Here is a 144,179-nt window from a genome sequence, read left to right as displayed (position 1 = left end):
CAGAGCCACCATGCGAATTTTGATAGATGATCTCCTGACAGGACCTGATGAGACACAGTTTAGGTGCTATCAAGCTAGAACACATGGGAGGTTTCCTTTGAAGCAAGACTTTGGTTTCGCAGTAGTGTTGATATAACAGCGAGTTTAAGAGTTTATTATATGAAACAAGCATGAATAATGTAGTAACTCTGAGTAAAGGGAAATCATATCTGGTCTTAAAATTAGTCTTTATTAGTTCTCGTTCTGTGGAATGGTGAATTCTGCATATGAATGTATAGGTTGCCTTTGATGAAGTGAAGTGATGATGTGAAGTCTGTCAAACCTAAACTTACAGGAGAGCAACTTACTGTTTCTACCATCTGTATTCTTCGACATGCACAACACTTACTGGAAACCACAAGACATGACACACTTAGCTGTCATGTGAGGGGAGTTACTAATCCTCTCTATCATTGTACATCCAGCCATCCAGGCAGCCGGCCAGCAGATTGTGGAGCAGCACATGTTTAATGGGAAATAATGAAACACTTTCACTTTGGATAACTGGTGAACATGCTCCTGTTCCTGTTATTTACAAGTGAACATCTGACCCAGTAGGCACTTCAAAATCACAAAAGAAGCAACGGAGAAGCAGTTTTCCTTTTTCAGTGATAAAAGGAATATGCTTAGCTGAAGTGTCCTTTATGATCATAGTCTCTTTTCCGTCATGTCACAGTCAGGGTGAACCAAACTCTTGTGCAACTATTACATATCAACAGGTTCAATCATCATGGCGACTGTCAAGAGAAGTGGATGTTTTAAGTTGTGCTTTTCAAGAGAAATGGACAAACCTTTTACCTGCTGAAGCCTAAAATCTGCATTAAAAGTGATGAAAAAGCCTAATCTTAAGTGTCATTGGAAACAACCCGTTAACGAAAAGAACAGAAGCGCTTGGAGGTTAACAATGTTTGGTGCCAACAGGCAAGTTCAAGTTCAATTTTAAAAACTGTATGAATGACTTGACCACGTTTATGACAACAGTACTGGTGTGATGTTTGTAAATATTAAAAATAGTAAGTTAATGATATAGGATAGATATTAAATACCCTCCTGATCAAAATCTTAAGACCAGTTAAAATATTGCATGAATTTGCATTTTGCCCTGTTGAATATTAGGAAGGTTCTAAGTAGAGTTGCAAAATGCAAAAAGAAGAAATGGGAACAAGAGCCCAAAAGTTGTGAGCAGGCAATTTATTGAAAACAACAATTTAACTGAAGTAGGCTGTTCATCAGCTGATCAAAAGTTTAAGACCACAGCTAAAAAAAAAAAAAAAACTCCTAAAACAGAAATTAAAGTGTCAAAAACTGACTCAGTAATGAGTAGCTCCACCATTATTGTTGATCACTTCAAAAATTCGTTTTGGCATGCTTGATGCAAGTGTTTCCAAAAGGCTAGTGCGAATGTTGCGCCAAGTGCTGAAGATGGCTTCACGAAGGGCATCCACTGTCTGGAACTGAAGTCCATTTTTGTAAACTTCCCTTGCCATCCATCCCCAAATGTTCTCAATTGGATTAAGATTAAGATCCAGATTAAGATCCATTTATTCATCCCAACACGCAGGGGAACACGCAGGATGGTCCAAAAGAGTGATGTTATTCTCCTGGAAAAAAGTCTTGGTCAGACAGGCATTGTGAATTGGAGCGTTGTCCTGCTGAAAAACCCAGTCGTTACCACACAGGCGAGGGCCCTCAGTCATGAGGGATGCCTGCTGCAACATCTCCACATAGCCAGCTGCTGTTTGACGCCCCTGCACAACCTGGAGCTCCATTGTTCCATTGAAGGAAAAAGCACCCCAGATCATGATGGCGCTCCCTCCAATGTGCCGCGTAGAAAACATCTCAGGTGGCATCTCCTTGTCATGCCAGTAACGTTGGAAGCCATCAGGACCATCAAGGTTACATTTTTTCTCGTCAGAGAATAAAACTTTCTTCCACCTCTGAATGTCCCATGTTTGGTGCTCCCTTGCAAAGTCTAAACGGTCAATTTTGTGGCGTTGAAGGAGACATGGCCTTTGAAGACGTTTCTTGTTTTTGAAGCCCTTCCTTCGCAGATGCCATCTGATGGTTATTGGGTTGCAGTCAGCACCAGTAATGGCCTTAATTTGGGACGAGGATCGTCCCGTGTCTTGACGGACAGCCATTCGGATCCTCCGGCTCAGCGCCGGTGAGATTTTTTTGGGTCTACCACTTGATTTTTTTGTTTCATAACCCTGAGGATCTTTTAAGAAATGCAAAATGACTGTCTTACTGCGTCCAACCTCAGCAGCGATGGCACGTTGTGAGAGGCCTTGTTTATGCAGTTCAACAATCCTACCACGTTCAAAGACGGTGAGCTTTTTTGCCTTTGCCATCAAGAGATCTTCACAGTGTGATCACTTGACAGGAAATGACATGGAATCCAAATTTTTGCACAGATTTTGGCTTTTAAAACCTGTGGTCTTAAACTTTTGATCAGCTGATGAACAGCCTATTTGAGTTAAATTGTTGTTTTCAATAAATTGCCTGCTCACAACTTTTGGTCTCTTGTTCCCATTTCTTCTTTTTGCATTTTGAAACTTTACTTAGAACCTTCCTAAGATCCAACAGTGCAAAATGCAAATTCATGCAATTTTTTAACTGGTCTTAAGATTTTGATCAGGAGTGTACATCTAATTTAAATATAACATTGTTACAGTTATGATGATTTATTGTGTGAAGAAGTTAAGCAGGTAAAGCAGCATGAATCTGCTGTACTCAAGTGGTTTGTATGTAAAGAAAATATTTGTTGTTTAAAAACCAAAAGAAAATACATCCGGACCATTTTACCTTCTAGGAAACCTATGATTATATCTAGCGCGATGAGCTAGAATATCTGAGCAGTTTTCATAAATTAATTACACTGGCAACAGCTGCTTCAGGGGACAAACTTGAAGTTTGGCCAGCATTGTTTGGGGATTTGGGCAACATGAGCTGATGCAAGCTTCTTTTTACTTTGGTCAGAGTACAAAATGAGATAGGTCAACAGATTCTTGGCCTAGTCAGCCATCTGAGGACAGTGAACACCAGTGTATAATAATATTTTAATTGTACAAGAACAAGGAGACTTTCACAACCTGGCTGAGCTGAAGTGAAAATGATTCAGACGGGAGGAGGCTCATTCAATCTTCACAGCTGCATCCTGCGGGCTGACTGAGTGTCTGACTGCAGCCACAATACAAACCACAAAGCTCTGATTTTACATTGTGGCACATTAACTCCTGTAGTTCTTCTGGATCTGTGCTTTATTGATTAGGCTCACTCCATCAATTGTATCTGTGGTTTCTTAGCCGATGATAGAACATAATGAAAGTCAGTCTGAAGGTCTCCTTTTTATTAGCAACTTTATTCCAAAGCCAATATGATTGTATACACATTACAGGCAAGCAGCTCCTCAGATAATCACATTTCAATTTTATGTGTCTATTAAATACCCCACAAACTCCCAGTGAGAAGAGCTGAGTGTGAAAAGCTCTGTCTGTAAAGTCATCACACTCTGAGCTTGTGAACCAGAACACGGAGATGAACAGTAGCACTAACTATATAATGAATAAAATGAAATAACACTTGTGGCCTCCTCCTCCTTGATGTATAATACTTAATTTAAATGGGAGAGAGACATGTTGAGCTGAGCTACAGAGATTTTATTTTGATAAGTTGTCTGAAAATTTTGTCAGGTGGTTAACAGACCACTAAAATAACTAAATGCGAAAAAATAACACCAGTTATATGAATCATTCAAATTTATACATTAGTCCCACACAACAACAGCACTAAAACACTCACTGCAGATAAACCCGTTAGGATTAGGTTTTCTAGCTTCAAATGTCCAGCACAAAAACAATAAAAAGTGACTGTATATTGTAGAGCTGTTGCAGATGACAGAGAATAATTCTGAATGAGCTTTGGAGTATTAACACAGGACAAGAGAACAGACCATTAAAAATAGGCAGGTTTACAACGCACAGAGCAATAACTAAATAAAATTAAACACTCTTAAGAATCCAAAAGTGTAAAATAAAACCTTATAAAAGTAGCCGACAATAAGATTAGATTAGATTAGATTCAACTTTATTGTCATTGCACAGTACAAGTACTTATACAACGAAATGCAGTTTAGCGTCTAACCAGAAGTGCAAAAAAAAGGAGTTAAAGTGCAGAGTATTGTGCGTATATGAAATGTAAATAAATAAGATATAATTAAAATGTACAGTAGCAAATATATATGGAATAATACAGTATTGACAGATATTGTATGATATAAGAACTATGAGCAGTAATAAAGGAAATAGTACAGTATTAACAGCTTTGTATGATATAAGAACTATGAGCAGTAAGTAATATATCTGGGGCCGTATTCACAAAGGATTTTAGGGCTAAAAGTAGGTCCTAACTGGCGAATTTAGGAGTAACTCCTAAAAATAATGGGCGTGTCACTCTTAAATGTAGGACTCCTAACTTTTTTCACTAAGAGCAATTCACAAAGTATTTTAGGCCTAAAAGTAGCACCTAAGTCAAGGAGAGCTTAAAAGTCCTCAAGAGGACTCCTAACTCACTAAGACCTATTCACAAAGAATCCTAAAATGGCTGCGAGACGAAATGCTTTGGAGACAATGGAAGACCGTGAGTTAATCAAGAGATATAGGCTAAATCGTGAGGGTATTCAACTTGTTGTGGACTTAGTGCGGGATGCAATAACATCCCGACTAACAGGAATAATCCCATTAGTCCCGAAATAAAATGTTTAGTAACACTACGTTATTTAGCAACAGGGAAAATGCAACTTTGCAATGCCGACAATTTAGCAATATCACAACCATCAGTCAGCCGTGCCATAAACCAAACTATCAACGCGCTAGCTAGACCACATATCATCCAACAGTTTATCCGGTTTCCTTTGGACATTCAACAATTACACAGGATCAAAGCCAACTTCATGGCGATTGCAGGTATGCCCGGTGTGGTCGGTGCTATTGACGGGACGCACATAATAATAATTGCTCCATCAAAAGATGAGGACGTGTTCGTCAATAGGAAGAAAGTGCATTCCATCAACACGCAGGTTGTTTTTGATGCAAATTTCAACATACTGGATGTTGTTGCAAAGTGGCCTGGAGCTACCCATGATTCGCGCATTTTAATGGAGAGCGGTCTGAGGCAGCTTTTTGAGAGGCACCATGTACCAGTTGGGTGTCACTTGCTGGGTGACAGTGGCTATCCCTGCAAGACGTGGCTTTTGACACCCTACCTCAATCCACAACCGGGAGCACAGCTAAAGTATAACATGTAAGTGATTACGCAGATTACACTTAGTCCTATGCGTAAAACACATCGTATTGGCTCTTTGACGCCTTTTATTTGTTAAATCCATATTTATTATTGTTTACCGTTTTCCTCCATATATGTTAGAGCACACAAACATACACAAAATGTTGTGGAGAGAGGAATTGGGCAGATGAAACGTCGGTTTCATGTACTCCACGGCGAAATACGCCTCACCCCAGAGAGGGCAAGCACAGTCATCACTGTATGTGCCATTCTACACAACCTCTGCAAGCGGAGGAACATTCCACAGCCAGACGATGATGACGATGAAGAGGACGATGACCCAGATGATGATGATGATGGCGCTCGACAACATGACAATGAATTTGGCCGTGTGGAACCGAGTGGACTGGCATTTAGGGATCACTTTGTGAATACACATTTTAGGTATTGTTGGCACATTTTAACACCTTGGCACAAATCAGTCAACACACATGTGTAGTTCATAACATTTATTTTTTCAATTTTTCAACTTTTCGATCTTAAGACTGTAATATTCTGTCTTCATTTTTATTAGCCACTCTTTCGCTTTGAGGACCTTTTTAAAACCCTCATTTGCATCCTCAATTTCTTCTCGTACAGTGAACTGGTACCAGCAGCAGGAGGGAGAGGAGAGCCAGTGGGTGCACCAAGAGGGAGAGTTGGAAGAGAAAGGGGTGGAAGAGGAAGAGCTGTGAGAGGAGGTGCAGCTGGGAGAGGAAGAGCTGTGAGAGGAGGTGCTGCTGGAAGAGGAAGAGCTGTGAGAGGAGGTGCTGCTGGAAGAGGAAGAGCTGGCAGAGGAAGGGCTAGGAGGGGGAGAAGAGGAAGAGCTGTGTGATGTGATGCTGCAGCTGGACTTTCATCTTCATTTCTCCTGTGGGGAATATATATATATTTAATTTGTAACACATTTTTGGGAAGTGGGTTGACCAGTTGCACGTTGTAATTCTTCTGTAAATATTAAACAGAAAGGTTTTTCATGAAGCCTTTTGAAATCATTGCATGCATACCCCTCAATCTCCTTTAGCAACTCGACTGCAGGATCAGCTGCACCCTGAAGGCCAGTAATGCTTGCGTCCGAGCCTAGGACGGCGTACACCACCGATGCGACCGGGGACAACGGCTTTGGTGCAGATCCTCCTCCAACAAATTCAATTTCAGTTTCATTCACGTTTCATATCACTGTAGCCTTTGTTAATTGTAAATTTAAGACATGCAAATGCATTTCCCAAATGAATGCAAGCAATGATAATAATGGACTTACCTGTAGCCGCAACAGCTCTTTTATAGTCGGCAATCTCAAAACTACACTGTGATTGCAGGGCATACCAACGTCTTTCGCAATCGTCGGTAGAGCGACAAACAGCAGGGAAGGAAGCATTTATGTTTACGCATATTTCTTCCCATGCCTCCCGCTTCTTCTTACTGGTCACTCCAGCCCCGAATCTACCCTTTATTACCCCCCTCCGCTCCAGCACAAACTGGGCAAGTAGTAACAATTGGTCCTGGGACCAATTGGCCTTTCGCTTGCGTTTCACGTTTTCAACATCCATCATGATAGGGGGACTTGAACGGCGGTATGGGCTGTTATTTAAAGTGTTTTAAGTGCTGAAAAATGCTCATTGGATAGTATTTTGCAGGGTGCTTTTAATTGCCTCCTTGATTGAAAGCAATTTACGTATTTTTATTGTTTGCTTTCTCTCTCTCTCTTGTACGTGCAGGCTACAACGTCATTATCGTGGTCTGCACAAACTTGTCATCATGCGTGTATTCTGCTAACTGCACTGTCCATAACTACTTCATAGGAATTCATTTCTAGCCTAGTCTATTTCCTTGTTTTTCGGTAATTTAGTGGGCTCGTCTGAACAACCAATCACCGTACTGACCGCTTCTAAACTAGTGCACGAGAATCAACGTCATCCATAGCAACGGCGCGTCACTCTTAGTTCACTCTTAGTGATTTATCCTTAGTAAGAGTAGGTCTCAAAGGCTTTGTGAATAACTTTTAAGAAAAAACTCCTACGTAAAATGTTTAAGCGCGAGTTAGGAGCACTCCTAGCGCTAAGATAAAATGCTTTGTGAATACGGCCCCTGAAGTAGTACAGTATTAACAGGTATTGTAATAAGTAGCAAAACCACCAAAACAAAGATGAGGAAGGTTATGAGGCTGCTTCAAAGGATTAACAAATGGATGTAACAACTGTTAAACCTCAAGAAACTCATAAACAATACAGCAACAGAAAACTGGGCCCTGGCTATAGACCAGCCCAACATAATCAATTACACAACTCTCATCTCGGCCCATGTCCACCAACATCTCCCAGTCTCTGGCTTTCTCCAACTGACCACTCCTGGTCGGAGGACGATGCTCTTTCTCTCCCTGTTACCCCTCACACACAAATGTTGTCCTGTGTTTGATGATTTTGAAGGCAGTGCATCTGTAGCAGCTCTTTTTGTTTCAATTGTTGCTGCAAGTCATTTGAGTACCTGGTTGTGTCTCAACGTTAACCGACCTTGGGAGAGACTTATTTCACAACCAGTGAGGATGGGCCTGAGGGTAGCTGGAGTTGAGCAGAGTGGGCAGAAGGGATATTTGTTCAGCCACTGCTGTAGGTTTTTGGATGAGGGAAGGATGTCATAGGTTGCTCTAAGCAGGAAGCTAATCCTGTTTAGAGCCACATGTTCTCCCAGCTGATCTTTACTTTAACTATACTCTCCCATTCCATCCACCGCCCCTGCCTCGGTTGAGTGACAGTCTTTGTACATCTTGCTGCCTCTTCCTGATGCTGGATTTCTCCCACTTCACATCACTTCGAGAACAATGGCCGATCTCGCAATATTGTTTTTTTTCCGGCCCGCCATATTTGAAGGTCATGTGACCTGGTGACATTTGGCAGTGCTGGATGAAGTTGGGCAAAATCTCTAACCAGCATGCATTGTGCTGGGACGAGCATGCATTACGTTAAGTCAGCACTTCATAGCCCCGAATCAAGTAGAACGCACCTGCTGTTAGTTTACCTGGCTCTGATAGGGGGCATGCTGGACTAACAATCAATCACTCAATCTAATGTTTGTATAGCCCTTATTCAAAAATCACAATTTGTCTCATAGGGGGCATCATCAGCTGCCACCTCGATCGTGGTCAAGTCTGTATTGATGAGATATGAATTACTTAGATGTAATAATGATTTGAGAAGAGGAAGGAGAAGCTGGAAAGAGAAGCTTTGTGTGTCATGTGTCACCCGACCTTCTAGACCTATAGCAGCATAACTAAGAGAAGGTCCAAGACAAGCCTGGACCAGCTCTAATTATAAGCTTTATCATAAAGGAAGGTTTTAAGCCTACTCTTAAATGTACAGATGGTGTCTGCCTCCCAAACTGAAACTGAGAGAGAGGGTTGACGGCTGAAAGCTCTGGCTCCTCCTCTACTTTTAGAGACTTTAGGGACGACAAGTAAGCCTGAATTCTGGAAGCACAGTGCCCTAGTGGGTTGATAAGGCACTATCAGTTCTTTTAAGTGAGAATTAAAGGACAAATCAGGATCGAAGATCAGATTAGAGTCTAAGATAATGTCTTACAAAGCTCAATTAATGTATTGAAGGTGAGTTTTGACATTGTTGCATTGTTTTTACAGGATTTGCTAAGATGGTCTGTGTTTACATCAGCAGTAATACTAGCTCTGATTGAGGTGACTTTGTAGGGTGAATACAAGCAGAGCAGAGCAGCGCAGTGCAACACAGCACAAACTGCAACAATTATTTTTCTAGATTTGAAGACGTAATCACTGTCGCAGAGAACATGCGCCGAGTAGAGTGCAAAAGCCACTATGCACACTATGGTCTGTAAATAGTCTTGATGACCACGTGTCAAGGGGTGCAGTTTTTTCTCAACCACATTCATACAGTGCATCTATGTACAGCACTTTCTCTATGAGAAGAGACAATTTGGGGTTGAGTATATTGCCCAAGGATATTATGGCATGCTGAATGGGGTAGAATTGGATAGAACCACAGAGGAGGACTGCCCTAACCCCTGAGCCGCAGTCCTCGACATAGAAGTCCCTATATAGTGGTTAGTGAATGAGGGGGGATTTCAGACATAGCCACTGTGAATAAATCCCTCAATAGGCTTCACCTTAAATGGGAATTTTAACTCCCTTGCATGACATTTTTGTGATTATTAGATATTCAGGAACTTAATGATGGCGCATTCTAGCAACATTTAAACCTCTGATAAGATGTTGGCAATCAAGATGTGTGTTGCATCAGCCTCAGTGTTCGACATGCGTATCTCTACAAAAAGAACATAGCGGATGATTTAGTAATTAAGAGTTGGTAGAGAACGAAGCAGAGCTAAAAAGAGAGGGAATAATTGACATTCTGCCTACAAAACTCTTCCAAATGAATGTTACTGTTGCTTTTGCATCTGCTGGATTTACAAATAAGCCATCACTCTATATCTGATGTTTTCACAGCATCCAAAGGATCCACAAAAGCAGCTTTAAACAGTCACAGAGACTGGTTTGACCACAGGGGACTTGGCCTCCATGCTGACATTGACCTCAACAGTGTATCATCTCATGAGAACATTTCCTGTTTGTCCTGTATGTTTGTCACCCATGTTGAGACTGAAGCAACTAAGCAACTATAGTTTCACTATTGTTTTATGTTCAATTCCTCTTCATTGTCTCTATATGTATTTCAGGATGATAACAGTATTGGGTTAGATTCGTCTAACTCAATACTGAGATCTTACTGTAGAGCTCTTAAAATCTCACAGCTTTCTCCAGCTGTATTTCATATATAAAGCCACACATCAAACAGGTCTAGATATTACAACCAAACTGAATCGAATACAGTGAATCTGTTTTATATTATTCCCTTGAGCCACTGGAGTATATCTTATTGCAGAACGCTGCTCACAGATCTTGCTATGATCTCACTCCTTCTAATTTAATGAGTTTTGGAGAATAGATGATATCTGCACCTCAACATCACAGTGGATTCAATTAAAAATAAATCCAATGTTGTCAACAGATACAGCTCTGAAGCAGCACTTTACAGTAACTGTGGTGCAATGGTAAGAGTAGATAATAAATAATACCTCTATTGACTGTATACCATTAACTTACTAATGATGCATCAGTCAGGTGTTTCCTTTGTGCATGACTTCAATTGTTCTGATCATTGCATTGCACAATGTATGAGAGCAATTTACAGTCGGGTAGTGTCAGACTTTCAGGGTTCTTCTGTGGAAATGTCTCCAGGGAGGCCGCTCTGCTCCCTTGCTCACCCTCACCACATGTTTGTTGGGAACAATCTGGACGACTGCACAGAATTATAAGACTTCAGGGAAAAAGAAACCAAAAGTAGATGGTTTCATATGACGTATGTAGCCTCAAATAATAATGAGCCACTGCTGTGTTTACCGAGAGGATGTTTTCACACCAAAGAACAAAGTTAAAGCCATTTCATGTTTTTTCTCATAAATATTTAGTTGAAAATATTACATTACATACAAGTAAACGGATACACATACCAGGTATTTGCTTCATCTCATAAGGAGTGACATTATATACAGAATGTAGTTTGATATATATCATGGCATCGAAATGGTATGTCATAATAAAAAATCGTACTTTCAGCTATTAAAGACAAAAACACAATTTTGCTCAGACATGTGTATTTCAGCTCTGGCTCAGGAGTTAGTGCACGTTGTCAACTAAAAAGGTGGTTCAATAAAAGTTTCCCCATTCCCTGTACTAAGGTGTCCTTGGCCAAGATTATGAACCACAAATTGCCCCTGGCAGATGTACCGGCAGTGTGTGAGTGATGTGTGATAAGTGCTGCAAATAAACACACTTTATGAATGTGTGCGTAAATGGATGAATGGCAAAACTGTTTATAAATCGATAAATAAATACAGTTTAATTGCCAGGCCACTTAATAATGAAACAGTGATTACAAATCATATACATATCACAATGTGTTATCCTTAATGTCATTATTTAATTTGTTTTGATTTTGGCGTTTTAAATCTTCTCTAGAAGGGGCCTTAAAGGTGGTGTTTGGTACCAAAACTCGCTGTGTATTTAGAATCCAGGACCTAAACTCCAATGAGTGTTAATATTTTCTGTTGGTTCAAGGCCTCCATGATGTCTGAGGGGCCCAGCATACCCATTTTATGAATTTGTTTTTATATAGATATTTCAAATCCTCTTTTCTCCAAGAGACTGATTGCAAATGTGTCTTTGAATATTTAAATCAAGTTCTAAGCCCCTATGAGAGTTTTGTTTTCCAAGGCCCCCTTATAGATAAAGGGCCCTAGGCTACCAGTTGTTTTTTTCTATTTAGACATTCTAAATCAACCACACTTGAGCCCCTCAGAAGGGTGTGATAGCTAAAACAGGGAGTGTATCTTAAAATATTTAAAACACAGAGTAAAACGGAAGAGAGTTCACATTTTCAGTTTTTGCGGGGGGCCCCCTTGTGGCTAGGGGCCCTATGTTCATTCACGCCTCAGGCTGGCTCTGCTCATTTGTTCTGCCCCTTGATATTTCTCCCTTTTCATCTTTTGTTTCATGTGTTGCACTCATTTAGCACTTCAAAGGGAATGCATAACACTTATGGAGAGTGTCTGTACTCAATTACTTCTCACACATAAATGAATCATTCAACACGGAGCTGATGTCAAACTATGCTGCAGGGATAACTGAGTAATTCCAGTCGAGGAGATAATCGCTTGAACTATTAATCCCGCCCCTCTGGCTCACACCAGGCCTGCAAACAGGGACTCTGCAGCCAACCTGTCCAGCAGGTTGCAGTTATAACGCACTGATGTGTCAAAGTTTGATTGGTCGGATAAGGTCAGTGACACATCTGTTATGTCAATGGGAATCCAGGGTGCGTAGGTCATGACGGAATTGAAAAATCCAGATAGAGCCACAGGTGTAACTGTTGCACATGGGCGTACCATCCAGCGGCGATGACCTCTCAGAGGCCCGTGGAGAGGATAGGGAGCAGGCTGAGAGAGCTCTTTGATGGAGTCCATGTACTCCTCCATGGTGTGGGTGGAGCAGTGAGGGTCTCTGTCCTCTGAGTCGCTCTCTTGCATCTCATTGATGGTAGGAAGTCTGTCCACCGTGGAGAGGAGGCATCTGGGCTTCATCCTGTATAAGAAGGAACGCCCTTTAGAGTGTTATGTTGTATTGTGATCGGAGCATATCAAAAGGATTTCCTGAGTAGATTAAATTTAATATTTAAAAGGTCAACTGGTCCAGTTTAGGACAAAGCATTTTGTAAAATAACTACGATGATTTTGTTAAAGAATGTCATCTTAAAATTTGTAATGTTAACTTAAATAGTGAATCCCAATTTCACAATATAATAATATTATAAACCCTGTATAAGTGTACAATAACACATATGTAATTCAAATAAATATAATATTGTTTCAAATAAAATTCAAGTTTGGATATTTTAATGGTGAAAGGTTTAAATGTCCTTTTGTTTGGCTACATGTCACATATTTTGACAGAAAAGGGCCATAGCCAGTGTTTTAAAAGATCCCCTCTTACTTTCCACTCCACCACCTCCGTATCCCTCCAACACCCCCAATAACACAATAAAGTGTATATTTTTCAATAATGCCTAATAAAATTTTCTTTAGATGACCAAGACGTTTCTCTTATAAATTCGGATTAGAAATCACCCTCTTCCCTTAGTGAAGGATTAGGAATACTCAGACCGGAACAACAAAGAATTTTATTGTATCTAGTATTAGCATTCTTAATATTGCTAATAACTAATTATTAATTCTGTTTGTACTGGTTCTGGCGCTGGTAGAATCAATTCAACTATTCAGTTTTAATATACTTAAAGTTCCTCCATCCAAATGCACACTCACCTGGGATGTCTCTGTGATTCTTGTCCTGTGTTTTTGTCACAGCTCCCTCTTTCTGATCTCTATTTTCGACCAGGATGCTACCAGTCTGTGGTTTTCATCTCTGTTTCTGCTGAGGCTCTCAACATGTACAGAACACGGAGGTGTGGATCTAGAAATGCTGCAAGAGGATAAGCCAGGTCAGGGAAGCTTTTATACTGCATTAGCCAGACTGAGCTAAGAGAGCTAAATATAGCTGAGCACAGAGGGAAAGTCTAGCTGTGATGGTGCATGTAGGCTGGGATGAGCTGTGCAACAGGAGGGAAACAGGTCGGGGGGGTGACAAGACCATCAGTGAGCAGGTTATCGACATGGAAATGTCATTAAGCCACTTCCAAACAGCTAGCGGCTGCACAATTGAAAATCTACTTTTATTGATTTGTGGAGGTAGTGGTTTAAAACGTCAATCTTTGAATTTCCTTTGTTGAAACAAACGGGACAATAAACTGTTTTCTTAATAGTGACTTTGCAATCTCTCTGTGTTTAACACTTAAAAAATCCCTGACAAGATTTAATATATAAGAATAAACATAAACAGCAAAAATGCTGTTGAATCATACAGAAAGTATGAATTATTATGTATCCTAATGTGTGAGATGTGGGATTCTGAGTTTATCTCTGTGTTGAAGTTGGCTGAGTTTATTGATAATGTGCAGTTCTTGCAGCTCCGCTGCAAGAAAGTAGTTTTTTAAGTAATAAGCGCAATGTATGACCATCATGTGTTTCGGGAATACCGTTTGATACTAATCCTGCCAACATTCCTCACTACTCATCTCATGTCTCACTTTGCGGAGTCAGTTTCAGGAAACAATGTAAGGCAGCTTATCATGAGTTTCATTGGAAATGTTATTTATCATCACTTGAGAGAGTTTCAACACTCCACTGTAAAACGAGTTGTACCCAGTTAGACTCTAGCCATCACACTCAATGTGTTTTATTTATCACAGTTTACAGAGTTAAATTTTGAAATGAGCAGGTCCGTGGCATAGTTCCTGTTAATCCCTTTTTTAATTCTCACCTTTTACCTCCACTATCTACAAAATGTAATGTAGAATAACATAAACCCTGAGATTAAGGCCAGGGCTGAAAATAGATGCTGCTGTGATTAAGAATAGCCTGAGAGGCTAAGGTGCTTTGGGTACACAGATACTAAAGAGGACTGAGCTGAGCTAGCTCAACAGTGTCCTCTGATTATTATTTTTTTACATTAGCGAGAAGGAGCAACTAATGTTCACGAAGCCTACCTAAAAACTAAATTCATTCATTTATATTTACTGATGGCAGCAGCTTTGGAGTTGACAAATATAAAAGAAAAAGAAAAACTTAAAAAGAATAGTTGAAGATTTGGAGAAATGTTTGCCTTCTTGCCAAAAGTTATATGAGCAGCTCAATGCAAGTCTTATGTACAACTCTTGTATATATACTGTGATAATATAACATTATACAGCTAGATAAGTTTGGCACACTCTGAGGCTGTCAGGCCTTATTTGGGCCTTTTAAACCACACGTTGTCAAGTTTTATCTCTTTCCATGAAGCCTACCAGTTACCAGCTGTAGCTTCATTTCAATTGAATACAATAGTGTCAATCATCTTATCTGACTCATCATGACATGATATATTTATCTCAGCACTTTGAAAAAGACTAATTTAAAAAGTGTATTTGGTAGTAGCTTATTTCACGAGCTAATATTACTAATATGAGTATAAATATCATTATTATTAATAATATTATTATGTTAAACCATGTCAGTGTTTTCACCTTCATGTTGGAACGCTGGTGACTATAGTTGCTCTTTAATTGGTTATGCCTTTGAAAGAGTTTCCACAATATTAACCCCACAAAACTAAACTAACTATGTATGACACTAACTAGCTAACTTAACTCAATCTGAAGCTACAGGAGCAAGGGGCCTTGCTCTTCTGTCAATAAAGTTTTCATACATTAATTTGAATGTTTAATTTCAAGTTCTGTGTCTCCATTGGTTTCAATCATCTGTGGTCTTTACAAGGGAACATTTATAAACAGATGTTACACATAATAAGAAAGCAGCTATTGTTCACCTACAATGTTTAGGGACATTGTAAAATAACAACACCTAATTTTCTGTTTGTTTTTTGTTTATTTTTTTAGTTTCTTGACAGTTATGTATTTTTACCACTAACAATTTTATTCACTCAGATTTAATGTGCATTGTAAAATATGTATTTATTCAAGGGACACAACTATTTCACTATGAAATAGGGCTTGTTCACATGAAGACGTATCACTGCACTGTTCTTTGTAAAGTCAACAGTATATAACTTAGGGCTGTTTGTTCTTAACATCATCAATCAATCAAATTTTATTTGTATAGCCCATATTCACAAATTACAATTCATCTCATAGGGCTTTAACAGGGTGTGACATCCTCTGTCCTTAACCCTCAGCAAGAGTAAGGAAAAACTACAAAAAACCCTTTTTAACAGGGTAAAAATATGTAGAAACCTCAGAGAGAGCCACATGTGAGGGATCCCTCTCCCAGGACGGACAGAAGTGCAATAGATGCCACGTGCAGGAGAACATCATCAATAATCAAAGTCTCTAGCAGCATTGATGAAGCACAGTCCATGCTCAGCAACCATCTAGACCACGATCCACCATCCAGACCAGACGCCACTTCAGTCCTCAGTCACCGTCCACCGCCGCCCACCAGGAGGACCCATCACAAGCCACCACTGCGGTCCTGGTCCACCGCCCGTGCCCAATGCCAACGCGACACAGGGTCCGCCACCAGCACCACGATCAGCCCACATGACTCAGAATCCGCCACACTGGATCCAACACCGCGACCCCCGGTGCGCGATCCACAAACCGTAATCCATGGTGCGGCCACAGAGGCCCTGGATCTGCGGGTGATAAAGCAAAGGGATTCCGGGGAAGGGGGATAGGGATGGAGAAGAGGAAGGAGAAGCTGGAAAGAGAAGCTCCGTGTGTCATGTGTCATAAAATAGAACAAGTAACGTTCTGGCGCACTAATTAGCTCTAACTATAAGCTTTATCAAAAAGGAAGGTTTTGAGCCTACTTTTAAACGAACAGATGGTGACTGCCTCCCGAACTGAAAGTGGTAGATTATTCCACAGCCGAGGGGCTTGATGGCTAAAAGCTCTGGCTCCTACTCTACTTTTAGAGAATTTAGGGACGACAAGTAGGCTTGAATTCTGGGAGCGGAGTGCTCTAGTGGGTTTATAAGGTATTAACAGCTCTTTAAGGTATGAAGGCGCTATATTATTAAGGGCCTTGAAGGTGAGGAGGAGAATTTTAAATTCTATTCTAGATTTAACTGGAAGCCAGTGTAGCGATGCTAATATTGGAGAAATGTGCTCTCTTCTCTTTGTTCTCGTCAGGACACGTGCTGCAGCATTTTGGACAAGCTGTAGAGTCTTTAACGACTTCCTGCTGGAGCCTGATAATAATGAATTACAATAGTCCAGTCTCGCATGAGGTATAGATGACGGAAAATAAAAAAATGTTTTGTCAATGTACAAATGAAGTGGGCCAGCATCGTTGATGTGATGTTAAACTAAGAATGAATCAATAGGTGGCTGGATATCCATAAAACTGTCATCAATGGAGGAGGGAGACACTCTTGAGATGAAAGCACTTCTCTACCTGAGAGCGATAGAGGAAAAAAAGGAAGAGAGATGCCAGGAGACATGATTGAGAACGTGAAAGTTTTAGAGTTAAGAAAGATTGGAGACATAACTGTGATAATGAGAAAACTCAACCGTAGTTCTCTTCTTTCATTAATTCAAAAAACAAAATAACTTCAAAATAGTTTATATTCAGATCTGGCACATGCTGTTATTGAGAACAACGTTTTCTGTATTTTTTCCCTTCCTTGCTGTAGCCTTCAAGCCACAACTTCAATGGTTGTTTCCTGCCCCCTGTAGGTCAGCAGGTGCTACTACACATGGCATCACACTTCGAGAAAAAAACAAGTAATGTTTGCAGAAAGCAAACATTACAAAAAATATAAATGAACAATAGAATAAATTATAATTAACAATATCTCAGTCCCATATCAACATAACAATTTGCATTTACATTTTATGACATCTCGTGGTCCTGAGGGGTAGAGTTGTCGTCCTCCAACCTGAAGGTCGGCGGTTCGATCCCCAGTCTGAACAATCTGCATGCCGAAGTGTCCTTGGGCAAGATGCTGAACCCTGAATGGCCCCCATAGAATAACAAAGTGCTGGGATAGATGCACTGTATGAATGTGTGTGTGATTGGGTGAATGTGAAACTGTAGTGTAAAGCGTTTTGAGTGCTCATCAAGACTAGAAAAGCGCTATATAAATACAAATCCATTTACCATTTAATTGTATCATAAAACACATCCATGGTAATGTATCATCACCACAAACTCTCTTGACATCTTTGTCATTATACAGCTCGATCCCAGTCTTCCACGATGGGAAGACTGGGTTCGAACCACTGACTTTCTGGTTAGAGGACGACTGCTCCCCAAGAAACTCTGGTGGCAATCGCACAGACATTTGCGTTCACAGTTACACCTCATCCAGAGAAACTCAAAGTTCAGTGAATGCCTGAAAGTAGCTATACAGTAGTATTATACAGCAGGAGGCTTGATGAGTTAAAAAGGGAATGTATCCCACGAGTGCAGGTGAACTGGAAAAGGAACCAGGAAGCCGAACCTAACCATGCATACAAACAGACAAAACAACAACACACAGAAAGGAAAGGACCTGATGGCAGAAAAGCATGAGGTGTGAAGTGTCTCAGTGTGTGGATAGATTGCGTGATGTAACCTCAGTGATCCTCCATTCTTTTAGCACTATAATCAGGTCAATGTGTCCAATACTGAAGTGAGAAAATGCTGTGTAGGATCAGATGCAAAGGTTTAACGACATTCACATCAGCCCCAGCTTCTTCAACGGTCTCATACTAATTAGCAAACGTTAGCATAGCTAACACTGCAATAAGGCTGATGACCAAGGTAAATATTTTGAGCATATTAGCAGTCACTGTGAGTGTGTACAATCTCAGTTTCTAGCATTCCTGCAGACTTCTAGTACTATGATGCATGTATATTTTTATTATATGGATACCTGCAATGTAGGCTACTAAATTTGTAGGTTATATGTGAACCAGTCAGTGATGTTTTCGAGAGTGTTTGTTTCTCCAGCATGTGTGTTACCCCTTTTCTTTTCACACAGTAGTAATCATTTACAGTATCAATCAATCAATCACATTTTATTTGCATAGCCCATATTCACAAATCACCATTTGTCTCATAGGTCTTTAACAAGGTGTGACATACATTACATTACATTTCATTTAGCTGACACTTTAGGAGCCGATTGCTGCATCACTGTTGGCAGTAAGGGAGAGTTGACTGTCGAGTGCCCACCCAGGTTCCTAGCAGTCTGGGCGGGGGCTACCACAGAGCTGTCAAAGTTAATAGTCAGGTCATGGGTCGGAGAGCCTGTCCCTGGAATTAAAAGTAGCCCCGTCTTGTCAAGGTTGATTTTCAGTTGGTATGCCAACATCCACTGACAGATCAATCTCATCAATCTCCTTTACTTTTATCGTATATGTTTAGAAGAGTAACACCTAAATCCAGTGTCTTCTTCTTCTTCTTCTTCTTCTTCTTCTTCTTCTTCTTCTTCTTCTTCTTCTTCAACACAATGTAAACTTACGTTTGGTGATTACATATCACTTTAAAGAAGTCTGCTCTTATGTTGTGGCACAGATTAGCCTGACGTAGTCAGACTCACAATTCTAGTCAGAATGTGAGTCTGAGACCGCTCCATTGGGCTGTGATTATGGGGCGTGTTTCAACTGACCAGGAAATAAAATTCCTCTTCGCTCAATTGGATAGACCTACAACCAATCAGAGCAACGTAGTATGTGACGTATGTTAAGCAACGCATTGTGAGTTATTTACTAACGCCGGGTTCACTCCGGACGCTGAAGCGATGCCGAAGCGACGCTATGGCCAAGCCTTAAATAACAGCTAGCTCCCATCCACTCCCATGTTAAAACTTTGTGCGGGTCACACCGGAGGCTGAAGCACCGCGCTGCGCCAAGGCTGCCTCGCACTGTGCGAAAAACCTTTTCGGCGTCGAGTCTATTTTTGGGGTTTAACGCGAGTGTATCGCACCAGGAAACACACTGAAAAACGATTTTAAACTATATTGATGACATATTTTATATGATATAAATGATCAAATATGCATCCCATACTTTGAAGTCCCCTTCTGTTGTCCTGGAGTTTTAATTTGACCAATGACATTATTAAATGTCCCCCTCTGCCCATCCACTACAGCCACACAAGCAGTGATACAGATAAAAAGAGTGAGAGAGGGGGGAATACGTAATCTCCACATAGGCTTGAGTGGAGAATACGTAATTTACCCCCGACACCCGACATTTAATGGAGCAAACAGCGAAGTTCTTCCACATGGATGACATTAAATTAATAATTGAAGTGGAGAAGTGCAGTATGATCCTCGGAACATGTTGTATAAAGACAAAACCAAGAAAGACAAATGTTGGTACGCTGTTGCTTAATGTTGGAGCAACAAGTAAGTATATGCTTTTAATCTACTGGATCAACGGGTGATATTATTAGCGCTGCCCGGTGGTTCAGCGTCGCTTCAGTGTCCGGTGTGAACAGCCAAGCGCCGGCCAGTAGGGATTAGCGCGGTGCTTTGGCGTCGCCACCACGTTCTCTGTTTATCTTTCAAAATGAATGCGCTGTCGATGTCTTCTAAAACAGACTCAGCTCTCCAGCGGCAGGCATCTTTGTTGAAAACGAATTCAACCCAAGGGCACTTTGATGACGTGGTTGATTACGTTATCGTTGATCATCTGTCCATCATCGTATAAAGACCGCCCTGACAATCTGATTGGCCCGGTCCGGCATAATTTCTCCCCAACGGAGCGACTCCAGACCGAAATTCCCGACCTCGAATGTTGTGGGCAGGGCTAAGTTCGTCTGGCATCCAGGCTAGGCACAGATAACTGCCTTGCGACTTTGAGGCCAGCTTCAGAATGGAGAGCCGTGGTTGTTCTAGAAATAAGAACCGTTATCTATTGTTTATAGAAATCCATGCTGTGCTTGTTTCATAATAAAATAAATGATATAAAGAATCTGGAATGATAAATGACTTTAATTTGTTTGGATTTGTGTACAAGAAGAATTCAAGTGGTGTTAAGTATGCACTTGAAGGAAATATTCCATTACGCTGTCTGTCTTGTGGGGGCTGTAGATGCATCCTTTTTACTATAGCATTCTTCAAACAAAACAAAGGCAAGTTTTCCTTACAGTTGTTAGTTCTCTAACCGTCTGCAAAGAAACAAAGACATAGAGTTAGATATTTGAAAAAAGCTGAAAATGTCCTTTTATTGCAACTGTTGCAAAACATTGCAGTATTATTGTGATAATATTTTAATTGGATTTAATAGCTGGTCTGACTTGTTTTAAATGTGGATTGGTTTATCCTGGTGCTGACGATGCATAGCTCTTTGACTAATGTAAAGTAAATGTCACTGGCCTTGACCTCATCACATTTTACTTTAGCTAAATCCAAGCCTATAAAATACTTTAACATTGAAGTTTTTAGAAAAAAAAGCAATCTTATTTCTAATGTCAGTCTTCTGGAAGTATGATGACAGTATTTTCTGATGTTGGGACAAAATATTTAATTTCATGGTTTCAATTTTTGTTTGTATGAACTCACATTCCATTGATGACAACAGTACTTTTGATGTTTTCTTTCATTTTCAATATGAGACCAATCTCTAGTCTGAGAATGAGGATTCCCCTTCCCTGAAAATGAAAATAATAAACCAATGACCATGTTTGCAGTGTGGAAGTTGCAAACAAAATGGAGCAGACCAGGGGTTTTTCAGAATCTGAGTCTGGGAGCCCTCTTTTCAGACAAACTTAGTTTAGATGCATATTTTCATTTGCTTTCTGGATGGCTATGATTTTGTTAGAATGAGCAAAGAGGACTGCACAACATAAAAACTGTACAATTCCCCAAAACTACTTAATCTTTGAAAAAATCTCTTTAACCAAATCACACAGAATTAGGCTGTTGTACGAGGTCACCTTTTAATAACTAATACAATTTTCAAAAAATTCAAAACCTGGTTTGGCAAAACCTTATAAACGTTTTCTAGAAATAAAAAAACTAACTTGTCTTATTTGATGGATGGACATCCTGACTTAGAAGTTTATATAGTTTCATACATTTATAGATCCACTTCACAGGCCAGAGACGCATCATAAAATATGTTTACATTTTCTTTCCACATCACAATCTAACTGCTGAATTTACTGATCTTGAGCTGAAAAGTTTGATTTAAAAAATGACCAGGATCGTGTCTTTTCTTTGGATAAAACTATGATTGTTTTTGTAAAGGATGCACAGTCAGTGTGGTTTCTTAACTGGACTATCTGGTGAAAGACATTAGTTGGTGCAGTCTTGAGACATCTGAGCAAAAATCTGTGATGAAACCAGGACCCATCAAGCCACATCCACTCGTCCTTGAGTGAGACAGTGATACATTGTCATTGAATCCAACTTCTCTAAGGATTTATCTTATATTCACAAACTGTGCGAAAGTCTCAGCTCAGCTTTGGGTTAAAAAGTCTATTGATATCTGTGAATATTTGTGATAGTGTTTCACTAAAACAGAACAAAGGATATTTTTATTTACTGTGTTTACCTGAAAAGAAGAAACAGGGTTATTTCAGTTATTACATTTCTTGCAAAAGAGGTATAATTCCTTTGTTGTGTTTCCTGTGAAAAAAGGGACAATTCAGAGTTTTTACCTTAAAAAAGGGGAATTTATTGTGAAGGTTTAACGACAAAAAGAACATTTATATTTTTATTTTATTGTTATATTGCATTAATCATTGCATAAGTAAATAATTGAGAACTTGTTTTCTTAAAACCGTGTGTGGTGTATTTCATTTACTTACCTTTAATACACAGAGACCTGAGGGGTTAACATCTTTATGAAAAACAGGTTAAAGGTGAATTTATAAGTAAGTTAAAAACAGTTCATGTGTGTACTTTAAAACAAAAAAAGAGAGATTCAAAACTAACATTAAAACTGAGTTAATCAGGGTTAAAAATAGTTGATAAAGAACCCAAAAGCCCTGCCCTTATCACCATGACTACCAAGGGGAGCGCTACATACACATTAACATGCATCCAACATATTGAGAGGCTGATTTGACCCTCTGCCTGACAACCTCCATCCATCCAAGGTTAGATAAGTTGTGTGCTTCACATCAGGGTCCGACATCTCACTGATGTGGGAGTATGTGTGGCAGCCATAGATGGCTTGAGGATTCACTGTCTCTTCTACATGTATGTTTAAAATAAAAACATGAATCTGTGATTTACTTTAATAGCAGAGTGTGGTATGCAAGATGTATGTTTATAAATGGCAGTGGCACGGCCACCCTGTACCGTGCACATGTTTAAATTAAAAACATGAATATATGCACCCGTTTTGTATTTGAATAGCTTAGTATTGAATGCACAATAACAGGGAAGCTATGTTGATATATCTGCCCAGTTTAATTTTAAAAAACAATTTTATACAACATATATAGTAGGGGGTCCCTGCTCAATCTCTCCGACAGTTTGGGGGTCCTTGGCCTGAAAAACGTTGTCTGGTCTACAGATTTACAGAGTAGTTACATAGGAAATCTTTGAATGTGTATTGTTGAGCAACCATTCAAACATAAGAGCAGGAAATGGAATCTGACCTTTATGCAGAGATTAAGAAAGTGATGATGTCACTCTCAAGTGATTTATTTCCCCATCTGTTTATATGTACAAATGAGTGGAACAACATGAATGCCCTGCCACGAGGAGAGGTTGTTCAGAAGTGTACAGGCACAGACCAGTCCCCGCTTGTAAACTGAAGCATGTTTCTTCTCTCTTTGACGTCAGTGCAGGAGGAGGTTTTTTCTGTCCTGCCACAGGCTGCATCAGTTATAAATACTTTTCTTTTTGCCATGTTTTTGCAGTTGAAGCCTGATTCCCTGACATACTAAAGTTTGTCTTGCAAAAAGGAAAGAGTTCCAGTTCTGAAGAAAGGGGATTAAGAGATAGGTTGATCTTGGCTTTTATTATTTATTATTGTGTATTAAGTTACTAAAATAATTGATTGACTGCAAATGAGAACATGTTTTGTAAGGTCAGAGTAACCTGAGACTCAAGCATTTCACTGCCAGCAACTGCTTAATGTTATTGTTGTGCATTTGACAAATCTTGAATCTTGAATCTTGAATCTTGACCTTAGACCTTTGGCCACCAAATTCTAATCAGGTCATATTTTAGTGTGTACCTAGTTTGAAGAATTGCCATCAAGGTATTCTTGAGATATCATGTTCACAATGGTGGAATGGATGGACGTACAAATGTACAGAGAGACGCATAAGCTGTTAAAATTAATGCCTCTGGCAACTGGCTGTCGCTCGCACAGAGGCATCAAAATGTTATGAAAAGAAAAAAACAAAAAGTGAAAACATGTGCAAAAAGAACTGCTCAACTGGCAGAGCTCCAGGCTGCAAGTTAAAGTAATGGGCTCCTTTTGGATAAGCAGCATTTTCTTTTGGGCTTGTTACACAGTGATATGTTATTGAACATGTGGCCACTTTATCCAAATAATGCTTGCTTGAAAATTTGCCCTGAAGCTTTCAGAGATGTGGGGACCAGCAAGACAAGTGACACCAGACACCATCTTAAAAGCTCACAGTCAGATGACCAGAAAGTCAATGTGTGGTGGTGGCCCTAAGCCCTTTGTAAATTTGCTGCCAGATCTGATGTCTGGAGGAATTTGACAAATATAACAATTTCATTTGGAAGCTTAAATTTGGGGTCTGCGTTGAAATAATAATAAAATAATATTACTTCCTACTGACAAGGTCTGCTTATTTATGGGCCTCTATAAAATATTATTTTGTCTTAGTACTCAGTGTTGAGCTGAGTCCAAACTCCCTTGGATGAGAGGATTGTTTTGAATTTGAACAAAAATGTTCATGGTCACAGTTGTCCAACTTACAGGTCGCTTGTCACTACCCTCAGATACAACCAACATGACTGTACCAGGCGAACCAGGCCGTGGTTTTCGTGTGAACACAAATAAATACATGACTGAGGTTGAGGAATTTCCAAAGTTTGGTTAAGTTTAGACTTGGTTATGGATGTAAGAAAAACAAGATTAATGGTTTCACATTGCCTCCAGTGTGAGGACCCAGGCTGCCTTGCTCTAGAATGTTGACCTACATCACATTTACTTCAACTTTGGCTCTCTTTTTGCTTTGTACACTAATTTAACAATCTAAGCCTATGGTGGAACTTCTGGACATCTACTAATAAGAAGATTGTTGGGCCAGAGCCCAGAGGCTGAGCATCAGACACTGGAGCCGATGGGTAGACAAAGGGTTGTAAACTTTTGGCTCGCTCATTCTCCCTGCTCAGGACTTCGACCAGGGCCCTTCGGGGCCTCTAAGATGTTCCAGCTCTCATGGGGGCAACATCCACAAAAGTTTGTTTTAGCTTCTATTTTCTTTTAGCTTAAGTCAACACTTATTTTGAAAGACTATTTTTGCTTTTAACTTGAAAATGCCGTGCAACAGCAAGCTCATACACCGGCCGAGACAAAGACTTTTCTTTTCCACGATCTCCAAAACAACTGTGCCACCGCTGTTCATCACTGCAGAAGAACGACGTCATCCCGTTGAGGAGCAAGACGAATCCGTTCCTATTCAGCCCAGCCGACGCCGCTGCGACAGAGGAGCCAGCGCCATCGAGCTTGAGTGGCCACGATTATTCACTGGACTTCCGGAATATCCGCGCGACACGCGCATGCAACACCGTGAGGTCACAGTAAGAGGCTTATTAATTGTCTGGGCAGAGAACTAGTTTAAATACTTAGCGTGTCATTTGTTTGATTGTATGTTTGTTCATAATTATATCATATGAGACTGATATTTAAAGATTGAACTGTTGGTCCCTGTAACCAGGGTGGTGCCCCGCGACAATAAGCAATGATTACAGATTGTATTATTCTTAATTGATAATTTTGTTTTCATTAATTATTTTAACTATTATTAATGGATAACCGTATCATTTCTAATTAATTGTGTTAATATTCTTAAGTTATAGCTTTATAATTTTAAATTATTTTTGAAAAATAATTGTTATTTTAATAATCATATTTCATGATTATTAATAATTAGCCAACACGACCGAGCAGGGATAAAGGGAGCGCAGACCATCGTTCCAGGTCACTATTAATGCATCGAATTATTTTACTATAAATGGCCTTGTACAAATTCTGTAAGGACGGAGGGATGTGTATGCCAAGGTATTTTTTACCGTCTTTTGGCCACTTAAATCCACTTTGGAGTTTTACAGTTCTTGAGATGTTACCATTGATATCCATAGCCTCTGTTTTTTCCACATTTACCTTGTATCCTGAGTAGTATCCATACTGTGAGATGAGCTCCTTTAGATGTGGTATAGTTGATGCAGGTTGCGTCAGATATAATAATACATCATCAGCGTAAAGGGATATTTTATGCTCTTCTTTTTGTATTACAGTTCCTTTTATTTTGTTATCATCTCGGATGAGCTGGGCCAGGGGTTCGATACTAATTGCAAACAGCAGGGGTGATAAAGGGCAGCCTTGTCTGCAGCCGCGTTCTAGTGTGAATCTTTGTGATCTATATCCATTAACTCTAACAGCTGCCTGTGGTGATGAATATAATGTATGTATCCAATTTAGAAAGTTGGGGCCAAATTTTAATCGTTTTAGTGTTTGGAATAAATATTGCCATGATACTCTATCAAATGCTTTTTGAGCATCTAGGGACAAAATCATTGATTCTGATTGCTCTTCTTTTTGATTGGATATAATGTTTAATAAGCGTCTTAAGTTATCGCCATAGTATCTTCCAGTGATGAATCCCGTCTGATCTGGGTGGATAATTACAGTGATTATATGATTGACTCTTCTTGCTAGGATTGCTGTTAGGATGCGCAGGTGAAGATGTGTTTTTCTAAAAAAAAAATCTATAAATAAATAGACTTCATGATTCAATGTTAATGCTGACACCAGTACTTCAACGTCTTAGTCATCCCTTTGTTTTAAACCTTAATGTTATCTATTGCATACAGTTCTTATATATAAACCAGTATTCAAATAATAGCAGGATGCAATTATGTTTTTGTTATGTTATAGATGGATGGATGGCATCATCTCAACCATATTATGTGTACCTCAGGTAATGGTATCGAAGAAAATATACAAAACACCTGAGTTTGTGGTCTCTGTGACATTTGATAAATTTAGTTTATACACCAAGACAATATTCCTTGTCGTGATTGTTATATGAGTATACTGTATATTATAAATTATATTATATTATATTAGTATCACATATGCAATGACCATTATATCGGTAAGCGAATTGTATAAGTTGGTGTCAAGATTACAGTGTTATACACATCTGTGTGATTCATTTTAGTAGTATATATCAAAAATGACAGAGGATATCTGCATCGAAAGGCCAACAAGATGACTCAGTCATTTAGACAAATTAGGAGATAATTTGGAACCGTCACCTTATCGTGGTGGAGAGGTTTGCGTGTCCCTATGAACCTGAGGGCTGTGTTGTCTGGAGCCTTGTGCTCCTGGTAGGGTCTCTCATGGCAGAGTGGTCTCAGGTGAGGGGCCAGACTAAGAATGGTTCCAAAAACCTCAATGAATAACGAAAAAGAGGAGATGTGACCCGGCCCGGAGGAAGCCCGGGGCCCCCGTCTGGAGCTAGGCCCAGACGGAGGGCTCGATGGTGAGCGCCTGGTGGCCGGGTTTGCCACGGAGCCCGGTCGGGCATACCCCGAACAAACTACGTGGCACCCCCCCTCTCTTCATCCCATGGGCCCACCACCTGTGGGAAGACCCGTTGGGGTCGGGTGCGCAGCCACATGGGTGGCAGCGAAGGTCAGGGGTCTCGACGGACCAGACCCGGGCGGCAGAAGCTGGCTCTGGGGACGTGGAACGGCACCTCGCTGTGGGAAAAGGAACCGGAGCTTGTGAGGGAGGTGGAGCGCTATCAGTTAGATCTGGTGGGGCTTACCTCCACGCACAGTCTCAGCTCTGGTACCGTACTCCTGGATAAGGGTTGGACTCTATTCTTCTCCGGAGTTGCCGAGGGCGTGAGGCGCCGGGCGGCTGTGGGGATACTCATAAATCCCCGGCTGAGCGCCGCGGTGTTGGAGTTTACCCCGGTAGACGAGAGGGTCGCCTCCCTGCGCCTAAGGGTTGTAGGGGGGAAAACGCTGACTGTTGTTTGTGCGTATGCACCAAACAGCAGCTCAGAGTACTCGGCCTTCTTGGAGACCCTGAATGGAGTCCTGTATGGGGCTCCAGTAGGGGACTCCGTAGTTCTGCTGGGTGACTTCAACGCCCACGTGGGCAACGATGGAGACACCTGGAGAGGCGTGGTGGGGAGGAACGGCCTCCCTGATCTAAACCCGAGCGGTCGTTTGTTATTGGACTTCTGTGCTAGTCATAGATTATCCATAACAAACACCATGTTCGAACATAAGGGTGCTCATAAGTGTACCTGGTACCAGAGGGAAGATCAATGATCGATTTTGTGATTGTGTCATCTGATCTGAGGCCGCATGTTTTGGACACTCGGGTAAAGAGAGGGGCGGAACTGTCAACCGGAATGGGGGAAATTTCCGGATAGACCTGGTAAGCCCAAACGAGTAGTGCGGGTGAACTGGGAACGTCTGGAGGAGGCCCCCGTCCTAGGTATCTTCAACTCACACCTCTGGCGGAGTTTTTCTGGCATTCCTGTGGAGGTTGGGGGCATTGAGCCAGAGTGGGCGGTGTTCAAAGCCTCCATTGCTGAAGCTGCGGTGGCTAGCTGTGGCCTCAGGGTCTTAGGCTCCTCAAGGGGCGGTAACCCTCGGACACCGTGGTGGACACCGGTGGTCAGGGAAGCCGTCCGATTGAAGAAGGAGGCCTTCCGGGATATGATATCCTGGAAGACTCCGGACTCGGTTGCAGGGTACCGACAGGCCCGAAGGGCTGCAGCTGCTGCCGTGTCGGAGGCTAAGCAGTGGGTGTGGGAGAAGTTCGGAGAGGCCATGGAGAAGGACTTTCGGTCGGCACCAAAGTGTTTCTGGAAGACTATCCGGCACCTCAGGAGGGGGAAACGGGGAACCATCCAAGCTGTGTACAGTAAGGATGGGACTCTGTTGACCTCAACTGAGGAGGTCGTCGGACGTTGGAAGGAACACTTTGAGGAACTCCTGAATCCGAATAACACGCCCTCTATGTTGGAGGCAGAGCTCAAGGTTGATGGTGTTTCGTCGTCAATTTCCCTGGTGGAGGTCACTGAGGTAGTCAAACATCTCCGCAGTGGCAAAGCCCCAGGGATTGATGAGATCCAGCCAGAAATGCTAAAGGCTCTGGGTGTTGAGGGGCTGTCATGGTTGACACGCCTATTCAACATCGCGTGGGAGTCGGGTACAGTGCCAAAGGAGTGGCAAACCGGGGTGGTGGTTCCCCTGTTCAAAAAGGGGGACCAGAGAGTGTGTACCAATTACCGGGGTATCACACTTCTCAGCCTCCCTGGTAAAGTCTACTCCAAGGTGCTGGAAAGGAGGGTTTGGCCGATCATCGAACCTCAGATTGAAGAGGAACAATGCGGTTTTCGCCCCGGACGTGGAACTACGGACCAGCTCTTCACTCTCGCAAGGATCCTGGAGGGGGCCTGGGAGTATGCCCATCCGGTCCACTTGTGTTTTGTGGATCTGGAGAAGGCGTATGACCGGGTCCCCCGGGAGAAACTGTGGGAGGTGCTGCGGGAGTATGGTGTAAGGGGGTCTCTCCTCAGGGCCATCCAATCTCTGTACTCCCAAAGCGAGAGCTGTGTTCGGGTCCTCGGCAGCCAGTCAGTTTCGTTCTCAGTGGGTGCTGGTCTCCGCAAGGGCTGCGCCTTGTCACCAATCCTGTTTGTGATATACATGGACAGGATATCGAGGGGTAGTCGTGGTGGGGAGGGGTTGCAGTTCGGTGGTCTGAGGATCTCGTCACTGCTTTTTGCGGATGATGTGGTCCTCATTGGATCATCGGCTTGTGACCTTCAGCACTCACTGGATCGGCTGGCGGTCGAGTGTGAAGCGGCTGGGATGAGGATCAGCACCGCTAGATCTGAGGCCATGACTCTTAGCAGGAAACCGATGGATTGCTTACTCCGGGTAGGAAATGAGTCCTTAGCCCAAGTGAAGGAGTTACAGTACCTCGGGGTCTTGGTCGCGAGTGAGGGTACTATGGAGCGTGAGATTGGCCGGAGAATCGGAGCAGCGGGGGCGGTATTGCGTTCGCTTTACCGCACCGTTGTAACGAAAAGAGAGCTGAGCAGCAAGGCAAAGCTCTCGATCTACCGGTCGATCTTCGTTCCTATCCTCACCTATGGTCATGAAGGCTGGGTGATGACCGAAAGGACGAGATCGCGGGTACAAGCGGCCGAGATGAGTTTTCTCAGAAGGGTGGCTGGCGTCTCCCTTAGGGATAGGGTGAGAAGCTCAGTCATCCGTGAGGAACTCGGATTAGAGCAGCTGCTCCTTCACTTAGAAAGGAATCAGCTGAGGTGGTTCGGGCATCTGGTAAGGATGCCCACTGGGCGCCTCCCTTGGGAGGTTTTCCAGGCACGTCCAGTGGGGAGGAGACCTCGGGGAAGACCCAGGACTAGGTGGAGAGATTATATCTCAACACTGGCCTGGGAACGCCTAGGGATCCCCCCGTCAGAGCTGGTCAATGTGGCCCGGGAAAGGGAAGTCTGGGGCCCCCTGCTTGAGCTGCTCCCCCCGCGACCCGACCCCGGATAAGCGGATGACGATGAGTGAGTGATGAGTGAGGAGATAATGCGACTGTGATTTTTCATCCTTCCTTGTGTATTAAAAAGTATTCTTGGTGGTACTAATAGTAGGTGTCTCTTTGTTTTTAGATGCATCACTTTCTTTCTATTAAATTGTTTTCATCAGACCCCATTGTTTGAAAAAATACACCCAACATACGAACCTGCTGGAGCCTCTCGTTCTACAACGAACAGGTTCATGAGGGGATGTGGCTGCGCTGGGATAACAGAGTACCAGTTGAACAGCCTCTTAGCAGAATGTAAATGAATGCATGAATTAGCTTCATGAATAAATGTAACCTAATGTTTCTCCATGAAACAGAGTTGAATGAAATATATTCAAGAGTAAGATCCATGCTGATTTAAAATTATTCAAACAAGTGTGTCTACATCTTCAAACAAACTACATTTGAATGTCAATTTTAAGTAGTTTATTCGAAGGTGTGAGCTGAGCGGATGCTGGTGTGCTGGCAGGCTTGGTGAAGCTGGATTGTTGATCTGGGCTGAGAGTCTGAACGTGGCAGAGGTGTAAATGAACCAGGTGCTGATCTTGAAACACAGAGACAGGCAGTTAGTAGAAACTACCTGAGCCAGAGAAAATGAGACACAAGCAGAGCCAAGTTGATACCACTAGTAGTAGCCACAGGTGTATAGGCAATCAGAAGAGCTCCGGAGGCCAGACATGTGCACACGCACACCCATACACACACACACACACACACACACACACACATACACACAGACATACAGACAGATAGGTGACTCACAAACACAGAAGGGAGGGGATACAGCAGAGAAGAAACAATTGGACAAATGGATCCTGACAAGAAATCTATCAATCATATGTCGTTAGAGTAATTTGTGTTTCAGGTTTTGCATTGTAGTACTTTCATCCCCATCATGGAAATGATAACTATTATATTTTAGTATTTTAAAAAGATATTAGAGAACTGAAGGAATTAATAATAGACAATTATAGATTCTAATCTATCAAATATCATCCCCTCACACTAGAAAACGTGTCTCCAGAAATATTACAGAAACAATTCTTTCTTTGTGTTACTGCAGCTTCATTGTACCTGAAGGTAGAAACCACCCAGCAAACCCTCTTGATTGCCATTATTGTTGGTGAGCTGCTGGAGGAAACCGAACTCCTGGTTGCTGTGGGTGGAGACCTGCATGGAGTCAAGAATGGCAAAGATTGTCTGTGGGGGACAAATAGGGACATGGTGAAGTCTGACTGTCGCTGCATGTGGTGCTTTATTAAGACCTGCAACGACATCATTAATAAAACTGATGGATAGATAGATAGATAGATAGATAGATAGATAGATAGATAGATAGAGTTTGTGTACCTGTCTGTTGCATGTGAGAGTGACCTTTGTGACTGTGCACATGCAACCCCATTACCACCATGGATTAAATGATTCTGTGGGAAATGCTTAAGTGTTTGAAACAAACTTGTGTTGATGTCATTTTGTACAGAAATTGAGTGAAGTGAACAGAATGTGACATAAAGTTATTGACTTAACCCCAATATTCTTGAGGTCAGGTGAAAAGATTACATCCAGTACATTTTAGTTATAAAGTCTTAAATCAATGTGTCCATGATGTGCGTTGATATTTCATTATCAAATAGGTCCTCATGGCTAAAATGTGGTTGAAACCTATATTAGCTATTGTCTAACGCAGGGGCGACTAATTATGATGGGCCGTGAGGGACATTATTCAGAATATCCTCTCACACACACATCTAAAATGCTCTCACACACACTACTGAAAAGCTCTCATACACACTAGTGAAAAGCTCTCACACACACATATGAAATGCTCTCACACACACATATGAAATGCTCTCACACACACATATGAAAAGCTCTCACACGCACATATGAAATTCTCTCACACACACATATGAAAAGCTCTCATACAGACATGTGAAAATTTCAGTTGAAACGGAAGGTATTTCAGTTGAAACGGAAGGTATTTCAGTTGAAACGGAAGGTGATCAAGGATAGTTATGTGAGGAGGGGGGGGGGGCTTGTGAGCGCCGCGTAGCAGTGTTTCCGTTTCGGTTGCGGTGAGGAAGAACACACGGTCCGAAGCGGAGTGACCCGGCTCTGGGTCGCTACGAGCGCTGGGGCGGGTCGCTACGAGCGACGCGACCGGCCAGCACCGCGTGGGGTTGGGACCCGCTGCCCGGCCGGCCCCCTCTGGGAGCCGGACGACCCCCACGCGGTGCTGGCCGGTCGCATCGCTCCGGTGCCGGAGGACCAGCCGGAGGACCAGCGGGGGCCCCAGCACTCGTATCAGGACCGGGCGGAGCAGGGTCACTCCGCCTCGGACAGGCTCTCCCCGTGTGTCCCTCCTCTCCGCACCCGAAACACTGCGGAGCAGGAACGTGCACAGACATTTTGGGGGGCAGCAGCTCAAACCCCCCAAAAAGGGCACCCATCGCTCAAAATTATTTAGGAAATTAAAAATAATAATAATAATAAATAAAAAACACAGCAGGATATTTTCAACTGATATATTTATTTTTGTTAACAAACTAACTCAAATTATCAAATTGAATGAATAACAGGCAAAAACAGTCAAAACAAGGCCATACTGAATAACCAAATAATATGTTAGGGTTAGAGTTCGTGATGTGCTTTGGGGGCTTGTGAGTGCCGCGGAGCATGTCGGGGTGACATTCTCACATGAACTCAAATAAATGCCCCGTCAGATATCAGAACACATTTGGGGGGAATTGATGACAGAGAGAATCATTTTTATTCTTAAATATTGATGAATGAAGAAAAACTTTTCTCATCCAGGGCAATAGGGCCAGTGCTTGAGCATCACTAGGGGTGTATCTGTGCATGTGCCTGCCGCGGAGCATGTCGGGGCGACATTATCACAAGAACTCAAATAAATGCCCATCAGTTTGGATGATTTGAAATTGTCATTTATTATCACACTAGCATTTAATTATCACTGCAAACAATTACGCTTCACTGAACTGTAAGAAAGTTAAAATAACAAAACCTGTAATTATTACTTGTGAACGAATATCATTCACAGTTATATTCCACAATACTATGCAAGAGCATTTCAGTTGTGTATATGAGCACATTTCACTATTGTGTATGAGAGCTTTTCACTAGTGTGAGTGAGAGCTTTTCAGTAGTGTGTGTGAGAGCTTTTCAGTAGTGTGTGTGAGAGCATTTCAGTAGTGTGTGCGAGAGCATTTCAGCAGGTGTGTTAGAGAGCATTTCAGTAGTGTGTGTGAGAGCATTTCAGTAGTGTGTGTGAGAGCATTTCAGTTGTGTATATGAGCACATTTCAGTATTGTGTATGAGAGCTTTTCACTAGTGTGTGTGAGAGCATTTCAGTAGTGTGTGCGAGAGCATTTCAGTAGTGTGTGTGAGAGAGTATAGTTTTTCAGTAGTGTGTGCGAGAGCATTTCAGTAGTGTGTGTGAGAGCATTTCAGTAGTGTGTGTGAGAGCGTATGGTTTTTCAGTAGTATGTGTTAGAGCATTTCAGTAGTGTGTGTGAGAGAGTATAGTTTTTCAGTAGTGTGTGTGAGAGCATTTCAGTTGTGTGTGTGAGCGTATAGTTTTTCAGTACTGTGTGTGAGAGGATATTCTGAATAATGTCCCTCACGGCCCCTCATAGCTCATGGCATAGGCAACATAGGCGGTTGATTAGGGCGTAAAATGCTGAGAGGGCGCCAAAAGAGGCTGATTTATCATGACGTAACCAATGTAGTAATGTCACACCATCATCTTCAAACCCCGGGGACACATCGGAGGTAGGAGCGCGTTTCCTAATTACATCAATTTTGATGCTGCTTCCCGGGACCACCACCGGTGATTAGGGCTGAACGATTAATTGCATTTGCGATAAAATCGCGATTTGATTAAACGCGATTTTCTAATCGCAGCGTGCGCGATTAAAACGTGCGAAAGAGAGTAGGGCTCTGGGGCTGCTGTCCGCACCCGCGGGACCACAAAACTCCTCTGATCCAGAAGTTAGCGAAGCAAGCCTGCGTCACCTACAGGGTTCTAAAGTTTTCGGCTGACGTGGCGGACTCACAGAGCGAGCTCATGCCGCTGCTGACTGCGGTGCGGGCGGCGGACCTGAAAATCACTCCGCGGAAAAGCAAGCCGTGCTCCGTGGCGGCGGGGCTCCAGACCCCCCCGGTCACATACATGCAAATCTGCGAGATGGAGGTGTTCAGCATGGGGGGGTTCCTGCTGAGGCCCGGCGCCTCCGTACCGCTGCACGACCACCCGGACATGAACGGGAATCTACAGAGCTGCTGATCCGCAAGCTGCCCTTCCAGCGCATCCAGCTGGCCCGCCGCATCCGCGGACACAGAGCTTAAACTGCTTCTGCTCCACTGACTATAACAACGCCGCTTTCCAACACTTATAAAAATTAATTCAATGTGGAAGTAATCCAAGTATTCAGAATACGTTACTCAAATCGGTGGGCATGTATTCTGTAACGGAATACGTTTTCAAAGTATCCTTCCCAACATTGGAAATGTTACTGACTTGGGAGCAGTAAGACACCTACAATAAAAAAAAAAAGTGCAATCCTTACAATGACTTTGATTAAATTACTTAAATGCACACTGATTTGTTTTTCTTGTTGCTGTAATGAGCAGTTAAATAAAAATGTGGGAAAGAATATTGTACAGTAAATGTATCTAATATTGGGTTGGTCATATTTAAATCATTCATTATGTTTTTTTTGGCAGAAAAAATCGCATATTAAATCGCAATCGCAATTTTGGGGGGAAAAAATCGCAATTAGATTATTTCCCCAAATCGTTCAGCCCTACCGGTGATGATATCTGAATCTTAAATAACATTCCTAAAAAGTATAATTGTTTCATATAGAGAACCAGCAGGGGAACATGTGGAACACTGATCAGCCTGTTCCTCCTCTCATGACTGAACCCTGTACTACATTTCCAACATATAAATAGTAAGGGTGCAAATACTGAAAAACAAATCATGAAGTTGGGCCTGAACCTGCTTACTTCGATGGCTGTGCTGCTCTACACTTTGCATTAATGTGACAGCAGTCAACTCGGATTTCCACTGTGTTTCAAGTTTCATGGAAATATAAGCAGATCCGACCGGGTAAGATTATGTAAAACTGAATCTTAAAGCCTAAGACCATGCTGCCTGTCACATATAAATAACTACATGAACAAAAAGCTTCAGGACCTTATGTTCATTGTAGTACAACACCTGGTGTATGCAGCACGTCAACCCTTTGGTATTTTCTAACTTCTGAAAATAACTTTTCTAGTCTGTGTGGTATTTTGGTGAAGTGAGCATGGTGCACAGGCAGGAGGAGATGCACAAGCAGCTGGGGTTCATTCAAATGAGGCAGCACAAAGCAAATTGATGATATTTTAGGTGAAAAATTATTAAAGATTTTGCACTGAAAATAGATAACTCAAAAATACATAATACATCCCCGACCAGTAGGTGTGTTTCCATCAGCATCAAAAGACAAAGTTTAATGTGGATAAAGCACAAGTGTAGGTAAAGCAGTCAGCATTTACTAATAAAACTGAGGGATTATTTTACTGTATGACCAGAGATGGGCAGTATTTCAATTACTTGTATTTGAAATACGTATTTCAAGTACTTTAAGTATTTCGTAATTTGTATATGATAGTGCTGATAAAAATCAAATGTAATTTGTAACAAAATACTTTAGAGTGGAGTAATTTAGTATTTTAAATATTCAAAATACTTTCTCCACTAATCAAAAAGCAGTTCACAAGTTCAGTCTTCAGATCTTCAAGTGCAGCAGATTGTCTGTCAAGGTAAATATTTTATCTGAGTGTGACAGATGTCAACTAGCTTGTATGTATAACTTATGTCAGGGTCTGGCTACATTATATAGCCTATTGTATATACATGGTGATGGTTTTAATATCAAGGTAGCGATAGATGCTAACATGCTAATTACGCTAGCATGCTGGCTATGCTAGTGCATAGCTAGTGTTTAGCAAGTTAACTTATCAGTTGAGTAGCTAGCTATAGGAAGAGGGTGATTAGGAGCTTGTATGTTCATGATAACATTATCTAGAGACGTCTGACCATATATTCTTGCAATGTATTACAAGTTTTGCTTTATCTTCTCAATGTGAATGTCATAATGCCATATCAATGGTTGGGTCTCAAGAACCAAAATGGAAGGATTATTATGTCATAAATATGTCAGTGTGAATATTACACTTAACACTGTAATATATAACTATGGCCTACCATGCCACTGGCCAATGTAAGAGAGAAATTAGTAGGCTACCATGCCACTGGCCAAGGTTCAGTAAAAGAGAAGTAAGTAGGCTACTCACTTGTTTAGTTATTTTTCTGTGCAGAACTTTATGTACAGTAATTTATTTAGGCTATTTACCTGTGTAAAACTGGTTTTAATTCTATATTTTGCTTTTATAGTATACATAGGCCTAATGTGTGATGCTATTCATATGTGATGAATATTTGTTTTTGGGCTGTTTACCCATTAATATATATATATATATATATATTAATATAGAGGCAAAAAAAAGGTAAATTTTGTCAGATCCTAATGGTGTTATAATACTTTGGGCCACCACTGTATATATATGTACATAATCAATCAAGTTGTTGTCTTTTATTAGCTCTGCTTAGTTACACTGACATTCCGTGACTGTTCTTCCTTTTTGTGGGGTTCACCAGAGCTTTGTGTAAATTATACAGCCCAAACCTGAGTGCTCTGCTATACAAAATTGTGAGAAAACAGAAAATCCAGAAAAAGTACTTCCTATATTTCAATTACAAAATACATGTATTGTATTTTGTTACATTTTCTGGCACCAGTATTTTGTATTTTATTTTGATACATTTATTTGAGGGGTATTTTGTATTTTGTATTAAAATACATTTTGATGTATTTTTGCCCATCTCTGTGTATGACGTATGAAAAAAGTAGATTAATCAACATCCTCTGATTTAAGTGTTTTTTCTTTATATCCTGTAACTTAAGTGTTCATTCTCACTGCTTTGGTCAACATGTAATCCTGCATTAACAGAACATTGTTTTTCTTAATTTTGGCCACATTGATCAAGTCCAGTATTTCAGCATCTGTTTTGCTCTGCTTTGGTCTCCACCAACTCTTTGAGCAGAACATGGTCTTAATGAATTTACCTGTGCAACGTTTTCCCAGGTTAATTATTAACTGTGTCTTTCTGCTGTTTGGTGCTGAGGCTGCAGCTCACACAACCGACACAATGAGTCTTTGGAAATTCAGATCTATCCTAGACATTACAATTACTTTACTGGTAAAACAAATAAATCAGCTGTGTACCAGTTTAAATCACTGTAAATAATGTGGAATTTATGCAAAGAAGGGCGTTTATGAAATAAAAAAAGTCAGCAGGAGTGTGGAGTGATGCTCTGATCCTGAAGCTGATCGTTTTGTATTAGTGGACCGTTGTAGAAACCCTTGTCTTCACTATTTTTGTCGCCACTGGGGGCCTGTATGTGTTTGAGTGTAAACTCTGCAGATGAGATGCCGAAGTGACACAAACAAGAACAGAGAGACAGTTAATGTTTGGTGCACCGGTGCAACCAAAATGGTCACACTCTGGAGCCCTAGCCTTGCTGCTGTGGTGAATGAATGGCTTTCATGTCTGATGTCATGCTACTGGCTGCTCAGATTGCCATTACACCTCTGAATCATTTGCAATATCTGTATTAATTTGCCCTTTATTCACTGGTAACAGTTAAGTCCATGTAGCTGTAGCTTTATTATTATAATGCTATGTGGTAAGGGCTTCTATTGTTGCCAATGATGACTGGAATAACCTGGTATGGGCTGATTCAGTCTTTTTCTCATACCTATTGTTTAGCATATCACCACAGAATTGTTTACTCAAACTTGGTTTGCTAATTGAATTTATATCTGAACTCTGGCTTATTGTTTTAAGATGGAACAGGAGGCCTTGTCTTGCACTGATGCATGTGTTTCTGCTCATGTTTTCCTTGTTTCCAAACACTTTTTGAATCTTGCTCAATGTTTATCTGAGAGTAAACAGTATTATTGAATTACATGGCATGAGGGGGGGCTTTGTTCGTATACACAGGAACTTGCAACATTCTCATTGTTTCTCATGAAAGATTTACAGTGTTTCCCTTGAATTGAGATACTACTAAATGTTCATCTGAGGGGTAAATCTCCTACTTTTCAGATAAGCTCAGTTTTGCCAGCGTTCACATGCTAAGTTCAATTAGTTTCAGAAAATATCAGTGGTTCAGGATGTTGTTGGCATCCTGTCAGGGTCACATCAGAGCATTGAAGGGAGGGTTGGGGGGGGGGGGGGCATTAAGCCTAGAATGTTTCCCTCGAGTGAAGAATCTATTACAGTCTTGCCATATGTTCATCCAGGATTTATCCGTATTAATGAGTTACATCTCCTCAGAGCAGGTTGTTTTAGCTGTCAAGGGAAGTTGCAACACGCTTGTTGCATATTCAGGATGGCAGATCATGACTATGGTTTGGGAATATTAAAGGTGACATACACAATATTCAATATGGCAGGTGTCTAAGAGTATAGTTCCTCCTTCCCTCTATGTTGCCATAATCAAACCAACCATACAAAAACCTGGACTAGACTCCAACAACCAAAACAACTACCGGACAATATCCAATCTAGAAAGTAGTCGCGTTTCAACTCCACAGCTACTTCAAGAACAATAACCTCTTGGAACAATTACAATCAGGCTTCTGCACCGTCGTCTTCATCAGATCTATTGATGTACGAACCATATAACTCAGCACAATGGGTACCAGAGCCTTCTGTCATGCGGCATTCAGACTTACATGTGGCATCTATTGCACTTGTGTTCGTCCTGGGAGAGGGATCCCTCCCATGTGGCTCTCTGAGGTTTCTACGTTCTTTTTACCCTGTTAAAATGTTTTTTATGCGTTTTTCCTTACTCTTGTTGAGGGTTAGGAACAGAGGATGTCACACCATGTTAAAGCCCTCTGAGAAAAATGGTGATTTGTGAAAAGGGCTACACAAATAAAAGTTGATTGATTGAAACTCTGGAACTCCCTTCCCCACCACATCTGCACACTGGACTCCATTACTAAATTTAAAACTGCTGTTTAAGCTAAGATACTAGCTTTAATCCCTTTTCAATTATCCTCATCTATTAATTTTTTGGTACAAGCATTGATTTTGATCTATTTCCGAGTCTGTTCTTTTTTATTTTATGAAAGTAAGGTTTTTTCGCTGTTGATATTATCTGGTATAAATTGACATTGTTTGTCACAAAATGTGCAATTAAATCAAATGTATTAAAGGGGACATATTATGAAAATTCCTCTTTTGTAGTACTTCTACACGTTAATTTGGGTATCCGTCCCAAAAACAACTCTTGGCACTAAAAACAGGTCAATATGAGGAGGGCTGTTTATGACAGGGTAAAAAGGGTGCTGTTTTAAATTATCCTTGTGGTATTTGGACCAAAATGTTAGACATTTCATTAAGACCCCAAGGAACCATATCAACTGTGGTAAAATGGGCATAATATGTCCCCTTTAATATTATTATTAGGGCCCGAGCACCGAATGGTGAGAGGCCCTATTGAAATTGAAAGGATTATTATTAGGGCCCGAGCACCGAATGGTGAGAGGCCCTATTGAAATTGAAAGGATTATTAGGGCCCGAGCACCGAATGGTGAGAGGCCCTATTGAAATTGAAAGGATTATTATTAGGGCCCGAACACCGAAATCGGTGGGAGGCCCTATTGAAATTGAAATGATTATTATTATTATTATTATTAGGGCCCGAGCACCGAAATCAGTGGGAGGCCCTATTGAAATTGAAATGATTATTATTATTAGGGCCCGAGCACCGAAATCGGTGGGAGGCCTTATTGAAATTGAAATGATTATTATTATTATGAGGGCCCGAGCACCGAAATCGGTGGGAGGCCCTATTGAAATTGAAATGATTATTATTATTATTATTAGGGCCCGAGCACCGAAATCGGTGGGAGGCCCTATTGAAATTGAAATGATTATTATTATTATTATTATTATTATTATTTTTCCTCGCTTACTAGAATTGGCTTTTTGATGGTTTTAAAATGCTCAAAAAGTTTTAAAAGTTTGCAGTAAGTTAGAAAGTCGTGAAAATGGAAATATTCTGGGGTATTTGGAAGTGGGCGTGCCAAAATGGCTCAACAGCGCCACCAACGGAGCTTCCCCTCATTTACGGAGAGCCCCTCATTTAGCATTCACTGATCCTCACGAAAATGAAGACAGTTGTGTATCATGACCAGATGCACAAAAAAGCCTCAAGTAGCATTATGAAAAACTCAACAGGAAGCCCGCCATTTTTGATTTAGTGGCCATTTTGGGCATATTACATTTGTTTTACTTTGATATACTTGTCGTACAGCTTTCATCAGATCAACAAGATGAAGATCTAAAGTTATCAAAGAATTAACTTTTAGACACACCGTCTGACCGTGTCGTGGCATCAAAGTGTGACGAAACGCCATGAAAACACGAGCGTCTGTATCTTAGACATATTTGGTCCAATCGACTCCAAACTAAACGTAAGACAAGAGTCCCGACCTGAAGACATCAACACAGCATTCTTGACATAAAATCACAGTGCCCCCTGGTGGCAACAGGAAATGTCTTGTTTTTGGTAGGTGTTATATTTGTATGTACTACTCGGAGAGCTTTCATCAGATCAACTTAAAAATTAGATGAGACTCTACAAAACAAGATGAAGATCTAAAGTTATCAATATTTAAACTTTTCATCATACCGTGTGACCGTGGTGAGGTCTCAAAGTTCGACTAAACGCCAATATAAGCGAGCTTCTGTAACTTAGACATATTTTGTCCAATCGACTCCAAACTACACATATAAGACAAGAGTCGCGACCGGAAGACATCTACCTAGAAATCATGACTTAAAAGGGCAGCGCCCCCTGGGGGCATTAGGAAATGTCTTGTTTTGGTCATCTTACTCTTTGATGTATTTCTCCCCAGCCACTTTGCTAAACCATGTCAAACTGTGTCAAATGGGTCTCAAGATATTGATAATGAAGGCATAACATTACTGTGACTTTTCATCATGCGGATTGTTAATGGCGTGGCATCAAAGTTCATCAGCTCACCATGACAAATGAAATCCATTTTAACAGAGTTACCATGAACGCATCATGACACCGCTTTCGGTTTGTTACGTGTCACACTTGGATGTATTTCTCCTCATTCACTTTGCTAAACCATGTCAAACTGTGTCACATGGGTCTCAATATATTGATAATGTATGCATAAGATTTCTGTGAGTTTTCATCATGCGGATTATTCATAGCTTTGCAGCAGACTTCTTCATCTCGCCATGACAAACGAAGCTCCATTTAACACAGCTGCAAGTGAACGCATCATGAGAAAGTTACAACGTCACAAGCTGCGGAGCTGTGGATCACGAAGAACTGGAGGACGGTTGGCGAGTCTGGATGAGAGGACGGCGTCGGAGTCACTGTGGACGTTGTTCGCTCAGCAGGTTAGAGTGTGGGACGCTCTCCATGCTCTTTTCCCCTCTCCCCTCGTGTCTTTTCCTGTGTGAACTCTGCCGCTCTCAACAGCAGCACTGGCTATGGCTAGCTCCTGCTAGCTCCAACGAAGCATCTCTCAACTGCTACGTAAGTTAAACGGACACTTCTGACTGACTGTGATGATAAGCAAAAGAGACACTGTGGACTGACTTTGCAGAGTCAATTCCGTAGCGACATTGAGACTGCATGCTGGTGCACGTGTGATGTGTTGTACTGCATTTGTTTGATCTGTTTACTAATACTAGCTCTAATAAATACTGTCTAAGTTATATTTTGCTCCTGAATTGAACTGTGTCAAAGGGGTTCACATGGAAAATATATTTTCAATTATGTAAAGGGTGATATTTGTTACTATTATACTAATGGAGATTTAGCACTTGCTACACATTGTAAGAGCAGCTGTTCAAAGGAGCACTACGTCTTTTAAAGCTCTTTATTCAGAGTCACGGTGTTGATGTCCTGTCACGTGTTACAGTGAAAAATAACCGTGTCTCCCACCTTCAGTATTTAAATCGTTAATCTCAGACAGACTTCACTGAATTCTTTTGTTAAATATGAGTAAGTCATAGCCTTGCAACTTTACTAGAACAGTGTCATACAGAGTTGTAGGCTTATATGCACTACCTATTTCCTAATCTGAAATGATTATGATCTGATTAACTTTGAATTAATATTTTATTTTTACCATGTAAAAGTCTGTTAATTACTTAACCTAGCCCATGTATGACTTTACATATCTGTGTATTGGTTTTATGTTCCTCTAGAAGGTCCAACTTGACACACAACTTGAATCCAACCAAACTGAACACTGACTCCAGGTACAGACCTGATTTCATAACTTAAAAACAATCAAAGTATTGCACATAATACATAATGTATTAAATTATAATGAAATACTTTTAATGTGAAATAGCTCCATACTAAACATTCATTCTCATGGTAGTGCACGTTTTAATCCAAAAGCATATTCAAATACATAGTTGAATATCCACAGAAAATAAGAATACACACTTTGTTCATATGTAACTCTTCCTCTACAATAATGACGATCACTTTCATGTTTCCTATCATTTTATTAGGGACGGACAAGCCTGAAGGAAACAGCTGTGATGACCATGTTCTGTCTCTTATGGCAAAGCAGAAATATAAAACACTGGGTTCTTATCTAAAGTGTATCAAATCAGATCTCCACCATGTTGCTGCTGAGGACATCAGGTGCTGCAGTTCTTCATCTATGAAGAGAAAAAACGCACTGTTAAAGAATGTTTTGTGTTGTGTATAAAGCACAACAGATTTCAGATAGAACCGTTGTACTGTGGTCTTGGTTTATATCCTCATGGTTAAATGTACATATTTTAAGTCCCTTCTGATAAAAGTGCTGAAAGAAATACAACATTGTACAAATACATAAAATGTCTTTCTACCTCATCAGTACTATTCAAGGTGATAATCTCCCACAGACCTATTGATAACAGTCCAAATCAAGTCTTTCCACTTCTCTCAGTGTGAAAACATAATTCTATAATTAATTTGAGAACTGTTTACAACACTGATGTGTGGAGATTAAAATCATACCTAAACTGTCTAATTCACTGTAAAACTCCATGACATTCGCAGGCCATCTGTAGTTAAGGGAGCAACGCATGGAGTGATGTGTAGATTACTAGTTTGATGATGCATGAGGAGAGGCGGTGGTCGAGTGGCAGAAACTTGGACTATGGGCAGAGAAGGTCGCTGGTTCGTCTTTGGTTCGACTCCATGGAGAGACAACAAAAGTCGAACCTGGATTGATCTGTCCAAAAATCCAAGAGTCTCCCTACCCTCTCTAGTGCCCATGAGCAAGGCACCTCACTCCCCCAACATCTGCTCCCCGAGCGCCGTACATGGTCGCTCACTGCTCTGTGTGTCCTGCACCAGATGGGTAAAAAGCAGAGATTAAATTTCCCTACCTGCATGAGTGTGCCTTTGCATGTCTGTGCATGTGTTTGGGATGAATAAATGGATCTTAATCTTAATCTTTTAATCTTAATCAGTTGTCTTCCAGTTGACCAGCATGAAGCTGCAGATCTCCACCATGTTGCTGCTGGGGACATCAGGAGCAGCATTAATGAGGAGCAGAAGCGTACTGTTATGAATGTTTTGTGTTGTTTATGAAGCACTACATATTTCAGCTAGAACCGATGTACTAGGGTCTGGGTTTGTATCCTAATGGTTAAATGCACATACTTTAAATCGCTTTTGATAAAACGTGACAAAGAAATACAACATTGTACACATAGATAAAATGTCTTTCTACCTCATCTGTAATATTCAAGGTGATGATCTCCCACAGAGCTGTTGATAACAGTCCACATCAAGTCTCTCCACTTCCCTCAGTGTGAAAACATAATTATATAATTAATTGGAGAAGTGTTTACAACACTGATGTGTGGACATTATAATCTTATCACTACTGTCTAATTCACTCTACAACTCCATGACAGACTAAATAAACGATGTGAAAATAGTAATGGCGGATATACCATCCTGTATCAGAATATTGGTGAAACAGTTACTATCACATGAAACGTACACGTGTAGCGTATTGATAGTAACTCATTAAAAAAAATAATGTCACAACCAAAACAAGACTGTGGAGTTATCTTGCTTCAATCTGTTCATTAGACGTGATAAATAAACGGTAACTTTTATAACAATTACATATTACAAAAAACTTGAGGCATGTAAGCATATGATGATAGATAAAGCAATAGGTTATGTTGGATAGTTTGAAGGTTACTTACCTCTAGTTCAGCACCAGCGGCTGGCCAGAAGAAGTGGAGCGATCATCCTTGCCGCACTAGGCAAACGCAGGCAATGTGGAGACGAGCGCTTGGTCATCGAACGTTGTCTCTTCCCCGACCGCAACAGACTTGAAATTGCCTGTGCTCGGGCCCGTTAGTGCTACAACGTAGCCCTAGTTATTATTAATTCTTCCGACAGTGAATTGGCTTTTTGAGTGCTTTATCATGCTCAAAAAGTTGTAAAAGTTTGCAGTTGGTTAGAAAGTCGTGAAAATTTACGTAATCTGGGGTATTTGGAAATGGGCGTGGCAAAATGGCTCAACAGCGCCACCAACGGAGCATCCCCACATTTCCGGGGAAGCACCTCATTTAGCATTCACGGATCCTCACGAAATTGAAGACGGTTGTGTATCATCACCAGATGCACAAAAAACGTGCTCGGAGCTATATGAAAAACGCAACAGGAAGCCCGCCATTTTGGATTTAGTGCTTATTTTAGTCATATTCCATAATTTTTTCTTTGATGTACTTGTCGTACAGCTTTCATCAGATCAGCTTAAAATGTAAATGACTGTCATAACAATATGGAGATTGAAAGTTATCAAAAAAATCAACTTTTAGTCATACCGTGTGCCTGTGGCGTGGCGGCAAAGCGTGATGAAAACGCCATCAAAACACGAGCTTCTGTATCTCAGACATATTTTGTACAATCGAGTCCAAACTAAACACATACAAGGGTCGCGACCAGAAGACATCGGTGCAGAAATTGTGACTTACAATCACAGCGCCCCCTGGTGGCAACAGGAAATGTCTTGTTTTGGTACGTTTTATATTTTTATGTACTTCTCGGAGAGCTTTCATCAGATCAACTAAAAATTTAGATGAGTGCCATCACAACAAGATGGAGATAAAAATGTATCAAAGAAACAACTTTCTGACACACCGTCTGACCGTGGCGTGGCATTAAAGTGTGACAAAACGCCATCAAAACACAATCTTCTATATCTCTGACATATTTGGTCCCATCGACTCCAAACTAGACATGTAAGACAAAAGTTGCGATCTGAAGACATCTGTGCAGAAATTGTGACTAACAATCACAGCGCCCCCTGGTAACAACAGGAAATGTGTTGTTTTTGTTAGTGTTGCAGTTTGATTTACTTCTCGTAGGGCCTTCATCAAATCAACGTAAAAATGTGATGCATGTGTTCAAAACAAGATGAAGATCTAAAGTTATCGATATTGCAACTTTTCATAATACCGTGTGACCGTGGTGAGGCTTAAAAGCTTGATGTGCAAAATGAAAAGACTTGTTTTCATTTCAACCATGTCTGTGTTTCATCGTCTTATACTGACCTCTAGTGGCTTCATATTGCCGGCACACCTACTTGTACTGCAATATTTAGTCACTAGATGGCAGTGTCAGACCACGGTTTGTACTGGCAGATGTGCTGCAATATTTAGTCACTAGATGGCAGTGTAACCCCATGTATTGCTCACACACCAAAACCTCCTTCCCAAGGCTTAACAATGTCATTCACACACTTCCATATGATTGCCTGAACTTTACAATATACAGCTCAAATAAACACACTCAACTCATTGAATCAAAGTCATATTTACGCCATTTCCTCAAACCATGTAACCAACATTGTTTACATAAGTCCACAATGCATTATCCTAGCACTACCAAAATTCTGTCACATCATTACATTACACGCCTGAACAGCTCTATGTGCCAATAAAACAAAAAATAATTTGTTATTCCACTGTGCCTAATCCAACAACCTCCAAACTACTGGTCTCTAATTATAATCATCACCTGAACAGATCCATATCAACATACTACAGTTCAACTCACAGCACCGCCAATTACTCAGTGTAAACATTACATTGTGGTAACATTTACAATTATCCGCAAAATTACTCACGCTACATAAGAGCGCCTACATTAACACATCACATCTGTGTAATAATCATAATTCCAAGACCTACTGCCAACATAACATACAATTACTTACTTATTTGTGGATTATTCATATATTATCCCAATACATTTCCTTTAGGGATGAGCGAGTACAGCATTATCTGTATCTGTATCTGTTAACCATATGAATTATCTGTATCCGTATCCGTACTCGGAGTGGGCGGGGCCTAACCAGGAAGTGGGTGTGATTTAACCCGGGAGTGTGTGTGTGTGTGTGAGTGTGTGTTTGAGTGAGTAAGAGAGAGACATAGAGAGAGAGGGGGAGTGTGTGTTTGTGTGTGTGTAGCTAAATTTGTAATATTTTTTATACCACTACTACCTAGAATGTGTCAGACACTCAGTGCGTGAAGTAAAATAAAAGAGGTTAGAGCCAACTGACGGTTTAAAAAAAAAAAAAAAAAACTCCAACGACTGGCAGAGAGAGGGAGCGAGAGAGAGAGAGAGAGTGAGAGAGCGTAGCCAGACGCTAGAGAGTAGTCAGACACTTAATGCGTGAAGTAAAAAAAAAAAAAAAAAAAAATCTCCGACAGGCAGAGACGCAACGCGAGTCGCTTTCTACCAGCACCACGTCTGAACGAACCCACGTTTAACAGAACTCTACTGGTTAATAAGTAAGTACAAACTGAAATAAAAACAAACTTCAAGCTGAAGAAACCCTAAACGTTAACCGAAAAGACCCGCGAACCAGAGTGACAGAGAGACAGAGAGCTGTTCTGTGAGTGAGTGAGCAGAGCGGTGTGTGAAGGGGAGGAGCGCTGTGACGCTGTGTGAGGATTTTCATTCAGTCCGAGCACAGATAATGACTCGTATAATACTCGTGCTCGGCAAAAGTGCTTTATCCGTACCGGATACTCGTTTCAGCCGAGTATCCGGCTCATCTCTAATTTCCTTACATCAAACTAACCATCTCGCTAGACTCAATAAATGCATTTAACTGACAGGTAATTCAACACTACATGTAAGGTCAACAATAGGTGTGAAACAGTTCAACAACATGTCTTTATTAGGGACTCCACATGTAGATGGCGCTGTTGTGCAGAACGTTCATTACATCTGTCCTTTCTGTACTAATATATTTGATTTGCTTTTATATGCAAAGTACCATGAATGTTTGTTCGCATAACCTTGCCTCACAAGCATTATACTCTTGATTTGAAGTCACTTGATTTGCATGCATTTCTATCTGTGTTCTTGCTCTATGAAACAAGCCTCTCTCTTGCCATCCGTCTCTGCTCTGTCCCTCTCTACTCTGGGCTCAACTGCCCAAGCTTATACTGTTCACATGGACACACCACTTGCAAGTCACATTTGCATTTTACAAACAGCTGTTTCCAGTAGCACTACGTCTCCTAAACCTCTTTATTCACAGTATTGATGTGAAGCTTTGTGTCTGTCTAATCTTTTCACTTTGTTGCAATCATTTTACTTTAATGCTGTATTATAGACAACATCTTTGTGTCGCGCCGACTCTAAAACATGTGCAGTGTCAATGACATTGGATTTTTGCTCCCTGCTGGCACTCAAAATGCAGCCCATAGTATATCTTACTGGTCTATATAGGCCTACTGCTTATAATAATCAGCTACTTCTATTTTTCTGATAGTGACATGATAACATACAAAATTCCCACACCCGAAATTTCAGGGCAAAATCGCCACTGAAGCAAATGCAACCAGCATCACGCGTCACATGTTCACAATCCAACATCTGAAATCATTGTTTGTTGTTACATCTATTGACAACATTAGGACTCACCATCACAAACACTGTGATACAATGAATATGAGCGCAACAACACTGCTGTAATACATCACTGCTTAAAACACTGCACTTATTGAACGACCAAAAAAAATCACATAATACAGCTTGTCACACAAATTCAGCTTTAGAAGTTATTGTCATTTGTCTATTACAGACGAAAATGTGCTATCTGCAAATGAAACTGATTGCCCCCAACCACTTGCCAACACAAGCATGATTTAATACATGACATCAAGTTATCAAAAAAATCACCTTTTCGTCATACTGTCTCACCCTGGCGTGGCTTCAAAGTCTGATCACACGCCATCAATCACAACAACTGTATCTTGGACATATTTGGTCCAACCAACTGTAAGACAATACTTGCGACCTGATGACATCTACAAAGACACCATGACTTAACATCATAGCGCCACCTGCTGGCTACAGGAAGTGACGCGTTTATTCTTGCTGCACAGCTTAAAACGCACGCAAGTCAAAGACATGCGCTTGTTCATCAATCGCTCTCTCTTCCCCGACCGCAACAGACTTGAAATTGCCTGTGCTCGGGCCCGTTAGTGCTTCAACGTAGCCCTAGTTGTTATTAATATTAGTCACAATAGAGCACCAGCATCTTGGCACATTTAGAGATAAAAAAAGGATGCAATTATTTTCCTTAGATTCAGAGATTTCCAACCTCCTCTATGTGCTATATTAAACTGTGAGAGACCGAGTCTGGCATTCAAGCTTTCACTTGATCGTTTGTCAGCATCTGGATACTTACATCTGAATCCCTTTCTCTCACTTTCTGCATTTCCTCATGCAGTTATAACAAGGATCGATACCAGGCGAGGGATACATGTGAGAGGGGGGAGCTTGACAATGGAACTGAGCCCTAAGTCAGTTACTTACAAATGCATTCCATTTTCTGAAGATGTTGGACCTGGATAACATGAATTTGAGAACAAATGGCTGTCAATGCATAATCCAGTAAAGTCTGAATTTGAGCAATTTGTCATGTTTTTCAAGGTATCAGCTAATGTGAATTGTGCAAATGAAGGTTATTGAAAAACTAGCATCAGAGCAGCTAGACAGCTATGGTTACCATGCTTGTTTAACTGCTTCCAGAACTCCCTTCCCCACCACAAACACCAAAACAAGGTGATAATAACAAGTGTTTGTAACTGAACTGTGATTCCGTCTTAAACTATATTACTGTTATTTAAGAGAAATATGATCAGTTTTGTTCATCGCAAGAGCAACGCAATATTGGAAGTCTCGTTGATTTAAATTTAATTTAAATTGAATGTATCTGCAACTGTGGGGATTACGAAATACATTTTTTAATAGATCTATTTTGGGGGGGGGGGATTTGAGAGAGTGTTTTTACCCATCAGATATGTTTCCACCTTAACTCAAATCAGCAAATTGCAAACCCCATACATTAATTCAGCATTTAATCCATTTTTATTCTTAAACATTCGTCTGTTAATGAAAAATTATACATGACAAGAAAGAAAAGAATAAACCACTCAAAATATTGAATTAAAAATAATTACTCTTAGTTTTGTAAATAAATATACAAAAGTGAACACATCAGCACTTGTTCCGGCTTTCCAGCTGCAAATTCAATAACTGAGTGTGTGGGTGGGGCTGGGGGGGTTGTTCTTGTTAGCTTTAAGAATACCTTGTTTACAATCACATCATGAGGTGCTGCAGTTTGTTCTGTACAACTGTTCTAGTACAGTGCCCATACAATAACAGACTGCAGTGTGACAACAGACATTACTCAGAATATAATTCACACTCTGCCTCAAATAGATCCAGTCAGAGGCTGGTGGAGCAGAGGTTGAAGAGCTTTTGTGTCACACCTGTTTCCTAAAATCCACAAGAACAAGAGCAGCAGAAGAGGAATATGTCTTTCTAAACAAGAACAAAGGAACAGGCAGCCCAAAGACTTCAAAAGTAAATAAATATGATCAAATATATAAGCATAAAATGATCAACTGAACTAATGCAGAAATATTTAACCATGAAATTGTAGATAACCCAATACACTAAGAGGGATTTTATCATTATTATGAAAAGTTGTTTCAATCTTTACAAATCCTCTTGTTTCTACATTAGAATCAAGTCTGCAACCACTGCAGTGCTCTTTAGCTGAATGCATCAACACTCCTTGTAACAATGCAAACGTGATGTAGGTTGTATTTATCATGTCATTAGATTTGCAGGTTAGAAACCAATTTATGGTGCCAGATCGAGTCAAGGTTTTTATCTGCATTTGTTCATCTGACCATTTATTTCCTAATTCATTATTGTCATACATACTTTAAGACATACATTCAAATCAGAGGATAGATTACACCTAGTGAATATTGTATTCTCAACTACAGACCATGATGGACAGGAAGCTAATGATTTAGCCGATGAATAGAAGCATACATTAACTTCTGCAGCTGCTACTCATGTGAATATGTGATATATTTGCACTGCAGCATTGTTCCCATTTTGTCCCATCGCTACAATACGTGTCTGTCTGTCTCCGTTATCTTTAATTGTGCATGTTATTGCACTGTGGAGATAATGGATTCAGTTACAAAATTTACACATATTTAGCCTCAGCTTCTTCAAAGAGCTGCCTGTGTTCTCTTGTTGTACCTAAAGATTAATGCAAAATTCGTTTTATTTATTGTTAATATTGTAACAAGATATAGTTTGATTAATCTCAATCTATAACCCACTGATTTAAAAACAAAAGACATTGCTGAGAAAATGTTGGCACCACATGAAACTCACAACCTTCCTATGATTCATCCAACTTGTGAGTGTCTGACTATGTCGGGCAATGACAATCGAACAATTCATAACATCAAGCACTTTATTTTTAATATAACTATTTCACCTAAGTTATGTGAAAAAATAGGTTTGTTCTGTTACCTAAAATATTCTTTCTATACAATATAATTCATTGTTTTCGGAGAGCACCACTTTACCAGCATTGACTGTACATTGTTTGGTTTTTATTGATGCTCTGTTTGTGTATATGTGAACTCTCCTTATAGATCCAAATGAATACATACAGCTTGTCCCTTTTGTTAAGTCCTGAACAGTGTGATCAGTCCGTTTTTACAATACGAGGACAGCAAGTGGGAAAACCTTTGGCAGCAGACATGAAGAAACGTCAACAGAGAGAGAGATTTTCCATATTTTCACCTGACAGTCAAGAATATGTTAACAATATGCAATGTATTATATGAAGGCTAAATGTCTTTGTCACATTTCTACCTTTATGGAAAAAAGAATCCAATCAAAATATCTTTCATCAGTTTTCTTATTGAAACGTCCGCCTGATGAACTAATTAAAAGCTGAGGAACTAATTCAATGAAAAACATAAATTACATATATTACAGCTTACTTTTAGCTGTAACAGAGCATATAGACTATAGAGTATATAAAAAATTAAAACTTAGTCAGTCCATCATTTACGTGACTAACTGCCCATGATGCATTTAGGGAAAGTGGTGAAGAAAATACTCCTTATTGTGATCTCATTTGAAAATAATACTTTTACATAAGTCCTTGTTTTTTTTAATGAAGCTTTTCACAATAAAGTAGCCATCTGGAAACAGTGATCCAACTGAGGCTCTAAAGTCTATAAATATAAAGCATAAATATTCCACGTTGATCCAGCGAAGTCTGTGAGAAGTGTTCTAGCTTTAAACAGTCAATATGACAAATAAGAAAAGCTGGACAGTAAGACCAAAGAGGAGCTGTGTCTGTTTTAGTTTTCTAATTCGAATATGACAGGGAAAAAAAGCTTTTGGCCTTTCAGACACCTCTTAGTTAAACCACTTCAAAAAAAGCATGATACCAGACATAAAACCAAAACCTTCAGCTCTGTATCTCAACACCTGCGGTATTTGACAGAAAACATTAATCTGACCAAGGTCTGCAGCACAAGCTGACTCTGAACCTTTCCTGCTCATCTCCGATGTCCCTTCTGCTTCTTGTTCCTCGCAGGGGTCCTGATTGGCTGACTGGCACCTCCGTTTTCCAGTGACATGGAAACCGGTGCTGACGGCGGAGAAGTGGGAGAGAAGGGCTCCGGCTCTCCATGAGTGCCCGACTTGAAGGGCCCGGCAGAAGAAAACTTCAGGGGACTAAAGGAAAAAATTGTTATTACAAAAATACAAGATTGTTTAATAGAAATAAATGCATCTCCTAGGTTATATAAGAAATTTTTAGAGACATTAGTACAGATCAAGTCTACTTAATTATCAATACATTAGCTTCTTGTGTATTGATGATGAATCATGCTAATGCTTTGTATATGAGCACAAAGGACGTAAAAAAGTTCAAGGTTATAAATAACTTGAATTACTGCTCTGTGGTTGTATGCACAGTTTCTGTGTACATATTTCTAAATACTTTTTTTCTGTTTCATAAAAAGGTCATTTTGACTTTAACTCTGACAACTGAAACATAAAAATAGCTTGAATTATATAGCGCCTTCAAGAGACCCAATGACAAAACAGGATAGAATATGTCACATTCACAGTGACATGAGGACACTGCGACCTTTACCTTTGACCTCCAGGCACCAAAATCGAATCAGTTCATCTTTGAGTCCAGTGAATGTTTGTACCAACATTTGAAGACATTCCCTCAAGCTTATCTTAAGATATCACATTCAAGAAAAACATACATACTTTGCGAGGCCAACATGAACTTGACCTTTGGATCAAAATCAGGAGATATAATGGTATGTAAGTAAAGACGGACGGACAACTCCAAATCGCTGGCCTGGAGGCATCAAAACGTTGTGATGGCTTCATAGATGGGAATTCATGTTTTGTGTGTTACCTGATGGGTGTGCGTGGGCTGCTGTTGTGTCGGCGGACAGCTCGTGTTCGGGGTTCAAATGAGAAGCCTTCTTTTAGACTCTCTAGGACCGATGGAGCCACGTAGGTGAAACCCTGATGGGGCACAGACAGTCACAATTAATTCTGTGTAAACGCATAAGAGCCGCTTTTTTTATTTAGGGTGTTGAACAGGAAGGTGCTGGGAAAGAGGCACTGACACAGTACCTTACACAAAGACATTTGTAACTCTTGATTTAGAGTTGTCAGTGGTTTCTAGAGCCTAGATATAAACTTATAAAAAATAAGTGTGATAAGGAAGACTGTCTCACAGCGAAGGCAAGCTCTGCACTGTGGCCGAGGGAGGTGTCGTCAGGACTGTCCACTGGTGTCTGTCTGGTGAACCTGACGTCAAACTGGCTCACATCCTCATCCGAGTGCTACAGAGACCCAGACAGGGGCAGTTGAAAGTTAGACAGAGGAACAGATTTATTAAGGTGATTGAAGATAGGGATGAGTGGTGTGTGTGTGTGTGTGTGTGTGACACAAAGACAATGAGAGGTCAGGGAACATACAGGGGATGTACTGTACAGCAGAGTTTGATGAACAACAGGCTTATTAGTAACTCAAAAAGATGTTTCATAGTATAAAGGAGACAAAATGACATCTAGTGACTGACCAGCTGGGGCTTGTAAGGCGGCTCCACTCTCTTGTTAAGAAGATCATCCCAGTTAATGTGCCTGAAGAAAGGATGTTTCTACAGAGGAACAAAGCATTTGTGTTTGGTTGGTTGTTGTAATAGGTTATGTTTAAAAAACATCTGCACATTTATTAAATATATGGATTCTGCAATTATACTGTCCTCAGATCAGTGTGTGCAATCATTGTTTCACTTTTCAGAGGCTAGATACACAAACACTCTTACTGTATGTCATGCATTGTATATATTCTGTTAAGAAGATATTTAGAAGAGATGTTAATTTTTGTAAACTTTGTACACAGTGTTTAATTGCAGAAACAGATTTTCTGACTATTAATTCAGATACAGATTCAAAGGGGAAAATAACAGTAGATCTGAAATTGGTTTGGTCTTCTTCCATTTAACATCTTATGATGTTGTTATGTAGCATCAGAGCATTCTGATCAGTGTTCAGTGTCAGTCAGGTAATTGACATCTATGCAGAATAGTCTAATGGGAACTTGCTCATGGCTTCAAGATGAAGGACCAAAATATTTTCAGGGTCAATGAGAATAGAGAACAATGATCAAATGAGGAAACTGGGCTGTACCGCATGTCTGCCATTTCAAATTCTTGAAATGGCAATAGATACCACGTGTGTCTTTATTCACATAACAGTGCATCAGTGTCAGGTGTGTTACTGCTGCACCCGCCTAGTATCTGTTTGATTTGCTTGCATAGCTCCAGTCGGTTTAAGTTTTTACCTTGCCTTGATGGAGAGAAGTACTCGACCCAGGGAGATTGTTTAGAATTATCACAATTTCAGTATGTCCTGGGTCGTCACACAGGGATTTTAATTTATTTCTAGTTTCATAAGAAGAATCATAGTGAAAACATGCTAAAACCAGGCAGAACGCAGTGACACTACTCACCTGGATATCAGCACAGTCTGAATTTTTTGAACAAAGTCTCTGGGCTGGATTCTTCTTCAACAGCTGAAAAGATAGACATGTCAAACTGATATTATTTGATCTGATCAGTTCATTTATACAGTTAATGCCAACATTGGTCTGACAGTGGCTCCTTATACCCACCTGAATTAAAATGATTTGTCTTAACTGATCTACATCTCTGTTTCAGCATATGCATTGTTTTTAAGTATATTTAAGCTGGAGGTTGTCATTTTCTTAAATTAATGGAAAAGAATTGTTTTGTTTTTTACAGGATTTCTTGTATATGCACTTTGCAGAATCATCATCGAAGATCCTGAATGATAGAATTGAGTTTCCATTCCTTGTTGTGAATTGTTTTGTTAGATATGGTCATCAAGACTAGAAACGACTATATAAAAATACCATATATATTTAAATATATACAGACTTTGTATAGAAGATCAAATATGATCCCAGTTCTTGTAATTCAAATCACAGTTGTGATGGGCTGTAATGAACATAAATAACCACAACTGGCAAAATATTTAAATTCTCATACTTCAAATCATCATCCCATCAACAGATCATGACATTATAGCAAAAAAGAAAAGAAATGTATTAATGTTGTGTATGAAAAAATAGAAAAAACCTTTTAAAGACTTTCAGAGAATAAAATTGATATCGGATCCTGAATGGAGGAAAAAAATGCACTCTGATATAAATTGGCAATTTCTGTGTTGTAATGATAATATTTACAGCAGTGTTAATTTCGTTGACGAAAACTATAACGAAAAATATTCGTTAACGAACTTTTTTCCATGACTAAGACGAGATGAAGACGTAACTAAAACGGATTCTTTGAAAATAAAAACTATGACTAAATCTATTTTAACTTTCGTTGACGAGACGAGACGTAAATGTTGGTGGTTGACTAAGTCACAATAAAAACAGAGTGTCTCCGGTCTCAGCTGCCCCGAGTTCAGCACCTCATATATTTTTAAGCTATTAGGCTGCAGCTATATGTTTTTATAGAAAAAGGAGTTTAATGTGACTATTAAATGTGACTAAAACTAGACTAAAATGTAATTCGTTTTCGTCGACTAAAACTAGACTAAAATTAAATTAGTTTTCGTCGACGAAAGGATAAAAATGACTAAATGTGAATAAAACTAATTTACATTTTTGTCAAAAGACTAAGACTAAATCAAAAATAGCTGCCAAAATTAACACTGGTTGACAGTGTGTGAGCGCATTTGGTGCATTTGCAGGATACAGACCTTCTTAATGAGGTCCCTGGCATCAATGGTCAGGTATGGGGGTAGGTTGAGTTTACACTTCAAGATCTTATCAATGGTCTTCTTCCTGTTTTCAGCTGTGAATGGAGGCTGGTGGAAAATCAGAGGAGTGTGTCAGTGAAGGAAATAAACAGACTTCAGCAGCCATTTCAAAATAATGCTGCTTTTAGAAATGTGCTCAACTCCAGAGAATAGAATGTTTGAAAATAAACGTAGCAATGAGTTTGATCCTTCTGAGTATCTGCTGACTTTATGCTATAAAGTCAGTAGAAACACTGGAGGAGCTCATGTGTGAACACAGCAGGAAAACCCCGGCTGGATAGACATAAAAATGAAAAATACAAAAAAACAAATATACTCCTGATCAAAATCTTAAGACCAGTTACAAAATTGCATGAATTTGCATTTTGCACTGTTGAATCTTAGGAAGGTTCTAAGTAGAGTTTCAAAATGCAAAAAGAAGAAATGGGAACAAGAGCCCAAAAGTTGTGAGCAGGCAATTTATTGAAAACAACAATTTAACTGAAGTAGGCTGTTCATCAGCTGATCAAAAGTTTAAGACCACAGCTAAAAAAAAAAAAAAACCCTCCTAAAACAGAAATTAAAGTGTCAAAAACTGACTCAGTAATGAGTGGCTCCACCATTATTGTTGATCACTTCAAAAATTCATTTTAGCATGCTTGATGCAAGTGTTTCCAAAAGGCTAGTGCGAATGTTGCGCCAAGTGGTGAAGATGGCTTCACAAAGGGCATCCACTGTCTGGAACTGAAGTCCATTTTTGTAAACTTCCCTTGCCATCCATCCCCAAATGTTCTCAATTGGATTAAGATCAGGGGAACACGCAGGATGGTCCAAAAGAGTGAGGTTATTCTCCTGGAAAAAAGTCTTGGTCAGACGGGCATTGTGAATTGGAGCGTTGTCCTGCTGAAAAACCCAGTCGTTACCACACAGACGAGGGCCCTCAGTCATGAGGGATGCCCGCTGCAAAATCTCCACATAGCCAGCTGCTGTTTGACGCCCCTGCACAACTTGGAGCTCCATTGTTCTATTGAAGGAAAAAGTACCCCAGATCATGATAGCGCCCCCTCCACTTCGCGCGTAGAAAACATCTCAGGTGGCATCTCCTTGTCATGCCAGTAACGTTGGAAGCCATCAGGACCATCAAGGTTACATTTTTTCTAGTCAGAGAATAAAACTTTCTTCCACCTTCGAATGTCCCATGTTTGGTGCTCCCTTGCAAAGTCTAAACGGGCAATTTTGTGGCGTTGAAGGAGACGTGGCCTTTGAAGACGTTTCTTGTTTTTGAAGCCCTTCCTTCGCAGATGCCGTCTGATGGTTATTGGGCTGCAGTCAGCACCAGTAATGGCCTCAATTTGGGATGAGGATCGTCCCGTGTCTTGACGGACAGCCATTTGGATCCTCCGGCTCAGCGCCGGTGAGTTTTTTTTGGGTCTACCACTTGATTTTTTTGTCCCATAACCCTGAGGATCTTTTAAGAAATGCTAAATGACTGTGTTACAGTCATTTAGCATTTGAGGTATGCGGTCAGCTGTAGGGCTGGCTCAGGGAGTGTTTAGTGATTTAAGGCCGAAACACCCACTGATTCGAAGGCACACCACTGAGGATGTGTCCCAAAATTGACATCTTAACCCAGTCTAAGAAATACACCTCCCATGCCACTCTTTCAACATCACGGCAAATCATGTGAGAGCATACCATCTATTGGCACAATGGACAGTTTTAACATCTCGTCCCGTGTTTAATGATTCTGCGTCCAACCTCAGCAGCGATGGCATGTTGTGAGAGGCCTTGTTTATGCAGTTCAACAATCCTACCACGTTCAAAGACGGTGAGCTTTTTTGCCTTTGCCATCAAGAGATCTTCACAGTGTGATTACTTGACAGGAAATGACATGGAATCCAAATTTTTGCACAGATTTTGGCTTTTAAAGGCTGTGGTGCCTTTAAAGCTAGTGCAAAATGCAAATTCATGCAATTTTTTAACTGGTCTTAAGATTTTGATCAGGAGTGTATCTCCACATGAAAAAGGGAAGCCACACACATAGAGGTCACCGACAAAAATGTCGAGAGGTCACAGTGATAAGAGCTGACGTTCATGTCATGGTGTAGTTAACCAAAAACACATGATCTCCGCAGCAGAATTTATACATTACATCCTGCTTCTGTATGCTACACCACCCCTCACCTGAATCCGGTGGATAATGTTGTGTCTAAGCTGAAGATCTCCCACCGTGCTGTTAATTTGTGAAAGATAAACTAAGGAGCATGTCTGGAACCAATTCTAAGGAAATACTCAGCAGGACATGTCTGAGAACAGTTTAGGAGGAACACACTGGGTTGATCTGGGCCCCAGCTAAGACTGCCTCCATGCCGCAAACTCCACGTCAGAGGTGTGTGAATATGAGTACAGTGGGGAGATGTGAAGGAAGTCGATTTTTTTGCCCCCCAAATCTCCCAACTCAGTTTTCTCACCATTAATGTAATGAGGATTATGCGCTACTTCAGGCAGCAAACTCGAGCTGCGTTATCATTCATATGACGTGCCTCTCTCTCCGCAATCCTCAATAATACACACCCAACCAATTTGGCAGTCTATTTAAGCTGAAAAAAATTCCATCAGTTCCTTTGCTTGCCCTCTGTACTGAAGATGGCTGCCGGTTGTTTCAGCCCTGCCACCACCCAAGCATCCACCTGTAGACTACGACAGGGGCGTAATAAATATTTGCTCATTACTCCAATTATATATATTTAATCATATCTTGGGAGTGCTGAAGTCGGTTCTGCAAAGTATGTTCTGCTGGTGCAATAAACATTTCAAATGTGAGTTGTCTGACTGAAACAACTTTGGGCTCTAGCAGTTCTCACTTACAGATCCAGTCATCATATCATACATCAGGGCCCCCAGGCTCCACCAGTCTACTGCTCTGTTGTGACCCAACCTGGTCAGGATCTCTGGAGCCCTGGAACGGAAAACAACACACAGACAGGGGAGACATTCACAAGCAAACAAAATTAATAGGTTGTCAGTGTAAAAATAATACTAATTAAATATAAAGTCAAATAGCTTTGTTTGCTTCATTTACAACTTGCATTCCCCCATAATATCAACTAGTTTGTAAGTGAAACTTGTATTATAGAATTCCACAGCACCAACAAGAGCAGAGCAAATATTATGAAAGTGTTGATAATATTTATTTGTTGTTGTGGTCACATAAGTGCTAAAAATCTTGAAAATGAGAGTAAAGCACTGTGTGTGTCTATGAGAATTACCCACATGTATTCTATGGTGCCACAAAAGGTGTGTGTGACCGATCCTTCGTGAATCGATTCCTTACAGAGGCCAAAGTCAGTTAGCTTGATGTGACCTATAAACAGAGAAAGACCCTTTATTATTGCAAACAAAGGCTACATACAAGTCTAAAAGTCACGTGTCAACTCAACATTGTGACCCTTTGTTTAGATACAGGACTGTCTCAGAAAATTAGAATATTGTGATAAAGTTCTTTATTTTCTGTAATGCAATTAAAAAAACATTCTGGATTCATTACAAATCAACTGAAATATTGCAGGCCTTTTATTCTTTTAATATTGCTGATTATGGCTTACAGCTTAAGAAAACTAAAATATCCTATCTCTAAATATTAGAATATCATGAAAAAGTATACTAGTAGGGTATTCAACTAATCACTTGAATCATCTAATTAACTCGAAACACCTGCAAGGGTTTCCTGAGCCTTGAAAAACACTCAGCTTGGTTCAGTAAACTAAATCACAAGTATGGGGAAGACTGCTGATCTGACTGCTGTCCAGAGGACCATCATTGACACCCTCCGTCAGGAGGATAAGACACAAAAAGAAATTTCTCAAAGAGCAAGCTGTTCACAGAGTGCAGTTTCAAAGCACATCCACAAAAAGTCTGTTGGAAGGGGGAAATGTGGCAGGAAACGCTGCACAACCAAGAGAGATGACCGCAGCCTTAACAGCATTGTGAAGAAGGGTCGCTTCCAGAATTTGGGGGAGCTTCAAAGACAGTGGACTGAAGCTGGAGTCCAGGTATCAAAAGCCACTGTTCACAGACGTGTCCGGGAAATGGGCTACAATAGCCGTATTCCCATGGTCAAGCCACTTCTGAACTCATGACAACGGAAGAAGCGTCTGACTTGGGCTATGGAAAAGAAGCACTGGACAGTTGCAGAGTGGTCCAAAGTCCTCTTTTCAGACGAAAGCAAGTGTTGTATTTCATTTGGAAGTCAAGGCGCCAGAGTCTGGAGAAAGGCTGGAGAGGAGCAAAATCCAAGTTGCTTGAAATCCAGTGTGAAGTTCCCACAGTCAGTGATGGTTTGGGGAGCCATGTCAGCTGCTGGTGTTGGTCCACTGTGTTTCATCAAGTCCAGAGTAAATGCAGCTGCAGGGTTTCCCCCAGCACTATCTTGTTAGGGCGGCCGCCTTAACAAGACTAGGGCCCCGCCTTGACTACCAATGTATTGAAAAAAAAAAAAAAAAAAAAAAAAAGTTGAAAAAAAAAAAAAAAAATGGCATTGATAATTCTCAGGTAATACTGTTACATTAGTCGTGCCAATAAAGTTTTTTGAGTGTAATTGAGACGGCGACATCTGGTGGTTGAATATATTGTTGCATAGTCTATCATAGTCACCTGTCAATCTACCGCCAGTGACGTGCGGTGAGGTCAGTGAGTGGGTAGGCACTGAGTTCTGAAAGCCAGATTTCTCTAAACCTATATATTGTTAAATCAAAAACAATAAACAACAAACAGGCACGCACGCCGATTTCAAATAAGTTCCTCCCTTTCTTTCTTTCTTTCTCTCTCACTCACTCACTCACTCACACACACACAGACGGGACGTATATGAAAGGTCACGACGGTGACTTCAGGTTTGCCCGTAGCCTACTGTAGTTTGGTCTAAATGATTAAACATCGCATCCATCGACTTAACGGACCCGTCCCTCACACCGAGGGCAGAATAAACGTAAGGCAACAAGTCAAACCTTCGCCGATTCAAACTACCGGTACCACTTCTATTCAACTTAAAAATAAAAGACAGCATTCATCATTATGTAGGACTACAGCATAACTGATGGCAACTCCACTCCATAAACTTTCTTAATAGATATAGTACCAGTAGCATATGCCCCATGGACCTGTCCAGCATCAGAATGTAACCATTTATCCACATTGCAGAGCTTAGGTTTGTCCGTCAGTAACAATGAAAACACAACTGCTCAATTGAATATAAAATGCAGAATGGATTGCACTCGGTATCAATTCATCCAACTTTATTATTAAATAAACCCCCAAAAAGTTTCTGACTCACCAATCTGACTCCCTGGCTGTAGAAATAAGCAATACGATAGTAATCCAGTGACAGTCTGACTGACAGCACAGCTAGCTAGCATCCTTCCGTTCATGTAGGCTACCTGTCCGTTTGAAATGCTCGAACATTGTTTGTCTCTGTTGCTGCTGTACACCGTCCAAGGCTGGCGCAGGCCTTTCTCTTGCTATTCATTCTGTTCCTTTTTAAATTATAATCCAATTTGTTAAAATTCCTCCAGTCTGAAATATCTGCGGGCACGGACACGGCAGCTGCAATGTTGACTTAAAAATCCGCGGGGGTAACGCGACGTGAATGAGCATAGCCAACGTAATGACGTTGGCCTAAAGGCCAATGTATGCTTCTCCGTTTTGACGGACACGGACAGATAGGACCGCCTTCTCCAACGTGGAACGCCCTCTCCGTGCCTCTCCACGGCTCCTCGGAGAGCTTTTCGTGCAGCTCTCCTTTTTCTAACTACACGTCGAAATGGCGGAGAGCCCACGGATAGCCCTTGGCTGTGATTGGTCCGCTAACGCCAGCATTTCGGAATGTAAACTTCCTGTTCCATTCCCTACATCACAATAAACCAAAATCACAACTACGACTCTATAATTAATGTGACAAGTGTGTTAAGCCAGCGGCGTTGTCCGGCTGACGTTGGCTGGTTAGAGCACTTACGGCACGTGTGTACGGTCACATACTGTTATAACGAACTTTCATAACGTGGCTAGCGGGCTAACCACCATGCTAACTGCGGTGGGAACAGCGCAAAAACCCGCTGACTTTAATCCCACGGCTCATGACACTCTTTCTCAAACACCGTCAGGTTAGAAGCAAACACTTTAGATCGATACTAACTAACGGTAGTAGTTAGTATCGGGTGTCCCTGCTGACTGTAAGTGGAAGCTGGGGGGAAGCTAGATGCCTCCTTGTAGCTTCAAGCTGTTGCAGCTGTTGAATTAGCAACGCAGTTTGGAAACAAGACCGGGGAACCGCTGCGTTAAGACACGATAACATAAGCATTATGACCCGCTGGGTGTCACTTTATTCAGCAAAAACTGTCGCGTCATCAACATCCTTTTTCTGTTAGCTGCCATCGTTCACTGTGTGTGAGGAGCCGGGAGGACGTAAATAAACCAGCGTGGACTTCTTCTATATACCTCATGAGGTAGGCTTCTCTAAGCTCGACTTCAGTTGCGCCATCTACTGTTCTGGCGGTGAATTGTTTTCACAACAAAAAGGCTCGTAGAACTATAAATCAAAAAGGGTCCGTCCGCTCCGTCCGTCCGTCAGTCCGCAACGGACTCGGAGTAGCATACATTGGCCTTAAGCTGCGTAAATGTCTAGTAATATCTCGATTTTAATTGGTCCATGAATGATATGTAACGTAAAGGCTTATGTGGCATACCATTTACCACCAGTAACTGGTGTACTGACCATGGCATTACTGTCCTCGATTGGCCTGCCAATTCCCCTGACCTGAACCCCATAGAGAATTTGTGGGGTATTATGAAGAAGAAGCTGAAGGACACCAGACCCAACAATGCAAATGAGCTGAAGGCCGCTGTTGAAGCATCCTGGGCATCCATAAACCCTAAGCAATGCCACAGGCTGATTGCCTCCATGCCACGCCGCATTGATGCAGTAATCCGTGCAAAAGGATTCCCAACCAAGTACTGAGTGCATTAATGGACATTTTCAAATGTTTGATTTTGTTTTGCTGTTATAAATCTTTTTTTTACTTGGTCTGAGGAAATATTCTAATTTTTTGAGATAGGATTTTTGAGTTTTCTTAAGCTGTAAGCCATAATCAGCAATATTAAAAGAATAAAAGGCTTGCAATATTTCAGTTGATTTGTAATGAATCCAGAATGAATGACATTTTTGTTTTTTTTTTTAAATTGCATTACAGAAAATAAAGAACTTTATCACAATATTCTAATTTTCGGAGACAGTCCTGTACAAGCTAGCATGCATGGCTAAGAGAGAAGAGAAAAGAGAGAGGGAGAGAAGAAGAGCGGTAGAGGGGATGGAATGTAGACTTGCTCATTGTTCTCCATTTTGACTAACAGAGTTAATATGAAATCCATTATAATCTATTAAAACACATCATTTTAATTTTAAATTATAAATAGACATTGCCTTTTTCATGGCATTTAATTTTTTAATTAGAAATATTTGTTTAAATATGAGGGAAGAGAAATTTAAACTTTCAATGCTCACTTGATGAAAATATTGACCCAAGTGTGACCTCTTTTTTTCACCAAATTGGAACCGAAACAAGGTGTCAAGCAGGAACTGAGTCGATGAGCATCATCTGAATCCATATAATTAGGGCCCAAGCACCAACGGTCAAATTTTGATTACACGCCATAAAAACACAAGCTTCTTTATCTCTGGCATATTTGGTCCAATCAAGTCCAAATTAGACATATAAGACAAGACTCACCACCTGATGACGTCTACAAAGAAATCATGACTTAAAATCACAGCGCCACCTGCTGGCTACAGGAAGTGAAGCGTTTATCCTTGCCGCATAGCGCAAACCGCATGCAACGCGGAGACATGTGCTTGGTCATCGATCGCTCTCTCTTCACCGACCGCAACAGGCTTGAAATCGCCTGTGCTCGGGCCTGATAGTGCTACAACGTAGCTCTAGTTTTAATCATATCTACCCAATTCTATTTCCATAAATCTGAGAGCTATACTCGATTCTTAACAATAATAAATAATTCAGTACATGAGTTTCACAAACTATTAGAAGCTATATTTATTATTATTCACAAGGTTTCTACTTCAGTCAATAGATTTTTTTTTTTTTTTCAAATTTAGAAAAGGAACTAAAAATGAATTCTAAGTCATTATAGCAGCCTCACTCAGATGGAAAAATGATAAGACTGATGATTAGTTTTGACGCAGTGAGTGATTATATTTACATATACAGTATTTACCTTCGTGATTAAGCATGATGTTTTCAGGTTTGAGGTCTCTGTAAATGATCCCATGCGAGTGGAGGTGACCTATGGCCAATGTGATCTCTCCTAGATAGAAACTAAACACACACAGACGCTATTTAACTACACAAAGTAAATTAAACAGTAGAAATAATTTCCACTGAAACAATATCATTACCAAACTTAAGTTGTACAAGATAGAAATTACAACTTATACACAAATAGTGAGTTGAAATGAGGACATCCTTACCATGCAGTGTCTTCCATGAAGATACCTTCCTTCTCCAACTGCATGAACAGTTCCCCCCCTGGTGAAAGAAAAACAGTACACATTGGTGAAAGATTTTTACTCCCATTCATTCCTTTATACATATTTTTTCCTACAACCGCTTCCTTGCTATGCAATCAAAAATTTTGTTGCCATAAATTTTAAAAGTGAAGGGATTTGATTAGCTTTGCACAATTGCACTAAAATTAGTCCATGGCATTTGTCTCTCCTCTGCTGTTTCTAATCCTCCACATCCATATGTCCATCCTTAAGGAACCCTTTCTTACCACTTAGACACTCGAGTATGAGGTAGAGTTTTCCCCCGGTCTGGAAGGCGTAGAGCAGATCCACGAGGAACGGGTGTCTCACCGTCTCCAGGATCTCCCGCTCTGCTCGTGTGTGAGCAGTGTCTTTAGCATTACACACTATCTTAGCCTTATGACAAACATGTTGAGAAGAGGGAAGAGAGGGGAAGAAAAATAGGTGTGTGTGGGAGGGTGGGGGATAGGACAAATACATGGAGAGGAAATGATAGGTAAATAAGTGACAAGGTAGGAAATAAAAATGAGAAGAGTAATCGAGGAACATCAATGCAAAATTCATATCGGATGAGTTGTGTATCAAGAGAAAGTTGTCAGCTCCTTCACTGTACCTTTTTCAGCACCTTCATGGCAAATATCTTCCCGATCTGGGCTCCTTGAACCTTTCTCACCTGGAAAACCTTAAAGAAAGACAGAGGTGAGTTGTAAAGAGTAACTTAAAACTGTGCTGAAAAGGATATAGTTTCCGTAGTGCAAGATTTACTGATAATAATTTTGTCTCTGATTTAAATTGGTGAACTGGTTATGTTACAGAGTCTTAGGCAGATATCAGCAATAACGCATTTTTATGAATTTATTTTTCTCCCTTTTTTAATTGACATTTACATAAAACCTTATAAACACTTAATTACAATGTTACTGTGTTACGGGATACATTATAAAACTTTTGTTAGAAAGAGAAAGATCCTTTAAAACGGCTACATGTAAACACCAGCATGCAAACACATGCAGACACACACAGATACATGCACATACACAAACCTTGCCATAGGCTCCTTTTCCCAGCACAGTAAGAAGCTCAAAGCAGTCAGGCCCAACTCTCTCACTGTCCCTGTTGACGCTCTCACTGGTCAGTTCCACCTCCTCTATCTGACCACTAAGTTAAAGGATGAGAATGACACAGTAACACAGAGGGTAAGGTTTAAAACTACTAAAAATTACATTCACCTGAGAAATCTAAATCATTATTTTCTGCATTGAGGTGATAACTCAAATCCATGTACTGTTAGTCTGAACAACCCCAAAATCCTAGTGCCTGCACAAAACCGACAAAGTAATAATGTCACATGTATTACTTAAAACTAAAAAGTATCTCCCACTGTCACAAAACCAATTCAAAACACAAACTGGCTCAAGAAACACATGCAGGACAATTATGCTTCAAAGCCATTTTTAGACATGACCTCCAGAGGATGTCCGGAGAATTCATATATTAACACCACAGTGAGAGTTGGAATAGCAAGTAGACCTAGGACTGCTTTTTTTCCCCACAAATTCGTAACTCAGCATACTGACTGGTGCACTTCAACCCACATAGTCCACGCTGCTATTTTTATTTTATTTATTGTCCTTTCATGTTTTTCTGATTTTATGTTGTACTTGTGAGCCGAAAACAATCTTCCTCCCTTGGTGGACAATACAGTTCTATTCATTCATTAGCATATTAATTCAACTGTCGAGATCACAGACACTAGCATCTACCAGTGTCTTCTACGTGTATGGCTCTGCTTTTTGGCTCTGAGGTATTTGTTTTCCTTTAGTTTAGTATCTCCTGCTTTGTTCTTACATCGGCTCCTCTGGACATTCTGCAGACTTTATACTGGGGGGCCCTTAATCATACATTTGCATTCACTCATACAGCCCCTCCGGAGAACGAGGTTCTGTGGAGTCCTGTGTATGTCTGAGAGAATGCAAAATGATTGGGATTTGAAAGTAGGCACTCATTTATTCAGAAAAACTGCAATAAAAAAATTCTAAAGTGAATGCATTAAATAAATACATTTAAAATAAATTATTAAACGTACTTCTCTGGTTCTGGCACGGGGAAGTCACAGACATCATCCTACAGGCAAGGAAAAACAAGCCAAGGGGGTTGAACAATAGGGACAAAGGTAAATGACAAACTGAAAACCAATTCAAATGACCAAATGAAGAATTCATCTTACAAACACAAGCCACCAGTAATTAAGTACTGTATACGGAAGTGTATTAACAATTTTTTCAATTTATCCCTGTGACATTCATTTATTGATCTATTGTAGTCTTATCTATGATTAAGGGATACAAACCTCTGCATCACTGATGTCCTCCGTCTCCAAGTCTATGTCGAACACACCCGCCATCCTGAAATAGACACTGTACAGTGAGTCTGTTGGGCTTCACAGAACCCAAGACTTTCACCTCATTGGGGAATGTTGTATCGCCTTTGTACGTACAAGAAAAGTAGACCTTCAAGTAACACTGCAGCATCCCACGTGTTTGCTCTCAGTGAATTATCTGGAATGCAAACTGCTGCTCTGCCACCTTTCAATGAACATTATATTCCATGTTTCTGATTATCGTTGATTAGTTTACTATTCATCAAGAAGTTTGAGAGAGACTTTCAGGGACAACTGGTGTCCTACTGAGTTATCTGGTGGTTTATTGTGGCTGTTAATAAAACAGCAGCGTTTACTGAACAGACGGAGCAGCTGATGGTGTGCTTCAGTGAATACAGAAAGAACGAGCCCTTTCAAAACATGACGCTGGCTTAGCCTCCACCACCAGGTGGTTATTAGAGTTAAACATGACACAGCTCCATCTGAGACCTTGACAACATGTTAACACTTAAGAAACAATTCTTGACAATCGTTTCTTAAGTGTAAACATGTTGTTTCAAGTGAAGCTTAGGCTTGTCCCACACTTTCGGAGTCAAAAGCGTCGTCACAGAGCTAGCAGAAGCTCTCAAGTTAGCATGCTAGTTAGTCACACGGCAACAAAAGCAAGAGTGACCATGTCAGCAAATTCCAAGGAGCTGACCGACTCCCACAGTTGGTCTTCTAACTAACTACGGTGCCACTCCTTCCCGTAAAAGCTCAGACTGGTTAAACTGGCTGACATCATTAAATGTTAGCCACTACCGCGCTGGTAGCAGGTTTGACAGGTAGCTACAAAACATGCTAATGCTAGCTAGCGGTTCACCTGTTAACGCTCTTACATGCGGTGGAGCCTCGTCTGAGTCTGTAGTCCGAGAGTTTAACTGAAACAAAGCTACTTTTCATAGACCAGCAGCTATAAAGCACTCGTTACATTTAAGTAAAATAACGTAACAGCGGTGTTCAGGTCCCCTTCATACTCTGTGTACAGCATGACGATTTCTTCCTCCTCCTCCTCCTCCTCTTCTTCTTCTTCTTCTTCTGTGAGGCTTAACGTCAGCTGGCATACACAGAGTCGCATTACTGCCCCCTTTCGGTTTCATTCTTATTCGTCCAGGCATTCCCCAAGTGTGGGCTGCAGCCCCCTGGTGGCCTGGCAAGCCACTGCATGAGGACCGTGAGAGGTCATCAAAAAGTGCATAAATAAAACAAGTTTCAGATTTGTAAGTAAGCCCAAAATTACCACGAAATATGTATGATTGATTTAAAAGAGTTATTTGCACAGGTGATGAAACAAAGCTATAACATTTTTTAATTCCAAGTTATTCTTATTATCATGGTATTTGCTGACCGTCACATTAACACCTGAACGCAACATTAGTGGGGAAGCCTATAGGTGAGGTAGAAGATGAGATCAGTGTTGCCAACTTAGCGACTTTGTCAGTAAATCTGGTGACTTTCAAAATCCTCATGCCGACTTTTTTTGTCAAAAGCTACTAACGACAAATCTAGCGACTTTTCTGGTGATAATGGAGACTTTCTGGTGTTTTGGAGACTGACGTGAAAGCACGTATCGTTCTGCAGTTACTGTGAGCCCCTCTGGCGTCCCAACGCACTCACAGGCAGTCAGTCTCCCAGTAGCAGGAGTCCTGCTGTCAGAGCAGAGAGGAGAACCACACTCCGCGTCCTCCAGACTGCAAATGAATCGCGCATGCGCAAAGCCACCGCTGATCCTGCCCTGGCAGAGCGGGATGTAAGCGTCAATGTATCTTCACTGTCACTGGAAAATATGAGTCATCAGTCATTGAAATCAGTCTCTTCATCGATGCAGAGTCCACATCTCCCGTGTGGAACGTGGTGAAACTGAACCCTTTCAGGGCCCTGAAAACTAAACCAAAGCATTAGAAGAAAAAAAAAAAGATCCACAGAGTATCTCTTGTGGATCATTTTGCCGGTCCCAAGCCCGGATAAAGGAGGAGGGTTGGACATAGAGGTAGAAGTTGCACCCCACATAACAGCCTTTCGATTAAATTTGATATTCTAACATTTAACACACATCACACATCATCCTGTGGCAGACATCATCCTGCTGCGCACATCGACCTGTGGGGCACTTCATCCTTCGGCGCACTTCATCCTATGGTGCACATCATCTTGCGCCGCACATCGTCCTGCTGCGGACATCATCGTGGGGCTCACATCGTCCTGTGGCGCATTTCATCCTTCGGCGCACATAGTCCTGCTGCACATCGGAGCACATATCATCGTGCGGCGCACATCGTCCTGTTGTTGTGCACATCATCCTGCAGCGCACTTCATCCTGCAGCGCACATCACCGTGTAGCGCACATCATCTTGCAGCCCACATCATCTTGCAGCGAACATCATCTTGCCGCACATCATCCTGCTGCGCACATCATCCTGCGGCGCACATAATCCTGTGGCACACATCATCGTGCAGCGCACATCTTCCTGTTGCGGTGCACATCATCCTGCTGCGCACATTATCCTGCAGCGCACTTCATCCTGCAGTGCACATCACCCTGTAGCGCTCATCATCTTGCAGCGCTATCATCATCACGGCACATCATCTTGCTGCGCACATCATCCTGCAGCGCACATCATCGTGATGCGCACATCATCCTGCAGCGCACCTCCTGCGGTGCACATCATCTTGCGGCGCACATCATCGTGAGGGGCAAATCATCCTGCCGCGCACATAATCCTGCGGCTCAGATCATCGTGCAGTGCACATCATCCTGCAGCACACATCATTCTGCTGCGGACATCATCGTAGGGCGCACATCATCCTGTGGTGCACTTCACCTTGTGGCGCACATCGTCCTACAGCGCAGATCATCTTGGGGCGCACATCATCCTGCAGCGCACATCATCCTGGGGCGCACATCGGCGCACATCGTCACTGCACATCATCCTGCGGTGCACATCATGGCGCATATCATCATCACCGCACATCATCGTGCGGCACACATCATCCTGCAGCGCACATCATCTTGCGGTGCACATCATCCTGTGGGTGCAGATCATCCTGGGGCGCACATTGCGCACATCATCTTACAGCACACTTCATCTTGCTGCGCATATCATCCTGCTGCGCACTTCATCCTGCGGCACACATAAAAGGACGAGGGTTGGACCTAGAGCTAGGAGTTCCACCCCACATAACAGCCTTTTGATTCAATTTGATATTCTAACATTTAACAATACAGGACAAAATCGATTTATGTATGTGGGTCTAGATACAGCATTAAAGTCATGAAGTTATTTTGAGAAGTGATGGCCTATTCCAATGGCAAAAAAAAAAAAAAGAATCAACAGAAGAATATGGAAGCGTATTGCATTCACTTTTATTTTAAATTTTTTGGGGCGTTTGTCTCGGAATTTTCGATATAATTATCCCAGAAAAAAAGAAGAATTTTTTTGTGAATGTAATAGATTTCTGTAGAAGAAAGCTTATTTTAAGTTCTAAACATATTTAGGGTGTTTTTTCTCCTCACTTTCTGTACGTCCCATAGCGACCATCAGATTATGCAAATTAGAAGATGACGTAATTTAGCGACATCTAGCGACTTTTAGGATAGCCAATAGCTACTTTCCTTACTGACGAGTTGGCAACACTGGATGAGATGTGCTGGGTCGAGCAGTAGCTGTCAATGACGAAGGGGAATCAGAAAATTGGATTTGCAGAAAGTACTCAAGTGAGTATCGGCCGCTGGGATTTACGAGTGCTGGCTTTAACCGACAACCCAAGGCCTGGGCGAGTGCAGTGCTCTGAGATGCGAGCAAACGAGGGGCCCTGGGGCCATGTAAAGTGCGCGGCCATTTAGAGTGTCTGAGCCAGCTACGCGGCAACATTCCGCCGCTCATTAGGTGAGTTACAGGTAGCTCTATGCGATGTGTGATTCAACATCCAGTATATCGAAATAAACTGCTTGAGGTCTCAGACTGGAGCGAATCCAATGGTAATGTCAGTTTATGTTCATGTGAGAGCGAGTGGGGATTTTGTTTCGGGTGCCTTAAGCGCCATAAGTATATTTGGTTACAACGCCAATGTGTTTGTCTTCTTCCTGATATTATTGATGTGAAATGTAATCAATCAATCAATCAATCAAATTTTATTTGTAAGTGGTTTTCTTTATATAGCGCTTTTCTAGTCTTGATGACCACTCAAAGCTCTTTACAGTACAGTGTTACATTCACACATTCACACACACACATTCAGACAACAAGTAAGCCTGAATTCTGGAAGCGCACTGCTCGAGTGGGTTGATAAGGTACTATCAGCTCTTCAAGATTAAATTGCCCCATATTATGAAGGGCCTTGAAGGTGAGGAGGAGGAGGAGGAGGTATTTTGGACAAGCTGCAGAGTCTTTAACGACTTTCTGCTGGACCCTGATAATAATGAATTACAATAGTCCAGTCTGGATGTAACAAAGGCGTGGACTGGTTTTTCTGCATCTTTTTGTGAAAGGACATGTCTGATTTTTTAGATATTACGCTAGTGGAAGCAAGGACAATGTCATCTAGCGCAGCTATAACATTAGATAAATGTTTCTCTAAGGTGTTTAGGGCCAAGTATTATAACCTCTGTTTTATCTGAGTTTAATGAGAGAAAATGCGGGTCATCCAGATTTTTATTTCCTTGAGACCCTGAGACATATTTTCCTGGAGAAACTCGCACAGCTGATTGGCAACAACTTTTTCTAGGATTTTAGACAGGAAGGGAATTTTACATATTGGTCTGTAGTTGGCTAAAACCTCTTGAATTAGGGTGGTTCTTTTGAGAAGGGGTTTGAGCTATTTTAAAGGACTGTGGTACCTATCCTGATGATAATGACGGATTGATTGTGTTCAGTAACAAACCATCAATTAGGGGAAGAGTTTCTTTAAGTCATTTTGTAGGAATAGGATCTAAGATACAATTTTTTTTTTTATTATTTTGGCAAACTGATCACAGGGGATCAGAGAGAAGCTGTCTAAATAATGGGTAGGATTCTCAGCTTTTTTTGAGATTTCTGTTATTGGTAGGGTTCTGGTGCCAATTGTTTTAATAGTTATAATTTTAACATTAAAGAGGGTCATAAATATATTGCTATTTAGGGACCGAGGAATACTGGGTTCGGTGGAGGTGTGACTCTCTGTTAGCCTGGCTACAGTGCTGAAGTGAAACCTGGGGTTGTTTTTATTTTCTTCTATTAGTTTTGAATAGTAGGCAGCTCTTACTTTGTGGAGAGCATTTTATATGCTTTAACACTACTCTTCCAGTCTAGGAGATTTTCAACACAGTTGCTGGAGCGCCATTTTCTATCTAGTTTTCTTGATACTTGTTTTAACTCATGTGTCTTGGAATTATACCATGGAGCTAATTTACTATGTTTTACATGTTTCATTTTTAGAGGCCCTGTTGAGTCTAATGCTAATCGTAATGAGTCTGCAGAGCTATCGACGAGATGTTCAATCTCAGTGGAGCTCGGGTTCTTAAAGAATTTGTTGTTTATGTCGACGGATAATACAGGTTTAAATGTAATTGGAATTATTTCCTTAAATTTAGCTATATCACTATCAGGTAAACATCTTCAAAATTAGTTTTTATTCTGAGGCTGGTGATTGGCTGTCAGTGACAATGCCGATAAAGATGGTGAACGGACTTACTGATTGGCTGTCAGTGACGGTTATGTCACGTCAGAGATGGAAACAGAACTTACAGATTGGCTGTCAATGACGGTGATGTAACATCAAAGATGGAAACAGAACTTTAGGCCGGCACATGCTTCTGCGTTTTCACAGGCCTGCAAGCGCAACAGCCCTTCCGTGCCCCTTACGTGCTTATGTATCCCTTCTTACGTGCTTATGTGCGTCGCCCAATTTTTCTAACTATACGGCAAAGCTCTGCGAGCCTCACGCAGCCCGCATGGGATGTGATTGGTCTGCTAGCTACATCCTTTCCAGAGTCGCATTTCCGGTTTCCTGCCACATAATACCAGCAGAAACAACGTAAGATTTAGAAAAACGAATATGGACCAAATAGAAGAGCATTTGGCAGAAGAGATCGAAAGTATGACCACTTATATAACCCGTCACTGAGTGGCAGATTTGTCCGCCAGAAAAAGGCTACGAGGAGCCGCAGTGGCGATGTAAATAAACAGTCGACGAAGAAGAAAGAAGGCGTCTCTAAGGTTGTGTTCGACAAAACATGTTACTCCTAGTGTTCTGGCGGGGAATTACTTTGTAACACGCACAACGGTTTGAGAAGCATGAATGACAACGAGTCCTTCGACATAGCTGTGTGAAAAGCCGCAGATGCAGTTGCAGAAGCATGCACCAAAGATGGATTACGGATTTACGGATTGGCTGTCAAGAAATGAAAATTATGAATTGTGATTGGACAATATTAGATTGGGCAATATTCTCTGGGGACCGAACCCTTAGCAGGTTTAAATAATATTTAAACACTTCAAATAAGATTTAAAACGGCCAAGGGCATGTACCTAACCAATTAACTGTTCCACTCTCTGTATTAGGATGTAAAAATGCTGCACAAAGATCTAACAAGACGGGAGAGAGGCGAACCTTCATTTGAAGCTTTAAGAAGTTCAATTGTGACTTTTACCAAGTTGGTTTCTGAGGTTTAACTTGAAAGATTCTACAAGGATAATCAATTAGAAGCGTTACTGACACTGTTGTCTTTCCTAACTGCTGTTGTGCAGATCAATTCTGCATTTTATAATTATCCAAAATGTATTGGAAACTATTATCATGAAGTATCCGCATCACCACTAAAACAAAAAAAGTTTTTTAGGCCCCAGCGAGATTTGAACTCGCGACCCCTGGTTTACAAGACCAGTGCTCTAACCCCTGAGCTATGGAGCCTGTGGTGCAGCAAAAGATTTGATAATTCAATTTTATATTTAAGATATTATAACTATTTGGTAGTTCTTATGAGTTTGGATGAAAAGGCAGCGTTGTCACCACATGTCCACAACAAGAAGATGTAGGTGGAGAGAGTGTGACGTTAAAGCCTTTATAAAAACTACATCGATATGAATTATTTCATCCACTAGGTGGCAGCATGCGTCCATCTTGGACAGAGGAGGCTGACTCTCAAGTACTTCAGGGTAAATTCGGCTTGATTTCACTGCAGCAGGAGTTAATAATATAAAAAACCTTCAATTATATATAACTGTGGTGGGATGGTGGTTCTGACAGGATCTCCAACAGGTCAAACACCGCACATGCAGCAGGAGTGCGTGCTGGTAGAATCGACAAGGACCCTGACATGAAATGTTTTGGGAGTCTGTCTTTCTATTGGCTGACGGGACTCGGTTACCAGGGGGGTTTCTGGGCGTGGTACGGAGAAAGAGTCGGTGGGCCGCTATCCACAATGTCCCCCCACAGTTCCACATCAAGTGTTCCTACTACCACATGAAGATGGACGCGAATGGATAGCGTTGGGATCAACATGGCGGAGTTTATTTCAACTCGTTGCGGATACATTAATCACCTCCCATAACTTCCAAGTGTGATTCTGGTCCCGCTCGGTTTGGATCAGTTTTTATTCAAAAGACAAATTAGTCATGTGTGTTCACTTTGGGTGAAGGGGAGAGAAGGAAGGAGCCATGGTGGAGCCGAAAGATACGATTCATGAAGAGGTCTGAAACGGTCCTGGATTCTACTTTAGAAGAGAGAGGACCCGAACTTTCATCTGAGCAGGTGAGTGGCGGATCATTTTTGTGCAGTTGTGACAATCCATGGTTTGAGTCATTAAATGGATGTGTACATAGACTAACTACCATAGAAACCAGTGGATCAACATCAAACAACTAGTACCAACACTGTAGTAAATAATGACATATGAAGCTGTTGTGTGAACAAACGCTTAATAATATGGATAATAACACGGTAAAGCGTTTCCATGGGCCCAGATGTGCATTGACCTGTTTGTTTGTATTACAAGCCTGCGGTGTTGTGCTCATGTTCCCGGGATCCAGACCAGTCGAACCGGTTCTGGTCTCTCCACGACTGGGAGTCGTTACTGTGGATCTGAGGTTGCGCTGTTGGAAGCTGCGACTTTCTTTTGCGCTAAACTACGAGATAAACACGCATTGTATCTGTGGAGGCTAATGTCGGGATTTTCACGCCGACAAACGTGTAGTTCCTGCTCCACAAGAAGGAAGCAAGACAAGTGGTCGTGCTTATTTTCATCGCAGCGACGAGGTTTGTTCCACCGTGTCCGGAGCAACACAGGCCGCCGCTGGAGACCGACGATCCGCTGGAGAAGCTAACCGTGTCTGGAGCAAGAGGCAGCGAAACACCTCTTCAGGCCGCTTTATTGTCCATTTTGTTCGCGACTGGTCTAGAGCTTGTATCACGGTGTATTACAGACCGTGGCCCCCCTCTCTCCTTGGCCGTGCCAGGAGCTCGACTCTCCCCAGAAGAATGCAGCGCTTCCTCCCGGAGTTAGCTCAGCCGCGGCTCCATGTAAGAAACCTGGCTTTGTTTTAGCTCCGGGGTGCAGACGGCCTGTGTTCAGTAATAACGAGGCTGCCAGACAGTCACACACAGAGAACAGGCCACAATAAAATACACATATAAAAAAAGAGTATTGTGTTCTAACAACACCTTTGTACGGTGTGGTTTGGCCTCAGTCTCCGGCGGTCAGGCTCTGTTTTGTCAAACAAGCCTCCCGCTCGTCTCAGCGACTACAAGCTACCGAAGGCGGTGTGTTTTTGGGTGTTTCACCGTGTGTCTTCTCCTCCAGGGCCAACAATAACAACATGCTTCTGGCCTCGGCCGTGGTGGTGTGGGAATGGCTGAACGAACACGGGCGGTGGCGGCCCTACAGCCCCGCCGTCTCCCACCAGATAGAGGCGGCCATACGGGGCAGCGACCCCCGCGGAGGGAGCGTGGTCCTCGGCCAGGTGGACAACCGGCTCTCGCCATACATCATAGACCTCCAGTCCATGCACCAGTTCAGACAGGACACAGGTAAGTCGAGGGGAGGGGGGTGAAGCTGGATGTGATGAAGGTGGAGAGGGAGGATGCTCTCTCGCAGGATTACAAGTTTGCTTCTTATTCACGATTCCATAATGGCATAGAAGAGTTGAATACTGTCATGGCAAATTAGTGTACTGTGCTTCATTGAACAATTAGTTTTCAGTTCTCATGTGTTGTTTACTTCTGATCACCTCTGTCAGGCTCTTCCTGTGCACTCTGCTCTGCCTGGACCTCTCATGTAAAAACATTAGATGATTATGTGAGATTGATCTGATCATAGTTTAACACATATACTTACATGCATATAGGTTGAACCTAATAGGGAAAGGTGTAGACTGCAATGTACCATGTTTTGGTTATTTTCAGTGCAGTTTGATTATGCTCATCAACTTACAGTATACAGAGGACATGTATCAGGGGATCCGTTTTGATAGAAACATCAAAACCCATTACAAGTATCTATGCTGATCCAGTGACTAGGTAGCAACATAGCAAAATCAGTGCAGAGATTAGCACAAACGGATTAGTTAACAACCAAATCCTCAATGGTTTCCACCAATTAAACGTGAGCTGCATTAACATCCATAACAGAAACGTTAGCGTTATAAGTATAAGTAGGCCCCAACACACAGTCGTCATCAAACAAAGCCATAATACCAGCCAATGATAGCATGGTTGTTTTAGTGTTAGTCTGTGTCCGTTTACGTGTGATAGTTGGCTCCAGCTTATTTCAATGGTTTGAGTTTGTCAGCAGTGTATCTGCATCTGTTCTCAGCAGTAACACGTAGTGGTTGGATCATTTTTAAGGACATGGAAATATTTTTTTCTTTTGATACTGTTCATTCAGGTAAAATAAGATCCCATCCGTATATGTCCTATAAGATATATCTTATAAATAAAACAGGTCAAAAGACAGTGGGCTGTAAAAACACCATTTATTACAATCACAGTTGCATTCAGGGCCTGATATGTTAAAGATAATTGTTAGATTCTTTAGATGTAAGAATTCTGTGTTGCACTGACATCACTTATAGGCATGAGATAAAGTGTTTTTCACTTGTTTTGTTCAAAGTAAATCTGGCATTGGTGCAACAGCTTTTCAATTGTGTTGAAATTCTTTCAGAGGCCGGGTGGATTGGGTTGAGAGCCAGCAGCATGATGATGTGAGGCAGCTGTAAATGGCCATTGCACCACTGATCACCACTTAGCAGCATTCTTTAGCCCTTATCCATGGGCACTTCACACACGCATGCACACATACACACATGCACAGAGCAGCTGCACACAGGTCACATGAAGTAAAGAAACTGAGACCATGATGCTCTGGAAAAAATATTTCATACCCAATGAACAGGCAGTTCACTTGAGTTCTCCTCCCCCGGTCACTCGGCTAACTATCACCCCCAATCTCTGCCTGGGGTCTCTTGTCCTTTTGCCACTGTTCTACTCTCTTGTAGAAGTGTTTAGCTTCATCAATACTCGAAAGTCCTGAAGATTTTTCAGTTTCGGCTTGGACGAGAGAGATAGAAAGATATGAGTGTGTATGTTGTTGGGGTGTTGCCAAAAGAGTGAGATAATGGGGGAGTCTTCTGTATTCCATCCATCTCCCTCCCCGTCTTTCAGTCCTCCAACATTGTTGGATAGTGTTGAACAGATGTGAGCTACTCCATTGTGGCTGTGAGACACACACAAGAGGGGAAAGTCTGAGGGTTCTGAGAAGCAGATCAGCCCCCAGAGGCAGAGGGGGGGGTTCAGGTTTGGGGTCCATGGTTTAGTCAAGTTCACATCAGTGGAAGATAAAGGGAAGAAGGAGATACAAATAATAAAAAAAATAGAGCAGTCACATTTAGAGTTGTTAACTGGTGGCTTGGGGTCCAGTTTTAGGTTGTCAAAGTACCTGCACCTGTCATAGCCTGTTGCTCAAGTGTCTTTTTCTTCAATTTTCTATCCTATTCTTCTATTTCTACTTTTCTATTTGACTAGCATCTTTGAATCTGAACATAACAGGGTTCTCATTTATAATCCAGCACAGATAAAACAATATGGTTAACAAATACCACTTAAAATGTATGTGATCACTGCTGAGTTTGATTCAAGGGAGAAAGCCATGCATGACACTACAAAAGGCAAGGTTTGGTTTGAGCAAGTTGTTTTGGCTGAAATCAAGCTGTGTCATCATCATAACTACCGTCTGACATATGACACCTCACGTAACACAGATTATGCCTAAATAAGTGAAAGACACAACAAAAGCAAAGGCTTGAGTCATAGAATAACAAAGTGCTGCGAATAGATGCACTGTATGAATGTGTGTGTGAATGGGTGAATGTAAAAAACTGTATTGTAAAGAGCTTTGAGTGGTCATCAAGACTAGAAAAGCACTATATAAATACAAAACCATTTACCATAAGCAATAGATAAATTTTCAACAATAAACATATGGGTACAGAGACACGTGCAAAAAATAACATAACATAAAACATTTTCAATAGTTCAATATGGCCCACTAAGGATGTTATCAAAATTGAAATGGCCCTACAGGCAAATGGTTTCTCATCCCGGCACCAGATGAAAAGGGAAACTACAACGCAAGATTAACTTTCTGTTACTTATGGCTCTAGAACTTCAGTCAGACTTGAGGTTCTTTTCATTTTCAATTCCTTTTTAGAGAAATAATTTGTCAAAATATATATATATATATATATTTTGACAAATTATTTATATATATATATATATAAATTTGAAACAAAAATGTTATATCGAGGAAAAAATGGTCTCCTCCCTTATAAATGTTTAATCAACCGACTTAATTTTATCTAACTGATTGATTTCAAGTCACATAAACTCCTGTTCTCGTAAAAAAGTAACCGGGTTAAGATAGGATTAAACCTGAGTTGTTGATGATGTACGATCGTAAAAAGATCTAATTAATGGACTGGACTTAGAATGTAGTTTCATACTGTTGGCAAATCTCTAACGCTCTTCAAAACAACTAAATCCAATCATTTGATGACACTTTGAACTAGGGATGAGCATTCGATTAAACTGTCTTAATAGATCGTCGGGAGAATTATCGACGAATTTTCGATTAATCAATTCATATTTTATATTACAAAATTCACTATTTATAGGCTATATTATGATGCATTGAAAATAAAAAAAACACAGCATGTACTCTTTGATATCTTTATTACAAGATGAACAAAATATGCGCTTCCGTAATCTTAAGCAGCGGAGCCGACAGCTAGAAGCCGGTGCTACTAAACCAGCTGACCCTCGTTTTTGTTTATTTCTCCAAAATAAAATAATAATAATAATAATATAAAAAAACAGTCATTTTAAACTTAACTTACCCACAAATATATAATACTTAGGTCTGACAGGTTTTGCCAAATGTAACTCAAAACTATCAAACAAGGCACAGAGTCGAGAAAGCTTCATAAAATTAACCAGTAACTCACATAGAACTGTGTGAGTTCTATGTGAGTAGAACTCACACAGTTCTATGTCCCTAGCACCAGCCTAGGGATTTTTGTTGAGAAAGATGAGCATGTTAACATGCTCTGGGGTCAGACGCGAACGCAGCCTGGTGACTGTCAGTCCAGCCGCAGGAAAAACACGCTCTGAAGGAACTGACAACGCTGTGATTAACAAGTAGCTCCGTGCTAACTTGGCTAGCCTGGGGAACCTTACTCCATTCACTTTCCAACAGTCTGTAGGGGTGCATCCAGGGATGGAGGAGCTTCCCTAAGAAAGTTCTGAAGTTCTGCTTCGATGCCAGAATCACATTGAGTGGTATAGTGCTCCCCAAGGAGTTGTGTCATAGCAGAGACCTGGGACTCGGAGGCCGCGGCTCCGGTGTTTGCGCTCCCCTCGTCCTCGTCAGAAAACGCAGTCTCCTCGTCTCCCCCAGCCTCTGGGATAGCCGCCCTACCGATTCTCACTGCTCTCCCAGTTCAAAAAGTTTCACTTTACCAGCTATTTTCTATGCTGGTGTAAGAAAGCAAAGTTGCTTGGGGCGAGGGTCCAGCATTGATGAGATCATGGCTGCGGATGACACAAACTCATCAGACTGAACCTGTAAATGATGGGGGAAATCAATAAGATTAGCATATCACATGTATTTCCGACTCGTGGTACCTGCAAATGCAGACCGAATTGGCTATTTATTATGGAACTCATTTATACTAAGACACAAAGTTTAGCTTACATTAATTCGGTGGATGACGGAGGACTGCACTTTAGCTTTGAATTCGATGAGTCTGAGACCGTCTTCCTCACTGCGTATGAGGTGGAAATTGACGACGGCCGAAGGTGACGGGATAACTGTTCGAGATGGAGACGTCTTTCTCTGCAGACATAACCGTGGTGGCACATTTAAGTGCTGACAGCACAGGGTGTGTGTCCTCCATCATCTACCAGTACTCATCCTTCAACTCAAGGATCCTGTCATCTTGAAGCTTGGTCATGGTTCGGTCCGACAGCAACACAGCAACAGCCCACCGCTGCTCCACCAGCCGATCAAACATCTCACACACGGAGTTCCACCGTGTTTTACACAACTGGATAAGCCAGTGATTTGCGAGTGACACACACTCCCAACTGGAGTGTGTGTGCAAAGAAGGCGACGGAATTCCAGTTCACTCTACTGGGATTGTTGGCAGCAACAATATTGTCTGCGTTGTCATGAATGCATGCAATAACTCGGTCTTTAAGTCCCCATTGCTCCACAGCTCCATTCATTTTCTCAGCGAGGTGGTCAGCTGTATGGTGGCCTGGCAGGCATCTGTTAGCAGAGTAAAATCGAGAGCAGGATGCGCCGCCACTAACCAGGGATCGGATGTGCTTTCTGCAAGTGATGCATAATTGGGGTCGTGGCCGAATTGTACTTATATACAGGTTCGCAGTGTTGGCAGTGAACCAAATCGTTTTTTAACTCAAAATAGTCCCACGCTACACATCGCCGTGACTTCTTCATGTTTACTTTGGAAATGGAAATACACGGTAAATTGCAGGCAACTGAGTAGGCCTGTGGCGTTTTTTTCAAACACTGCCTCATGTGGTCAAATGTGTAATTAGCGAATTTATCGATGAAAAAATTATTTCATAGACGAAATTCTTAATGATCAATTAATCGATCTGCGATTAATTATGCACATCCCTACTTTCAACAAATGACAGATGCAAAAAAAAAACACACAAATATTTCAGGATGAGAAAGCAGGGCCGAAAACACAGACAAAGAAGTCATTAGTGTTTGATTTGCTGTAAACAAAAACACATGATCTCCGCAACAGAATGAATACATCATAGCTTCTGCCTTCTGCGCCACCCCTGACCTGAATCATAGGGAGTATTTGTTGCTTTTGTAAATGCGTCTGAACGGAGAACCTCCTGTTGCATTGTTCATATGTGAAAGGAAACTTCTAGATAAATACACCATGTTTGAAGACAGCCTTGGACTGTAACTTCCAAACAGAAAGTCATGATTTTTTTAAATGAAACAAGCCTACAATTTAATTTTTTTTATTTTAGTAAAAATTTGGAGAAACATATTTTACTTTTCTGCATGTCATCGCTTTCTTAGCAGGGCATTGTTCAAAGTCTGAAGGCATTTATTTTTCCTGCTCCACAGCATGTTCCTCCTCTCATTCCAGCTGGTCCTGCTGAAGGAGATACATTCCCAGACCCCCCCAATGCACTCGGGCATCGGGGTCATCATAGAGGGGGGTAGGGTTTGGATTGGGGACTCCCTAGAGACGAAGGGGAGGAGGTGGATTGTGCTAGGGAGGGGGAGGCTCTTGAACCAAACATTAGCCCTGACTGCGTTTACAATCTTTTCAAACAAAGCTATGACTCTAAATCACAGAACAAGTTTAGTGTCCGTCCTGGCGATCCAGAAGGAGTGCTTCCTCACTCACAACCAAGATGGGTCAAAGCCTGTCCTCCTGTGCATGTTGATGTTACAGCAGGGGAGCAGCCAGTGCTCTGGTCAGGATTGGCTTCTCTGTCATCAGCAAAGGTACTTTGACCTGACCATAAGCTGTTTGGGGTAAACATCTGTTCCTCTTTGGTTGGAGATGACGAGTAATCTACTGTCTCTGATTTGTTGTATGTGAAGAAGGACAAAGACAACTTCCAAGGGTCCTACAAGGCAGTTGTAGGGGAAACATTGTTGAACTGCTGGTAATGCTGGTGCCAGGTACCCTCTATATGTTTTTATACTCTCTGAAAATAGACTGTATCGAAGACCAAAAGCTAGGCGTATATTTTTGATCAGTTTCATTATCTATTCTTTGCTTGTATGGTTCCTGATTCTAATTATTTGTATAAAGTGATCTTGTGCACTGTTATGGGGCAGCAGAACAGCTGGCCCAACATCGCCATAGCCATCATAGCGTCATTGCTGCTCCCTTATTTATATCGGACGTCAAACAGGGACTTGTAGGTCGGTCCCTTTATCCGTTTGTCCTAAAGCCTTGTTTTTGTTTTTACTTCCTGGTCCATCTGATCTGTTTCTTAGCCTTTCTCTCTGCCACACCATGCAGCTGAAAATTGACCCTGAACCCCAAACTCAGGGGACTGGACCCTTTCAGGGTGGGACAGAGTAGAGACAAAGGGGAAAAGAGAGTGGAAACAAGTAGTCAGCATGACAGAGTCGGAGCTGACGGGGCAGTGTGGCGAGGGCAACAGAAAATTAAACAGTGAGGAAGTACATGGTGTGAAGGCAGATGCATGAGAAGTTAAGTTAATATAACTCTCATTATCTGATCAACATTTATTCAACAAATACACTGAAATCACACCGTTCCTTGACTGAGTAGAACTAACATAGCTTTAAGTTAGCCGACTGGGTCCTGTTTTGTATGTGGACACATCATAAATCACCAGGAAACCCAAAGGAAGGAAGACGAAGAAGAGGAAAAGGTCATACTGCAGCCTTTTTTCTCTTGAGTTGTTGTGAAACTCTGCGTGTCGAGTTACTGTTACTGTGAGATCTCTGGGGGGACATCACTTACTGCCTGCTCCACAACACACTAACACACACAGCAACACACACACTAGCAGCAGATCTACAGCACATGAAGGCATCTCACTGTATGAACAAAGATTCCCTCAAAGTATCCAACCACCTATATCTATTGCCCGAGCATTAGCTTTAACTTAACACTTAACCCAGGTCCACAAATTCATTACACACGATTATCTAATTCTTGGAACGAGAAGAAGGGGAAGGCAACAAAGAATATGAGACAACTGTTTACTTTCAATGTGCAACTCCCTAGTTAGAGATGGGGCCTGGTCAACAGCAGAACCAGTTCAAGAACCAAAGCTCTGTGTGTGTGTGAGTGTGTGTGAGTGTGAGTGTGTGTGTGTGTGTGTGTGTGTGTGTGTGTGTGTGTGTGTGTGTGTGTGTGTGTGTGTGTGTGTGTGTGTGTGTGTGTGTGTGTGTGTGTGTGTGTGTGTGTGTGTGTGTGTGTGACCCATTCTATGATATATTGGCTTTACCTCACAATGATTGTACACATAATGTTAAGTAGCACGTGCAATTCAAAGATCATGGCTTTGCATCTTTGTATAGCATCTAATCCTAAAATGCAGCATTTTACTACCAGTGCCAGTAAAAAGAAGGGAATGTAAATTTTGTCTACGAAACTGTTATGTTATCATTAATATAATTTAATTCAATTTAAACTAAATAAAAGTCTTAAAATCTTGACGCATTCCTATCCCATTCAATCATGACCCATCCTAAACACACGCACACACACACAGGATTGCCTGTGACTAATGACTTTCATGTGATAGGGTTAAGAGGCTAGCAGATATCAAATTTGAACGTGTGTTTCATAGATGGGTAGACATACAGATAGATTGGTTGTTCGATCTAATCTGACCAGTAAAACATATTCAGTAAATACTGAAGTAACATCAGAAAATGCCTGGAGGAGTGATTATTTTTCTGATTGTACATCAGCAAATGCTGATGTACATCATTTTCGGGGTTGTAACTTTTAATCAGAAATTCCAAATTTTATTTGAGGAATTGGTTCAAAGTCTGGAAATCTTTACTACACAGCAATTTACTGAAGAGTCCCCACACACTGATCAATTTGTTAGCATTTCTAATCTGGTTTGGAGCCTTTTTTTCTATTTTAAGATCAATGTAAGATTTAGTCATTTTAACCTGGGTTTAGAAATGCATCCATTTAACATATTTTCTATATAAATATACTGATGTGGTGTTAGCAAAAGACAACATGAAAGAAAAGACAGATTGACAGCATCAGACAACAGGAGGGCTAGATAGCAAGATGAACCAAGCAAGTTGGAAAGAAGTTTAGCCTTTGTCATTTGGTCACCTTTAAATTATGAGTCTCCTTTATCTACTCTTTTAGCTCATGCTTTTACCTCATCTCACGGCTCTCCCTCCTCACTCCCCTCTTCTCTGTATCTGAGAGCACTGACTGGAGAAGTGAGTTAAAGGTCAAGGGATACTATTGAGCGGGGTGTAAGATATTGCTAGTAGAATAACTGCAATTTTCGCTCAGCTGCCCCAGGCTGGGTTCAGCTTTGGACAGAAACTGTTTCACGTCAAGTTTTAGGCTGCAAAAGAAATGGGCAGAAAGTTAAGATAATTTTCTTGATGGTGGAAACAAAGTCACAAAGGATTGAGGTCATAAGACATGTTTATATGTGTTCCATTACTCTTAACTTTAGATTGGGGACCTATATTTGTTAACACACTGGGGACTTTTTGTCTTTATTATGAGTTACATTAAATGGCAAATCTTCAAGGGGTCCACACAAAGACAACAAAAAATCAATCAAAGTATCATTGTAATCATAAAACAAAACCAAATTGCTAAAAATATGATAAATAAATGAACTCCTCCAGCTGGGCATGAAACTGCTTCACTGGAGGCTGTTTCAGTTTACTGTTATTTTAACATACATTTTATTACATTTTTTAATGTGGCACCTCAGTAACATCGAACCCTTTTGGGAAATTCACACACTATAACAGCTAATTAAAACTCAGTGAGGAAATAGCCTGTTAGTATCTATTGATTTTTATCTCAGAGTGAGTCTGATAATTAATTTGGTTAAGGTCTGTAAAGAAGTCAGGTATGTGGAATTTGAATTACAACACGTGAAGAGTGCATAGATCTACATGAGACGAAGGCATGTTCATGCTTTCTAACCACATGCTGACATGGAGAAAGTAACATGGAAATTGAATACACTGCGGAGAGAGTGTCCAGAATTGGCAGGACTTACAGGAAGTGCACACTTGTCTCAAAAGCTGAATTTCACAGAGTCAGTGATCTTGATCTAGATTTTGGAGAATGGCTAAAAGGCCATCCTGCCATGCATGAAACAGCAGTCGAACCTTTAATGCGCTCGCCAGCTGGTCAGTCTGCAGTTATGTATGGGTATGTGTGTGTTTCTGTGTGCAGGGAGGGGTCAGTGGCAGAGAGAACAATAAAGACCAGATGGCCTGTCTCTCTCTCTCCACCTGCCCCAGGCGTCTTTGTCCTCTCTCATACACTTCACACACTTTAATTTCCCCGACTGCTCCCTGTATTTCCAATGTATTCCTTAGCCTTTAGATATTTTCCAAACGTGGTGACAATTGTTTCATCTTTCAGATATTCCACAATTCCTTAAGCTAAAGTGTGGATTTTCTTGGTTAAATACAGAGCTTACATCTATTTTCTATAGGTTTCAGTTTAAAACCTCTGCATGAACATAGGAATATTTTATTTGACCAATGCACAGAACCATACCTAGACACATGCATTTGTTTCTATCCAGAGATGGGCAAAAATACATCAAAATGTATTTTGATACAAAATACCCCTCAAATAAATGTATCAAAATAAAATACAAAATAGGTTTTCAGGTTTGGGCTGTATAATTTACACAAAGCTCTGGTCAACCCCACAAAAAGGAAGAACAGTCACGGAATGTCGTGCAATTCAAAGATCATGGCAGTGTCACTAAGCAGAGCTAATAAAAGACAACTTGATTGATTATGTATATATATATATATACAGTGGTGGCCAAAATTATTAATATTATTTTCCTTTTTTTTGCCTCCAAAACATGATAAACTGGACAGATCTATTGTACAATCAAAGCAAAGCCTTTGGCTTGAGTTGCAGTAGGCATGGGATAAAATTAGGGTTGAAGTTCTTAGGAAATATATTGACACTATGCCAGAGAGATGTGCTGCTGTAATTGCTCCAAAAGGTGGACGTACCAAATATTAAAGTTAAAAGTTGATAAAATCTGTAGGACTCACTTCATCTGTTATTTGTTTGTGCTCAGAGCAACCATCTGCATGTTTCATGAACATTATGACATTAAATCATGATTTGGAGGCAAGAAAAAGCTAATTTTGTCAGATCCTACAGGTGTTCTAATAATTTTGGCCACCACTATACATATGGGTAAACAGCCCAAAAACAAATATTCATCACATATGAATAGCATCACACATTAGGCCTATGTATACTATAAAGCAAAATATAGAATTAAAACCAGTTTTACACAGGTAAATAGCCTAAATAAATTACTGTACATAAAGTTCTGCACAGAAAAATAACTAAACAAGTGAGTAGCCTACTTACTTCTCTTTTACTGAACCTTGGCCAGTGGCATGGTAGCCTACTAATTTCTCTCTTACATTGGCAAGTGGCATGGTAGGCCATAGTTATATATTACAGTGTTAAGTGTAATATTCACACTGACATATTTATGACATAATAATCCTTCCATTTTGGTTCTTGAGACCCAACCATTGATATGGCATTATGACATTCACATTGAGAAGATAAAGCAAAACTTTAAATACATTGCAAGATTAGATGGTCAGACGTCTCTAGATAAGGTTATCATGATCATACAAGCTCTTATCTCCCTCTTCCTATAGCTAGCTACTCAACTGATAAATTAACTTGCTAAACACTAGTATGCACTAGCATAGCCAGCATGCTAGCGTCATTAGCATGTTAGCCTCTATCACTAGCTTGATATTAAAACCATCTGCATGTATATACAATAGGCTATATAAGGTGGCCAGACCCTGACATAAGTTATACATCCAAGCTAGTTGACATCTGTCACACTCAGATAAAATATTTACCATGACAGATAATCTGCTGCACTTGAAGATCTGAAGACTGAACTCGTGAACTGCTATTTGTTTAGTGGAGAAAGTATTTTGAATATTTAAAATACTAAATTACTCCACTCTAAAGTATTTTGTTACAAATTACATTTGATTTTTATCAGCACTATCAAATACAAATAACAAAATACTTAAAGTACTTGAAAAACGTATTTCAAATACAAGTAATTGAAATACTGCCCATCTCTGATTCTATCTAATACCATGTGCAAGTAACAGCAGCACGCTTAAGGCCTTTGCCATATTTGTATTTGCTGTGTACACAGATACATGCTGCACTGGTTGTCACTTTGTGACAATCATATTCTGCCCTATATGTACTGTATGGAATGGATGCACCTATTCAACTTCTTCTCTTTCAATACAAAATCACTCATCCCTACAGCTGTAATTCTCAGAGCCACTAACACCTAATTTTATCAAATTAGTTTTGGTTTGTAGAAAAGGGGCACAGCCTAACATAACTACATCTAACTAATCTATTTAAAAATTCCAGAAATCTCTTTCAATTAGTCTGTATGTATGTATGTATTTATGTATTTATTTGTGTATGTGGCTTCTGTATTATGAGAACTGTGCATCGTTTTGGTTTCACACTTGCCGTGTGTATTGCTAAGGGCCCAAGGAAGCCCTTAATTAGGTGTGATTTGGACATCTGGTTGATATGAATAGAATTTGAATAAGCAGATGACCAGCTGTGATGCAGCTTCAGGGTTTTGTTGTCTTGATTTGCAGTGGCACAATACGTAATGTCAGTGCACTAGTTTATATAAACACACCATTACAGAAATTCAAGGTTTCATTTGAGGGATTTGTTCAAAGTCTGCAAATATTTCGTAAAGAGCAATATGCTGAAGAGTCCCCACGCTGTGACCAATTTGTCAGCTTTTCTCATCAATATTGGATTGGTAACTTTTACTCTATTTTAAGGTGAATGTTAGATTTATAAATTTGAACCTGGGTTTAGAAATGCATCCATTTATTTTATACAGTCATTTCTGACCAACTTTTGTCCTGATTGTTGAAACACATTCACTCGCTCCCCCACAAACAGATTCTCTTTGCCTGCTAACTGAATGGGAAAGCAGTTGAGAATGCTTGCGAAAAGAGTCATAAGGTTATAAAGTGGCTGCCCACAGATCAATTAATATACTGCACTACACTATACACTCCTGATCAAATTTCTTAAGACCAGTTAAAAAATTGGATGAATTTGCATTTTGCACTGTTGAATATAAGAAGGTTCTAAGTAGAGTTTCAAAATGCAAAAAGAAGAAATGGGAACAAGAGCCCAAAATTTGTGAGCAGGCAATTTATTGAAAACAACAATTTAACTGAAGTAGGCTGTTCATCAGCTGATCAAAAGTTTAAGACCACAGCTAAAAAAAAAAAAAAAAACTCCTAAAACAGAAATTAAAGTGTCAAAAACTGACTCAGTAATGAGTAGCTCCACCATTATTGTTGATCACTTCAAAAATTCGTTTTGGCATGCTTGATGCAAGTGTTTCCAAAAGGCTAGTGCGAATGTTGCGCCTCACGAAGGGCATCCACTGTCTGGAACTGAAGTCCATTTTTGTAAACTTCCCTTGCCATCCATCCCAAAATGTTATCAATTGGATTAAGATCAGGGGAACACGCAGGCAGGATGGTCCAAAAGAGTGATGTTATTCTCCTGGAAAAAGTGTGAATTGGAGCGTTGTCCTGCTGAAAAACCCAGTCGTTACCACACAGATGAGGGCCCTCAGTCATGAGGGATGCCTGCTGCAACATCTCCACATAGCCAGCTGCTGTTTGACGCCCCTGCACAACCTGGAGCTCCATTGTTCCATTGAAGGAAAAAGCACCCCAGATCAACACTGTGCCCCGTAGAAAACATCTCAGGTGGCATCTCCTTGTCATGCCAGTAATGTTGTAAGCCATCAGGACCATCAAGGTTAAATTTTTTCTCGTCAGAGAATAAAACTTTCTTCCACCTTTGAATGTCCCATGTTTGGTGCTCCCTTGCAAAGTCTAAACGGGCAATTTTGTGGCGTTGAAGGAGACGTGGCCTTTGAAGACGTTTCTTGTTTTTGAAGCCCTTCCTTCGCAGATGCCGTCTGATGGTTATTGGGCTGCAGTCAGCACCAGTAATGGCCTCAATTTGGGATGAGGATCGGCCCGTGTCTTGACGGACAGCCATTCGGATCCTCCGGCTCAGCGCCGACGAGATTTTTTTGGGTCTACCACTTGATTTTTTTGCTCCATAACCCTGAGGATCTTTTAAGAAATGCAAAATGACTGTCTTACTGCGTCCAACCTCAGCAGCGATGGCACGTTGTGAGAGGCCTTGTTTATGCAGTTCAACAATCCTACCACGTTCAAAGACGGTGAGCTTTTTTGCCTTTGCCATCAAGAGATCTTCACAGTGTGATTACTTAACAGGAAATGACATGGAATCCAAATTTTTGCACAGATTTTGGCTTTTAAAGGCTGTGGTCTTACACTTTTGATCAGCTGATGAACAGCCTATTTGAGTTAAATTGTTGTTTTCAATAAATTGCCTGCTCACAACTTTTGGTCTCTTGTTCCCATTTCTTCTTTTTGCATTTTGAAGCTCTACTTAGAACCTTCCTAAGATCCAACAGTGCAAAATGCAATTTCATGAAATTTTTTAACTAGTCTTAAGATTTTGATCAGGAGTGTATGTACTGTAAGGATGCACCAATTTAACTTCTGCTCTTCAAATATCAATTCTTATATCTCAGTTCATGCTATTTTGGTATCTGATATTGATCAACATCAATTGCCACAGATCTTTTCACTGGGTTCTTTTTCATTTATGTTAACATGAGGAGAGGGATTGCTCTGGCAACAAAAACTGAGTTGGCTGAGCAGCATGAATTGAATGTGCCTGATGTTAAACATAATAGTAAAACTCACTAAGCCAATAAAATGGTACCCAACCTGATTTTACCCAGTTTACTATTATCAGTACTTTAAATGACAGTAACCTATTTCCTGAGTTGTGTGGATGTGTAATTGTGTGTATCTGTGTGTATCTGTGTGTGCAGCACTGGTTTTGGCTTTCATAGTGACAAAATGACAAGAAGCATGGCTGCTAATACTCAACTCTGCAAAGGAACCTGAACTTTATCCCAACATATTTAGTTTAGTATGACTCCAGCTGTAATAACGTTTTCATCACTAGGAGTGCTTCCCCGCAAACTAGGCACGAAGACTTGAACATATTTCTGTATCAAATGTCACTGCCTTGCAGGGATACAGATGTGTAAATGAATGTTGTACTAATTCAAAAGCACAACTGCGAATAATAATGAGAATACATTAATGGGAAAATACTCACATTAATGTGCTAAGTCAGTGTTCACAACCCAAGTTATTATCGTCATTCTCTGCATATTCAATGTCAAGCCTTGCTTATACACACACTTACATGCACACACATACATACAAAGCGCCCTGAAATACCGTCAAGTGTTGATGGCATGATAAGAGACAAAAGCAGCTTGTCCTCTTTGTGATCAGACCTTGGCCTGGTTGTCCTCTATAGAACACAAAGCTAAAGCTTAATGCACAAAAAAGCCACAGATGCTATTTGAGCATTTTGAGATGCACATCTCCCTTTTCCCATTATGGCTCTTTCTTTATTCATGTTGTACGTATGAACAGAATATCCCTTCAGCATTATTCCTTTTATTATTAGTATAATGGAGAGGGTTATAAAAGAGCACGTAGTCCTCCTGGACTGGACACCTCTGATAGATGGTGGCTCTCAGCTGTTTGTCTCCACAACAAGTCCCTGAGGTAAAGTCGTTCTCTGAGGACGGGAATCTGAGTGAAACTGAAGGGAATATGCAACATCTAAATCTGCACATCATGGCAGCTTTTCATTAATAATGAAAAGCTCCAAAATGGTATATTTTTATATCTCTTCAATGGTAAATGGTCTGTGTTATTCTCTAGGGTTGATGGACTCGAAGCGCTTTGCAGTACAGTTTATTGCCAATCACCCATTCACACACACAAATTCATACAGTGCATCTATGGGCAGCCGTTTTGTCAGAGGGGCCATTTAGGGTTCAGCTTCTTGCCCAAGGACACCTCAGCATGCAGGTAGGGAAGACCAGGATCGAACAATATTTATAATAATGATACATCTTAGTTGTATAGCTCTTTTAACAATGATCAGAGAAACTTTACAGGATTACAAAAACAGAGCACATAAAAAAACTAAATAAAAAATATAAATAACACATTGAAAGTCAGATACACGTCGTTATAAAATGACTTTATGTAAATGCATTTTTTAAGCTCTTTTCATATAATAAGCATAAACCTTTCTCTTAACAATTATTCTCTCAACTTCATCATATTGATCCTTTACCTCACAGGTGTAGCCCTCACACAAACCGTGGTTGTGTCCCTATAACCCTGTAATGTCGTCATTCTGATGATTTTTAAGTTTAGTGCTATAAGATGTGATGTATTTGGCATACAGTGCTGTAGTTATGGGAGTAAACAAACCTTTGAGGAAGAACATTATTTTATACTCTCTGGTGCTGTCTCAGTCCACAGTCTTAGAACGGACTCACTCACTGTAGTAGTCAATGGATCGAGTATAGATGATGATGTAATCAATGGGTCAAGTATAGATGATGATGTAATCAGTGGAGGGTGGCAGTGTTGAATCTGGTTTAAATAGCCACACATACAGGGCTCTCAAAGACATACAGCTAACAAAAAGAAAGTTTCACTCGTCAACACTACACTTGGCATTTTATTGGCCGGGTAGTTTGACTTGTTGCACCAAAAAATTCTAAGTGCAGAAAAAATAAAAAAATAAGACCAGAGGGGAACTCTGAGAGTAGTCATGTTATGTGCACACAGAAAAAGCACGAGGAGAGGCCGGAGCACAGGGAATCTAAGAAAGGACAGGAAATATTTGAGTTGAGAGCATTCCAAAATCTGCACATGAAATCAATAAGTCCTGCTCTCAAACTGAAAGACCATGCTCGTATAAAATAGGAAAAATAATCATAAAGTAGCCCCTGTTTCAGTCACTTGCTGCTTATTTTGTCTCCTCTGGACAGAATCCTTCAGATTGCCCCCCTTCTGTGTCATGTCCAAACTACCATGTTTGTTTGTTTTGGTTTCAAGCTAATTTCCTGCCTGCACCTGTACCATGCTGCAGAACATAAAGCACTGTCCAAATTCGGACAAGGAGGGGGATGTGTGGCTAAAAAAAAAGTTACGTTATAAATAAAGCTAAAATACTTTTTGTGCCGTTTCACAATATATATATTACTATATTGCACCGCCAGACACAATTCAGTGAGTGATAATTCAGTTTTAATTATTAACCCTCTCACTGTCTCTATCCACAAAACAAATGAATCCCCCATCTATTGAACCACTCCTCTTGATGTCTGTGTACCCATGCCCCTCTGCCAATATCAGAGCTTTGTACTCGTCTCTCTACTCTCTCACTCTCACTCTCTCTCACACACAAACACAAACACACACCCACAGACACAAACACACACACACCTTCCTCTCCTTGTCCTAGCATTGACTGAATAGCCCAATACCCCTGGAGAAAGAAGTGGTTTGTGGTTGGTTGGTTGAGGGACACTCCTCCCATCCCTCTGTCCCATAGGGAGACAGAGAGACATTGTTGTATTCTGGATATATATTTGTGTTTTTAATTATCATTCAGGTGTGTTTATTTAGTTTAGCCTTGTTTGTGCCTTTGTCAATAATAGGCTGGACTGGAAGTTAAAACCCAAGTATGTGAGTTTGTGAATTTGAAATAAAGAGCAAAGTTGATGAAGTGTTGTGAACTATTTAACTCACCACTTGGGACCACGAGGCTGGCAACCCCCACTGTAGACACTATTGTTGTGGATGTGTTGCTCAGATCAGATAGTGATATGATCACGTTAGACCACATTTGGCGTGGCCACATGTGGCCACAATTTTTGAGCAGTGTGAACACTGGGTCCTGGCCACATTGAAGGACCGCCTACAAGCAATATTCTGATTGAGTTTTCAGCTTCTTACCAAACTCTTGATTGACCATTTTCATTACGGGGACCACGTCCCTTCGAACAAGACACACTGAATCGTCTTTTACTGCCATGAAACTACTTTTGTTTGTTGGTGCATTTATCTTAAAAGTATGACATTTGCCATCTACTTCTCTTTTTTTTTTAAGTTAACATTGTGTTTTGTAGTTTGCCACAAGCCAGCCTCCTCGTTGTCATGCTAAATGGGGTTATGTAAAAGGTTGAATCATGTTTTATTGAATTTGTGCTCATTCAAAGATAATGGTTAGATAGCTCTATTTTCGCAATGTAGGTTTGTGGTAGTTTAATGGTCGCTCAAAAGGTTGCCCAGGCAGACATGAGTCTAATTAGTTGTCTTTGTTTACTTTGCCTCTAAATTAATCATGGGTGTATTTGGTGCATTACACACAATAAACTGTAAGATAGGGTAAGATTTCTTTGTTACCTTGGTAGAAAGGGGGAAAAATTATCAGCAAAAATTATTTCTTGTATCATCCGAATCAGTTTTTATCTTAAATTAAAATGTTCCTATTTTTTGCTTCTCAGGAACCATCCGTCCGGTACGAAGGAGTTTTTATGACCCCGCTTCGGCCCCGGGTCAGGGCTGGCAGTGGGAGTGGGAAAACGATGCAGGTTCATGGACGCCCTATGACATGGAGGTGGCCATTGCCATTGAGAGTGCCCACAACCGCCAGCAGTCTTTCCTCGACCTGACACCACTTGGTTTCTGCTACCTCATTGATTTTCAAAACATGACACAGGTTTGTTTTAATTCTTTACATCAACATCAACATCAATGACAATCAACTTGACACTTCCTCCATATCTGAAGTTCTGAACCTGTATTCCCTGCTACAGGTAAACAGACAAAGCCAGAGGTGTCGGAGGACCCAGAGACGTGCTGATATGGCCTACCCTTTAGTGTCTGGTCCTCTCCCTGTACCCAAAGGCGGAGGTGTTGGAGTAGGTGGAGGGCTAACAGGAGCATTGCTGGGTGTGGGAGTGTCAGGGGTCACCATGGGGATTGGAAGCTCTGTCTACCCTAATGGAGGCTTGTCAGCTCCTGGACTGGGTCAGCCCTGTTCCTGTCAGCAATGCTTATTGGTCCTTAGTGTGAAGACCAACACAGTAGGACCAGGGGGGGGGACAGCAGGGATACAGACTCTTGGCAGACGCTCACTAACCATGCAGCGGCCGAAGAACTTAGCACCCATCGCATCCAGACCTCTGAGTCCATCTAAATCATTTACTCTGGGACGAGGACAGCAGCTGAACTCCAACTACTACCAAACACTTCCACACGGTCTTGCTATCTCTAGAAACATAGCCTCGCCAAGAAGGAACGCCCAGCTCTTCGCTCAGTCGCTGGCCGCCCTTACTGCTGGCACGTCCTCTCTGGGTGTCTCCTTGTCTTCCAACAGGCCTCCTCCGCCATCCCTCCCGCCTCCTCAGCCTCCATCATCCAACCCCAGCCTGAACCCTCCGCCCATTCCGGCCAAACACTCCTCATCCACAGCCAATGATTCAGTGCCAACTGCCACATTAATAACCCCTGCTTGCAAGGTGACCACACCTCCTTCTCCAGTGCCATCTCCGTCGCCATTGGTATTGAATCCGCAGCGTACACCATCGTCCGCATCAACAGTGTGCCATGCCCCGTTGCCACAGAGGTCAAGTTTAGCCGGGTTGAGCAGACCAGCGTTACAGAGGATTGCAATGGCCCAGTCCAGAGCGCTCATAGCATCAGGGTGAGTTAATGAAACACACACACACAAAACCAGGAGCTTGATTTGAAGCATTTTCTTCACTTTCAGCAATTTTCTGAGGCAGTGGAACCATTTATTTTCATCTCATTTAATCGTTGCAGTGTATCTGATATTGGAGATTTTTACATATCATGCAGTCCTGTTGTATTCAGTCTGAATACTATCCCCTGCAATGATACATGCCCATGCGCATGTTGAAACATGCAAATATCCGGAAGGCCTTGGCATGCAGCACTAAATATTCACATTCACAACAACATTTACCCAAACAACTCTTGTCACTCCCACTGAAGGCTGTCATATGTGTGAGTGTTGTAACAAGTGGTGTTGCTCTGCACTGACTATGAGTGGTGTGATATCAGGTGTGAGTCTTCAGATTCCCATTCATTCCTCTGGAAAATGCTAGGTTTTCTTTGTGCTGTTGTTCAAGTGTATTTTGGTATTAAGATTGGTGCGTATCCTTAATCAAAGATACAATATGTGGAGGCAGATGTTACTAACACAGGGGAAAGTGGTGTATTGAAATAATTCCTCATGAAGGTTAAAGATGAACAGACAGAAGGCAGTGGAGATGAATGAGATTCAGCAGCACCCACCCTCCTTTCATTGTGTCTTAGGTCAACAGAACCAGAAGCCAGTGAACTGTGGGGATTTAATGTGAAACACATTTTTAAATCCATGTTAAGAAAGAATCAGTGTAGATTAATGAGAATACAAGGTCTTTAAATTTTTTTTTGATTGACATTATTTGGATTCCTGTGTGTGTCTGTGTGGCAATTTGTCTCGAAAACTATTTAATACATATGGTATGCAAATTTCAAAGAGCAGCAAGCAGCTCTGTCTCAGGTCTCAACCACTAACCTTTAATTACACAATGATCCTATTAAATATACTGTGCACTCTATTGAGTTTAAGGATCATAGTGAGACACCAACGCTCAACTTTAAAGACAAACCTTTTTCTCTCACACCTCTGTCCATCTTCCCGTAGTAACACTGGAACCACATTCCAGTTTTATGCATTTTCAGTCTGTCGATTGAATTCAGGTCTGTGGGTTCATGTAGTCAGTGTAACCTGATTTACTTTTGTTTGATAGCCGGTAATAGTGTGGAAACACTTATGGTAAAGAGTACAATGAGTCAGCTGACACTGTCAGCCAGCTGCACAAGGCGATGGATTTGACACAAGTGAACTGCAAGACTTAGCTGCTCTCCTCCCCCACCACCTCTCTCCTCTCAGCCTGAACACTGTCCATGAACACCTGCTCCTTTTTATTCACTATTAAGACCCTGACCTCCTCTTCTCCTTTCCTGTCATTTCTCTTTTAACATGTATTTGTTTCTCTAACTTTCTTCTGAATGATAACTTACCAACCAAATCTGTTCAAAACTCCTGTCCTGATACTTGTGTCTTTTATCTACTGGCTTGCAGTTCCACGTTGAAGACATTCACTTTCATTCTGGTTGGTTCACATGTCAGTGGGTCTGGGATAACTTCCATTCTGCTAAATTTATAATTTGTATTATTTAGAAAATGACCAAATGCACATATACAGCAGATTATATTTTAGACCCTTGTGCGATGCCTGCTTATATGTTCTGTCAGCGTTTCTCTATTCAGTGGATTCTATCTGTGGAGGTCGTTGAAAAAGTTAAACAAATAAACGTTCGGCACACAGTGCTACAATATAGCAAGTTATCAAATTAACAACACGATATCTTCTATGTTATATGAGTGTGGTATACAAATTGTGAACTTGTGATCAGACTGTGGTGGGCTGCCAGAGTCAATGGTTATTTAACGAGGAACACTGTCTTTAGAGGACAATGTGTCTGTTGCTCTATCAGTTGCTTCGACGACTTTTGTCCTGACAGAAATATAATTTCTGGATGTATACCATGGTTTTTTGTATTACATTATAAATCCTGCAAACTCCGTTCCTGAATATCCACCACCCGGTTTATATGTGTGGTTTTGAGTGAAATCTCTTTACAACTAGATGGTTTGTTGGGAAAACTAATACTAGGGATCACAATGTCATTACAATGGAAGGAGGGCTGTCATCTTAATGCTGCATCCATATTACTACATATTACTATAAGTTTACATCTCATAAGAATGAGATGTAAACTTCACTGTTGTACCATGGAGAGGAAAGTGATGCTAATTAATAGTTATCTGTGTGGAACAGAAAAAAGATTTCACTAGATTTCACTGAGACATTTCCAAATTTCAGTTATGATGTCATACAACAATGAATAGAGACTTCTCATTAAAAAAGACTCCCATGCAAAACTGCAGGTGTTTGTTTCACATCTTTTGTGAAAAAGTGTTGTATTTTACTAGTTTAAATAATGGTGAGTTTTATTTCACCTCGAACTGAAATCAAGGTCAGATAGTTTTGAGTTGTAGTTCCTCCCCTGGCCCTGTCACTGTTTGCCCTACCCCCTCCCTCTCCTCCTCCTCTTCCCTGGCTCCTCTCCTCTCGCCTCTCCTGTTGCGTCTCAGTAGTCTGGGCCCCTCAGAGCCTCATTGTTGGTCTCCACAGTAACCTTTGTTGGATTACCCAAGTCTGGGCTGCATTAGAAGCACAATGTCAAGCCTCCACTTCTCTCTTCTTTCTGTTTTCCTCTCCATCCCCCTCTCTTTCTCTCTGCTCTTGCCTTTCTTTTTCTCTGCCTGCACTTTCTTTGCTTTTCTCCTATGTTTTTCTACAGCAGTCTTGATTCTGCTTTTCTCATTTCATTAGTATTTAATAGGGCTCAACGATTTTGGGGAAATAATCTAATTGCGATTTTTTTCCCCCCCAAAATTGCGATTGCGATTTAATATGCGATTTTTTTTCTCCCAAAAAAAACATAATGAATGATTTAAATATGACCAACACAATATTAGATACATTTACTGTACAATATTCTTTTCCACATTTTTATTTAACTGCTCATTACAGCAACAAGAAAAACAAATCAGTGTGCATTTAAGTAATTTAATCAAAGTCATTGTAAGTATAAACACAAGGATTGCACTTTTTTTTTTATATTGTAGGTGTCTTACTGCTCCCAAGTCAGAAACATTTCCAGTATTGGGAAGGATACTTTGAAAACGTATTCAGTTACAGAATACATGCCCAACCAATTTGAGTAACGTATTCTGAATACTTGGATTACTTCCACATTGAATTAATTTTTATAAGTGTTGGAAAGCGGCGTTGTTATAGTCAGTGGAGCAGAAGCAGTTTAGGCTCTGTGTCCGCGGATACGGCGGGCCAGCTGGATGCGCTGGAAGGGCAGCTTGCGGATCAGAAGCTCCGTAGATTCCCGTTCATGTCCGGTTGGTCGTGCAGCGGTATGGAGGCGCCGGGCCTCAGCAGGAACACCCCCATGCTGAACACCTCCGTCTCGCAGTTGTGCATGTATGTGACCGGGGGGCTCTGGAGCCCCGCCGCCCCGGAGCACAGCTTGCTTTGCCGCGGAGTGATTTTCAGGTCCGCCGCCCGCACCGCGGTCAGCAGCGGCATGAGCTCGCTCTGTGAGTCCGCCACGTCGGCCGAAGACTTTAGAACCCTGTAGGTGATGCAGGCTTGCTTCGCTATCTTCTGGATCAGAGGAGTTTTGTGGTCCCGCGGCACTCTTGCTGCGGGTGAGGACAGCAGCCCAGTGCCCTACTCTCTTTCGCACGTTTTAATCGCGCACGCTGCGATTAGAAAATCGCTTTTATCAAATCGCGATTTTATCGCAAATGCAATTAATCGTTCAGCCCTAGTATTTAAGGTTTCTGAGGTTCGGGCTGTTTAATATCTGAATTTCCCTCAGGATTAATAAAGTATCCATCTATCTGTCTATCTATCTAATGTAGTTGTTTTTTCTTTCAAGCTTACCCTGATATTATTTATTGGGGTGTTTGGATTGCTGTTGGTGGGTGAAGCATTGTATCAAGATCCCTCATTTAGATGGCTCTACTGATCCAGCATATTCATAATATGAATCTTTTTTCGGTGGGGAAGAGGCAGACAATGGTGCTGGTCCAGTCAGCATTGTTGCTACCCCCAGACAAACACTAGTGTGTGTGTGCTAGTGTGTGTGCTAGTGTGTGTGCTAGTGAGTGAGTGTGTGTGTGTGTGTGTGTGTGTGTGTGTGTGTGTGTGTGTGTGTGTGTGTGTGTGTGTGTGTGTGTGTGTGTGTGTGTGTGTGTGTGTGTGTGTGTGTGTGTGTGTGTGTGTGTGTGTGTGTGTGTGTGTGTGTGTGTGTGTGTGTGTGTGTGTGTGTGTGTGTGTGTGTGTGTGTGTGTGGTTGTGTGTGTGTGTGTGTGTGTAGAAGGTCTCAGACTCAGACAGTGGCCTGAGACATGGAACTGATGAGAAGGGGGTGAGGGGGGTACAAGACAATGAAACGAGTCAGCAAACTGTCAAAGATTGATCACACAGTGGTGCAAGAAATCAGGACAACACTACACTGAGAGGAGGAGGTGACACATGCACACTCACAAAGTGATGCCCGTCTGTGAAGGACAAACACACGCACACAACCACACAGTGTCCTCCTTTCCCACACAGGAAAGGTAAATATTGACAATTCTGATTGGAGCGGCCGTGAAGGATGTTCGCTCTCTCTGCAGTGGAGGATTATAGGAACAAGACAACCCTGGTTGCACAGTCTGACTTAGTTTGAGCAGATCAGATGAGAACAGAGAGGCAGAAATGGGCAGTAAGAATGTGTTGGCACCTGTTTGGTTCACCAACAGGCTGCAGCTTCATTCTTATCTCGTCCTGCACAGAGCGGAGCTGTAGGACCCAATCTTATCTACAGCTTTTTTACACGTTCAGAGGAAACATGCAGAAAGAAACCTTGGACAAAACTGATAACCTGGAATGTGTGAGAAGAATGCAACTTGTCTGGTGAATAAAGTACACAATCTCAGTTGCAACAATCATATGGACTTTAACAGATAGTTCCCAGGGTAACTGTCCTGACAGCTGTGTTTGTTTTGCTGGTGGCTGATACATTTCGATTTTCGTGGTTTCTGTGTGATCTTAGGTATTTGAACATTTCACATGTTTTTTAATTTGTTTTAGATATTGAATATTTTGATTGAGCAGTAGGCACTAAATGACTGGAAAAAGAGATACACAGTTCCTGAAGAGATTTATATGTTCAGTAACACCAAGAATCCCTGTGCTATTTTATCCTTGAAATAATATAATCAATTAGGATCACTGAATCTATGTGTACAATCTGCATGATCTGTACATCTGGCCTATTAAAGTATTTGTTGTAGACTATGAATTAATTATTTGTGTATAAAATATTTTAAATGTATTCAATGTATTTAAAATACAAAAAAGCATCATAAGTTATAATATTAAAGAATGAAAAATGATTTGTTGCCAAGACAATCAACACGAAAAATATCATCAACCCTTGTCCAGGGCTTTGCTCTGACCTTGAATTAAGATATGAACCCAAATGTACAGCCCTAAGTTCAGGTGTGGACACACATTAAGAGGTGGTCTGGGATGTATGGTGACACATTCTGGGTCACACTGAAGCACTGCGTACTTGGCTGGTGTTCTTTGACCTGTTTCAGTTTAACAATGCACTGAAAATACTTTTACACTTACCATACAATGTATTGTTTGTGACCCACATATTGGCTTTATTTTTTATGCATCACATTCACTACTCGGATCTTCATTACCCTGCTCTCACGCTCTCATACACGCTGTACACGTAGAGAGCAGGGAAGTGAGATCTGATCACAAGTCGTCATATGAGACACATGACAAGTCAAATTCAGGGAGGTTTTTCTCTCCACAGTCACCAAAGTGCTGGTCATTGTGGGAACTGTTGTGTTTTTGTATAATATTTAAGGTCTCGATCTTAATATCAAAGTGTAATATAATTTATGTAGGTATTTGACACTATACAAATAATATAGAATTTAATTGAATGTTTGAACATGAAGGCCGTAGCTGGGCAGCTGACAAGTTATATCATGTTGATTTTCAATACTTATTCGTATTTCTAACAATATAAAAGCAATAAGAGAGAATATAGGATGGAAAAATATTGACAGAGACTAAAACACCTTCTACACACCCGTTGGTGTGTGTGTATGTGGGGGTGGTTTTGTGTGTGTAAGGCAGTGGATGCAGCTTTATTTGCATGTGGCAATATGTGTGTGAGAATGTGTGTCAGTGTGTTATTGTCTGGTGTCTAAATCAGTCCAGCCGAAATCCATCTGGGCCCAGGGGAATAGATGGAGCAGAAGGGTGAGGGCTAAAGGGAGTGTGTAAGACAAAGCTGTGGGAGTGTGTGATCTGGTGGGAAGCGAGCAGTGGGTAGGAGGGTGGATTTGAGGTCACTGGGGGTCAAGAGAGTTGAGTCTCATTCAGGCCCATCCCCCCAGGCAGCGACGGGATAGTTCCCTAGGTTCTTTTCTTTTTCACTGGTCTCACTTTCCCTTAGAGCTTCCTGGTTTCCTGTTTACCCACTAATACTTCCTCCTTCTTTGTTTGTTGTAGTTTTATGGAGGATGAATAGTGACATCTACATATATACTTGTTTATTTGAGCTGGCTACTGGATATTTGTTCATTGGGCAGGTAATGTTTTTGATTTGGGGATTTAGATACTTGTTTCTATGCCTCCACCCTGCAACAGCTGTGGCTAAAGGCATTATTTTTGGGGTTGTCCGACCATCTGTCCTACAATACGCCCGTTCCCATGAACGCAAATAATGAAAACCACCAATCAACACCTTTCTGGCACAGACAATAGTGCACATATCAAACATTTTGATTGTGAATGTTGTTGCATGAATGTTAAGACTTAATTTGAATAAATCAGTTCGATGAAAACCCATTAATGAAATAAATCACATTATAATATGAACCTTTTGTACAGTATATGTACAGAAGGAACCTGACTGACTGCTTTTGTTATCACACATTACAGTACTTCTTATTAAGACTTGCATGAAGCTTCAGTGGACAACACGTAACAATGACACCTTTTTTGTTATTGTTGTCTACAATAAACTATACCTTTTTCTTTACACATAAAAAGACCATATGCCTTTATTTGTGTGTTGGAATGATATGCTAGTTAGAGTTGATACAGTGGTAAAGCATTTTTAAATACAATCAGTGGTCTATATAAATATGGACCATTTAGCCTTAATAAAAGGCCTGACTTTTTCTGAGGTCTCTCACATGTTGGTGACAACTTTACTACAGGAACTACATCATATGTGTACCATGTATAAACACATTTATCAAACGTCACCAATGTGGCAACTAACATCCTTAATGGCTCATCTGTGCTAACAAAGGAGTGTGTTTGTATGCGTGTGTGTGTTTGTGTTTGTTTGTGTGTGTGAGTGTCATCAGCACATCAGTTTGTAAATGAACCGCATGAAGCTTATCTATGATCAGACTTGGCTCTCCTACTTACTTCACTCCCTAAATACTTCTTTGCTAACGCAGCAGCGCGTTATACATGCTATTTATAGAGCTAAAGTGATTGACAACAAGTGAGTAGTGCATGTTTGAGATCAGTGTCATTGTCACTCACCGCCTTGATCCTGGACTTATCTAATAGATATGTTTGCCATCCATCATTAGCCTACTGAAAGGAGGCTGTTATAAATACATCTTCATGACAAGAGTAAGACCATAAACTACTCCAACTGCATACGACAGCACAACACACGTCAAACAGAGTGAAGCTCTGACTAATCGGATCATCGCAGATGGAAATTTATTATGATTAACTATGTGATCGTAGACACATGCGGCCATGTGCTCTCACTGATTAAATAGAAAACAAATAGTGTGTTATTTTTTTTAAATCCGGCATAAGTAGATTTCGCACAGATCCAGATTCAGGAATAATGGGGTTGTCACGGGTACTATACAGAAATCATTTCAACTGTGTCGAAGAAGTTGTCCTGCGTGTAATGTAAACAGTTACACCCTTCTCTGTGTCTCAGATATGTACCTGATCTCAATACATGTATTCATTTACATGTATTTACTTCAAAAAAGAGTATCCATTGCATATCACTCAGTCTTTCTGGGTTTTATTTCATTAGCTTCATTGCTCTACTTATTGGCTTGTTCTTCAAGCCCAGCTGATGTTGGTCACAGAAATCATGGAGCTGGATGGCGGTTGAACAATATTGCATTCTAATCGCTAAAAACAAAAGATAATATACACAAATAAAGAAAAGATGATGGGATGAGTTTATTGCTTCTTTGTTATCTTAACATTTTGGCCCTGCAGCTCAGTGTTTACAGTAGAGACCTGTAATGTGTTAAGAGCATGTTAAGGTGGCTGGTTTTTTAAGTGTCTTGAAGAATTGTGTATGATGCAACTAGTCCCTCCACCTCTTTACTCATCTGACCCTCTGTGCTCTACTCCGTTACTATATGATAGATCTAGACACAAAGGGAAAACCACCAGTGTTATTGCATCATTTCTGGATTGTCTTGACTTTGTGGAAACTCAGAGTGGATCAGTGTCATCTGCTCATTCCTAGAGTGACTGCTTACTGTTGTTTACCCCTCACTCTGTATGTTTACTTTTCTTCTACTCACACTCTGCTTTAACTCTCTGAAGTAACACCTCATTTCACACCGACACAATCATTTCCTCGTACTCTTTCCCAGCGCATACTTACACCAGGCCTACGTGCACAAGCACACACACCAGTGAATCATTCACTAGCGCGTAGTCATGTGTCACTGAGTGGGGTTAAGTAAAAGCTGCTTAGCGTACTAACACAGAGCCTGTTAAATCTAAACCCTTAACCGGAAACAGCACATGATCACTGGCCTTCTGTGAGGACTGTACCGTTGTCTAACAGGGGTTGTGAATGCACTTGTACTATCCCCTTCGATAGCTCAGTTGGTAGAGCGGAGGACTGTAGTGGTTAATGCCGGTATCCTTAGGTCGCTGGTTCAAATCCGGCTCGAAGGAGGTTGCTTTTGTTTCGACCCCCTTATAATCCCACTCACACACTGGCAGCTGTTAGTTAATACATCTTCCATTGGTGCTTAAACACATTGAACACAATTTTTTATAGTCATGTTATTACTATACAGCAATTACGAGTATTACCGTCAAATACACTGGACTCTGTAAAATCCTGTCCAAATCTATGAAAACTGATGGTCTGAGTCTGTATGTGAGAGACTTGTGTTTGTCCGTCAGAGATGATGATGATGATGATGATGGGCTTTGTGATGCAGCAGGTAATCCCCAGCAAGCAGCTGTATGACGTCGGCCTCTTTGAGCTCAGTGAGCAGATGGAAACTCCGTGGATTAGCTCTTGTAAACACACACCGACAGCCCGGCATACTCATTTATATGTTCTCCAGCCAGCAAACACAGTAGTAACACTGTGAGAAAGAAGATACAAAGGGACAATAAAACAACAACTTTTCTTTGTACCACATTTTGAAGGTTTTTTTGGAAGTTGGACAGGGCGCTAATTTATTCAGCTGACATAATTTTCGGTTGCTTTGCGTGAAGTTTTTAATATTCTTGACTGTGAGGTCTGACTGTAAGAATGACTGTCATCAGTGTTTCAAAGTGAGTTATCAGTTTGGTTGACTTTTCCCAACCTGTAACGTCTTATCTGGTAATTGTAGGGAATTTGAAAATCCACCTTACTAAAGAGTTTGTGTCTTGTATTGCAGTGTGCCCACCGTCCCAGTGAAGAACCTCAACGGATCCAGTCCTGTTCACCCTGCCCTGGCCGGTAAAAACACTCTCTGATTTACCAAGTGCTGTGACTGAGAGGAAAAATCTCTAATTTAGGAAATTAAAACCATGGAATTTAACTCTTCTTAGCACATTTTTTAAAATCTTATTTTTTTTCTTGGATATTTCAGGGATCACAGGAATCTTGATGAGTGCTGCCGCTCTGCCTGTGTGTCTGACCAGGCCTCCTAAACTTGTGCTGCATCCTCCACCTGTCTGCAAGAGCGACATCAAACCTGTGCCAAGCTTTGGCCACTGCTGCAGGAAGACCACCAAGAAACAAGCTCGCAAGGGTAAGAGTAAAACCAGTCTAAGTGCTGGAATTGCTGTTATTTCTTTAGAAATATCGAATCATCAGCCTGATAAGAGAGAAAGAATTTCGGTCTTTGTGTTTATCATCAGCCTTTCTCTCATGTCTGTACATCAGCTGCCACACAGGTTTGCAGCCTGGACTGTTTTTCTAGCCTTTCATCCACTCATCACTCCCCTCTGTTCCCTGTCCTCTTCGTCTGCAGGTAAAACCCCAGAGGAGGTGGTAAAGAAGTACCTGCAGAAAGTAAAAGGTGCACCAGAGGAGGTAGGACCTGTGTTTTGTGTTTGTGTTTCATAATGCTGCTGTAACTTATGATAATGTTTTTATAATAAGTGTGTTTCACTTATCTCATCTCCCCCAGGACTGTACCATTTGTATGGAGCCTTTGGGGGGTCCATCTGGGTACAAAGGTCCAGGGGTGGGGCCCGTTACTAAGGCAGAGTCAGTTGGGCGACTGGCACAGTGTGGACATCAGTACCATTTCCAGTGTCTAGTGGCCATGTATAACAACGGGAACAAGGACGGCAGGTAGATCAGAGACTCAACACTCGTCTTCATTCCCTCAGAGGATTTAATGAAATCATCCCAGTATTCAATCAATTTCCCCCTTTTCTTTCAGTCTTCAGTGTCCCACATGTAAAACCATCTACGGTGTAAAGACAGGCAACCAACCGGCAGGCAAGATGGAGTACCACGTCATCCCTCACTCTCTACCAGGACACCCTGACTGCAAATCCATACGCATCATCTACAACATACCCCCGGGAATTCAGGTACTGTTATGAACTGGACTGACATGGGTGTTTGTTTTATTATCAGATGTTATACATTGTCAGAGTCAGTCTGATCAGCACGAGCGTCCACTCTCTTTTCAGGGACCAGAACATCCCAACCCAGGGAAGCCCTTCACTGCCAGAGGCTTTCCCCGACATTGCTACCTCCCAGACAGCGAAAAAGGACGCCAGGTAAATCCAACTCATTGTCCTGTTACAGACACTTATGTGCAACTGTTGTTAACAGAGATACATTTTTAATACGTGTTTTTCAAATGAACATTTAATCCTGAACCTAAATGTGTTTGTCAGGTACTGAGACTGCTCCTGGTAGCGTGGGACCGCAGGTTGATCTTCTCAGTTGGTACTTCAAGCACTACAGGAGAGTCTGACACCGTCATCTGGAATGAGGTACATGTTTAACTAGAATGTCACCCAGCAGAGTGCATATCTACACCAAGGGCCCTATCTCACTATGTTAAACAAAGTGACGAGAAATTCCTGTAACTGCCCCCGAAACCAAATTTAAATATAATTCATCTGCATTTTTATCTGGATCCGCACCAATTCAAAAATACTCATAGTTATCAGTCCCCATAATATGGCCAAACATTTTTTTATCACGATCCAAAATGTAAAAAAAAAACTTCAAAATATTAGAGAATGTGAAAAAAGCTAATGTATCTGTGCCTAAATGTATTGGGTTATCTCCTGGCCCATGTCCAAGCCTTTTACCACGTTTCACTGAAATCCTTTTTTTTTGTTATCCAGCTGATAAAGCAAACGTTAAACCAACTAACTAACTCTGACAAACAAACAGACAGGGTTGACTCCTTATAACCTCCTTAGTGGAGGTACTGAATTATGACTCTAACTCATAGCAACTGTGGTTTGTGTACAGATTTATTATCACTAAATCACAAGCTAAATACAACTCTGTCGTTGTCTTCAAGGTCCACCATAAGACAGAGTTTGGCTCTAATCTGACAGGCCACGGCTTCCCTGACCCTGGACACCTCGACAACGTCCTGGAAGAGCTCCGGGCTCAGGGTATCACAGAGGACGACGCACTGATGGAAAAGTGAACGGACAAACGAGCAGCAGAGAAGGAGGAGACATCAGTGAGAGAGCAGTGAAGGGTTAACGGGTGAATGGGGAGAGAGCAGTGGGCCTCACCGTGAAAATAACTGGAGGAAAAAAGAGGAGGAACTGGACTGAGACTCTGCCAGCACTTAAACAGGGTGTAGGGGGACGTTTCAGGTCATGGAAGACATTGGGTTTGTTTTGCAGAGGTAACAACTTATCTAGATGTTGATGGAGTCACTGTTGGATTCGCTCGTCAGTGTGAGTCAGTTCAGACTTCACAGCTCTCGAGCAGGCAAAACAACACAAGTTGGAGTTTGTGGGAGCAGCACCACAGAAAGAAAAGCAATGCAGAGGCACAGGAGGATTAGAAATAACACAGAGGAACAAGGGCTCTCATGGTTTCAGGTACTACATAGCAAGGTACTAATGTGAGAAAGTGAGAATGAACCAGAACTAATATTTAGGACAGAACAAGTTGACTTTACTGAGAAAAGAGAAACATAAAAAGATGGTTGGAAGTAAGAGCAGTTCAATGAAAACTGGAGGGGAAAGGACAAAGAGAGGGAGAAGTTGGAGCAGTGGGGGAGGTAACTGAAGGAAGGACAACAGGAGAAATGTAGCAGAAAGAGACAAGATGGTGTGTGAATGTGGCATAGGATAGGAGTAGAGCTAAATAACTTGTGTGGTACTGTTCAGATACTCGAGCTTTTAATAAAAACGCATGGAAACCAAGAGGATGGAAGAAGGTCAGACAAATCTGTGCTTTGTTCAAACCACCTGCCTGCTTGTGGCTGAAGTAAAGAGCTGGTGCTCCCTCTGGCGGCGATCCTTGTGAACTACACCTCCACCTGCAAGCTACTGTAACGAATCAAAACATTTTTTTTTTATAATCCTCATGTAACATCATTCCATGCATTACCTCTTACTTATGAGTTGGGTTTATATGACGTAAACTGAGTTAATGTACGTCTATGTTGAAAAACACAAGACCAAACCAAGGCCTTGTCATTTGGGCATATTTAGAGTTTTACTATCGAGCCACTTTGGTACAAGTTAACCCTAAATACACAGGTACCAGTATTTACATGTATATCTTTATTTTATATTTGTCCCTTTTGATGTTTCCTGTGGTTTCACTGGATGTAGATGGTGCTGTGTCTTATAAACAGTGGGAAGCCAGTGAGGATGTGATGAAGAGTGGTTGGGGGTTTCTGCCCAGAATTAAGCACTGAAGATTTGCTTCAAAGCCTCAGTGTTTAGTTCTTGTTTAATGAGCTTCACTGTCTTACAAATAAACTAAGAGCCTGATGCTGGTCTTACAGCCAGGAAGTCCCTCAGAGTGAGTGAGAGTTGGCAGCTGGAGAGGGTGGAGAGATCGAGAGAGGAGAAGCTGAAGCTCCTGTGATGAAACACAGTGCCGCTCAGGAGAAGAACATTTTAGATGAATGTATCTTGGCCCTGGGTGATATACAAATCAACAAATTAGAAGCATATACACAGAAATCCCAGGATATCTGTGGTTTACGCTGACTAGCAAAAAATCACCATCCACCATAAAGTTATCACCCATGAAACTGAAGACCCACTGGTGGACCAGGACCTTGGCTCCTGTCTAATTATGTCATTTTAAAGATCCCATATTTACATGCTTTTCAAACCTCTCTTTATATTAAATCTAAGACATTTAGTGGAGAGAAATCTTGAGTTAACAAAACATTCAGAGTTGTGAAGTGGGAGGAGTTTATTTCAGCTGCTACTGGTTCCTGAGTCTCAGATTTTTAACAAAGTTAAATGACTCACTCCTCTAGGACTCGGATTGGCACAGCGTTCTCCCGGTTTAATCATCAGTATGAGAGATTAAGATCTATGTTAGTAAATATCTGGTACTTTATTAAAAGTCAAAGGGTGCAAGCTTGTTTAGATAACAACAACGGAACAAGGTACGAGATCTAATCGCCCAAGATATATTTCAGTCAGGTGAGCTGCTACTGGCAATCCAAATCAGGCCCGTGTGCAGCATCCGACCGTATTTGACTGCGATGAGCTGCTGATGTCAGCCAGTAAGGGTTGAGTGCTGTGAGCCTGTAGAAGGTTTGATATATTTTAGGTTATTACTCTGGTGGTCAGTGGTTTTCAGGACAAAACAGGAAGAAAAGCCTAATCTTGAGCCTGAGAAAATATTTTAAATGTGGGGCCTTTAATTTGTGATTAATCAGAAATGTGAGCGACTTATCTTATCTCAGCAACAACAGTAGCTCTCCTGTCATCTTCATGCTGCCCAGCCTGTAAGTGTGTGTGTGTGGAGGAGGATTTGTGTACTGTGTATACTACCAACATGCTCCTAGGTTAGAGTATTATTTGGGTACGTGGGAATCACCCTCCTTAAACTGTTTTGATGATTTATGATGCTTCTCCCTGTACTGTAATTTCTTTATTGATTTTTAATATTAAATATAGTTACATGTTTAGCATTTTATTTACACTATTATAGATTATTTTGCCTTTTTATAATTTCCTACATTTATGTTATAGTAATAATTATGCTCTTTCATTTGTTACATTTGGTTTACAAAGACACTATTGTTCTTGATTTTAATTGTGTACAGAAGTTAAGCAGGTTTTAAGCTGAGCTCTTCTTTTCTTTGGAAAAGGAATTTGATGGTAGACTTTTATCTGAGTGTGAAATATAATGATATCACGTTGTCTGTGAGGTAGAGAATCCTTCTGTTCCTCTACACATCATGTGTCCGGCTCCTGGTCTGCACTGAGCGTCTCTCTTACTGCAACTCCCAACAACAGTGACCCTGATCTCATGTCCTCTCTTTTATCATCAGTGATTCAAGTGCAGGTCACATGATGGAACAGATTATTTTAAGATCTCTAAATGAATGCCCTCTTGTTTTGTGGCAGTTTACTCTCTCTGTTGGCTCAAACACTGACTTTGTATAATCACATAGTCACTTGCATTGATTTCAATGTGACTTTGTGTTATAGCTAAAATAAAGGGTTTGGTTACCAAACAGTCTACAAGGTATTGAATTAAATAACATTACTATATTTATTACATTTCTTTGGATTTAGTGAAATCAGATGAACTGAATCATCATGAACATCATGATTTTGTTATTGTGGAGTTAAAGGGAGATGTAGTCCCTCTTTAGCAGACCTTCATCCTGGTGCATGAATTACAAACATGAACTGCAAATGATTTTGTAGGAGAATGAATGTTGGGTAAAGGCTCTGATCCATGGTTTGCAGTGTCTGCAGCCATGGCAGCAATGTAGCAAACAGCTATGACCAGCGTAACTCACCACTTGAGTTTTTCTCCCTTCGGTTGTTGGTTTCTGTTCCATCCCATCGCCACTAAAGGCAGCGGCTCCTCCGCACGTCTGCAGACAAGGGCCTGCCGTGACGTAGTCTTCTGACCTGTGGGGGGAGGCTAAGGAGAGAGAGAATCCAAACCTGTGATTAGAAAAACAAAGTGTAAATATTGCAAAAATAAATGCTGGAGTACGAATGATTAATACAAGAAAATAAATAAAAGAACAAATGAAACAAATCTGTTGTGTTCTAATTTTTTGTATTCATATACAAGGCGGCATTAAACTTATAAAAATCCACTGTTCAATTTTAACAATATTTCACACCATGTACAGACATTTCATTTGATTGTTTGTGTCTATATCTACAAATCTTGTATCTACTAATTAGCTTTTGTCCCCAAACCCTGCCCTGCCATTGTCATATTGTTATAAATGATATCGATAATTGTATTCAATTAGAAAAGAATATTCTCATCCAAATAAATGTACCAGGTGTGTGTAGGTGTACATGTTGATAGTAACAAGTGTGTCTTACATTGCTATATAAATAAAGTGTATCAATACTATCACAATTAAAAATCTAATTTCAAAGCCAGTATTAAAAGTTATAAATTGTTCTATTTGACAGTATGGCATCGTCAATAAATGTAGCCGCTGTCCTACTGGTGTCAAACTCTGGGGAGATGTTTGAGAGATGCATAATACTGGAGAAGAGAGTGTGGAGCCATGATTCTAAAAACACAATCAGAGCTGAATCAATATTAATGATCAGTTTACTTCAGTTTCGCAAATTTTTCCTCTACGTTTTCTCTCCGTCTTCAATCCCTCCTCTGCAGAGTGCTTTTCCTCCGTTTTAGTGTCAGGGGAAGACTCGTAATTCACGGCCGTACGTCCCAGCCCCTCATCTCATCAGACGTATGCAGTTTCTTTTAGCTCCGGAACTTATTTCGCATCGACCTGACAAAAGTGACCCCAGCTGTTCAAAGAAAGGTTGGCTTTCATGCTTTTAATGGAAAGTGCTCGTCAGCTCCGAATCTGACTTGTGTTTACATGTAGCTCCGCCGTGTTACACTACCGTGACCACAATGAGCCGATGTAAAAGTAAAACTATGAGGTATTTGTAAGTGGTAAAGGTGCATTAAGTGTAGACGTGTCGTCTAAAAACAGCTTCTGTAAAGTCAGATGAGAAAAAGAACGTCACTAGCAGAGGATGGTTTCGATCCATCGACCTCTGGGTTATGGGCCCAGCACGCTTCCGCTGCGCCACTCTGCTGACCGTTTCTGTTGTCTGGCACATTTCCTATTTATATGATACTAGCGTATTTTAGGGTTCATAACTTTCTATTTACTGAGTATGAGTGTGACGCTGGACGCTAATGTGTGTTTTTTTCAACCTTCACACTCGGTGATTGTCTGGATCACCAAATCTCCATATTACATTTCACTATTAATCCGCTAGAGGACGCTGCAATCGGATGTCTTTCACTGCTGTCGGCAAAAACTTCCCGAAGCCCGTGAAATCAGACTTTCACTTGATGGTTGGTGATCGGTTACCAATCCTTTTACAATACGAGAGGTGATGACTTTGACCCAGGATGAAAAAGGCTATTCCACAAGAGTGCTTTCACTTGGAGGACATTTTGCTAGAAATAATAACATGCTTTAAAAAAAGAAACAAAAAAAGGATTTTAAGCTGGTATCAAACATGGGTAATCAATCAATCAATCAATCAAATTTTATTTGTATAGCCCATATTCACAAAGTACAATTCATCTCATAGGGCTTTAACAGGGTGTGACATCCTCTGTCCTTAACCCTCAGCAAGAGTAAGGAAAAACTACTAAAAACCCTTTTAACAGGGTAAAAATATGTAGAAACCTCAGAGAGAGCCACATGTGAGGGATCCCTCTCCCAGGACGGACAGCATTGCAATAGATGCCACGTGCAGGAGAACATCGTCAATAATCAAAGTCTATAGCAGCATTTGATGTGGGTAGACATCCCGAAGGACAACCCCAACATGACATGCCAAGCAGTCCCGCTGCAAGCACAGTCCATGCTCAGCAACCATCTAGACCACGATCCACCATCCAGACCAGACGCCACTCCAGTCCTCAGTCACCGTCCACCGCCGCCCACCAGGACCCATCACAAGCGGTCCTGGTCCACCGCTCATGCCCAATGCCAACGCGACACAGGGTCCGCCACCAGCACCTTGATCAGCCCACATGACTCAGAATCCGCCACACTGGATCCAACACTGCGACCCCTGGTGCGCGAACCACAAACCGCAATCCATGGTGCGGCCACAGAGGCCCTGGATCTGGGGATGATAAAGCAAAGGGATTCCGGGGAAGGGGGATAGGGATGGAGAAGAGGAAGGAGAAGCTGGAAAGAGAAGCTCTGTGTGTCATGTGTCATAAAATAGAACAAGTAACGTTCTGGCGCACTAATTAGCTCTAACTGGTAATGGAATATTTTGTTCGACTATTTTGACAGTTAGACATTGTCTGGGGTTTAATTCATGTTTTATTTACAATCGTATCTCATGCAGTCCTATGTGCACAACACACACTGTTTAACAGCTCCGCTCCATCAAACGTCTGTCATTACAAAGTCAGCTGTCCTTCAAAACGTTTATTTCATTTAAACACGATTTTAGATCAGATAAAGACAACAGACCAGATGACACATTAAGAAAAGAGAAGATTCAGGTTTGGATTTAAATACGTAGTTTCAAAATACAAAGTAATTATTCAATGGTCTGTAAATACATAGTATACACTGGATAGAATAAAGACATCAAAAGCTGTCAATCCACTGAGGTACAATTTGTCTGGAAATCTCATCTGCTTCAGAAGTTTAATTTTATTTAATAAGAGCAAATCATGTTCTGTCAACCTGCTTTCAAGTCCACTGATATGTATAACCACATATCATCAACTGCATCATGGTTCGACTGAGTGAAGACCGGATTGATTTGATAAATGTCCGATTGACTGAGTAAAGATCCAGTGGACTGAATAAAGCCTGGGTGCACTGATAGACAACTGCAACTATCACCATAAATCCTGTAGCGTCAGCAGGATTATTACATGAGCTCTTGTTCTCAATAGATGCAGTAGTAGTATTAACAGTCGCTCTTTTGCCGTGCACATGTAAATGTTCCCTTGACCACATTTTTAAACCTCATTGAAAATGTGGTGATGGCTAAAGCCAACCCTGATAGACCGAACTGTTTAGGCTATGATATTCATAAGAAACATTGCTCAGTTTCAGCTGTCATGCTGTAAACTACTGTAAAAATTCAAGGTCTTTAAATGAGGACTTGGAAGACCTTGTTCTAAGTAGGTTTTCCTAAATCAGCCAGTTAAAAGCTACCTGATGGTGATGCTGCCCTTATCAATTTGTACAAAGATTTGAAAGGTTAAAATAGTTATTTGCCCTGCGCATCAGGAAAAATATAACAAATCAAACAAACATCCATACTCAAATCTTAAAGTCACACAAACCAATGACAAAGGATGACAGTTATGCACAGTTAGACAAATAAAGCTGAATCTGAGGGATATAGTGAAAAACAAGTATGAGCTGGATTCAAGAATCCAAACCAACAGACTTAGCTGTGAAATTGAATTTACACATTAGAGTGCAACATCACATTGTCTCACAAGTGACGCTACAAAACACCCCGAAAACAAAGTGATGTCACAGTTGCACTGGGGGTATGGGAGACCACAAACTTTAAATGGTGTATTGGAGTAATGCTGTGGCATTATATCCCATATCACATGGTTACTGGTACTCTCACTATCATGAATCTTCGGGGGGTTGGGGTTAGCGTTAAAAGGAGACAGGGACGACCCTCTTATATTCTAGATCCACTGCAGAGTTTAAAGAAAAAGTTTAAACCTTGAATAGTGCCCAGAGTTTCAGTTAATTTCAGTATTGACCCTCAGCAGTGAACAAAGTGTGGACAATTTCTGCTCCAAGCTTGACATTCAACGTGCGCAACGTGGTCTCATGAAACGGTTCGTAAGATATCGTACTAAAAGTTATGTCAAAATTTTCGTAAAGAATCATACGTATTTTTAGCGCTACATTTTCAGACCTCCGCAGCGCTCTGATAAAGCAAGATGGCGGAGATGATGTATTCCTGGTGGAAAACGTTATATTTTAGCAATGTTTCTTAATAAAAATGTGTTTTGATGATATCTATGTCGAGATATGTGTGTTTCAGTTTCAATATGCTCATTCATGGTTAAAAAAATCCCCCGCTAATTTGTTTTCTAAACCCTATTTTCACAACCCTAATCTAAACCAGGAAGAACCATACAGAGAACTACAAATTGAATGGCGTTTCTGTACGTGTGTGTGTTTTGTTCCCATCTTTTGTAGTTCTAATGAGTTTTCCCTATTATGTTAGATGCTTCTTTATGGTTTTTTGGTGTGAGAAAAACACCTGTTTAGTTAGATTTAGTTTTTCTTACTAATGAAACGGTCAAATCTAGTTTAATCAAGGTTTTGACCCTACTCAGTGGCACCCCCCCATAGTTTTGCATTGGGCTATGGTAGTGGAGTTCAAGACAATTCCAAAACAGTTCATACCATGTCTGTTGCATATTTAGTTTCCATCCTGTAAGCCATCAAAACTGACTCAGGTGCAAGGTTCAAAGGTCATCCCTGAGGAGCAGGAGCCATCCACAATTCTCCCAGTGTCATAATGTTACTCCTGAGGTCAAGACCTTTACTTTTTTTTGACGACAAAGTTTACATTTCATCTTGTTCTAAACACAGGTGTACATTCTCAGACCCCATTGAGGTCCAAGTTGGATCAAATCTGTCAAATCTGTTTTAAGAGGTATTTAATGGGCAAATATGGTCAAAATATGTATGTTTGCTTTATACACAATCATATGTTCACTTTGGACCAAGTTAGAGACATCTTTGTTCATTAATAACCCAATTTCTCACAACCAAGTCTAAGACTGTTTGTCCTCCTCCCCTCTGGGAGGCGCTACAGGGTCCTCCGTTCCCAGATCAGCAGGTTCAGGAAAAGCTTATTCCTGTGGCTGTCACTCTGCTGAATCACCGTGGTGCAGACTTCATATGTGTTTTTCATATTAGGGTTAGGGTTAGATGAATGTCCGGCATGTTTTTTGTTTTCACGAAGAGAGAGCATCGCATAGGTCACGTGTCCCCAGCCTCCTGACACACAATTTAGTGGAATTCATACGAATTCTATTGCATTACTTTTAGTAGCATTTCCTACAAAATTGTGATGAGACCAGCCTGTGATATTTGGAGCAGCTAGACCTCCAGGACGTTTTAAATGCAGCGTCATTTTCGTTGTTGCTTTTGTGTTAGAATGAGGACAGATTTGAAGCTCAGCCTGTGAATGTGTCAGCAAATGATCTCCACTTCTCTATTGTCCTGGTCCTCCTCTTCCTGCTGATGCTTCCGCTTTATCTCGTCTTCACCCTCTGTCTTCTGCCTCTCACCTGCGCCGATGTCCTCTGCCTCTTCCTTAATCATCTCCTCCTCCTCTTTTTCCTTTGTGCCATCCTCTAGTTCCCCTTCCACCCTCTCCTCAGCCGTTGCCCTCTTCCTGTCTCGCAGGGCACAGGGCAGGCAGTTTGCCAAGAAGAGGACGGCAGAGAGACAGAGCAGAGAGAGGACAGCACCAACACCAATCTCCAGCTCTCGAGTTCCTTGCCCACCGTTCTCGTCCCACTCTCCCTCTCTCTCATGGCTTGGAGAGAAGTACACAGAGCCCTCCTGCTGGCTTGGCATCAGAACAGCTCTTTCCAGATTGTTGCGACTGACCATCCCTATGTTCCCCACCTTGTTCCAATTTCTATTAATCACTCCCCCGCTTATCTTGTCATAGTAGTCATTGCTCACATTCCCACTGTTGTCTTCTTCAAAGTTTGATGTGTAGACATTGCTGTCTGACTCAACTAGCATGTCTGATATATCAAACTCAAACTCCTCCCCCTCCTCCCCCTTGTCCCCTGCTGGCTGCAGGAAACCCAGGTCTAGGTTGACTCTTATCCAACCGGATCCCCTTGCTAGCCTCCTCATCCTGCCTCCTCCCCCTGTATCTGTCCAATCCGTGTTGCCTTCAATTATCAAGTTGGAGGTGACTGGCTGGTCAGTGCAGGTTGAAACCAGAAGTTCTGCTCGCAGTAACGGCCCACCTCCATCGCCCTGGGCAAAGATGCGTTGGTTGGGGCCCGATGTCACCACAACCACAGTCTCAGCCAATGAGGAGAGACGCAGGAAATAAGGAAGATCACTGAAGGAGGATAGGAGGGAGGCGGCGTCATCGCTAAACTGAAGCCAAACGCTGATGGACGCCTCCTGTAGACAAATGATATGCATGGAATTATCATTAGACCTCACAAGTCATTGTCCTCTTAACTGTATCGCATGTGTTAACCGTTAACTATTGTCAAGTATCAGCCAGATAGTGGCATCACAGTATGAAAGAGGGCCAACCTCAGGCACAAAGGAAGCTGAGCCCTCATTCAGAGGGAGAATTTTGGGCAGCTTATTTTAAAGAACACACAGAGCAGAGTACTTATATGATATATCTGTGAAGATTCTCCCCTTATATGTTAAATGGCTTTGGCTTTGTATTTATATAGCGCTTTTCTAGTCTTGATGACCACTCAAAGCACTTTACAGTACAATTGTACATTCACCCATTCACACACACATTCATACGGTGCATCTATTCACAGCACTTTGTTATTCTATGGTGGGCCATTTGGGGTTCAGCATCTTGCCCAAGGACACTTCGGCATGCAGATGGGTCAGACTGGGGATCGAACTGCCGACCTTCAGGTTGGAGAACGACCACTCTACCTCTCAGCCATAGCCTCTGTATATGTTCAGTACATAAACATATTTATTGTCGATTGGCATCTTGACTTGCTTATATTTCTTGAAGAGGTTTAGACCTCTTCAGGTTTTTTTTAAATGGTAAATGATCTGTATTTACATAACCCTTTTCTCTAGTCTTGATGAAGACGCAAAACGTTTAGCTCTAACTTACAAGAGGGAGTTTAACCTATGCTGAGGTTGGGTATATTAAGCATGCGGGCCAACCCATTTGGATGAGAGGTGAATCATCTTCAAGAATCACAGGCATGTCTAGTTGCCTATGAACACTGGACCCAGACTTGCCCCTGTTGGCTGTGCCATATAAATACAGACCATTTACAGAAAATCCAAAGCTGGAAAGGTTTAGAGGGAGGGAGCCTTATGCAGATGAGGAGTGTAATCCCATACACACATCTAAAATGGCTGCTCTCTTACCTGGTGGTGGTTGTACAGGATATTGTAGGCCGTCACTGTTGTTGTGACAATGGAAGGGTGTGTGGGGCTGCCCATGACTGACATGCCGAGGCCATTGACCACTTGTACTGACAGGTCTGCAGGGGTAACAGGCTCGGAGGTCACAGTGATGTCACATCTGCCCAGCACGCCATCCCACTGCTCTGAGCCAACCTGAGAGAGATAGAGAGAGATGATGATGATGATGATGATAGAGGAGAGAGATCCAACTGTCATGATACAAAACTATCACCTACATAGAGTGAAGTCTTTCCTGGCCGTAAACCAATCAGGTTGTTCTGGTTGCCGAGGGAAGCCACTCCAGGGTCCTCCACTCTCAGCCACTCACGGACCAGCTCTGTTACATCCACGAACCAATCAGACGAGTTTAAGAGGTGTACCGTTCTGCTGCGGGAGTCCTGAGCTGTGAACTGAGCCAGAACCTGAACCGTGGAGCGCTGATACACCGGCACACACCTGAGGAAACATGGGACACGTGAGGAACTAAAGTGTTTGTGTGTGTGTGTGTGTGTGTGTGTGTGTGGGAGAGGGACGCCTGTGTCGCCCCCCCCCCACAGAAGTTACATGTGTGACCTCAGACTACAGATAAGGGTTAAGGCTCAACAGACCCTAAAGGCCGGCGCATGCTTCTGCGTTTTCACGGGCCCGGAAGCGCTCTTGCGCTTGCGGGCACCTTACGTGCTTATGTATCTCTTCTTACGTGCTTACGTGCGTCGCCCAATTTTTCTAACTACACGACAAAACGACGCGAGCCTAACGCAGCCCGCAAGGCTTGTGATTGGTCTGTTTACCACATCCCGCCCCGAGTCTAGTTTCCGGATTCATGCCCCATAAAACTGGCAGAAATCTCGGGAGATTTAGAAGAACGAATATGGACCAAATAGAAGAGCACTTGGCAGAAGAGATCCGATAGTATGATCTCTTGTCTAAACCGTCACTGACTGGCGGATTTGTCCGCCAGAAGGAGGCTATGAGGAGCCGCAGTGGCTATGTAAATAAACAATTGACAAAGAAGAAAGAAGGCGTCTCTAAGGTCGTCTTCGACAAAAAACATTACTCCGCTTAGTGTTCTGGCGGGGAATTGCTTTGTAAGACGCGCAACGCTTGGGGGATCTTGGGGAAGCATGAATGACAAAGAATCCTGCGCCACAGCTGCGTGAAAAGCCGCCGACGCAGTTGCAGAAGCATGCGCCGGCCTTAAGAGCCTTTCCCACTTTCACAATCAGCACTAAACTGTCTTAAACTCAGTCCAGTAGTGTGTGTCTGCACATCAGTGAGTGTAGATTGTGTTACTATGTTTTCACTCTTTGGTAACTAAGAACGACTGCATGAGAGTTTTAATATCATTTGATGGCAAATAATTCAAACCAGCATTCATTCCATTAAGTCAGGGCTGCGCTGCTTCGCATTAGGTTGAATGAGTCAAACCTCCCCTTTTCATAGAGAAAGTGCTACACATAGATGCACTGTATGAATGTTGCATTCATATAGTGAATTACAGTGAACTACAGTGGAGTGTGTTTGGGACTAATAAATGCATCTTAATCTTCATCTTAATCTGTGAATGGGTGAACGGCAAAAACCTGTACTGTGAAGTGCTTTGAGTGGCCATCAAGACTGGAAAAGTGCTATATAAATACAGACCATTTAAAAATGTGCCTCAGTTCATATTGTGATCATCTTTAGAAACTCAAACACAGCCTGTACAGGAATTAGATGGAAACCAGGACTGAAAGGTGAGGATACATTCAGGCTGTCTTGTACCCGTTCTCTGTGAAGTGGTTCCAGCCACTGATGGCGTTGAGAATGGGGTCTGACAAGGAAACTCGCAGGGGCACAGACGGAGCCCAGACCTCTAGACACACAGAGCCGCTGAGCGCGCCCAGTAGAAACTCCACCACTGCACACGTGTTGCCCAACCCTGATTCGCTGCCATCCACAAAGAGGGTGGAGCAATCACTGGACACCTGTAGTTAGGATGGAGACGGAGAGGGGACAAGTGTAAGACACACCAGGAAGCATACAGTAAAGGACATAAAGTAAGTCAGTAAAGAGATGGGTAACAAAAGAATGTGTAAATATGGCATTAAATTAGTGATGCCTTCATCAGTATATTTATAATAACAAAGGCTAAATACTATTATATACCAGGAAAATCATGACTCTCCACAATCATCAGTGCTGCTCGATGTGGTAACTGTTGGGATTCTCTATTATATTGTAAGGTCTGACTATGTTAAGCGTCTTTACCCGACAGAACCATTCCACCAAACCAAACTGCTGTTTAAAACTCACAGATTTGATGTAGTTCTGCAAGAAAAATAGTTGATTGTTACCTGCTGCTGAAAATTGAATACAGTATGGGACAGTGTGATAAGATTGCTTTTTGTCAGACTTGTCTAAATAAACATGAAGGAGCATAGAGTAATAAATCAGTGCGCCAGGCTGATGTTAATGATGTGTGTTGCACCTTGAGAGTGTTCTCGTTGGTAGAGTGACATGTGACTGCAGCGGTGACATCTGACAGCTTCCCATCATGGCTTATGGCCAGCACAATGACAGGAAGTGAGACTCGCTGGTTGGTCAGTATGGCGGTGTTGATGATCTTGTTACTCTGAGGACAGATCAGATAATCGAAATTATCTACAAACATATCATATGAAAGGGACCTTAAGAAGATTTCAAAGACTTGGGAATGAATAAATACATTAAATAAGAAAGTATAAAGTAATATATAAAAAGTACCTCTGTGATGGGAGCAATCCCAACAATGTGTCTGTCAGTGAATGAGAAGGTGCTAACTGTCTCCCCTCGTGGCGATGGCGGGTTACTGCGCCCAGAGTACTCCACCCACCAGTTAGCTGACACTGTCATGGCAACACCGAAGCTTCGCCTCAAACCGTCTACTGTCAGACACACTACCTGCAGAAGAAGGGTGGAACTGCAGGACGACACAGAGACTGAGCTGTCAGTATGTCAGCACAGTACGTCTCATGAAACACAGTAGCTACATAGAAGATCCCACCTTCATTACACAGGGGACTTGCTCTTAGACCATTGAATTAGTCCTTACTAGAGACCTTGAGGGTGGTCCCAAATACTGTGCTCAGCATAACATGCTAAATTTCAAAGATGCCAAACTTAACAAACTGGTCTTTTATGGTCACATGAGGTAGAAACATTTCAACAAATATTGGATTTTACATCCCTTAGCTGTAACTGTCTTCTCATTTATACAGAACCTCACTCCTAGCCTGACGTTGTCAGACTCACAATTCTAGTCAGAATGTGAGTCTGAGACCGCTCCATTGGGCTGTGATTATGGGGCGTGTTTCAACTGACCAGGAAGTAAAATTCCTCTTCGCTCAATTGGATAGACCTACAACCAATCAGAGCAACGTAGTATGTGACGTATGATAAGCAACGCATTGTGAGTTATTTACTAACGCCGGGTTCACACCGGACGCTTCAGCGCAGCGCCAAGCCTTAAATAACAGCTGGCTCCCATCCACTCCCATGTTAAAACTTTGTGCTGGTCACACCGGAGGCTGAAGCACCGCTAGGCAGCCTTGGCGCAGCGCAGTGCTTCAGCATCCGGTGTGACTGGCACAAAGCCGTGCAGCGATCTACTGGATCAACGGGTGATATTATTAGCCCGGCGGTTCAGCGTCGCTTCAGTGTCCGGTGTGAACAGCCAAGCGTGATAGGGATTAGCGCGGTGCTTTGGCGTCGCCTCCACGTTCTGTGTTCCTCTTTCAAAATGAATGCGCTGTCGATGTCTTCTAAAACAGACTCAATGGCAGCATCTACACATCTCAGCTCGCCAGCGGCAGGCATGTTTGTTGAAAACGAATTCAACCCAAGGGCACTTGGTTGATGACGTGGTTGATTACGTTACCGTTGATCATCTGTCAATCATCGTATAAAGCCCGCCCTGACAATCTGATTGGCCCGGTCGGGCATAATTTTTTCCCAACGGAGCAACTCCAGACCGAACTGCCCGACCAAAACTGTTGTGGGCGGGGCTAAGTTCGTCTGGCATTCAGGCTACCTCACTCCATGTTTCACTGGCAAATAAACTCTGCCTACTTGTGCGAGTGCTTGAGTGTACTGTGTTTGTGGCAGAGGATGGACAACACATCATGTGTGGATCCTCGACTTTTCTCCAAGGTCACTGCCCACAGGTCAGAGGTCAGGGTTCTCTGTGCCACCATCGACACCAAGCCCTTCTTCACCTTCAGCCTGAAGACACACACAAACACGCACAAATACAGATTTACGACGTAAAACTGCAAGAGTTGTTTGCAGTATTTAAAAAATGCTAACATAAACCAGGATGCATAATTTGACTTAGCACATAAAATTATTCTCTAGGACAGCCTTCTTCAACCCGCTCAATATTGTGAAAATATTCCTTAACATCAGGATGTCCCAGTACGTCTGTGAAAATCCTCCAGCTGGTCCTAGAAGAAGACATCATATTACTCATGTCTCAGCATTTGCTCTTAAAAGTAGAATAGAATTCAAGATCATGCTCTTCACAGACAAAGTCCCATCATATACTCCAAATAGATCACTTAGCCCTAGAATGAATAGAATGGGAGATGGGTCTTCAACTACCAGGCTCCAGAGCTGCAGGATCCATATCTGCAATTATAACTACTTTTCGAAATCTGATTATGATTAGGAATTTTGTTACAACTTATACTATCAACTAATGCCACTATCATTAATAAAATGATCTTTAAAAAAAAAAACATTTTAACAACCGGTCTGACAGAGTTTTAAATGACATTTAAACAGCTGTTCCTTTTTTCTCTCTATCTCCTACCCACTTCTCCTCTCCTGCCCCCTTTCTGCCGCTCACCCAACAGGTCGAAATGGCCGCCCACATTGAGTCTGGCTCTAGAAGTTTCCTCCAGTTAAAAGTGAGTTTTTTCTCTCCACAACCATCAGTGCTGCTTGTTGTGGGAACTGCTGGGCTTTTCTATAATACTGTCAGGTCTGGAACTTCTATGTAAAGTGCCTCGAGATGATGTTGTGATTTGGCGTTAATACTAATTTAATTGAGAATTGAGAAAAATTGACATGATTTATTGCTCACCTTATGACAACAAACTCGGCGCTGAAGTTGGATCTTAGATTTACAGACATCCTGATTGGCTGTCCTATCAGGACTGGTCCCCTGTGGTAGCGAATCACGACATGGGAGTCCAAGCTAAGCTCCTCCCCATCCTGCCTGTTCAAGCAGGCTTCTTCTTCTTTGGTCCTCCTCTGCCCTGTTTGCTTCTCCCTCTCCTCCTCCCTCAGTGCCACTGCTTTGATATGGAAGAGCTGCCTCTGGGACTGAGCATCCCGATCCTCCACACATCTGGATGGGTGTTCAGTGGGTACAAGTAGATCAGACAAACATTATTGAGAGAAGAGAGTCAGAGAGAGAATCACACTTACTGCAACATACCCTGGTGGCGTCAGCTTCAGGTTGGCCACTGTGTCAAAATTGGAGTAGTAGAGCTGTATTTGGCTTCTCGTAGGGCCCCTTGGGTATCTGAGGGCCTGTGGAACATCTGCGTGGGGGTCCCCATCAACACCTGGATGATACCTGGATCATGACATAAATTCACGTATCACACGTGTAACTGCTAAGGATCGTCATCTTCAGCTAACGGAGGACAATAGGATTCATGGCTTTAAACACACCTGTGATTGAACCTTAAAGCTTGAATGTTTGCATGTTCATGATCCTGTTTCAAAGTCTAATTTTTTCTTATGTTCCAAGTTACATTTAGTAAACTATCCTAACGTCCCCAAAATGTATTCGAGATTTGTTTGTTTGCGGTGTTTTTGCATTGGCTTAATTGATTGTTACTGATGAATGCAAAGAACTCCAAACACCATTACACTGTGGTGCTACACTGGATGATGCCAACAATCATCACAATGTTGAATCCAGCATTATGACCATCAGCAGCTGGGCAATCCCTGGCACACATTCACACAGGCACTAAATTTCCAGTATCTCTGCTATAATGTAGAGGATTACTATTATATTATTTATTGTGAGTCATCTCCCATTCAAGCTTTATGATCCCATTTATAAATCCCAGTCTTTCACTGTTAACGTCTGGCTATACCACTTTGAATCCTATACTTATTTTACATTTACATTCACAAGAAATATATATATGTGTTATATTTTGAACATTGCTAGAAGAGAGCCTGTGACCCAAGCATTTCATTGCTAGCAATTGCTTAATGTAATTGGTATGCACATGACAATAAACTCTTGAATATTGAATCTTGGTCTACAAATAAAATTGAATTGAATTTAAATAACCTAGCTGTCAACTAGTCAAACTCACACACCTTGTTTTTTGATGAGCTTCTTTTCCAATTGCTGAAGGTTATGGTTCAAGATTATGATATCGTCCCCAACAGAGGCATGAGACATGAGTGTTGCAGTTGCAGATCTGGGATTTTTCTAAAACAGGAGCCACAATTTAAACAGAGGGTCGATTACATGTCCAACATGCACCACAATTCCTGATTCATGAGGTGCACATTGAAGTCCTTCCTTGTTCTGTAGCTTTGAATAAAGCCACACAATTGAATATATCTTGAAAATTGCTCCTTGTTTAAGCACATTTTGCACTAAGAAAAAAAAAACTCTGAGTACATTGTCATATCCATGGTTTATTGTTAATTTTATTGTTAACATAATTATATATTTACCATGAAGTGGCTTTATACTATATTACCTTTCATTTGGCTGGCACTTTTATCCGAAACGACTTACGATAAGTGCATTCAAGCATGAACACCCAGAACAGCAAGAATCAATAACGCACAATTTGCTTCAAAAAGCAACAAAGTACTACATGTAACTGCAACTAAACTGATTTCTTTAAAAAGTAAAATAAGTTGACGGTGGTTTATTAGACATCATCACCTCCACCAAGGTTTAGTCGGAAGAAATATGTTTTTAGTTTGCGGTGGAAGATGTATAGACTTTCTGCTGTCCTGATGTCAATGGGGAGCTCGATCCACCATTTATGAGCCAGGACAGCAAACAGTCATGATTTTGTTGAGTGACTAGTGAGGGAGCAACAAGCCGATTGGACGCAGACCATGTCCTGGATGAAGGCTGGACCCGATACAGGCAGCCACTGATAACCAGTGAAGGGAGCAGAGGAGCGGAGTAGTGTGTGGTGTGATTTTTGCTGACCAAAATAAATGTGAGAACTTATGCAAGAAGAAATAACAAACTTTAGCACCTCACCTCAGTGAAGGAGAACTCGCACGTTGACGGTTGACAGGGTTGCTGTGATGATGTCTACTCCGCTGCCGTTCACGCTTGTGGATGCGATTGTGAGGGTGGATTCTACTTTGCCACTTGTGCAAATCAGGATGTGATCGATTTGTGTTCTGATCCTCGAACCAGTCACTGGGCAGCGTGAGAGTTGCTACACATAGCCCTAGAGGAGGCTGGGAGACAGGACAGATTGATGGAAAGATAGAACTAGTTAAGGGAGAAGGTGCAAGGAATCACTGAGAAAGACGGAGAGAAAGCACTGTAGTGTTCACCTGTGTTATACAGGAGGCCTTGTGCTCCTCTGTATCCTTGAAGGCATGCAGGGTAACACAGGTCCTTCGGGTGCTTGTGTCACCCCACTTGTGGAACAGTGTCCTCAAAAGGAACCTTTCCTGCCCTGCCTCATCCCTCCCTCTCTCTACATGCTCTGAGAGGAGGGAGGCAGACAAAGGGGGGGAGAGAGGGAGGACAGCCTCTGATATGAGCTGTGGAAAGACACAGAGATAGGTGGTTAGCTTCCTGAGATTGGAACAGAACTAGCATGCGTTACCATCGACAGTTAACCCAACAACAGATCTCACCTGTCCTTTTCCTCTTACCTGTGTCACTGAGTAAGGGCCAAATGAAGCCTGGAGGCCCGGTCTGGGGGCCCAGTTGGGTGGGGGCATCATGAAGAGGCTCTTTGAGAAAGAGAAGGGGCTGGAGTTGGAGAAAAGAGGGCCAAGCTCTGCCTGGGACAGAGGGAGGAACTGCCAAGGATGAGGGACAACTGACATGTTGACTGGCAGGGAGAGAGGGAAAGGAGGCTGGAGGAGGGATGGACGGACTGAGGGGATAAACAAGAAAAAAGAAGGTAAAGTTTTGAAGCAAAATGTTTAGAGGATGAGGCCTAAAAACAAGTCCACAATGAGGAAAACAATCCCACTCTTCTTCCCTTTCCTGTTCGTCTTAAAAAAAATATACAACAAAATTACAACAACAACAGGAAGACAACAGGAAGTAAACCTATTTATCGATAGTCATTTGTTTACATGGAATTGGCATGGTGCGGTCAATATAGAGGCTAAAGCAACACAACACACAGGAAGTGATACAAAAATGATGATTTCTTAGAGAATAATTAATGAAATAAATGTTAAGGGGACTGATATTTATGGTTGTGTAATCTGTTGCAGATCCAAATAAACATTCAGATCTAGTAGCCTAAATTTAAATGTGGTTCCATAAGGGGACCGTTCGAGCTTGGCAGGCGTATGAGCTCTCCTGAGTGACTAATCGTTTCTAGTCGAAGGTGGAACGTTTCTCTGAGCTCATAATAAAAACTCCAAAACACGAATGAAGCAGGAATAAAGCAGGAAGTTGCACAAGCAGATATGCAGGCAGTATGACCCGTGTACATGAAGTCAAACTCAGTTAGACTCTACAGACAGAAATCAAATCCCCATAGTAAAGACTCACCTGTTGTGAAAATCCAAAAGAACAGCAGCATGCTACTTCCTCTTCTGTCCCACCACACACCGGACCCGCTGATACATGCCATCACCTGTGACCTGCAGCAACACAGTATTATGTGAGCAGCTGCATTTTATCATTATGAAACTCTTCTGCATTTGATTGATCTATGCAATGATTCACACTTTAAATATTCAACTGTATTTTCCCAACCTCAGTCAGGTGCTTTTACTATTTCTTATATTTCAAAACCAAGCTAATGCTGTTATAAGAATGAAGGAATGTCCCATCACTGCATGTAAATAAAAGCAGTCTCATCTTGTTTATTTGCTTCATCTGCAACTTCTGAGCTGATCCCCGTCTTCATCGGCAGATTAAGTTTTTCACAATCTGTCGAGTTCAGCTCTTAAGATAACATGAACAAGAAGCCCTGGAAATGCTCAGGATAATGGTTTAAACAACTACTGCTGAAAATGAACAAATCAGCTGTTGAGGAAGACCATTCGATACTGTCAAGGGCTCTAGAACATGCAGGTCAATGGTGCTTGACTGGAGATTGTTTTAAAAAACAATGTTTGAAGGTGGAGGGTAGTCTCACTGTACACTCCAGCAATTAGCTGTAAACAGAAAGATGTAAACGTGTGATCAGCTTTTAATTAGTCATGCTAACTTGAAGATAGGTGAGTTATGTCAGAGTCAGATGTTAACAGTACAGGAATGGATGATGACTACATAGAGGTAGATAGCTAACAGAGACTTTAATCAGGTGTCCTGGATGCAGAGGACAGACATATATGTGAAGCAGTGTCTTTTCTTCCTGATAGTTGTTTTCACTGAAAAACACTTAAAAAAAAAGAAGAAGAGCTATTGTGTATTGGTGGGTTCTACAAAGAGCAGCTCCATGTTTTGCTTTGTGTGTCAATGTTAAAAACGCAGCGCTTTTATAGATTGTGCTCACAACTGGTCTGTAGCACCTGCAGGTGCACAGAATGTCACAATAACCAGAACCTCCGCATGGCAAACTTATCATAACAGATAAACATGAGCAATATTAGTCCTGTGGACACACTCACACACACACACACACACACACACACACACACACACAGATACACACACAAACACGTCAGCTGGTAGAAATGGGATTAAATTCAGACACCGTGTTCTGCAGCAGAACAAGTTAAATCAGTTGTTTTAGTACATTTATCAGATGTGTGTGTTGTTAAATGTTCTCAAATGGTAACACATGAGATAACAGTATACATAGTGCACTACCCTCCTACTAACACATACACACACACACACACACACCTGCTCTTTACCTACCTATTTCACCTCCAGAATCCATCTTTTCCCCAAGGCATTTTAAAGCAGGCTGATCCACATCACAGCTCCCGCCAGGAAGCTAGAACAACTTGTTTTAAAAATTAAAATCAAAGTTAACAGTTATGTGCTCTTTACTCTCACTCTTCTTTGTTGCTCTGCTGCAGCTGTAAACCTCTCCCTTTCTGAGGCAGTCACACAATACAGATTTATGTGTTTAAAGAGATAAATAATCCCCCTCCCTCCCCCACATCCCATCTCTCTTCCCTTCTTTACAATCAATTTTTTTCCTTTTTGCTTATTTTTCTTCCCCCTTTCCTCACCCCTCCCTTCTTGGTTTCTTCTTTTACCCACCCTTTTCTTCAGTCTACCTTTTTAAGTTATTCTTACCAAAAAATAGTTCACACATTTAAGCTTTCACTGCTTTGTTATTAATAGCAATCACACAGAGTCACCTCACCCTGGAGTCACCACGTGATAATGTGCAACAGTCATAAGGAGCATGTTTACCATGAATGAATTATTCTTTTCTATTCTACTCTGCCTGTTTGGTGGAATCCTTTGATTTTCAGTCTTTCTTGTGATATTGTGTAATATTAGGCTCAGCAGTTAAAGCTGAGTGCTTGTCAGAGCAATGTACACGCTGTGGGCTGTAAATCACAGTGTGAGCTGGACTCCACGAGCATGACAGCTCCACATTCATGCTGTGGTATGTCACATGTCACATGCATAATTGTGATGTCAGCATTGACATGGCAATTACCCCATTTTCTTTGTTCGTAAATTGAGATATAATATCCCCAAGAATTATCTGAGCATAATTTAATAAGAATGTGGTGTCTAATATGGTCAAACATGGTTTATAATAACAAATGAACATTTTCTAAAGTTTATATGACATTTTTATATTTTATATAGTTAGGAATTATGGAATGTTTTCTGTCAGGAGCAAGACATATACTGACACTTTTATCAATGAAGATGTTGTCGTATCTTTCAAGGAGCAGTGTCTTGTCGAAGTCGGTGTTTGAAGAGAGGAGACGCGGACCCAGAACTTGCAGCATAACAGAATTTATTACACAGAAGTCTCACAGGTCAGGACGAGCTCTAGAGACTCTGAGACATCACACAGCCAAATGGTGAAAATCTAGCTCGCCTCCGCCAGGCAAGACCTTTTAAAGAGGAGGTGTTGCAAACAAAGCTATAGATCAAATGACGGGTCTATGCCTAAATTTGGACATGTTTTTAGTAACTTCAAGTTGAAGTCAACCGCTAAATCTTTGCTCCTCCCTTAGCAGGTCAGATACTGTACGATAGGTCAAAGATCATTCCAAGGAGGGGGGCAAATGGCCCTAACACCTGGAGTAACACTTAACAAAGCCTGAGAACGGTATTTGGCCTTGTTTGAAAGTTCCTGTAGCTGCATTTATGACAATAACATGTCATCATTGTATATAACCATGTTAGAGCTGAATATACGACAATGTCAAGAATCAAAGAGTGTAACTCTGACGATGGACACAGCTCTCCATTTTCCATTTTCAACAAATTAACAATGTTGCTGTAATTTCACTATGACTGCCATCTTTTTTTTTTGGTATTTGATATAGAAATGGCACCGAAACAAAACAGTTAGTGTGCACAACTGTATATGTACATATATATATATATATATATATATTGTATGGACAATAATAATAATTATTATTTGTTCACAACTTGTTATGTATATATTTCTGCCTGGTTCCTGTTCATAATTCAATATTATTCCTTAGTGTTTTATGTAAAATAATGTGTGAATGATTGATTCCAATCAAATTAATAGTAGTAATCATGTAGCTTTCGCCATCCTCCACTATCACATCTGCATTAGCTTTTTTAATTTTATTCTCTGAAAAAAGTGACAAGAAATTTCAGCTAAGGCTTGATCGATATGTATTAATTAATCAATCAAGCGATCTATCAAATTGTATTTGTATAGGCCATATTCATAAATCATAGATAATCTTTTTAGTCTTAAGAAGGTGTGATATCTTTTGTCTTTAATCCTCAGCAAGACTAAGGAAAAAAATACCCCCGAAAAACTATTGACATTGGATAATACATGTAGAAACCTCAGGGAGAGAACACAATAACAGTATTTATAACACTGATGACAACAGGCAGCGTCTAACGTTAACAAAGAGGTGTGTCAATGATTGAAGAATGTGTTTGAAGCAAATGACCAACAGAGATGGAGGGAGCAGTAATGGTAGTTGTACTGATTGAGGTGTTGTCAGTAATGGTGGTATATGTGAGGAGGTTACATTGTATATCTAGCCCTCTAGTTTGATCTTTTTTCCTATACAAGTACAGCTGGGGGTCATCTGCATTGTATTATTTCATGGTCAGATGATACTCTTAGTGTGTGTGTGTGTGTGTGTGTGTGTGTGTGGGTGTGTGCGTGTGTGTGTGTGTGTGTGTGTGTGTGTGGTGAGACTGGTAATATAGCAGAAGGGGCTTAAAGGACAATGGATCTGACACTGAGAGGAGATTAACAGACCAGAGAGAGAAAAAAATAAAAACAGCCTCTACATTTCCCCACATAGACCTTAATATAGATCCACTGCACTAGGTTCTCATTCACTTAGCAGCCTTCCATCTTTGCATTACATTTATACATTTACATACACAGATATGCAGCAGCAGATTGCATAAAGAAACATTAGTATTATAACATTGCATCAACAATTGACTGCAAAATTTCACCGTTGTAGACACGAATTGTAATTTGTGAATATGGGCTATAGAATTTGTGAATATGGGCTATACAAATAAAATTTGATTGATTGATTGATTGATAGAGATTCTAATGGGGATTTATGACACTTAGATATCATTGGATAAAACTTTCAAAAGCATCAGCTACCTATCTTTTTGTCTTCCTGGGAAATACAACAATAAACCTGTTTTTAATGTGGACACTCTTCAGCTCCTCTCCAGATTTACCTCTTACTAGCTCAGTGTCTGTTGTAAATCTGCCTGGAATCTTCTATTCTCTTGGCCTGTGCTAATACTCCAGAGCTGCTTCAAAATTATTCCATGTGATTAGTGAGATCTCCTCAAACAGTTCTACAATATAGAGTCACTTCTACTGTTTGTGTGCTGGACGTTGTGTGCAGATCTTTTTAGAAACAGTTTATGCAGAGAGAAGTTTGTGTTCATTTTACCTGCGGTGGACTAGTGGTAGAAAAATTGGACTATAGGCAAAAAATCAGACTGGATGCTCTCTGGTTCGACTCCACGGAGTGACAACAAAAACATACCTGGATGGACAACACTTGGATCTGTTCAAAAGTCCAAGAGGACCTCACCCCACTGTCTAAGTGCCCCTGAGCAAAGCACCTTACTCCCCGAACACCTGCTCCCTGGGCGCTGTACATGGCTGCCCACTGCTCTGTGTGTCCTCCTGTGTTCACCAGATGGGTCAAAAGCAGAGGACAAATTTCCCCCCATTTGCATGTCGTGTGTCTGTGCATGTGTTTGGGATTAATAAATGTATCTTGATCGTAATGTTTTCATTTTAAAGTTGAATGGTCCTGCATTTGCTTTAATACTGTTTATATGGCTTATATTAATAGTTTTCTTTCATACATTACATGTTGACCATTTCAGTGTTTTCAGCAACCAACACAAACTTCAGACCAGAAACTTTTCAAAGTAAAAGCTCTGTAATTCTGCTCATTATAAAGCACAGCAGCAACAAAACAAACGATGTGCTTTTACTTTTCGGCGAAATTGCAAACAGAAAGTGATTCTGTAAATGCTACTGCCAATGACAGATCAGTAACCATGAATGTCTGTGTCAGTGTGACAACGAAATTATCAAAATGATCTGGCGGTGATTTTGATAATGGTTTGACCCAGTTACTGACCACTGCTGTGGTTAAATTAGACCATAGCAGTGGTTAGTAAGACATAGAGTAAGACGTGTTCAAGACACTCCACAGACTGAATGTGAGCACGGCCACAGCACTGGTTGCCTGTTCATACATTTTTTATAAATATTGAACAAATTGTGACTCAAAATCGCACTAACGTCAGCACCGCACTTCCTCTGGCAAATTACAATACCCATGCCAAGAGGGGAGCTGATTAGATGAACAGTTCACGTTCCACAGACAGTCGTTTGTTGAATTAGTTAGACCATGCACTTTACTCTACTTTTGGATATAACCTGTATCCAGCTGAACCACAGTGTAACCTGTGGCATCTTCTGACTTTGTTACTTTGGGCTAAATGTTCCTGTGCAGGCCCAATTTAGGTTATAATTTCATTTGCTTAGTGTCCATCTGCTGCATAAAACACTGTTCAACTGCTAATCCCCAAGAAACTAGCAGCTGGGTCAGCAGAGCAGACAGCAATACTGGTGATTTCTGTCCCACTGAGCCAGACACTCACAGCTAATCATCAATCTAATTTTGGATTATATTAGTTGTTGTTGTCTTTCGCACGGCGCTGTCCGGAGCCTGTCAATCACACCTTGACCAGCACTGTCAGCGTTTGGATGTATCATGATATGTAATTGATGTGAACATATTCAATCTTTAGGAGCTCTGTTGAACCCCTGTGAGGTTTAGGCAGTGAGGTTTAGGCAGTGACAAAGTGTGGAAGTGATAAGAATATAACGATCAGTTTGTAAATCCAATGGATCAACCTGCTGCCCAGACAGCTCGCTTTTTGTCTTGTCTTCATCTCCCTGTAAATGTCACATGCTCTTCCATATTTCTCTCTTTGTTGTCCTCTTCTCCCTTCATTTCTGTCCCCCTGTGCCAATCCCCTTCTGGATAATCTGTAGCTGTAATCTGTCATCTGTCATTGTTTCTCTTGATGGGACATTTGCAATGAGGCCAGATTATCATCTCATACCATGACCTGAACAGGCAGGATGAGACAAAATACACCCACTCATACACAGATGGACACTCTCTTACTCACTTCCTCACTCCCTCACTCACGGAGAGAGAAACAGAGAGAGAGAGATGTGCTGTAGGCTACCAGCAAACATTTGTGTGTATTTGTGTTTCACAGTTCTGGTCCCAGAACACAAACAACATGTGTCCTCTCTGTACCTTCTTGTAGACTACAGCACATCTCTCTCTCTCTCTCTCTCTGTCACTCAGAACACAATGACCTAAAAAAATACAGGCAGCATCCCAATATGGATCACTGCTGCTTTTTGAGGCTTTAGGATCTAAATAAATTTTGAGGTCATCCAGGTTTTTACATCCTTAAAAAAAGCTTGGAGTTAAATTAGCTGATGAGTTGTTTTTTTTGTTTGTTTCATAGATAATTATACCTGGATTATGTTGTAATAGAGTATATATAAGGTAAATGAAGTGGGGCTGATCTAAGAATCCTGAGGAACCCTGTGATTACCTCTTCCACTCTACCTCCAGCTACACCTCCTGTTAACTTGCTTATCTTGACAGGTAGGGAATCTCGCTGTAGTGTGACTACTGTCTGGAATTCAACTGTGACATTATCTCCTAAATATGGCTCCAAGATCATTATCCACTAGCTCTTAAGGTAGAATGTTTTCTTGCGTCTTTTGTAAATAACTCAATACACCTTAAATATCAGTAGCATAACTATGACCATTCCATTGTTTGTACTGCCTTTCTTGCTTGATAAAGGCTTAAGTTATGATTCAATTTTAAAGCAATAAAGACGCAGCTGCCTGTGACTGCAGAGGATGCCCATACAGAAAAAAGAGTGTGAACCTAATCTTTAACGTTATTGTGTGCAAACCCAAAACGATGTGCTTTGTTCCTGTGGGGAAACTCGGTGCAGAGTGAAGCCATGAATCTCTGTGGGTTCTTCAGCTGATGTTTGATGCCACAAATGACTAATCCACAGTCATCCTTATTTAAGTTGAGTCAAATAATAAACAGCCAATACATTGTTAGTTTAAATCTGGCCACCAGCACTGACAGACATGTGGCCAAACAAACAAGACTGTTCACTGTGTCGTGTGTGTTAGTAGAGTGTTAGTAGTGTGTAGTGTGAGTCTCATTTCCACTTTTACAGAGTTTCTGACGCAGCTTTCTCTTTAAACCCAGTCAGTGAAAGTTGAGATGATTATTAATAGAACAAGATAACCTCAGTCCTGACTTCACTGCACAGGAGAAGAAAAGAAAAAGTGTAATGAAGAAAAGAACATATGCAGATAAGAGAAAGGAAGAGACACAAATAAAAAGAATGAGGATTTTTGAAAAACATGAGAGGAAGGCGTGTAAGTGAAAGAGGAGAATAGGAGAGAAGGGGAAAGATATTCAGGTTATGACAGAAATAACACAAACAGGAAGTTTGTCAACGGCAGAGGAAACCACATCTCTGCAATAAGTAACCACCTTCGTCTCTCTCTTCCTCCTCCTCCTCCTCTCTGTCTGTCTGCCTTCTCCTAAATGTTCCATTCACCTACTTCAAACACAAGAAATAGGGTCAAACACAACTAACTACTAAACACTACCAAAAATTAAAAAGTTTACAGTATTTATTTCAAATCACAGACAACAAAAGAAACAATAACACTGATTCCATTATGTTACATAAGTCTAATAGGTGTTGATGGTTCAGTATCTGAGTTTGTGTCCTTTAAGCCTTTTTTATGAATGTTTTTCTGAATAAAGGAACATTCAATCTTGCATTGTTGTCACTGCTATCATTGTTGTTCCAATGCAGTGTCTAGGTCAGCACAAAGAGAGGATGCAGGGGGAAACTGCTGAGAAAAATACATCCAACTCAAAAAAGTTCTTAGTTACAGCTCACCTCAGTAGCTGTGTGCAGTCACTGTGTACAGCGGCTATAATAACACAAAGCTCCATATACAGTGTATAGTGATGGCAAATAACTGTTTTCCAAAATATTGTAAGCTTCTATTAAAATATCTTAGAACATTTCTTAGCAACTAACTCTTCAACAAACAGAGCTGATGTTCCTGCACAGATATAAATACTGTTGATGATGATGATGATGATGAGATGATGTTGATGATGATGATGATGATGATGATGATGATGATGATGATGATGATGATGATGATGATGATGAGGAAGATGCAGATCAGAAGTTGTAACCGCTGCTCCTGTTGGATGAAGGTTCTCTGCTGTCGCTGACTGCCAGTCGCTCCAGTGCTGATTTGACATCACACAGAAAGAGCAGCAAGATTTCTTATATGACTATGTGTGTGCGTGCATGCGTGTATGTGTGCATGTGTGATCATGCGTGTGTGTGTGTGTGTGTGTGTGTGTGTGTGTGTGTGTGTGTGTGTGTGTGTATGTATGTGCATGTGCTTTACCAGGGTAGGACAGTCTCTTCTCTCCGTCATCTTTGTTACAATTGTTCCCTCGATGGTGAGACACTGAGACCGAGACATACAACAAACATTAAAATTCAAATGATTCATCTGCTGTTTTCTGGGTCAGAACAAAAGTAACAGTGTATAAATCCATATCTCAATACGGTCTGACTATTTTCTATTAAATTAGACCATTAAATGGTCTAAATTTGATTTAAATTTGTTTTATTTAACTGACTTACCATCCCGATTCAGCAGTGAGTTTAACCAAACTACAGCAGGCTACAACATGTTAACTTTGGTTGTTATAATCTCCATTCATCAGACTTTGATTCAAACAGGGGCACGGTGTTGCAGTTGTTAGCACTGTCACCTGACAACAAGAAGGTTCCCAGTTTGAATCCCAGTTTGGTATGTGTGTAGCCCCCCCATTACCCTCACCCAAGATACACCTTAGAATACAATAGTGGAAATCACCACTAAAGTGTGTGTGTGTGTGTGTGTGTGTGTGTGTGTGTGAGACTCACCACTGTGACTCTGTGTAGGTCCGACCCAGCGAGTCTGCGACCTGTTTGACACTGAAAACCAACAACACAGTGGCCAGTGAACATGCAAGCAAATACAGAGGTTATACTTTGTACCTGAAAGTTGCAGACAGTAGTAGTGGACTCTACGGGGCTCTGTTATGGTGAAGCATAACTGCAAAGCAGCAGCAGTATTCGGTTGTAGGTCACCTGAATCATACAATCAATCTGAATCTGAAAGTCAATTACAGGAAGGTATGTATCTGTTTACAGCCTTATATACCGTGAGAGATGGATGGTGAAAACACAGCTCAAATGCAATCACGGCTTTGTAATTAATAGCATCACACAGAGTCACCTCACCCTGTAGTCACTCAGTGATAATGTGCAGTCATAAGGTCATAAGGAGCATGTTCACCATGAATTAATTATTCTATTCTATTCTATTCTATTCTACTCTCCCTGTTTGGTATAATCCTTTGGTTTTCAGTCTTTCTTGGGCATAAACTTTAATCTGACAAGTCTTCTCTAATCTAAAAATATGAGTTCTCAGCTCAATAAGTACAGATTGCCTACAAACATGTGTGCAGATGCACATATAGGCACTGTGTGTGTGTGTGTGTGTGTGTACTCACATCGCTTCTGCAGGGCTTTGACGGAGGGTCTGGTGAAGCGGATCAGTAAAAGGACCACCAGCACACAGCAGAGCAAAGCCGTCACCACTTTGTAGGCCTGCAGCTGCCCCTGAACATCTGGTTGGACCTCAACTGGCTCAGCTGGACACGCACGTACACACGTACACACACACAAACACACACACACACACAGCAGTATAACTAAACAGGTCATGCACAAGCTTTGTTGTTTAACTGTGCAGTCGGTCATCAGTTGGTTTGAGGGCTGCTATGAGAGGAGGATGGAAACCATGAAACATGATGAAACAGTCCAAGGATTTTTTAAATGTTAAATGTTCAAATTGACAATTTACAGGTCAAATATATGAAACAATGGCAAATGAAGAGACTGTGAGACTTGTGTGTATGTGTGTGTTGAGATTGTTTGTAATTTGTATATTGTATCAGTGTAGCTGTAAGAAGTGATTTAGGCTGCAGTAGTGGCTCAGTTAAGCGGGGGGCACGCACAAGTTAGCTGTATGGGATCATTCATAGTGCTGCTATGTGTTGTTTTGTGCTGTAGAAACAGGAGGTTAACTGACAGTGGATATGATGGGACCCGTGTCTGTGTGCGTGTGTTTGTGTGTGTTAGAAGTTTGTGTGTGTGTGTGTGTGTGAACATTTATAGCAACAGACACCCTGGCTGCCACTCATGTGCTTCAGTAAGTAGTCCATTCATGCCTTAGCTGTACTATTACAGTTTTATTATTCACAGTGTGCAATAAGAGCCTTACTCTTGTTACTGATTTCAATCAGAATTTTGCTTTTTTTTACAGAGGAGAAAACACAACCTTCCACAAGCACACACACACATACGAACACACACAGTAGACCAACCTTTGCATTGGACCGCCAGTGCCTCACACCTCTCTTCTCTATCCTCTGATATGCTATAACCATTCGGCATTTCTTCGCCTTTCTTCCAGTTTATTGGTTCTTTACAACCTTTCTTGTTCTCACACACGTTTGTCAAATGACGCCTGATGGTTGTATTACTGTCATGACAGACATGTGAAGGAGTGGAGGGATGGTGGAGCATCAGGTGTCCCTCACATTTACTTGTCCATTTGACAGTGAGGAAGAAGAGGACAGGTGGAGAGCTGCTTTGGTCGGAGATGGGGGCAGCATCGGTGGCTGGAGCAGCACTGGACAGGTTGACTCCGTCACTGGAGTTCCCTGTGGGGTGGGAATTGGTGCCTTGCTCAACTACCGCTGTTTGTACTTCTGTGAGACAGACATCAGTTAGTTTGAAGGAGACACACACAAACACACTGGTTCAAAACAAGTCAGAGCAGTAACGTTCTGGAACACATTGATGTAAAACATCCGGCCTTTTCAGTTTCGGCCCTCCTCTCTGGAGCAGCCTCCTCCTCAGAGTCCTGCAGACTCTACTGCAGCTGTTCAGTCCCTCCTTACTTCTACAAGACGGCCAACACTTAACAATGTCTACTGTCTAATATTACATATTACTATTACAATTTACTACTTCATATTTGTTTTATTTAATTGGATTTATTTGAAATATTTATAGAAATATGGTAAATTAACTCTAAATTAATCTTGTCAACCACATAATAAAATTTAATTAATTTAATTTAATTTAATTTAAAACAGTCAGTGCTGTTGGATATTTGTCATTTCTGTTATTACGTACTTAGGGGGTTTATTATTATTATTGTTTTTATTATGACTACAGGGCAGTTTTAAAAGCAAAATCCCTCATTAATATTCATGATGTGTGTTGGTTTTATTGGTTTTACTTAATGTTTATTGTCTTTATTCTAAGTTTAATTGTATATTAATTGTGTGAGGCATAAATAACAGAGCTCTTGACAATAACATACAAATTATCCAATAATCATACATAATACAGACCTCAAACAGGGTAAGTCTGAGCTGCACAGTGTGACAGATTAAATACCTTTGATAGGTAGAACGAGAATCATGTCAGTAACAACCCACTGCTCTAATGTCAAATAAGTAAATATCAAAACGTCTTTTGTTCCTTCTGCTGTGTAAGATAAGAAGAGAAAAACACATCCAGTATACTTGTACTGAACCCATAATGTTACATTGTAATCCAGGTCTTTCTATTGGAAACCAATGAAGTATTCATCTGTTTCATATATTAATTCATAATTCATCTTACATTATCTAATTTTCTGATCCAATCACTAATGTTCTCACATGTGTTCATGATAATTTATTATATTAAACTGTTTATTAAAAAGATCTCATCAAGAAGAGTCAGAGCTTTGTCACTTTTTTCAAATGACACGTTCTGATGCTCTTCACACCACAAACCGCTTTCTATTCAGTGCCGCTGTGTTGGGTTGGCGGAACAAGTTTCAGCAAATTTGATTTCAAAGTCTATGCATGCAAAAGTGAAACTATCTGCACGGCCAGATACAACTGTGGGCAATATGAAAATGATTTTTTTTTATTTGGGCGAAGCAAGGCTTTATAAGTTCTGTTAAAAAGTCCATTAAAAACAGATTGTTTGCTTTTACTGCCTCCAATGAGGTTGTTTTCAATGTCTGTCTTTTCAAATAAATTACTCTGCTCACAAGTTTGATCTATATCTCAATGCACTGAATGTGTTGCAGCAGTTAAAGAGGTTAAAATATAAACTATACGCATATACAAACCAGGCCTGTTTTCTGTAACCTAGTGTGACCTAAGCCTATAGGTAATAACTCTTTTAATATGTCAGACTATTCTGTCGATCTCTATCTGTTCTTCAAACCAGCAAAAATGATTTTGTTAAACTTGACATAAGCGAAATAAGTTCAGTTTTGGGTGGAAGAGACTTCAGTTGTACATGTCTTTAATATAATTGTACTGTTCAAAGCGGGAAAGGTGCTCCCAGGGAGTGGAGAAGCACCAAGATACTTTACATCCGTTCAGCAAAACTGTAAATGTTCATCAGCATTATCAGCAAGATACACCAAAACTAAGAAGAATAAAATCAAGCAGCACAATGTGCCCTATAACACTGTATAAAGTAAGATTGATTTGTATTGTTTGGAAAATATAATCAGCGGTGTCAAAAGTGAGAGAAAGACAGGGGGTGGAGAGCGTGGCCTAGGGAATAGAGTGGGTGCTCTGCAACAAGAAGGTTGCCGGCTCGAATCCCAATCTTTCCCATCTGCATGCCTAAGTGTCCTTGGCAAGATACTGAACCCCTAAGTTGCCCCTCATAAATTTTGAGTGTACTAAAAATGTAAGTCGCTTTGGACAAAAGCGTCAGCTAAATGACATGTAATGTAATGTAATAACCTTTATTGGAAGAGACCTTGAGACCTTTGGACTAAATCCTGTATGTACAACAAAACTACCGATAGTCTTTGTTCAGCTGCAAAAGCAGCAGGTTCTCAAAGTTATTTGAGCCTATGCATGCTCTACCTGGCATGAAGATGAGCCCTGCAACACTAAACAGTCATTAATCGCAACTCCTCCGGCGCGGTCGTGTGTCGGCCCCCTCGGCCTGGCCGTCATCGACGCGCGTGCCGCGGGCACCCAACTCAAACTCTCCTCTCTCCTCCTAATGTTTTTTTTGTGTGTATGTTTTTGAACGATGAAAAACCGGAATGAAAACAAGCCCAAATTAGAGTGAAAGTAAAAAGTCGTCTGAAAAATAAATACTCCAGTAAAGTATAGATACCCAAAATTTCTACTTAAGTAAGGTTTATATACTATTATATTCAGAGGTGTCAAGTAACGAAGTACAAATACTTCGTTACTTGACACCTCTGAATATAATAGTATATAAATATGAAGACAACAGACTTAATTATCCTGCAGGCACGATAGGTCACATACAGTTTTTATGCAATTATCCAAATCGATTGTTTGCGCCTGTTTGAGTTTCCTGGCACCAGATAATGATTTTAGTTTGGTGTCGATGTGGGACGAGCGCAGCCGAGCCTCTGTTCATTCTGATGCAGTTCTGGTGATGGTTTTCATTTATATTAAAACCTGTTCCAACCTCAAAAACTTAAATATTTAGCCCTCAATCAAATATTTTATTTTTGAAACACTGCCAACAGCGTGATCCTTTGCAGTGTAACCCTGTGACCCGGAGATCAACATCGCTGTTCTACGCGATGAGTGATGCGCCCACGGCAATTTGTGGAAAGTCAGAACGTTTTTGTGAAGTTGATTAAACCCTTGTAACGTTCCTCACGCAGCTGCAGAAATTATACTGGAACGATCACAAAGCATCAGACATATCACCTTTTGCCAGTCTATTTGCAATTGTGGCTCATACACAAAAAAGCATCATCAGGCCAAGCACTGACGATACGTGATCTCAGACGTATCAAAGACATAACATTATTTTCTAATAAAATAAAAAAAAACTCGCTGTCCACTGCTGTAGAGTTTGATTTCCATCAGCCGCTTCAAACATTCATTGGCCTGGATTTAATCTCTCACTGTCTCATTAGCCATTTAAAGAGAAAAAGATTTGTTGCCTGAAAAAAAGATTGAAATACCTTTATACTGTAATATAATGAATCACTTCTCTCATCCCAGCTCGTATTACTAACACTTTGTTAGTGGTAGCTTTGTTTCCCGGACCACAAAATGAAGAATCTGACATAGGAGGTGGATTTGACTCGAATAACAGATCCAGACTCAAACCAACTGCACAGAGATTTACAGATGCTGTGACAGAGGATTGTTGATTTGTGGAAACTTGACAGTGTGTTACAAAGTCATCAAACCGAAGGGTGTGCTAGAATGAATTGGATTTGTCAATGCACACCTCACTGTGTCTAACAATACAACTCAGACCCGGGCAGAATGGAGGTAATGCAGCTTTTTAATGGCAGAGTTGCTGATGTGATCTTACTGGTGTAGACATCCCACACTCGTACTCTGCCCCGGGACAGATTTTTGCTGACAAATTTTCCTGACTGAGTGCAATGACCTGGAGCTTTCACTGTCAGCCATGACAGGTGCTGTGCGAATTCTTGAAATGTGTCCGGAAAGGAGCTTTTTTCATCTCCTCTAGAATAGACCATAAACACAAGTTATATACGCAGAGACCACATTGGCGGCTGGACCATATACCTCTATGTTACCGCCATATTAGACAAGTCTGGCTGTAAACAAATACAAGAAGACAAGGGGGCTGTTTAAAAAATTACAATGTTTTCAGTTTTTAAATATACAAAAACAAACAACTTGCATTAGTTAGGATATGATAACTGCAGGGGGAGTGAGGAGTGTGTATTGTATCTTAAAGAAATGTAAACACTAGTGAATCTGTTTTCAGGGAAGAACATTGAATGGCCTCTGTATGATACATTTGACCACTTATGCCTTGCCTTATGTTTTTCATTGTTGTGAAAGAAAACAGATGTGGCCAACAACAAGACAATTACAGATACAAATGATTACTAATGATTTGCAGAGGCGAAATTCAGTTGTTAACAGTAGTGGTAGAGCATATTTCCATGATATGTATTTTATTATATAATATATATATTCTAATTATATTGTATGCTATAGAAATAGAATGAACTATGAGAGCAATAGAGTAAAAAGTCAGATGTTATAGAAGTAAGTCTTACTTATTATATTATTATTATTATTATTATTATTATTAACCAGTAATTATAACAAGTTCAGAGTAGTATTAGAAAAATTTGATATTATGTTACTAGGACATAATAATAATATTATATTGTAATATCAAATAGTACGTAGCACAGGTTACCACTTGATAACAGCAGTATAATTTGGAAATAACTAAATAACAATACATATTTTTAATACAAGAAAAATGTATGAGTAGCGGTTAAAACATTATATTAATAATATTGACATCAGTAATAATAGTGTTTGTTTTATTATTTTTGAGTTTTGGGCCGCTACGTTCCGCTCACTCTTCAGTGGTTCATGTTTTGTTCCTGGATGACTCCAAGCTGTTTTTGCCACATAACAGTAACTTGACAGTAAACTCACCTTTACACACACAGTTATCACTAAATTTGAGTTATAATAAAAAATATGTTTATAACATTTGTTGTCATGTCATTTGCATCACTAATGCATTATAATAATGTGGAGGGGCCCATTAGCGTATATGAGCTACATATTATTATTCTTGTTTGGAGACCAACCGTCTCTGATTTGTAGTGAGGGAAATCAGTGACATAGTAATAAAGAAATGAGAGAGCGTACTGATTATTATTATTTTACAATTTCAGTGGGTAGTTACTGATCTGTGTTTTTAAGCTGCTGTTTCAGCGTCAACAACAAAACCTCATAAGGAAAGTTGTTAAACTTATAAACAACTGATTCAGTATTGCAGTATCTCTCAGTCACTTTACCATAATCTGCTTTGATTCTGATGTCAGATCTACTGAGTAATTATATATTTATGATCTGAACAACCTTCCTGAATCGCTCCTCACTCGCAACAAGTGTAAAATAAGTCTGCTCTGAGTTCTGCTAGCATGAAAACTTGAGTGCTGACCCTGTCTGAGGTAAACGTACGTCAAACACCACAGAGACACAACATCAGGACAACATGAAGCCTCCTCATGTTCAGTATGTACACTCACTGAGATGCAGTTTAAAGATAAAGCTAAAGAAAGAACAGCCGGACGGTGATGCTATGATAAACTAACTTTTAAGGTCAACGCTAGAAGCAGCGAGGAAACATTTTGACTTTCCCACAACATGGGTCCGAAACAGAAAGTTGTTGCTGTTGAAATGATTTTCTCACACTAGTTCATATATCTGCTGCGTATCAAATGCATCAAGATACATTTCTTTGTCTAACATACTTTGTTGAGCTTTTTGTCTTAGCTGCTTTCAGTTCAGTTCAGGCCTTGGAGTGTCCCAGTATCTCAGTGGGTTGAGGTTAACACTGTTCCAAACCAGCTGCCTGGTTCTTCATCAATATTCAGTCTGTGCCAAAGATGACGTGCACTTACCAGCAGTAATGAGGAAAAGAGCTGAGATGGCCACAACAGTCTTGAAATCCATGACAGTGCCAACTAACAACGAGTGGAGGAGACAGCCAACACAACGAGAGGCGACGCAAGTCAGATCAGACACTAGCAACAGAAAAAGTGATTAGAGAGGAAACAGAACAGAGGTGTAACTCCCCCTCCCCTCTTCTCTCTCTCGCTCCATTCAGTGAATCACTCTATCCACCTTCTGCTGCTGCTGCTTGTGCAAAAGTGCAGATTTCCTCCCTTCAAAGCAAGCGGCCGAGCGAGGAGGAGGAAGCAAGAAACGATGATGAGAAGGGAGGAAGAGGTAAAGGGCAGAGTGATGTGACACTAGACTTAGTTTACTTTTTCAACATGTTTGTGAGTCATGAGCCTCTGCTCTACAGTAGAATACTGTACATGATAACTTTGACAGGGAAGGTTGAGGCGGGAAATGTAACATTAAAAAAAAAAATGTTTTTTCACTTTGCAAACCTTTCACACATTCAAGCACTGACTTCGATTTCCTACAGTAGTTAAGGAAGAGCTTAGTATTAGTTACATACATGTAATTTACTTTAACCCCTGATTATTGCCCTGGTCTCCCTTATTTTGTCTTGAATTTGAGTTGGTTCACAACAGTGGTGTTGAACAAGATGTTGACAGTTATGTAGATTGTGTTTGTAGCACTAGTCTGTATAAATAGCTTTGTG

At 41.1% G+C, this 144,179-nt stretch overlaps 4 protein-coding genes, 3 long non-coding RNA genes and 2 other non-coding genes across 13 annotated transcripts; 3 read left to right on the top strand and 6 right to left on the bottom strand.

Annotated features, from left to right (window-relative positions):
• Positions 1 to 30,692: 30,692 nt before the first annotated feature.
• Positions 30,693 to 46,811, bottom strand: LOC133953216 (uncharacterized). The gene is made up of 3 exons (XR_009920670.1): positions 46,725 to 46,811; positions 31,356 to 31,481; positions 30,693 to 30,825 (listed from the first exon to the last, which is right to left on the bottom strand). It is a non-coding gene; the product is annotated as an uncharacterized LOC133953216 (long non-coding RNA).
• LOC133953956 (uncharacterized) lies at positions 41,811 to 44,508 on the top strand. The gene is made up of 4 exons (XR_009920734.1): positions 41,811 to 42,007; positions 42,685 to 42,738; positions 43,000 to 43,135; positions 43,954 to 44,508. It is a non-coding gene; the product is annotated as an uncharacterized LOC133953956 (long non-coding RNA).
• LOC133953958 (uncharacterized) lies at positions 43,032 to 44,331 on the bottom strand. Its single transcript, XR_009920735.1, has 3 exons — positions 44,217 to 44,331; positions 43,741 to 43,828; positions 43,032 to 43,152 (listed from the first exon to the last, which is right to left on the bottom strand). It is a non-coding gene; the product is annotated as an uncharacterized LOC133953958 (long non-coding RNA).
• A 3,067-nt stretch (positions 46,812 to 49,878) lies between the features above and the next one.
• On the bottom strand, positions 49,879 to 68,256 carry LOC133953666 (ribosomal protein S6 kinase beta-2-like). 3 transcript variants are annotated; one of them, XM_062387704.1, is made up of 16 exons: positions 68,210 to 68,256; positions 67,164 to 67,218; positions 66,900 to 66,937; positions 65,857 to 65,971; positions 65,427 to 65,495; positions 65,062 to 65,209; positions 64,757 to 64,814; positions 64,504 to 64,604; positions 59,494 to 59,584; positions 59,089 to 59,179; positions 56,182 to 56,289; positions 54,905 to 54,967; positions 53,973 to 54,050; positions 53,626 to 53,733; positions 53,298 to 53,410; positions 49,879 to 52,594 (listed from the first exon to the last, which is right to left on the bottom strand). In XM_062387704.1, the coding sequence occupies exons 1-16, from the start codon at positions 68,221 to 68,223 to the stop codon at positions 52,417 to 52,419; spliced, it is 1,428 nt and encodes a 475-aa protein (XP_062243688.1). In that variant the 5' UTR covers positions 68,224 to 68,256; the 3' UTR covers positions 49,879 to 52,416. The 3 variants fall into 3 exon arrangements, with proteins under 3 accessions (XP_062243688.1, XP_062243687.1, XP_062243689.1); XM_062387703.1 differs by having other exon boundaries at positions 68,056 to 68,251; XM_062387705.1 differs by having other exon boundaries at positions 68,072 to 68,251.
• Positions 68,257 to 74,047: 5,791 nt separating this feature from the next.
• On the bottom strand, positions 74,048 to 74,120 carry trnat-ugu (transfer RNA threonine (anticodon UGU)). The gene has a single exon. It is a non-coding gene; the product is annotated as a tRNA-Thr (tRNA).
• Positions 74,121 to 74,625: 505 nt separating this feature from the next.
• Positions 74,626 to 109,689, top strand: LOC133953690 (E3 ubiquitin-protein ligase DTX1-like). 2 transcript variants are annotated; one of them, XM_062387734.1, is made up of 12 exons: positions 74,626 to 74,960; positions 76,009 to 76,235; positions 94,053 to 94,267; positions 94,365 to 95,254; positions 104,972 to 105,033; positions 105,167 to 105,328; positions 105,551 to 105,612; positions 105,710 to 105,876; positions 105,968 to 106,121; positions 106,224 to 106,313; positions 106,434 to 106,532; positions 107,075 to 109,689. In XM_062387734.1, exons 2-12 carry the CDS (start codon positions 76,025 to 76,027, stop codon positions 107,204 to 107,206), a joined length of 2,244 nt encoding a protein of 747 aa, XP_062243718.1. In that variant the 5' UTR covers positions 74,626 to 74,960; positions 76,009 to 76,024; the 3' UTR covers positions 107,207 to 109,689. The 2 variants fall into 2 exon arrangements, with proteins under 2 accessions (XP_062243718.1, XP_062243717.1); XM_062387733.1 differs by lacking the exon at positions 74,626 to 74,960 and adding an exon at positions 75,300 to 75,728.
• Positions 104,163 to 104,249, top strand: trnay-gua (transfer RNA tyrosine (anticodon GUA)). The gene is given in 2 exon segments: positions 104,163 to 104,199; positions 104,214 to 104,249. It is a non-coding gene; the product is annotated as a tRNA-Tyr (tRNA).
• A 3,334-nt stretch (positions 109,690 to 113,023) lies between the features above and the next one.
• On the bottom strand, positions 113,024 to 126,061 carry tmem132a (transmembrane protein 132A; the record flags this gene model as incomplete). Its single annotated transcript, XM_062388182.1, has 12 exons — positions 113,024 to 116,893; positions 117,854 to 118,045; positions 118,129 to 118,348; positions 119,657 to 119,859; positions 120,363 to 120,506; positions 120,638 to 120,833; positions 121,982 to 122,134; positions 122,997 to 123,263; positions 123,354 to 123,494; positions 125,172 to 125,377; positions 125,477 to 125,689; positions 125,804 to 126,061. Coding segments are annotated over 12 exons (3,153 nt in total), but the record flags the coding sequence as incomplete, so codon positions are not given.
• Positions 126,062 to 134,496: 8,435 nt separating this feature from the next.
• On the bottom strand, positions 134,497 to 143,582 carry LOC133954476 (uncharacterized). Of its 2 annotated transcripts, none has more exons than XM_062388917.1 (6): positions 143,467 to 143,582; positions 137,354 to 137,740; positions 136,478 to 136,618; positions 135,846 to 135,896; positions 135,319 to 135,381; positions 134,497 to 135,154 (listed from the first exon to the last, which is right to left on the bottom strand). In XM_062388917.1, exons 1-6 carry the CDS (start codon positions 143,516 to 143,518, stop codon positions 135,084 to 135,086), a joined length of 765 nt encoding a protein of 254 aa, XP_062244901.1. In that variant the 5' UTR covers positions 143,519 to 143,582; the 3' UTR covers positions 134,497 to 135,083. The 2 variants fall into 2 exon arrangements, with proteins under 2 accessions (XP_062244901.1, XP_062244903.1); XM_062388919.1 differs by having other exon boundaries at positions 137,354 to 137,692.
• Positions 143,583 to 144,179: the final 597 nt, after the last annotated feature.

Source organism: Platichthys flesus, chromosome 5, assembly GCF_949316205.1.
Source record: "Platichthys flesus chromosome 5, fPlaFle2.1, whole genome shotgun sequence".
Taxonomy (NCBI): domain Eukaryota; kingdom Metazoa; phylum Chordata; class Actinopteri; order Pleuronectiformes; family Pleuronectidae; genus Platichthys; species Platichthys flesus.
The sequence above is the reverse complement of the archived record's forward strand: the minus strand, read 5'-3'. Positions and strand labels throughout refer to the sequence as shown.

Coding starts and splice junctions, on each gene's coding strand:
- LOC133953666 (XM_062387703.1), bottom strand. CDS start 68,135: ATGAAAAGTAGCTTTGTTTCAGTTAAACTCTCGGACTACAGACTCAGA. Junction 66,938..67,163: donor AGGACATCAGTGATGCAGAG/GTTTGTATCCCT, acceptor CCTTGCCTGTAG/GATGATGTCTGTGACTTCCC. Junction 64,815..65,061: donor CATACTCGAGTGTCTAAGTG/GTAAGAAAGGGT, acceptor TTCTTTCACCAG/GGGGGGAACTGTTCATGCAG.
- LOC133953690 (XM_062387733.1), top strand. Junction 106,314..106,433: donor ACAGCGAAAAAGGACGCCAG/GTAAATCCAACT, acceptor TGTGTTTGTCAG/GTACTGAGACTGCTCCTGGT. Junction 106,533..107,074: donor ACACCGTCATCTGGAATGAG/GTACATGTTTAA, acceptor GTTGTCTTCAAG/GTCCACCATAAGACAGAGTT.
- LOC133954476 (XM_062388917.1), bottom strand. CDS start 143,518: ATGGATTTCAAGACTGTTGTGGCCATCTCAGCTCTTTTCCTCATTACT. Junction 135,382..135,845: donor ACCTACACAGAGTCACAGTG/GTGAGTCTCACA, acceptor TCTCGGTCTCAG/TGTCTCACCATCGAGGGAAC. Junction 135,155..135,318: donor GAAGAGACTGTCCTACCCTG/GTAAAGCACATG, acceptor ATGTCAAATCAG/CACTGGAGCGACTGGCAGTC.